The 144,179-nt window shown below is 42.1% G+C and overlaps 1 protein-coding gene across 2 annotated transcripts; it reads right to left on the reverse strand.

Moving 5' to 3' along the window:
- Positions 1-20,962: 20,962 nt before the first annotated feature.
- On the reverse strand, positions 20,963-88,689 carry PPP4R1 (protein phosphatase 4 regulatory subunit 1). Of its 2 annotated transcripts, none has more exons than XM_061168849.1 (20): positions 88,600-88,689; positions 88,457-88,501; positions 69,582-69,666; positions 68,634-68,740; positions 65,344-65,486; positions 64,750-64,896; positions 62,083-62,190; positions 61,889-61,954; positions 60,828-60,986; positions 60,380-60,507; positions 52,917-53,428; positions 41,827-41,981; positions 40,384-40,479; positions 38,365-38,550; positions 36,634-36,795; positions 26,908-27,008; positions 24,046-24,166; positions 23,820-23,954; positions 23,265-23,406; positions 20,963-22,071 (listed from the first exon to the last, which is right to left on the reverse strand). In XM_061168849.1, exons 1-20 carry the CDS (start codon positions 88,604-88,606, stop codon positions 21,908-21,910), a joined length of 2,769 nt encoding a protein of 922 aa, XP_061024832.1. In that variant the 5' UTR covers positions 88,607-88,689; the 3' UTR covers positions 20,963-21,907. The 2 variants fall into 2 exon arrangements, with proteins under 2 accessions (XP_061024832.1, XP_061024831.1); XM_061168848.1 differs by having other exon boundaries at positions 69,582-69,717.
- Between the last annotated feature and the right edge of the window lie 55,490 nt (positions 88,690-144,179).

The following is a 144,179-nucleotide window of genomic DNA, read 5'->3' on the forward strand; positions in this document are numbered from 1 at the left end:
ACACAGATGAACAATACAATAACTGAAATGAAAACTACACTAGAAGGAATCAATAGCAGAATAACTGAGGCAGAAGAATGGATAAGTGACCTGGAAGACAGAATGGTGGAATTCACCACTGTAGAACAGAATAAAGAAAAAAGAATGAAAAGAAATGAAGACAGCCTAAGAGACCTCTGGGACAACATTAAACGCAACAACATTCGCATTATAGGGGTCCCAGAAGGAGAAGAGAGAGAGAAAGGGCCAGAGAAAATATTTGAAGAGATATAGTCGAAAACTTCCCTAACATGGGAAAGGAAATAGCCACCCAAGTCCAAGAAGCGCAGTGAGTCCCATACAGGATAAACCCAAGGAGAAACACGCCGAGACACATAGTAATCAAATTGGCAAACATTAAAGACAAAAATTATTGAAAGCAGCAAGGGAAAAACGACAAATAACATACAAGGGAACTCCCATAAGGTTAACAGCTGATTTCTCAGCAGAAACTTTACAAGCCAGAAGGGAGTGGCATGATATACTTAAAGTGATGAAAGGGAAGAACCTACAACCAAACCAAGATTACTCTACCCAGCAAGGATCTCATTCAGATTCGATGGAGAAATCAAAAGCTTTACATACAAGCAAAAGCTAAGAGAATTCAGCACCACCAAACCAGCTCTACAACAAATGCTAAAGGAACTTCTCTAAGTGGGAAACACAGAGAAGAAAAGGACCTACAAAAACAAACCCAAAACAATTAAGAAAATGGTCACAGGAACATACGCATTGATAATTACCTTAAACGTGAATGGATTAAATGCTCCAACCAAAAGACACAGGCTTGCTGAATGGATACAAACACAAGACCCATATATATGCTGTCTACAAGAAACCCACTTCAGACCTAGGGACACAAACAGACTGAAAGTGAGGGGATGGAAAAGATATTCCAGGCAAATGGAAATCAAAAGAAAGCTGGAGTAGCTATACTCATATCAGATAAAATAGACTTTAAAATAATGTTACAAGAGACAAGGAAGGACACTACATAATGATCAACATATCAATCCAAGAAGAAGATATAACAATTATAAATATATATGCACCCAACATAGGAGCACCTCAATACATAAGGCAACTGCTAACAGCTATAAAAGAGGAAATCGACAGTAACACAATAATAGTGGGGGACTTTAACACCTCACTTACACCAATGGACAGATCATCCAAAATGAAAATAAATACGGAAACAGAAGCTTTAAATGACACAATAGACCAGATAGATTTAATTGATATTTATAGGACATTCCATCCAAAAACAGCAGATTACACTTTCTTCTCAAGTGTGCACGGAACATTCTCCAGGATAGATCACATCTTGGGTCACAAGTCAAGCCTCAGTAAATTTAAGAAAACTGAAATCATATCAAGCATCTTTTCTGACCACAACACTATGAGAATAGAAATGAATTACAGGGAAAAAAACGTAAAAAACACAAACACATGGAGGCTAAACAATATGTTACTAAATAACCAAGAGATCACTGAAGAAATCAAAGAGGAAATCAAAAAATACCTAGAGACAAATGACAATGAAAACATGATGATCCAAAACCTATGGGATGCAGCAAAAGCAGTTCTAAGAGGGAAGTTTATAGCTATACAAGCCTACCTCAAGAAACAAGAAAAATCTCAAATAAACAATCTAACTTTACACCTAAAGCAATTAGAGAAAGAAAGAAAGAAAAAAACCCCGAAGTCAGCAGAGGAAAGAAATCATAAAGATCAGATCAGAAATAAATGAAAAAGAAATGAAGGAAACAACAGCAAAGATCAAAAAAACTAAAAGCTGGTTCTTTGAGAAGATAAACAAAATTGATAAACCATTAGTCAGACTCATCAAGAAAAGCAGGGAGAGGACTCAAATCAATAAAATTACAAATGAAAAAGGAGAAGTTACAACAGACACTGCAGAAATACAAAGCATCCTAAGAGACTACTACAAGCAACTCTATGCCAATAAAATGGACAACCTGGAAGAAATGGACAAATTCTTAGAAAGGTATAAACTTCCAAGACTGAACGAGGAAGAAACAGAAAATATGAACAAACCAATCACAAGTAATGAAATAGAAACTGTGATTAAAAATCTTCCAACAAACAGAAGTCCAGGACCAGACGGCTTCACAGGTGAACTCTCTCAAACATTTAGAGAAGAGCTAACACCCATCCTTCTCAAACTCTTCCAAAAAACTGCAGAGGAAGGAACACTCCCAAACTCATTCTATGAGGCCACCATCACCCTGATACCAAAACCAGACAAAGATACTACAAAAAAAGAAAATTACAGACCAATATCACTGATGAACATAGATGCAAAAATCCTCAACAAAATACTAGCAAACAGAATCCAACAACACATTAAAAGGATCATACACCATGATCAAGTGGGATTTATCCCAGGGATGCAAGGATTCTTCAATATATGCAGATCAGTCAATGTGATACACCATATTAACAAATTGAAGAATAAAAACCATATGATCATCTCAATAGATGCAGAAAAAGCTTTTGACAAAATTCAACACCCATTTATGATAAAAACTCTCCAGAAAGTGGGCATAGAGGGAACATACCTCAACATAATAAAGGCCATATATGACAAACCCACAGCAAACATCATTCTCAATGGTGAAAAAGTGAAAGCATTTCCTCTAAGATCAAGAACGAGACAAGGATGTCCACTCTCACCACCATTATTCAACATAGTTTTGGAAGTCCTAGCCACAGCAATCAGAGAAGAAAAAGAAATAAAAGGAATACAAATTGGAAAAGAAGAAGTAAAGCTGTCACTGTTTGCAGATGACATGATACTATACATAGAAAATCCTAAAAATGCCACCAGAAAACTACTAGAGCTTATCAATGAATTTGGTCAAGTTGCAGGATACAAAATTAATGCACAGAAATCTCTTGCATTCCTATACACTAATGATGAAAAATCTGAAAGAGAAATTATGGAAACACTCCCATTTACCACTGCAACGAAAAGAATAAAATACCTAGGAATAAACCTACCTAGGGAGACAAAAGACCTGTATGCAGAAAACTATAAGACACTGATGAAAGAAATTAAAGATGATACCAACAGATGAAGAGATATAACATGTTCTTGGATTGGAAGAACCAATATTGTGAAAATGACTATACTACCCAAAGCAGTCTACAGATTCAATGCAATCCCTATCAAATTACCAATGGCATTCTTTACAGAACTAGAACAAAAAATCTTAGAATTTGTATGGAGACACAAAAGACCCCATATAGCCAAAGCAGTCTTGAAGGAAAAAAATGGAGCTGGAGGAATCAGACTCCCTGACTTCAGACTATACTACAAAGCTACAGTAATCAAGACAATATGGTACTGGCACAAAAGCAGAAACATAGATTAATGGAACAAGATAGAAAGCCCAGAGATAAACCCACGCACCTATGGTCAACTAATCTATGACAAAGGAGGCAAAGATATACAATGGAGAAAAGACAGTCTCTTCAATAAGTGGTGCTGGGAAAACTGGACAGCTACAGGTAAAAGAATGAAATTAGAACACTCCCTAAAACCATACACAAAAATAAACTCAAAATGGAGTAGAGACCTAAATGTAAGACCGGATACTATAAAACTCCCAGAGGAAAGCATTGGAAGAACACTCTTTGACATAAATCACAGCAAGATCTTTTTTGATCCACCTCCTAGAGTAATAGAAATAAAAACAAAAATAAACAAATGGGACCTAATGAAACTTCAAAGCTTTTGCACAGCAAAGGAAACCATAAACAAGACGAAAAGACAACCCTCAGAATGGGAGAAAATATTTGCAAACGAATCAACGGACAAAGGATTAATCTCCAAAATATATAAACAGCTCATGCAGCTCAATATTAAAGAAACAGACAACCCAATCCAAAAATGGGCAGAAGACCTAAATAGACATTTTTCCAAAGAAGGCATACAGATGGCCAAGAAGCACATGAAAAGCTGCTCCACATCACTAATTATTAGAGAATGCAAATCAAAACTACAATGAGGTATCACCTCACACCAATTAGAATGGGCATCATCAGAAAATCTACAAACAACAAATGCTGGAGAGGCTGTGGAAAAAAGGGAACCCTCTTGCACTGTTGGTGGGAATGTAAATTGATACAGCCACTATGGAGAACAGTATAGAGCTTCCTTAAAAAACTAAAAATAGAATTACCATATGATCCAGCAATCCCACTACTGGGCATATACCCAGAGAAAACCATAATTCAAAAAGACACATGCGACTCCCTCTTGCGAGAGCACTAGAATCACAACTGGCTGCTGGACAATCATCGACAGGAAGACACTGGACTTCACCAAGGAGGATACCCCACGTCCAAGGACAGAGGAGAAGCCACAGTGAGATGGTAGGAGGGGCGCAATCAGAGTAAAATCAAATCCCATAACTGCTGGGTGGGTGACTCACAGACTGGCGAGCACTTATACCACAGAAGTCCACCCACTGGAGTGAAAGTTCTGAGCCCCACGTCAGGCTTCCCAACCTGGGGGTCCGGCAACGGGAGGAGGAATTCATAGAGAATCAGACTTTGAAGCCTAGTGGGAATTGATTGCAGGACTTCGACAGGACTGGGGGAAACAGAGAACCCACTCTTGGAGGGCGTACACAAAATAGTGTGTGCATCGGGACCCAGGGGAAGGAGCAGTGACCCTGGGGGAGACTGAACCAGACATAACTGCTGGTGTTGGGGGGTCTCCTGCAGAGGCGGGGGCTGGCTCTGTTTCACCGTGGGGACAAGGACACTGGCAGCGGAGGTTCTGGGAAGTACTCCTTGGCGTGAGCCCTCCCAGAGTCCGCCATTAGCCCCACCAAAGAGCCCGGGTAGGCTCCAGTGTTGGGTTTCCTCAGGCAAAACAACCAACAGGGAGGGAACCCAGCCCCACCCAGCAACAGTCAAGTGGATTAAAGTTTTACAGAGCTCTGACCGCCACAGCAACAGTCAGCTCTACCCACCTCCAGAGCCTCCCATCAAGCCTCTTAGATAGCCTCAACCACCAGAGGGCAGACAGCAGAAGCAAGAAAAACTACAGTCCTGCAGCCTGTGGAACAGAAACCACATTTACAGAAAGATAGACAAGATGAAAAGGCAGAGGGCTATATACCAGATGAAGGAACAAGAAAAAACCCCAGAAAAACAACTAAATGAAGTGGAGATAGGCAACCTTCCAGAAAAAGAATTCAGAATAATGATAGTGAAGATGATCCAGGACCTTGGAATAAGAATGGAGGCAAAGATTGAGAAGATGCAAGAAATGATTAACAAAGACCTAGAAGAATTAAAGAACAAACAAACAGAGATGACCAATACAATAACTGAAATGAAAACTACACTAGAAGGAATCAATAGTAGAATAACTGAGGCAGAAGAACGGATAAGTGACCTGGAAGACAGAATGGTGGAATTCACTGCTGCGGAACAGACTAAAGAAAAAAGAATGAAAAGAAATGAAGACAGCCTAAGAGACCTCTGGGACAACATTAAACGCAACAACATTCGCATTATAGGGGTCCCAGAAGGAGAAGAGAGAGAGAAAGGGCCAGAGAAAATATTTGAAGAGATTATAGTCGAAAACTTCCCTAACATGGGAAAGGAAATAGCCACCCAAGTCCAGGAAGCGCAGAGAGTCCCATACAGGATAAACCCAAGGAGAAGCACGCCGAGACACATAGTAATCAAAGTGGCAAAAATTAAAGACAAAGAAAAATTATTGAAAGCAGCAAGGGAAAAACGACAAATAACATACAAGGGAACTCCCATAAGGTTAACAGCTGATTTGTCAGCAGAAACTCTACAAGCCAGAAGGGAGTGGCATGATATACTTCAAGTGATGAAAGGGAAGAACCTACAACCAAGATTACTCTACCTGGCAAGGATCTCATTTAGATTTGATGGAGAAATCAAAAGCTTTACAGACAAGCAAAAGCTAAGAGAATTCAGCACCACCAAACCAGCTCTACAACAAATGTTAAAGGAACTTCTCTAAGTGGGAAACACAAGAGAAGAAAAGGACCTACAAAAACAAACCCAAAACAATTAAGAAAATGGTCATAGGAACATACATATCGATAATTACCTTAAACGTGAATGGATTAAATGCTCCAGCCAAAAGACACAGGCTTGCTGAATGGATACAAAAACAAGACCCATATATATGCTGTCTACAAGAGACCCACTTTAGACCTAGGGACACATACAGACTGAAAGTGAGGGGATGGAAAAAGATATTCCATGCAAATGGAAATCAAAAGAAAGCTGGAGTAGCTATACTCATATCAGATAAAATAGACTTTAAAATAAAGAATGTTACAAGAGACAAGGAAGGACACTACATAATGATCAAGGGATCAATCCAAGAAGAAGATATAACAATTATAAATATATATGCACCCAACATAGGAGCACCTCATTACATAAGGCAATTGCTAACAGCTATAAAAGAGGAAATTGATAGTAACACAATAATAGTGGGGGACTTTAACACCTCACTTACACCAATGGACAGATCATCCAAAATGAAAATAAATAAGGAAACAGAAGCTTTAAATGACACAATAGACCAGATAGATTTAATTGATATTTATAGGACATTCCATCCAAAAACAGCAGATTACACGTTCTTCTCAAGTGCGCACGGAACATTCTCCAGGATAGATCACATCTTGGGTCACAAATCAAGCCTCAGTAAATTTAAGAAAATTGAAATCATATCAAGCATCTTTTCTGACCACAACACTATGAGATTAGAAATGAATTACAGGGGAAAAAGCATAAAAAACACAAACACATGGAGGCTAAACAATACGTTACTAAATAACCAAGAGATTACTGAAGAAATCAAAGAGGAAATCAAAAAATACCTAGAGACAAATGACAATGAAAACACGACAACCCAAAACCTATGGGATGCTGCAAAAGCAGTTCTAAGAGGGAAGTTTATAGCTATACAAGCCTACCTAAAGAAACAAGAAAAATCTCAAATAAACAATCTAACCTTACACCTAAAGAAACTAGAGAAAGAAGAACAAACAAAACCCAAAGTTAGCAGAAGGAAAGAAATCATAAAGATCAGAGCAGAAATAAATGAAATAGAAACAAAGAAAACAATAGCAAAGATCAATAAAACTAAAAGCTGGTTCTTTGAGAAGATAAACAAAATTGATAAGCCATTAGCCAGACTCATCAAGAAAAAGAGGGAGAGGACTCAAATCAATAAAATCAGAAATGAAAAAGGAGAAGTTACAACAGACACCGCAGAAATACAAAGCATCCTAAGAGACTACTACAAGCAACTTTATGCCAATAAAATGGACAACCTGGAAGAAATGGACAAATTCTTAGAAAGGTATAACCTTCCAAGACTGAACCAGGAAGAAGCAGAAAATATGAACAGACCAATCACAAGTAATGAAATTGAAACTGTGATTAAAAATCTTCCAACAAACAAAAGTCCAGGACCAGATGGCTTCACAGGTGAATTCTATCAAACATTTAGAGAAGAGCTAACACCTATCCTTCTCAAACTCTTCCAAAAAATTGCAGAGGAAGGAACACTCCCAAACTCATTCTGTGAGGCCACCATCACCCTGATACCAAAACCAGACAAAGACACTACAAAAAAAGAAAATTACAGACCAATATCACTGATGAATATAGATGCAAAAATCCTCAACAAAATACTAGCAAACAGAATCCAACAACACATTAAAAGGATCATACACCATGATCAAGTGGGATTTATCCCAGGGATGCAAGGATTCTTCAATATACGCAAATCAATCAATGTGATACACCATATTAACAAATTGAAGAATAAAAACCATATGATCATCTCAATAGATGCAGAAAAAGCTTTTGACAAAATTCAACACCCATTTATGATAAAAACTCTCCAGAAAGTAGGCATAGAGGGAACCTACCTCAACATAATAAAGGCCATATATGACAAACCCACAGCAAACATCATTCTCAACGGTGAAAAACTGAAAGCATTTCCTCTAAGATCAGGAACGAGACAAGGATGTCCACTCTCACCACTATTATTCAACATAGTTCTGGAAGTCCTAGCCACGGCAATCAGAGAAGAAATAGAAATAAAAGGAATACAAATTGGAAAAGAAGAAGTAAAACTGTCACTGTTTGCAGATGACATGATACTATACATAGAGAATCCTAAAACTGCCACCAGAAAACTGCTAGAGCTAATTAATGAATATGGTAAAGTTGCAGGATACAAAATTAATGCACAGAAATCTCTTGTATTCCTATACACTAATGATGAAAAATCTGAAAGAGAAATTATGGAAACACTCCCATTTACCATTGCAACAAAAAGAATAAAATACCTAGGAATAAACCTACCTAGGGAGACAAAAGACCTGTATGCAGAGAACTATAAGACACTGATGAAAGAAATTAAAGATGATACCAGCAGATGGAGAGATATACCATGTTCTTGGATTGGAAGAATCAACATTGTGAAAATGACTATACTACCCAAAGCAATCTACAGATTCAATGCAATCCCTATCAAATTACCAATGGCATTTTTTACAGAGCTAGAAAAAATCATCTTAAAATTTGTATGGAGACACAAAAGACCCCGAATAGCCAAAGCAGTCTTGAGGGAAAAAAACGGAGCTGGAGGAATCAGACTCCCTGACTTCAGACTATACTACAAAGCTACAGTAATCAAGACAATATGGTACTGGCACAAAAACAGAAACATAGATCAATGAAACAAGATAGAAAGCCCAGAGATAAACCCACGCACCTATGGTCAACTAATCTATGACAAAGGAGGCAAAGATATACGATGGAGAAAAGACAGTCTCTTCAATAAGTGGTGCTGGGAAAACTGGACAGCTACATGTAAAAGAATGAAATTAGAATACTCCCTAACACCATACACAAAAATAAACTCAAAATGGATTACAGACCTAAATGTAAGACTGGATACTATAAAACTCTTAGAGGAAAACATAGGAAGAACACTCTTCGACATAAATCACAGCAAGATCTTTTTTGATCCACCTCCTAGAGTAATGGAAATAAAAACAAAAATAAACAAATGGGACCTAATGAAACTTCAAAGCTTTTGCACAGCAAAGGAAACCATAAACAAGACGAAAAGACAACCCTCAGAATGGGAGAAAATATTTGCAAACGAATCAACGGACAAAGGATTAATCTCCAAAATATATAAACAGCTCATTCAGCTCAATATTAAAGAAACAAACACCCCAATCCAAAAATGGGCAGAAGACCTAAATAGACATTTCTCCAAAGAAGACATACAGACGGCCAAGAAGCACATGAAAAGATGCTCAACATCACTAATTATTAGAGAAATGCAAATCAAAACTACAATGAGGTATCACCTCACACCAATTAGAATGGGCATCATCAGAAAATCTACAAACAACAAATGCTGGAGAGGGTGTGGAGAAAAGGGAACCCTCTTGCACTGTTGGTGGGAATGTAAATTGATACAGCCACTATGGAGAACAATATGGAGGTTCCTTAAAAAACTGAAAATAGAATTACCATATGACCCAGCAATCCCACTACTGGGCATATATCCAGAGAAAACCGTAATTCAAAAAGACACATGCACCCCAATGTTCATTGCAGCACTATTTACAATAGCCAGGTCATGGAAGCAACCTAAATGCCCATCAACAGACGAATGGATAAAGAAGTTGTGGTACATATATACAATGGAATATTACTCAGCCATAAAAAGGAACGAAATTGAGTCATTTGTTGAGACGTGGATGGATCTAGAGACTGTCATACAGAGTGAAGTAAGTCAGAAAGAGAAAAACAAATATTGTATATTAACACATGTATGTGGAACCTAGAAAAATGGTACAGATGAGCCGGTTTGCAGGGCAGAAGTTGAGACACAGATGTAGAGAACAGACATATGGACACCAAGGGGGGAAAACTGCGGTGGGGTGGGGATAGTGGTGTGCTGAATTGGGCGATTGGGATTGACATGTATACACTGATGTGTATAAAATTGATGACTAATAAAAAAAAAAAAAAAAAGACACATGCACCCCAATATTCATTGCAGCACTATTTACAATAGCCAGGTCATGGAAGCAACCTAAATGCCCAGTGACAGACAAATGGATAAAGAAGTTGTGGTACATATATGCAATGGAATATTACTCAGCCACAAAAAAGAATGAAACTGAGTCATTTGTTGAGACGTGGATGGATCCTAAAGACTGTCATACAGAGTGAAGTAAGTCAGAAAGAGAAAAACAAATATCGTATATTAACGCATGTACGTGGAACCTAGAAAAATGGTACAGATGAACCGGTTTGCAGGGCAGAAGTTGAGACACAGATGTAGAGAACAAACATATGGACACCAAGGGGGGAAAACCGCGGTGGGGTGGGGATGGTGGTGTGCTGAATTGGGCGATTGGGATTGACATGTATACACTGATGTGTATAAAATTGATGACTAATAAGAACCTGCAGTATAAAAAAACAAACAAACAACTAATGCTAAACTTTCTTTGGGTTATTTGTATGGAAATATGTTAGCATAAATGTTTCAGACATTACATGAAATTTCTAAAAATCTTATATGTTCTGGTATAATGTTATAAGTCATAATTCTAGTTATTACTTTAAAATGTATATCTCAGAAATAACTAAATTTCCTTGTCAATTGCATTATTATGAACTTTCATCACATCTTTAACCATGGTCATTTTTTAGTCTTTTGTCATTTACAGACAGTTCTGGTTGTACTCTGATGCTTTTGCAAAAATGTTCCTATAAAAGGGTTTCATCTTCAAGGAATTAATGGAAAAGACTCTTGACAAGTACAGGTTTCTGGTAACTGACTATACTGCCGAACTGAATGAATAAGCATTTTCAGAACTCTAATGGAAAACTGATGAATTCATAAAAGTGCTAAAAGATCAAGATGAAAAAAAAATTACATGGGACTGAGTGAACTGATGAGGATGATGATAATTTTTGTGACTTTCTGTTTGAATAAAAAAAAAAAATCCAAAAAAACCCCCCAAAACCAAAAAGAGACATTAAAAAAAAAAACAACACAGCCAGCTTGATGACATCTAAAATTCCTTTCCCAAGACGCCTTTTCCACAAACATTCTACAGCTTTCTGCTCTCCATTCAGGCTTTGTCCTAGGATTTTTTCCTTTCTCATTCTGAAGCAATCATTTTACTTGCCTTACTAATTTTCATACAGTTTCCTTTCACCCATATTATTTCTGAGTAGTTTTAATGACTTACAGTGATTAGAATTCCTAACTCTTAGAATTCTTAATTCCTTTTGAACACTAAGAAGTAAGTAGTTGTGGACTGTTACATTATCATTCTGTTGATTGGCAAGTTTATAAATACATTTTCTAATTTCTAGAAGCACATATTCTCATTAAATTTCCCAACGTGGCACAAAACTTGTTTGCTAATAGACCCAAATATCTTTAGCTCCTCTATAAAAAGGAAGCCAAAAGTAGATCAACATTTGCTCAGTAATTAATGTTTCAGTATTTTATGTTATTTGGAAATGACCTAGATATTCAATGAATATCCATCATTTATACTGAGATAAGTTAACTTTAAGGTTTCAAGTTACAAAGAAGATTTTGGAAACTATTTTTAAGTGGATATACCATAAAGTGTAATTATTATTGAAAAGTTTATAAATTTTTACATTACATCTATTTAATTCACTTGTTCTTAACATTAATGTTTAGTCATGAAAATTTCACGAGATATTAAACAGCTAATCATCTTAAGTTATCTTTCTTGCTGACAAATTCTGTAACAGAGATAACATAAGCTTATTTGATTTTTCATAAACCTAGGTAGAGTAAAAGTATTAATATTATAGTTTATGCCAATACCTCTAAAGACATGCCTGTTTTAATTAAACCAACAAACTTAAACTAGCTTTTATTTACTGAAGATTATCCTAGATCAGGTGAATCTGAAAAACATTTGGGTTAGTTTCCATATTTCTGAGACTATACATGATTTATATAACACTTGTTTGTCTTTAAGCCAATTAAATAGAACTCTTTACAAATTAACTTTGGTAATACCATTTGGAGGTAGAAAAAACTGACACATATACACACAGAAATAAACATAAAGACAGACACAGGCAGATGTAGTGTTTATTTTTAAATTTTAGCCTTGATTAAAGACTTAAACAAAAGACATGACACCATAAAACTCCTGGAAGAGAACATAGGCAAACATTCTCCGAGTTAAATTGTGCCAATGTTTTTTTAGGTCAGTCTCCCAAGGGAATAGAAATAAAAACAAAAATTAACAAATGGGACCTAATCAAACTTACAAGCTTTTGCACAGCAAAGGAAACCATAAACAAAATGAAAAGACAACCTACAGAATGGGAGAAAATATTTGCAAATGATGCGACCAACAAAGGCTTCATTTCCTAAATATACAAACAGCTCATATAATTCTGCAACAACAAAAAACAACCCTATCCAAAAATGGGCAGAAGACCTAAATAGACATTTCTCCAAAGAAATAAAGATGGCCAACAGGCACATGAAAAGATATTCAACTTTGCTAATTATCAGAGAAATGCAAATCAAAACTACAATGAGGTATGCCACCTTACACCAGTAAAATAGCCATCATTAAAAAAAAGTCTACAAATAACAAATGCTGGAGAGGGTGTGGAGAAAAGGGAACCCTCCTACACTGTTGGTGGGAATGTAAATTGATGCAGCCACTATGGAAAACAGTATGCAGGTTCCTCAGAAAACTAAAAATAGAATTGCCATTTGCCATATGATCCAGCAATCCCACTCCTGGCATGTATCTGGACAAAACTATAATTCAGAAAGATACATGCACCCTATGTTCACAGCAGCACTGTTCACAATACCCAAAACATGGACACAACCTAAGTGTCCATTGACAGATGAATGGATAAAGATGTGTTACGTATATGTATATATATATGTGTGTATACACACACACACAAATGGAATATTACTCAGCCATAAAAAAGAATGACACAATGCCATTTGTATCAACATGGATGCAACTAGAGATTATCATACTAAGCGAAGTAAGTCAAAGAGAAAGACAAATATCTCGTGATATCACTTACATGTGGAATCTAAAATATGACACAAATGAACCTATCTATGAAACAGAATCACAGACACCGAGAAAAGACTAGTGGTTGCCAAGGGGGAGGGGGTTGGGAGAGGGATGGATTGGGAGGTAGGATGGATAAACAACCAGGTCCTACTGTACAGCACAGGGAACTATATTCAATATCCTGTGATAAACCATAATGGAAAAGAATATTTAAAAAAAGAATATATATATACGTGTAACTGAATCACTTTGCTGTACAGCAGTATTTAACACAAAATTGTAAATCAACTATACTTCAATTAAATAAACAAATAAAATTTTAGCCACAAGACAGGTATAATAATGCAAAACTCACTAGTTTATAAAAGAAGAGTTGGATCCAAATTGTGTTTCTGGCAGATGGAATAAGTTTACTGGCTCAGATGGCTTCAACTTTTCACTAATATCTGGTGACAGTTTTAAAGATTTTTCATAGCCCCAGTTTTCAATAGCCTCTCCTTTTTCCCTGATGAGAATTGCATAGAGAAGGCCGGGGAGAGTACTTACACCTCAAAAGGCACAGAGGAAGAATGTTCCACCAAGAAGGACTTTTGCTCCCTAAATCCAGATCTTTTATGACACCTACAAGCCTTTTGAGATGAACAGGGGAGGTTTGAGGATTGGTAAAAAGCATAGATGAGCTTTGGATTGTTTCTAGAGCCACATTACTATTCTTGTAAAGACTCGGTTCGTAAGACAAGTACAGTTGTTTTTAATTCTACAAGGAATTGGGTGGGAACCTGAATGGTACCAAGGGGCTGCCCACCTAGCCAACTATATTTGTTCTTCATATCAGGGAGAAGGTCAACTAAGATGGAAATCAAAAGATCCCTATGTTCTAGATTTAGAGCTGTGTGTCTTTGCAGAAGGACTTACTAAAACATTCCAAAAGCTTCAGAATGTTTTTCTTTCCCTCTGGGTATATAGTTTCATTCCAGCTTTGGACAGAAGGCCTAAAAGAGGTTCCTGTCAGGCTCTGAATATCAGCTTCCAATTCGGCCAACTTCTGACCATAGAGCTACTTTTCAAAAAAAAAAAAAAAAATCCTTTCATATATCTTGTCAGGTTTCAGCCAGGACAAACTGTGAATATTATTGGCAGTAGTGAACAACCCCATGAATGCAAGTGGCATCCCCAATGAGGGTGCAAAAGATACCCAAGATGCAGAGCCACCCCTAAAGAAAGCAAGCTTTAGACAATCCCCTGAGAGCTGGCAACAGTCTGTAGGACCCTGACCGCAAATGGGGTGCAGCCCATACTTCTGCCTGGCCATATTTTGGGGGCCTCCAACCTGACGGTAACTAAGCCAAGTTCTCAGGACACAACAAGAAGGCAATAGCTGTCCCTGGGAGAGAAAGGATCAGCAACCACTGGGTACTTGAAAGCACAGTCACGTGTCACCATCAATACTTAATTCTAACAAGTATTTTTTGCCTGCTAGTCTGAATTTGGAAAGTGAGTGACAACATGACATTTTACATTCCTCTCAACCAGGCACAGCAGTGGAGACCTGGCAGAGCTGACTTTGGTAGAATTCTCACCCTTCGCCGGCTTCTCCAGTTTTCCCAGGATCCCGTCTGCAGGCGCTGGGGTGAGCTGGGTGTCCCAGGGGGTGTCTTCCCGGTCACCAGACACTGCAGAGGAGGAGAGAGAAATTTCCCTCACCCTTTACAGTGAGTGCCTAGCTGAGGCCCCTTTTTCTCTAGGACACCTCATAAATGGATAAACTTATCTAGATTAAAAGTTCTCCTCTGTAGCCACTGTAATTCAAGATTATCTTTGGTAAGGTTAACCTGCTTGTTCAGTCTTAAACTTTTATTCACCTGAGGCCTCATGGACCCAGCCCAGCTGAAGTCAGACCCAGTTCAACTGCAGACACAGTCTGGTTTACAAGTCAGATCCAGTTGAACCCAGACCCAGTCCAGTTTCTAAATTCCACCTAGTCTGACTCCAGCCCATTTCCAGACCCAGTCCAGAAAAAGAAATGTTCAAATAAAGTCTGAAAGCTCATGACGCAAAAGCTGTAGAACTAGGATTTGAGAAGGGCCTCATGACCTCCAGAGGCGCCCTGAGAAGGCAGCAAGCCCCAAGAGCCCAGCGGGTGCCTACGCCTGGTTGCTCCTTGCTCCTGGGGCCATCAGGGTTCTCCTTCAGATCCCACTTCTGACACGAGAACTGTTAAAAGATAAACTGAGGCATATTAAAAAATTTAACAGTTTATTTGAGCAAAAATTGAATCAGGCAGCATCCAATCTGGCAGATAAAAGGAGTTCCAAGAAGCTGTACAAAGAAAGGCAAAAGGGAGCAGGAACAAGGAAGTTATCTTAGGCAAAAAAGTGGGTTAGTTATTGCAAAGTTACAGAACTCAGACATTGTGGGTTCGGTTCTAGACCACCGCAATAAAGCAAATATTGCAATAAAACAAGTAACACAAATTTTTTGGTTTCCTAGTGCTTATAAATGTTTCCATTATACTGTAGTCCATTAAGTGTGTGATAGCATTTTGTGTACAACAATATACATACCTTAATTAAAAAATAATTGCTGTTTGGAAAATGGCACCACCGATAGACTTGCTTGACTCAAGGTTGCCACAAACCTTCAATTTGTTTAAAAAAGACAAAAAAAACACAAAAAACAGTCTCTGCAAAAGCACAATAAAATGAGGTGTGCCTCTATTTGCCTTTAGGAGATGTCAGGGGTCTATCAGTCAGATGACCCAACTAGTGCGGAGCAGGCGATTCCCGATTGACTGGTTTAAGATTCCATTTCTGGGAGAGCTGAAACGGTAATTAATTAAGTAGTCTAGGTGTGGTAACGTGGGGCTCCATTTGGGGCCCGAGTCTAGACTGAGGCTTAAAGCCCCTGGGTGTGGCTGCCTGCACCATCACCGCACAGCCCCGAGACTGAGAGGGAATGCAGCGGCACCTGCAGGACACCTGGGCTCAAACTTCCGATGGGGTCAAAACAGATGAATTTGGGGGGCGGGGGGAGAAACAGGCATGATGCTCGTCTGAACCGAGGGTCCCAGGTCCATCAAAAGGCAAGAAGCTGCTGCACATCCCAGTTACAACTGGAGAAAGGAAGAGCTGCTCCTGGGGTTGGGGGGAGGGGTGTCTGTAGCCTTCTGAAGGCGGTCCCACCCCAAATTCTTGCATTTCTCACATGGGGATAAAAAAATATATCATTTACTGCTAATACGGTTGTCTCAATGCCATCTGCTGTTGGCCTTCAAACCGGGCGCAGTATACAGAAGGAATGGTGAGTTCTCTGGATGAAGCGTTAGCTTGGCCGTTAGGTGGGGCTGCCCACGGCACACGCTACCTCAGGGTGACCCTCCTGGGGACAGAGTCTCCTGAGGAGAGGTGTTGCTCCCGGGCTTCAGTCTGTTGACTTAGGTTGGCCTTACTGGGAGGTTGCCATGTAAAACGCAGACGCCCTGTTACAGCTGAATTTCAGATCAACAGTGACTGATATTTGAGTATAAGGTTGTCTAATACTTAATTGGGTGTCCTGTTTTTTTTTTTCCTGAGCCCTTTTGCCTAAAGCAGTGACCTCAATAACATACCCTTTTTCTGGCTTTTCTCTCCTTTTCTGTACGTTTATTTTCAGTCTGGCCACCCTACCTTAGCATCTCAACTAACGACTGGGCTGATGACACCTAGTACAAAAGGTCAAAGTGGCCCCAAGTGCTGTACAGGTCAGAGCTATTGTTCCTTGAGAGAGATGGGAGGGGACCCAATGTAGTAAACGTAGGACAAAGTGCACGACCCACAGACAGTACACGTAGGCGACCTGGGGTGGACCTGGGGGAGGATGGATTAGACCTGACCAGGTTTGGCTCTTGGCCTTGACTGTCAAATCGTGGGGACACTCGCTAAGCAAATGCACACAGGCTGCTGCTGATACCTGTGGGCTGAACTTGGGCACCAAGGGAAGCAGCTCTACGAGATGTTGAACCAAACGGAGCAGGGGGGCCGCCACCTGATCCTGCCACCCTGTGCCTGCCGGGCCTCTCGGCCACGGGGCCCCTGCAGGAGAGCAGCCCTGGGCACCCTGGGCTCTGGGCTCACCCGCCACTCAGCACCGTGCTGCCGGCACAGCTGCTGTGGTCATGATCTCCTGTCCCCGTGTGGGCACGGACTCCGAACGCATCAAAGCACTGACTTGCAACTGAGAAAATAGAGTACAAATACTGAATGCCAGACCACCTTTTTGATTCTGTGCTGTTGGAATTAGTGTATCAAATTTATGGAAGGAGTGTTAATCTGGAAAAGGTAAGATCCCACACCCACAGGGTCTTCCAGGGCCTTGTTATCAACAGTGTACCCCTGCTCCTGTTAGGAGCACAGGCCTCAGGCCCCACCCCGCACCTGCTGGGTCATTACGTGCATTTTAACGGGACCCAGGGTGACCGAACACACAGCAACATTGCAGCGGCCCTGTCCTAAATCACCAGCACTTTACTAGAGATACTTAAAAACCAAAACACACCAAAACCCCAGAAAAATCTCAGAATAGAGGACCATCCAAGACAGGCGCACACAAACACACACACACTCCACTGTTCCTGTCCTTGTTCTGCCTGAGGCCCTGGGAACGTCCTCCGGGCCCGGCCCCGCCCACAGTGAGACCGTCCCAGGGTCCCTGTGAGAGGTCCCCCGCCTCATCCTGCTCTCCCTCCCCTGGGCATCTGCCTGGGGAACGGTCCCTACAACGTCCTTTGCTCCAGCATCTTTGGAAGCGGAGGCCTGCCTGCTCTTGCTGGGACACCTCTCGGGGTCAGCGCGGCGACATCCACAGGGCCACAGGCCACCCAGCTCAGGGGCCTCCAGGAGCTGCTCACAGCTTCCTCATGGAACATCTAACGACACTACCCAGTAGATGTTCGCATCCAATTAATAACCACCATCAGCTCATGAACACTAAACACAGCTGATCAGGGTACTGACTAAAAACTCTGCGTCAAACCTTGCCAAATTTAAATCAGCCAAATGTACCCTCCGTAAGACCTGTCAGACATCAAACTGTAACAGTGCTATAAAACGTCCCAGGGACTAAAATCTGATCACTTGTTAAGCTTCTAGGAAAAGAATTTTTAAGGAAAATAACTTCTGTCAGATGAGACTAAAACTAGTCCATTAGTTCCCTATGAAAATGGTCCAGGAATTAACTTGGGTTAGTGGGGTTCACAGCAGAAAAGGACTTCAATAAAAATGAATCACAGCTGGTATTTTGTGTTTACAAATAGTCAAGATGTTCTCAAGGTCAAACCTCCACCAGGGCAAAACACTTGTATTCAAGGGGTCACAAAACGCCCAGTTTGGGAGTTTCTGGTGAAGGATCTGAGACTCCAGCTCCTGGTGGGGAGGAGACACATGAGCCCAGGGCTGTGCCCCAGGCAGGTCACCCGGGAGCACCCCTCCGCGGGGCCCCGTCGTCCCCCTCCACGCACCCTGCTCTTGATGCGTTTATAAAGGCGAACGCGGGAAACCTCGAGGTCCTGCTTACTCACATCTATTCCCAGGCTCACCTTCTGTAACTGGTTTCAGTCAGAGGATCATCACCTTCCAAGAGGCATGGGCTCGGCTCTGAGCTGCTGGGAGCCTCCACCTTTTCCTCCCTGTCGTTCACTGCTTCGAGCTCCTGGAATCCTGCACAGAAAACGTTACTGCACAAGGAAAGCAGCATGGGTGTCTGGGGCCTGGGGCGCAGCGCCTTTCCTGTCGGGGGTCAATTTAACACCGGCTGCTCCCGCCTCCTGGGAGCATCCCCGACACACCGGGCCCACCCTCTGGGCCCCGGCACCCACTCCCTGGGACCTAGTGCTGCCAGGAGGAGGCCCACCCGGCGCCGGGCAGGGGTGCGAGGGTCCCCCACGGGCTGAGTTGCCAGGCCGGCTCTGTGACGGCTCCGAGGGCCTCAGCCCTTGCCAATTCAGGGTTCTAGAGGGTTCTAGACAAACTGCACGGGTCTGGCGTCAGAAGTATCTCCAGGGCTTAAGGACAAAGCTCACAGGCAAAAAGGTGACCCCCAAGCCACTAAGAGTCAGAGAGGAGGGCTGGTGGCCTCGGGGTGGCAGATTCAGGGAGGGACACTCACATACTCACGAGAGCTCGCGGGAGCTTCCTCCTGGGCAGGGATGCGCGGACCGGGGACCAGGCCCGGCCAGAGGAGGCAGCCGAGAGAGAGGCTGCAGGAGTGGGTGGAAGAGAAACACCGGCCACGGCCAAGGACATCTGCTGAGCAGGAAGCTCCAATTTCAGGGAAAAAAAAAGTTTCCTCTTCACCCTGGTCACTCAAAAGTCCCACATCATCACAGAATTTCTCCTGAGATTAGCTACCCAACATCAATTACCTATGAGGACATATCATTATTCATTTTTCTACTATGAAATTAGAAGATTTGGTTACTAACTGGTTTGCAGGCTGTTTTTGCCTCTGGGGGGATTTGGAAGAACCGTGGAGTTGTCAGTGTCCCGCTGCCTCCAGGGGCCGGTTTCCTTCTGTCCTCTGGGCTCGGCGGCCACGACTCCATCCGCACCTGCGGGAGGACCCGGGGCCACGGCGGGAGGGCCGCACTGTCGCCACTAAAGAACGAGCTGAAATCAGGAGCCGACGGTCCAGCCTCATCTTCTTTGAGCGCCGTCAGTGATGGTTCAAACTGGGGCGGCCTTGGCCATTAAACGATGCTGGTGGCCTTCCCTGTCCGCCGCTGTGGAGGGACCTGGAATCACGGCTCTTTGGGACCTGAGGGTGTGAGGACGCGGCTTGGTGACATGGGCCCGCGCGAGGCTACACAGGAAGAGCTGGCCTAAATTCAAGTTCTTTACCCCAAAATGGACTATTATTATTACCACTGCTTTAAAAGACTGCAGCTATTAGTGTAGAATTCTAATTAATTTACAGAACTGAAGTTTGGGGGAGGGGCAAAGTATATAATAGCAGAGAATGTGCACATCAAAAATTAGGCTAAATGACATCAAAAGAGATCTCACCCTCCTTCAACCTCTGCTCTGAGGCTGATTGACAGACGCCTTCCCCAGCCGCCACCACCTACCACCTTCCACTCCACAGCCCCGCCCTTATTACCTGTGCCCCACCTTACCTGTGTTTACTGATTCATGTGTCTCAGTGGAATCTGGTCACACATTATTCCCAGTGCACAAATATCCAGGTTATAACACAAGAGTAAGAGACCAAAGGCTCATCTGTAATGACATATACAGGAAGCAGCCTGTGCATCCCCAAATCTACCCGCCAAGGTTCAAGGCCCTACTTGGCTTAACTACAAACCTGGGGAGGCCCCACTAGCTGAGGAGACAAAACCAAAATCACAGAAGCACCGTGGCCACTCAGAGGCCAAGGGTCTTCCAACCTGGGCTCAAAAAAGCAACGAGCATCTCTCCACAGCCCTTCATAAAAGCACGTTCACGCAGCATCTCACCTGACGCAGACACGCGTGGGCGGGCAGGCTCCACCACCGCCCCTTGCACAGGTAGACCTGGGCTCGGAGGCCTCTCCTGGGAGTGAAGACCCCAGGGTGAGCCCCAGGCGCATGCTTGCCCTCGGCGGGGGGCTGCCCAGGAGGCCCCGCTGCCGGCCAAGAGCAGAACTGGCCCGGGGGTGTGCACAGATTTCAAAGAAATTACCGTACTAGTTAAAAGACATATTTTAATCTAGTTTTCCCATTTTATACTAAAATCATTAATACAGGTCACAAATTGCATTTGTTCGCAGATATCTAGAAAACAGTCAAAAGTGTATCTATCTCTCTGTATAGATCTTAGTAATAAATTTTATTTGAACAAGAGAACTTGTGCACAAGAGTTGAACAGCATGATTACAGACTGCGGCCCTCCCCAGGGGAGGCACAGGTATGTACAGTATGTGAGACAAAGTTGCACCTCAGAGCTGATCATGATCAAGTCAAAAACACCTGACATACAGTATACGTGCTAATAAATTTCCTTCAGGTCATGACCAGCATGAAAAAAAATCAGGACACAGATACTCAGCAAAGGCTCTGTAAATGTGCACAGCAATATGCTGCATTTAAGAGTTAAAATCAGACTCTACTTAGTGTTAGCATCAAGCCCTTAGGAGAAATCCAAAAAATATCTCCTTTCCCGTTCACACACGTCAAAAACTATTCACACTTGGGGCTGGACTGGGCAGCTGGTCTCAGACCCCACCAGGGCCTTGCCCGTGTGGACACAGCGAGGGTTAATACTGGAGGTCTCTTCCCCATCCCGGCTCACGGCCGCCTTCTGGCTGCACTTCCATCTCTCAGTCATTAAATTAAACCAGCAGAAAGCAACGCAGGCCTCTGGGAGTCCCATCCCTTCCACAAGGAGAATGCTCGGCCAATTCAAGTTTCGTTCAGTCAGGAAGACAGATGGATTTAAGGCTTCGGTGACGATTATAATCCTCTGAGAAATTATTTTCCCTTCAAGTCAAGATAATAGTGTTTACTGTACTTTCTCTTGACTCTGAAAATCCCTGGTATCGGTGTAGGCAACTTGCACCTGCAATCAAATCTGCAAGGGAGGAAGGTCCCCCACAGCTGTCCCAGGCCACATGTGGTCACGAGCCGAACCTCGGCTCCCCGGAAGTGGGGAGACCCCGGTCCACGCCGTCTAGTAGGTGGAGGAGGCCGTGCTCATGGCATCTTCGGAGATCTTGGTGCTGGCCGGGTGGATGCTTGCGAAGTACTTGACGTCACTGTCACGGTCCATCTGAAGAGCCATGATGGTCTGCTCCACAGCCTCCTGGTGACAGCTGGCAGAGGTTAGGAAATACTCTGGAAACGGGAAGAGCAAATCACAAATGAAATTAGCTTTGTTGGATTATAAACAGTAATCCAAATTGATGTGTGTTCTATGAAAAAAATCCCCACATGTAGGAGAATTAGAGGATTTATCTTTTTTTTTTTTGGCTGTGTTGGGTCTCCATTGCTGCGCGCAGGCTTTCTCTAGTTGCGAGTGGGGGCTACTCTTCATTGCGGTGCACGGGCTTCTCACTGCGGTGGCTTCTCTTGTTGCAGAGCACGGGCTCTAGGCGCACGGGCTTCAGTAATTGTGGCACGTGGGCTCAGTAGTTGTGGCTCGCGGGGTCTAGAGCGCAGGCTCAGTAGTTGTGGTGCACGGGCTTAGTTGCTCTGAGGCATGTGGGATCTTCCCGGCCCAGGGCTTGAACCCGTGTCCCCTGCACTGGCTGGCGGATTCTTAACCACTGTGCCACCAGGGAAGCCCCTACCTTGTTTTTATAACAGATTAAATCTCATGATATTTAATGGCAGCAATGTTAGTAAATATGTTAAAACTCGTACTTGTTACAGCTATTAATTAACTCAGTAAAAGGAAAAACATTTCCAAATACAAACCACACACACAAAACCAGAGTCCTCTCTGTCTGTTCAATATGATAAATTGCAAAGAAGAAAAAAGAAGCAACGTTCATTTGCCCATATTCTTTGAAGTCTATTACAAACTTCTGTGCTTTGTTCATGAATTCACGCATTCAAATGATATTTATTAGGCATTTTGGGGGGATTACAATAAGTAAAACAACCTGAATCTTGAGGTGCTCATAATTTGCAGCAAAGCAAACACTAAGGGGCACGTCTTCTGCCTAATGAATGTAACGCAGGAGGAAACTCAAACACGCCTCCCGCCCCGATGGCAGCGACAGACGTTCACGTGGGGCGAACCAAAGGCAGTATTCGTCACATAGTCCTCACTGAATTTCCAACTTTCCAAACTACTAAATTTTAAATTATAAAGAAAAATTCATCTAGGACAGAACAGTGAAAATTCAACATCACTCTCCTCGCCCCTTAATCGTCTTGTGTCCTTTCTCGACAGGAACCACCACTAACAAGTCGCAGCACGTTCTCGGACCAGACCATTCCTACGACCCCAACCCTTCCACTCGGGCGCCCACCTGTCCCGTGTCCCCACCACCTACCCTTCTCCTCGTGGGTCGCCTGCCTACCTTTTTCTAGCAGAGTTTGTCGCAGTGTCTTTGCGAGGAGCACGCGGACATTCGGAACCCTATCGTTTGCCAAGGTGAGCAGATGTGGCATCAGATGCACAGCGAACTGGTCCATGGGCAGGCATTCATCTTCAATGACGGTCTGGGGACAGAAAGACCTGCTTCAATCTGCCGGCTCAGTCGACCAGGCCGTAAGTAATACCAGCTCGCAAAACCTTTTAGAAACAACTCAAGTGCCTCAGATTTCAGTTACAGCTTTTTAAAACAATATTCCAGGCACTCAGGAGCTCAAAACAAAGGGATACAGTTAAGTCCCCGCAGAGACGCACAGCAGTGACCTGCCCCACGGAGGCCTGGCATCACAGTCACTTTCACAGCCGCAGACCCGCAAGCTCCGTGGACCGATGGCCGGGGCAGCGCCGCTTCTGGGAGCTCGGGGGACGGAGCGGGGAAGGATGAGCCAGATGGCGAAGCTCTGCCCTCAAGGATGAGAGCGAGGGTGTGGAGGGGGGCAAGGGGCCCAAGGAAACAGGCAGCCGGTGCGGCCGCACTCACCTGGCAGACAAAGACGAAGGCCTGCCGCCCGGACCACCGGGGACAGCGGCCGAAGCTCTCCACCAGTTCGCGGATGAGGTCCACCCCGAAGGTGGGCGGCGCGGCCCGGTGCAGCTTCCGCACCATCTCGCCGACCTAGGGGGGCACGCACCGGTGAGCCACACCTCTGCCTGGTGTTCTCACCAAATGTGTGCTGGGCTAAGACTGTAAGAACTTGAACACGTACCAACTTGTAGGAAATCCAACGCACAGAAGAAACTTTATCTGCACACAGATTCAGGGCAATGGGGCGTAAATAGTCATAAATGTCTCTGGGGCTGTATAACTCTAGAAGTAAGATCAGCTGTCTACAAAGTGAATTATAAAAATAAAAATACAATTACAATTCAACAATAAACACGACAAATGAAAATAGGTTGCTCGTCTGAAGCATGAATCACCGGGGTCGTGTCTGTGAAAGGAACACATGCAGAGACCAGCGATTGGCCTGGACGCTGTGTGCCTGGATCTGCATGTAAACAACACACACGTTCAGGACACAAACACTGCGGAACTGTATCCACGGCGACGGACACAGAGCAAAGCGCGTCCCGGCTGGCTGCATGGGGACACGGGACACGGTCCCGCGGTGACTGCTGAGGACCTGCTGGGAAACTCCCGTCCACACAACAGCCGTCTACTGAGAAGGTGCCAGCAGCCTCAGGCAGCCTGCCGTGTACCCGTCAGGCTCCAGGCAGCTTCTCAGGGAGGCTCCGGTACCAGGGGTGGGGGACACAGGGAGGCCCCTCTTGCGCCTGCTCCCACCAAGTGGCCGAGAACCGGGGACCAGGGCGTCCCCCAGCAGCCTGAGTGGAGGACGCAGCGACACCCTCCCAGGAGGACCACAGACACGCTGAGACTCCCACCTCCTGGGCTACGTATCTGCGGTGGGTTACGTGTGCCATCGGCAGTAGGTGGACGACACAGACAACCAGCGATGAGCCGCCCCACCCGTGGGCACGTGGATCCCCCGAGAGACGCCCCGCAGACGCCTCTCAAGGAGCAAAAGCCTCCTGCAGCCGGTGGAGGGGCAGCAAAGCCTGTCCACCCCCCCGCCCAGGCAAGGCCAGGCTGCAGCCGGGGACAGGGGACAGGAAAGCCTGTTCCCGGCGTGGGGCCGCAGAGCCTCGGAGCCAAGCGCGAGTCTCGTCCTGCCGGGGAGGGGCGGGAAGCACTGCCCTGACCGAGCACGGGCCCAGGGCAGAGACACGAGCCCCGGGGCGGGTGGGGGTTCTGGGGGGCCCAGCACACAGGCCTCCCCGAGACCGAGGCCGAACCAAGGGGCAGAGGGCCTCCCCTCGCCCAGCACCCGGCGGCCTCCAACACGTGGCAACCGCAGCCCAGGGCTGGGAGGGTGAAGGGGAGCAAGGGAGCACGGGCAGATGAAAGCAGGGAAAGAGGGGCGCGTGAGCGGGGGGTGGGGGGGGAGGAGGGAGAGGAGAGGGGCAGAGGCTTAAAGGGATGCCGAGCCACAGGGGCGGAGGGGCGTGGAGAGCACAGGGGCGGAGAAGTGAAGGGATACAGGGTCGGAGAGGCGAAGGAAAAAAGGGGCGAAGGGACGAAGGGATGCAGGAACGGAAGGAGCGAAGGGATACAGGGGCGGAGGGATACAGGGGCGGAGGCACGGCGGGATACAGGGGCGAAAGGGGCGAAGGGATACAGGGGCGAAAGGGGCGAAGGGATACAGGGGCGGAAGGGGCGAAGGGATGCAGGGGCGAAAGAGGCGAAGGGATGCAGGGGCGAAGGCGCGGAAGGGGCGCAGAGCATGGGAAGAGGAGGCCCCCAGCCGCAGCTCGCACCATCAGCAAAAGGCAACGGCAGCCCACGGCTGGACGAAATGAAGTGCAGAGGGCACAGAAGATCATACGGAGACACCACCACCCAACCCAGCACCTGCTGCCTGGACGGGCTCAGCCGTCCACACCAGCTGCAGAGGAGGCCAGGCAAGACAGAACTCAGGGCAGTTATCCTGTCATGCACCGAAAGAAACTCAGCCCCAAACTACACACCCAGCAAAGATATCTTTTGAAAATGCAGGTAAAGTCCAGAATCCAGAATATTTAATAAAGAACTCTTACAATTCAGCAACCCAATTTAAGACAAACAGCCCGATTAAAAAATATGCAATGGACTTGAATAGACATTTCTCCAGAGAATATATACAAATGGCCAACAGCACATGAAACGGTGCTGAACATCACTAAACATTAAAGAAATGCACACCAAGACCAAAGTGAGATGCTACTTTACACCCACTGTAATACTGGCTACAATTAGAAAGAAAAAAAAAAAAAGGAAAACAGCAAGTGCCAGGGAGGATGTGGGGAAATGGGAACCCTCATCCACTGCTGGTGGGAACGTAAAACGCTGCAGCCATTGTGGACACAGTCATGCAGTTCCTCAACAAGTTAAACAGAATTAGCGGATGACCCAGCAAATCCACCTCAAAAAACTTGTATCAGTACATCAATGTGCACAGCAGCACTACTCACATCAGCCAGAAGGCAGAAACCACCCAGATGAATGGGTTAAAACGTGGTCTGTTCACATCAGAGTATTATTCACTCATCACAAGTAACGAAGTTCTGACACAGCTGCCACATGGATGGACCCCGACAACACTGTGCTGAGTGAGGGAGCCGCGCACAGAGGCCGGGGGTTACGCGGCGCATCTGGAGCAAACGCTCAGAAAAGCAAACACGCATGGAGACAGCGGACTGATGGCTGCGGGGCCGCTGCTTATGGGCGTGCGGTGTCCTTCTGGGAGGACGAAATGTTCTACAACTAGACGGGGGGACACTGCACCAGCAGCAAAGGTGGTTATGTGTATTTTACCACAATTAAAAAAAAGTGAAGGTGACATGGTCTTATAAAAAAAAGCTGAGAAAATTCACTGCCAGCAAGACCTGTGTTACAGGCAGTGTTAAAGGAACAGGATACCACGCAGAAACTTGGACCCACACAAAGTGATGAAGAAATCCAGGAAAGGTAAAGATGAAGCAACACCCCCCCACCCCGAAACACAGTCTGATCAAGTATGAGAACTTACTCAGCCAGTTCAGCTCGAAAGCGCCAATTTCTACTATTGTCTGTCACCAAAAACTCCTGAAGTTGATAAAGATATTCTCTTCTTTTGTCAATATGAAGAAGCTGAAGAAACAAATAAAAATATTCACTAGGACATGGTAGAGACATTATTTCCTTTACCAGACTGCTTAAAAAAAATGACTCTAAATCACATGGTTAGTTCTTCTGAAGGAGAACAGATGTAGTAGGTACATTTGTTTTAAAAAATTGGTATTAAGTCCATTTTCCCTGATAATCCCGTTTATCTTCAAGAGTCATTCTCCCCTTTTGAAATATATGCTTCTTGAGCCAGTGAGTGGCCTCTACTGTCCATTGTCCCCGGGCAAAGCTTTACTAGAACACTCCTGTGACATCCTTGTTGTCACAGACCCTTTGAAGACAGGGATTATGCACTTACTCATAGTGTGAGCCCAGTGGACAGCACTGTGATGGCACACAGTAGGTGCTCAATAAATATTTGAGTGAAAAAAATAGATTTATCCCAATAACCATTCTATAAATATTTAAGAGTAGGTTTATAGTCAACAAGGGGGAAAACCCTAAAAGTTGATAAAAACAGAAGCAAATAAATTAAACTACATCAAACAGATAAGAGTCACACAGAAAAAGTCTAACTTTAAACTCAGTATTCTGACCATATATCTTCATGGAACATGTTCTAATGACAGAAAGTGCTGAAGGAAATCTTGACCATTACTTGGTTGATTTGATGTTGGAGTAGTTCTAAAACGTAGAATTGAGCAAATGACTAAATAATTTAACGTTTTTGAAAACAGAGTTTTTACCACAATAGAAAAGAAAAAAAACGTGAAGAAAGGAGAGGAAATGGTACTGGATTGGAAGTAAATATGCAATATGAACTAAATAATTTTTTAAAACCCCCAAACCAAAAAAATCCCTCCTAGCTCCTGTCCCCTGAAAAAGCCTAGAAGAAAAGACGTCTGGGAGCAATGAGCACATCTAGTGCCTGGATCTTGGCTTCTAAATCCCAACTCTCCACCAGAAAAGACCAGGGCTCCTCGGAGAGATCCTGACTCCCGGCTGGAGAGAAAGGAGAAGGTGGGCCTGAAAGTAAGATGTGCCTGGAAGTGAGGGGGCTGATCAAAAGGACACAGGAGGTGGCTTAAGGGGCTCTTATTCGCCAGATTTGATGGTCAAAACAAACGACAGGAGGAGCTTCAAGACGGTGGAAGAGGAAGATGCGGAGATCACCTTCCTCCCCACAAATACATCAGAAATACATCTACGTGTGAAACAACTCCTACAGAACACCTACTGAATGCTGGCAGAAGACCTCAGACCTCCCAAAAGGCAAGAAACTCCCCACGTACCTGGGTAGGGCAAAAGAAAAAAGAAAAAAACAGAGACAAAAGAATAGGGATGGGACCTGCACCAGTGGGAGGGAGCTGTGAAGGAGGAAAGGTTTCCACACACTAGGAAGCCCCTTCGTGGGCGGAGACTGCAGGGGGCAGAGGGGGGAGCTTCGGAGCCACGGAGGAGAGCGCAGCAAAAGGGGTGCGGAGGGCAAAGCGGAGAGATTCCCGCACAGAGAATCGGTGCCGACCAGCACTCACCAGACCCAGAAGCTTATCTGCTCACCCGCCAGGTTCGGGCTTCGGTCGGATCCCAGGGAGAGAACTGGGGTTGGCTGCGTAAACACAGCCTGAAGGGGGCTAGTGCGCCACGGCTAGCCGGGAGGGAGTCTGGGAGAAAGTCTGGAGCTGCCGAAGAGACAAGAGACTTTTTCTCGCCTCTTTGTTTCCTGGTGCGCGAGGAGAGGGGATTCAGAGCGCCGCTTAAAGGAGCTCCAGAGATGCGTGTGAGCCGTGGCTATCAGCGCAGACCCCCGAGACGGGCATGAGACGCTAAGGCTGCTGCTGCTGCCACCAAGAAGCCTGTGTGCAAGCACTGGTCACTATCCACACCTCCCCTCCCAGGAGCCTGCGCAGCCCGCCCCTGCCAGGGTCCCGTGATCCAGGGACAACTTCCCTGGGAGAACACACGGCGCGCCTAAGGCTGGTGCAACGTCATGCTGGCCTCTGCCGCCGCAGGCTTGCCCCGCATCCGTACCCCTCCCTCCCCCCCACCGCCTGAGTGAGCCAGAGCCGCCGAAGCAGCTGCTCCTTTAACCCCGTCCTGTCTGAGCGAAGAACAGACACCCTCAGGCGACCTACACGCAGAGGCAGATCCAAATCCAAAGCTGAAACCCGGGAGCTGTGCGAACAAAGAAGAGAAAGGGATATTTCTCCCAGCAGCCTCAGGAGCAGCGGGTTAAATCTCCACAATCAACTTGATGTACTCTGCATCTGTGGAATACCTGAATAGACAACGAATCATCCGAAACTGAGGAGGTGGACTTTGGGAGCAACGATATATATATATTTTTCCCTTTTTCTCTTTTTGTGAGTGTGTATGTGTATGCTTCTGTGTGTCATTTTGTCTGTATAGCTTTGCTTTTACCATTTGTCCTAGGGTTCTGTCTGTCCATTTTTTTATTACTTAAAAAAATTTTTTTTCTTATTTTTATTTTTTATTTTAATAACTTTATTTTATTTTATCCTCTTTCTTTCTTTCTATTTTTTCTCCCTTTTATTCTGAGCTGTGTGGAGGACAGGCTCTTGGTGCTCCAGCCAGGCGTCAGGGCTGTGCCTCTGAGGTGGGAGAGCCAAGTTCAGGACACTGGTCCACAAGAGACCTCCCAGCTCCATGTAATATCAAACGGTGAAAATCTCCCAGAGATCTCCATCTCAAAACCAAGACCCAGCTCCACTAAACGACCAGCAAGCCACAGTGCAGGACACCCTATGCCAAACAACTAGCAAGACAGGAACACAACCCCATCCATTAGCACAGAGGCTGCCTAAAATCATAACAAGGCCACAGACACCCCAAAACACACCACCAGACATGGACCTGCCCAGCAGAAAGACAAGATCCAGCCTCATCCACCAGAACACAGGCATTAGTCCCCTCCACCAGGAAGCCTACACAACCCACTGACCCAACCTTAGCCACTGGGGACAGACACCAAAAACAATGGAAACTACGAACCTGCAGCCTGTGAAAAGGAGACCCCAAACAAAGTAAGTTAAGCAAAAGGAGAAGACAGAGAAACACACAGCAGATGAAGGAGCAAGGCAAAAACCCACCAGACCTAACAAATGAAGAGGAAATAGGCAGTCTACCTGAAAAAGAATTCAGAATAATGACAGTAAAGATGATCCAAAATCTTGGAAATAGAATGGAGAAAATACAAGAAACGTTTAACAAGGACCTAGAAAAACTGAAGAGCAAACAAACAGAGATGAACAACACAATAAATAAAATCAAAAATTCTCTAGAAGGGATCAACAGCAGAACAACTGAGGCAGAAGAACAGATAAGTGACCTGGAAGATAAAATAGTGGAAATAACTACTGCAGAGCAGAATAAAGAAAAAAGAATGAAAAGAATTGAGGACAATCTCAGAGACCTCTGGGACAACATTAAACGCACCAACATGCGAATTACAGGGGTCCCAGAAGAAGACAAGAGAAAGAAAGGGACTGAGAAAATATTTTAAGAGATTATAGTTGAAAACTTCCCTAATATGGGAAAGGAAATAGTAGTTAATCAAGTCCAGGAAGCATAGAGAGTCCCATACAGGATAAATCCAAGTAGAAACACGCCAAGACACATATTAATCAAACTATCAAAAATTAAATACAAAGAACAAATATTAAAAGCAGCAAGGGAAAAACAACAAGTAAAACATAAGGGAATCCCCATAAGGTTAACAGCTGATCTTTCAGCAGAAACTCTGCAAGCCAGAAGGGAGTGGCAGGACATATTTCAAGTGATGAAAGAGAAAAACCTACAACCAAGATTACTCTACCCAGCAAGGATCTCATTCAGATTTGACGGAGAAATTAATAGCTTTACAGACAAGCAAAAGCTAAGAGAATTCAGCACCACCAAACCAGCTTTACAACAAATGCTAAAGGAACTTCTCTAGGCAAGAAACACAAGAGAAGGAAAAGACCTACAATAATAAACCCAAAACAATTAAGAAAATGGTGATAGGAACATACATATAGATAACTACCTTAAATGTAAATGGATTAAATGCTCCCACCAAAAGACACAGACTGGCTGAATGGATACAAAAACAAGACCCATATATGTGCTGTCTACAAGAGACCCACTTCAGGCCTAGGGACACATGCAGACTGAAAGTGAGGGGATGGAAAAAGATATTCCATGCAAATGGAAATCAAAAGAAAGCTGGAGTAGCAATTCTCATATCAGGCAAAATAGACTTTAAAACAAAGACTATTACAAGAGACAAAGAAGGACACTACATAATGATAAAGGGATCAATCCAAGAAGAAGATATAACAATTGTAAATATTTATGCACCCAACATAGGAGCACCTCAATACATAAGGCAAATACTAACAGCCATAAAAGGGGAAATTGACAGTAACACAATCATAGTAGGGGACTTTAACACCCCACTTTCACCAATGGACAGATCATCCAAAATGAAAATACATAAGGAAACACAAGCTTTAAATGATACATTAAACAAGATGGACTTAATTGATATTTATAGGACATTCCATCCAAAAACAACAGAATACACATTCTTCTCAAGTGCTCATGGAACAGTCTCCAGGATAGATCATATCTTGGGTCACAAATCAAGCCTTGGTAAATTTAAGAAAATTGAAATCATATCAAATATCTTTTCCGACCACAACGCTATGAGACTAGATATCAATTACAGGAAAAAATCTGTAAGAAATACAAACACATGGAGGCTAAACAACACACTACTTAATAACCAAGAGGTCACTGAAGAAATCAAAGAGGAAATCAAAAAATACCTAGAAACAAATGACAATGAAAACACAACGACCCAAAACCTATGGGATGCAGCAAAAGCAGTTCTAAGAGGGACGTTTATAGCTATACAAGCCTACCTTAAGAAACAAGAAACATCTCAAATAAACAACCTAACCTTACACCTAAAGCAATTAGAGAAAGAAGAACAAAAAAACCCCAAGTTAGCAGAAGGAAAGAAATCATAAAGATGAGATCAGAAATAAATGAAAAAGAAATGAAGGAAACGATAGCAAAGATCAATAAAACTAAAAGCTGGTTCTTTGAGAAGATAAACAAAATTGATAAACCATTAGCCAGACTTACCAAGAAAAAAAGGGAGAAGACTCAAATCAATAGAATTAGAAATGAAAAAGGAGAAGTAACAACTGACACTGCAGAAATACAAAGGATCATGAGAGATTACTACAAGCAACTCTATGCCAATAAAATGGACAACCTGGGAGAAATGGACAAAGTCTTAGAAATGCACAACCTTCCGAGACTGAACCAGGAAGAAATAGAAAATATGAAGAGACGAATCACAAGCACTGAAATTGAAACTGTGATTAAAAATCTTCCAACAAACAAAAGCCCAGGACCAGATGGCTTCACAGGCGAATTCTATCAAACATTTAGAGAAGAGCTAACACCTTTCCTTCTCAAACTCTTCCAAAATATAGCAGAGGGAGGAACACTCCCCAACTCATTCTACGAGGCCTCCATCACCCTGATATCAAAACCAGACAAAGATGTCACAAAGAAAGAAAACTACAGGCCAATATTACTGATGAACATAGATGCAAAAATCCTCAACAAAATACTAGCAAACACAATCCAACAGCACATTAAAAGGATCATACACTATGATCAAGTGGGGTTTATCCCAGGAATGCAAGGATTCTTCAATATACACAAATCAATCAATGTGATACACCATATTAACAAACTGAAGGAGAAAAACCATATGATCATCTCAATAGATGCAGAGAAAGCTTACGACAAAATTCAACACCCATTTATGATAAAAACCCTCCAGAAAGTAGGCACAGAGGGAACTTTCCTCAACATAATAAAGGCCATATATGACAAACCCACAGCCAACATTGTCCTCAATGGTGAAAAACTGAAACCATTTCCACTAAGATCAGGAACAAGACAAGGTTGCCCACTCTCACCACTATCATTCAACATAGTTTTGGAAGTGCTAGCCACAGCAATCAGAGAAGAAATAGAAATAAAAGAAATCCAAATCAGAAAAGAAGAAGTAAAGCTGTCACTGTTTGCAGATGACATGATACTATACATAGAGAATCCTAAAGATGCTACCAGAAAACTACTAGAGCTAATCAATGAATTTGGTAAAGTAGCAGGATACAAAATTAATGCACAGAAATCTCTTGCATTCCTATACACTAATGATGAAAAATCTGAAAGCGAAATTAAGAGAACACTCCCATTTACCATTGCAACCAAGAGAATAAAATATCTAGGAATAAACCTACCTAAGGAGACAAAAGACCTGTATGCAGAAAATTATAAGACACTGATGAAAGAAATTAAAGATGATACAAATAGAGAGATACACCATGTTCTTGGATTGGAAGAATCAACATTGTGAAAATGACTCTACTACCCAAAGCAATGTACAGATTCAATGCAATCCCTATCAAACTACCAATGGCATTTTTCACAGGACTAGAACAAAAAATTTGACAATTTGTACGGAAACACAAAAGACCCCGAATAGCCAAAGCAATCTTGAGAAAGAAAAACGGAGCTGGAGGAATCAGGCTCCCTGACTTCAGACTATATTACAAAGCTACAGTAATCAAGACTGTAGGGTACTGGCACAAAAACAGAAACACAAATCAATGGAACATGATAGAAAGCCCAGAGATAAACCCATGCACATATGGTCACCTTATCTTTGATAAAGGAGGCAAGCATATACAGTGGAGAAAAGACAGCCTCTTCAGTAAGTGCTGCTGGGAAAACTGGACAGCTACATGTAAAAGAATGAAATTAGAACACTCCCTAACACCATACACAAAAATAAACTCAAAATGGATTAAAGACCTAAATGTAAGGCCAGACACCATCAAACTCTTAGAGGAAAACATAGGCAGAACACTCTATGACATAAATCACAGCAAGATTCTTTCTGACCCACCCCCTAGAGAAATGGAAATAAAAACAAAAATAAACAAATGGGACCTAATGAAACTTAAAAGCTTCTGCACAGCAAAGGAAACCATAAACAAGGCGAAAAGACAATCCTCAGAATGGGAGAAAATATTTGCAAATGAAGCAACTGACAAAGGATTAATCTCCAAAACACACAAGCAACTCATGCAGCTCAATATCAAAAAAACAAACAACCCAATCCAAAAATGGGCAGAAGACCTAAAAAGACATTTCTCCAAAGAAGATGTACTGATTGCCAACAAACACATGAAAGAATGCTCAACATCATTAATCATTAGAGAAATGCAAATCAAAACTACAGTGAGGGGCTTCCCTGGTGGCGCAGTGGTTAGGAATCCGCCTGCCAATGCAGGGGACACAGGTTCGTGTCCCGGTCCGGGAAGATCCCACATGCCGCGGAGCGGCTAGGCCCGTGAGTCACAACTACCGAGCCTGCACATCTGGAGCCTGTGCTCCGCAACGGGAGAGGCCGCGACAGTGAGAGGCCCGCGCACCGCGATGAAGAGTGGCCCCTGCTCGCCGCAACTGGAGAAAGCCCTTGCACAGAAACGAAGACCCAACACAGCCAAAAATAAATATAAGTAAATAAATAAATGTATTAAAAAAAAAAAAAAGTACAATGAGATATCATCTCACACTGGTCAGAATGGCCACCATCAAAAAATCTACAAACAATAAATGCTGGAGAGGATGTGGAGAAAAGGGAACCCTCTTGCACTGTTGGTGGGAATGTAAATTGATACAGCCACTATGGAGAACAGTATGGAGGTTCCTTAAAAAACTAAAAATAGAACTACCATATGACCCAGCAATCCCACTACTGGGCATATACCCTGAGAAAACCATAATTCAGAAAGAGTCATGTACCAAAATGTTCACTGCAGCTCTTTTTACAAGAGCCAGGACATGGAAGCAACCTAAGTGTCCATCAACAGATGAATGGATAAAGAAGATGTGGCACATATATACAATGGACTATTACTCAGCCATAAAAAGGAACGAAACTGAGTTATTTGTAGTGAGGTGGATGGACCTAGAGATTGTCATACAGAGTAAGTCAGAAAGAGAAAAACAAATACCGTATGCTAACACATATATATGGAATCTAAAAAAAAAAAAAAAAAAAGATCAGAAGAACCTAGGGGCAAGACGGGAATAAAGATGCAGACTTACTAGAGAATGGACTTGAGGACACAGGGAGGGGGAAGGGTAAGTTGGGACAAAGTGAGACAGTGGCATGGACATACATACACTACCAAATGTAAAATAGATAGCTAGTGGGAAGCAGCCGCATAGCACAGGGAGATCAGCTCGGTGCTTGGTGACCACCTAGAGGGGTGGGATAGGGAGGGTGGGAGGGAGGGAGATGCAAGAGGGAAGAGATATGGGGACATATGTATATGTATAACTGATTCACTTTGTTATAAAGTGGAAACTAACACACCATTGTAAAGCAATTATACTCCAATAAAGATGTTAAAAAACAAACGACAAAAATAGATTACATTACACAGAATAAAAAAGTAATTCTAGAGTCCACACTGATACTAAAAAAAAAACTTCCAAAAAGGCAGAGGAAGAGAAGGGAAAGGTTATCTTTACAGGAGATAGTAACTAGTAAACACAGAAGGAATTACAAAGAACAGAAAATTAGTATTTTACAACTCACACAGTAACAAGTGATTCAGGCAAGAACCGGGTACAGATGCAGAAATGCAGAAGTACTGGGTGAAGGACTCAGGCAAAGAGCTGTTCAGAGTTTGAAAGAATCGCCCACCGAGAAGTCAATAACCTCGATGGAAAAGTGAGCTGACCCACGGCCAAGGGACCGGACTCAGCATCACCAGGGACCCAAGAGCCAACATCGTGTTACCCCTGACGCAACCCATTCAGAAAAACACCCAGGGACCTAGGTAGAGAGGTAATAGTCCTGGCAGACAACACCTGTTTAACCTGAATCTAACTGTGTGACAGCGCTCAATTTCAAATTGGGGGGCATTCTGCAAAACCACTGGCTTGGCCCCTTCAAAAAGGTCCATGACGTTACAGGTGAAAAGTCAGGGAAACTGTCCTAGATTTACGAGGACTAAAGAGACGTGATATTTAAATTCTATGCGCAATTCCCCACTGGATTCTGAGTCGAGGGGACATTATTGGGACAATTAGAGCAATTTCAATTATGATACTTCTGCGCCTCAAACTTTACGACTACAATAGTTCTCCGGGATTAAACAATTTGTAAAGTCAGCGCTGCTCCTGTCAGAGACCAGAGATCCACATCAGAGGGGTGAGGACACACCACAGAAGGCTTAATGTCCATGGAATTTCCTACATGTTAGTTCAGTAATTATGAGAAAAAAGGTACAAATGTTTGTAACCATGATCTAATGTCATTTAAAAATGAAATTTAGTGTGATTTTTAAATTAAACACTGAAGTGACACTAGCAAAACTGATCAGAATGGGACTATTTTTTAACCACATGGTACCACCAAACTCATGGCTACATTTGTTACATAGAACATACAGAAACCTATCTTGATGGCAGCATAAAGTCAAAACTTTAACTCTACAGTAGAATTTTAGTGTGTTTTTATACAAAAGAACTTAAAAATTACCTTCAGAAAATCATGCAAGTGTTTAAGGACACCTATCCTGACTTCATCGAGGTCTTTTAAAAATCCATTAAAAATTGGAACCAGATCTGCAGCTGTCAACTGATCTCCAAGGATGACTGCAAGTTCGTGGATGGAGAAGGCTAAGGTCCTTCGAACTTTCCACTGCAGAAATAAAGACAACTGTGTGAGTAAGCTGATCACAAAGTCTTGGTACTTTAACTTTTGCACAATGCATGAAGGTTAATTTATTATATCTGAATGTTATTAATCTCAAGTTAAATCAGAATAAAATAGTAATAATAGATACCAAGTTTTAAATGCCTACTTTCTATCAAAAACTGGCAGAAAAATGCAAAATCCCTGCACAGTATATACTATCCCCCTTTCACTTAGGAAGGAAAAAAATGCTTGGAGATCACTGGTGGTGAAGCCTGTGTAGCTCTCGGAGCACTGGATGCCCAATTTCCTGGCGTCCCACACGGATCGAAGGCTGGCTGGTGTGCCTCTCCCTGCACTGTGCCCCTCCCGACTCTGCACAGACTACCCTGGATTAAAAACAACCACAAAACTCGTTTTAAAGAACTGGCAATTAAAGAGATACAAGATTGGGAAAATCTCTTGCGGGCAGCCCTGGAAAAGAACACCGGAACAGAAATGCGCTCCATTTACAGGAAACTTTATGTCAAAAACATCTTTTTCTTCATGTGACCTTAATTTAAAAAATTTTACTTTGTTATTTAGTTTAAAACTTTACCTGCTGAGAAGCTGTTTAGAACAAAGGCTTTATCACTGCCCCCAAACACAAGAACCTGTTCTTGAGATAAAATGCTGTACCCACGTTCAATGTATCAAATGGAAGAAGGCAGGATGTTCAGATAAGCCCTGCCCATCCAGAGCCGTCCCCCTCACCAGCAGCCCCGAGAGTCCACAGAATAAAGGTGGAAAGCTGCTCATACAGAGGGTGAAACACTCGCTGGTCATCGGCCATGTGTCCCAGGCCCAGTTCCACCCCTGAGGGCTGAGCAGGGATCAGCTTCCCCAGAGGTCGGAGGAGGGACTTAAACTATGTTCCCAAGGGGATGCTCGACTTCCAAGTTGCCCAGTCAACTGAGACACCGAGGGATAACCATTCACAACTCAGTATAAATTAGTCTCAGCAGATGCCTTCAAATAACTGAGAGAGGAAGGTCGCTGAAGGAAGAGGGACTTGGGTGTATGGAAGCCAGACCCAAGGGCGGGGGGATGAAGTCGGCAAAGCCTGGGAAAACAGACACAAAAAGCCACAAACGACCGGGGGTCAATGTTTCCCATTTCTTGTTTCTCAAATGGGTGGTGGTGGTGAGCACACGTGTGCACAAACAGGCACGCACACACCCATCAACCTTCTCCCACCCACACTGCGCTGCCCGCCGGGCCCAGACCTCGGCAGCGCCAACACAACTGCAGTTCTGCGAAGGTTGAAAAATATCAGGGAGGAAGCATTTATAACACTGTTTCTGGGGTAAAATGAAACCCTATATTCTCAAGAATCAATCTGCATGTAAACTTTAGACAACAGCACCTTTGAGTTAGGAACCTCAGCAGGTCAAACGGGAAGCTAATTCTAGCACTTCAGACAAAAAGGAAGGCAGGCTGCTCAGGTGGAGGGAGGAGCCTGGACCCACGGGGGAGCGCTCTGGTGTCACCGGCAAGCTCTCTGCACGCAAGGGAACGTGGACAGGGCCCCCGCACCTGCATGTCGGAGGCCAGCGTCTCGTAGGTCTCGCGCAGGCAGTGCCAGTTCTGCCGGCCCAGCGTCAGTGCCACGCCCGGCAGGCTGTAGGCACAGTGCTTGGCGATCTCGGTGTCCACTGTCTGCGCCCGGGAGGGGTCGGTCATGGAGAGATACTGATCCAGCAGGGCCTGGGGCACAACGTCCTAACCAAGAGAGAGTGCAGACTTTGTAAATTAGGCACACTTGCACCTCATATAGTAGTGAAAAACCAATCTCCAAGTTTCAGGTTTCCAATAACTGAAAAGAGATAAGAAAACACGCCAAGGGAGATACATGTATAAATGAATAAAAGCAGCTTCAAGGAGGAAAACAACAAACAAGATCTTAAAGCAGAAAACAGCTTAGAGGATGATGAGAGCTGCTTACTAAATTTAAGAGATACATTAAAAATAAGATCAGCACCTTTCAGTGTTGGCAGAGATTACAGAGTCTGGGGTAACCTACTGAATGAGGCTAACCTAGCGGATGAGGCTAAGCAGGCCCTCTTCTGCATTGTCACCAACAAGGATCTTAAAACGACAACAACAACCGCCTTTAGATGGAAATTTAGCAATTATCTATAGAAACTTAAAGTGTACATACCTCTAACCACTTGTATAAATGCGAGGACAAGAAGAACATATCTACGATCTTGCTTATGTACGTGAAATATAGCTTTGGAAGGAGCTACAAAATAAAGGTAAAACTGGCTGCTTTGGGGGAAAAGCAAAGTGGGTGCTGGAGGAGAAAAGCTGAGAAGGAAGCTGAATTCTGAACTTTGTAAACGTATTATCTATTTTTAAAAAATAAATTAAGGGCTTCCCTGGTGGCGCAGTGGTTGAGAATCTGCCTGCCAATGCGGGGGATGCGGGTTCGAGCCCTGGTCTGGGAGGATCCCGCATGCCGCGGAGCGACTGGGCCCGTGAGCCACAACTGCTGAGCCTGCGCGTCTGGAGCCTGTGCTCCGCAACAAGAGAGGCCGTGACAGTGAGAGGCCCGCGCACCGCGATGAAGAGTGGCCCCCCACTTGCCACAGCTAGAGAAAGCCCTCCCACAGAAACGAAGACCCAACACAGCCAAAAATAAATAAATAAATAAATTTTAAAAATAAATAAATAAATAAATAAATAAATAAATAAATAAAAATGGAAATTCATTAAAGGAATGAGACAATCTGTATGTACTGGCTTGAAAAAGCATGTTTTAAAACACTATGAATACCAACTCCATTTTTAAGAAATAGAACAAACAAAAATAAAGGACTCACTCCCTTTGATCTAGGCAATCTACTTATAATAATGCACAGACAGTCCCAGGAGCAAAGCACAGGCATGATCACAATGAACGTGGCTTTACTTGTAATGTCACAGCACACCAACACCTGAACGCCCGTCCCAGCCCTGCTCACGCGGGGCCACGTGGGTGCTGTGCTGGGGGTGGGGGGGCGGGGTGGGGGGAGTCTGTGCTCCTGTGCAAAGAGCTCTAAGACACGACTCTTTAAAAAAGAAAAAAGAAAGGCAGGCATCACCACATTCCAACGACCCCACGTGTAAAGCCTCCGATTCGAGTCACCCTGCCAGCCGACAGCACTTTACAGCGGCTCTGGGCCGTACTTCCACGTTCTCCTCTCTGAAGTCAAGCTCTACTTTACAGTCCTTGGCAACTCAGGCATGAAGACCCAGGCGTGACGGCCTGGCTCTACCTGTCTTTGAAAGACAAAGGTGCACGCCAACGCGCTGGCGCATCCGCCTTGGCGCGCTAAGGAAATACAAGAGGACCCATGGTCGCGGTCACCCTGGAGGGGAAGGGGTCACGGGTGTGAGAAGAGGAAGATTTCTGCTTATATTTTACTCGACTGCTTGAATTTTCTTATCAGAAGTATGATATATTAGCCCTCATTTTCAAAACATTATCAGAAGGGCCAAATTTGGTGAGAAATGGGTTTAAAAGTGGACTTAACAACACCCACACAAAGTAAAGAGCTTTGGGTCACCTACCTGCACTTTAGCTCTCCTTTCTTCATCGGGGCTAAAACCACCACTGGTGCCCGAGTCTGAATCATCATGAATATAGCGAAGGGCGGACTCCATATTCTGTCGGGAGAGAACAGTCACTTAAAGAACTGTCCTGTCTGAGTTCCCTTCATTTAAACTATCTTACTAAGTTACTCACCTTTCAAGGCCACCAAAAGATAAGAATACGTACAAATTCTTCATGCTTTTAAACGTTTATAAACAGACCTAAGACCTCATAAGAATTCCCCTGCCTTAAATCAAACTTTCAGAATAGGTTGCTAAATGTATGAAAACAAATTCCAGAACAAATGTAATTAAAAAGTAAATTTAGAAGTAATTTTGAAAAGGTCCCAATATCTAAAATTAGCTATCAATAAAACAGTATTTAGAGGGTGCTTCAGGCAACTGTTGTATGGTATGTCATACACAGTTTTTCTTCTAGTATTTCTATTCCTGGCTATTTCTAATTTCCCAAATATACTGGGCTGGCCAAAAAGTTCATTCGGGTTTGTCATGCGATGCTACAGGAAAATCCGAACCAACTTTCTGGCTGACCCAATACTTTTTTAACAGCCCCCGCCAACCCCAAAATGAAAACAAAACACCTTCTAAAACTCAGATAAAGTACTGATATCTCCGATGATGCTAAGTGGTCAGGGTTTCATTCTGAAGCCCTGGTTTTACGCAAGATTTCTAAGTATACCAGGTGTCATCTAACAGAAAACAAGCCAGGAATCCACCGGGGCCCTGGGACCCCCGTGCCCCCATGCGTATGAGGCCCCCCTCCCTGAGCTCAGCGTCCAGGCCGCTCTGCCCCGAGACCACCTGCCTCTGGCCACCAGCATGTGTTCCTTCTCCCGCCGACACACACAAGGGATGAGAACTATGGACACCGCGTGGTGCTGGCTTGGTGGGGGGTCGGGGGGTTCGGGGAGGACGGTGCAGGACACAGGCAGGCGGGCTGGTCACAGTACCCACCCGCACACTCCAGGGTCCAGATAATCCCGCAACGCGGCCTCAAGTCCCGATCTTCCGCTCAGAATACTGCGCTGCTCGCTGCAGTGAAATGGTCCCATCAGAAACAAAGCACCCCTCCAAAAAGAAAAGGGAAGAGTTAATTACTCTTGATAAAGGGCTTTGTCTCCAGTAAGATTATTTCACTGCAGTGAGCCACACCCACACTGAAGCTGCGGAGTGGTCATGTAGACAGTCCCGGGGCTGACTATTAACTCCAAGCTCTGGACATGACACTCATGTCACAGAGACAGGATGTGGTGACGATGACTTTTACTTTATGCAGAAGGGAGACGGAGAAAACCAGCGACAGACAGGACATGGTAACTGGGCCGTGACGAGCACCACGGCCGCCCCGCGAACGGCTCCGTGTCCACCCGGCTCACTGTGCACGCCCTGCGGAGCCCTCACCTCGACGGCCTCGCTCGTCAAAGGCCCGGCAGTGCCATGGTCAAGTCTGCAGCCAGGGAGCTCATCCTGCGGGGCCCTCCGGGCGGCCTCGCTGGCCTCGTCGCAGGTGTCCAGGCTGGAGGCGCGCAGGGCGGCGGCCAGCACGTCCACCTGCGCTGTGGGCGGAACAACAGGCCTGTGAGCGCGGGGCCGCGGGTGCCCGGGCTCTCCCTGCGCAGGGTTATGGGATCAATGAGACGCAGTGCTTTTGGGACACTGCCATCGAAAAGCTGGAAAAAACCTCTACTGTGGTCAATCATTAGTTCTCCGAGGGAAAAAGTAGAAAACTAATATGCTTTCATGAGATTAAAAATGTTTACCCACTACTGTACATTATTCTGCGTTAGTATGAAAAGAGAGATGCTATCTAGTCAATTTCAGGGTCAGTGAACTATGTTTCGGGAACGCATGAGCGGGACTGGCGAGGCTTACTTACTAAGCTATCTTAGCAGGAGAGCAGTCACACAGACCCTGCCAACATAAAACAATGGGAATTACAAAGATTTCTGTGGCAGTTACATTTAAACATCTCATATCTCATTCCGGTTTATTTTACTTTTCTCTAATTCTTTTTGAAAGTGAAATTAGTGACTTGTCCCAAACACAGGGATCCCAAACAAGCACTGTCTCGCTTGCAGGAAACCAAAATGACAGATAACCAAGCAGCAGCCCTGAAGTCTGGCAAATGGCATTGTCTACGTTTTGAGTTACATCTTCTTTATAAAAGTCATTCAAAGTGAAGATAAAGCATTCTTCCTTCCCCCCGAAATAAATGAGGAATTTAGCAAAAAGAAATTGTTTAGCATTACTTCAAGTAACAATCCACCTGGATGCTCAAAATATAGGAATTTATAAAGTTTACCTGCAGATTTATTTAGTACAAAGATTAGAAAGTGTGCTCCCACTCTACTTAAAGATTATTAAAAAGCAATCAGTATTTTATTAAGATCACCTATTACTATGCTATAGCATTTATAAAATTCTAGTTAAGTATACAACGTACCCAGCAAGAGAGACACAAGAAACATACAGGATGATGACCTAACTGAATAGATTAAACTGAAGGTGTCTAATCATGAAAAGTTACTCACGGAAAGCATCCTCATTCTTTTGGGAATTTCAGCTGCAATTTGTACTAATCCTTTACTCACTTCAGCTCCCCTTTTAGAATCCTCCAAGTTTCCACAATGAAATCACAACAGAACAAAAGGAGGCCAACGGCCCAGAACATGCTTTCTGCCCCCGCAGATGCAGGCGGGGGGTGTGAGGGTGGGCTCCCTCGTGCATGGCGACCCGTTCCTGGGAAGCCTTTCACGGAACACGTCTCGCACAGGCCACCAGCCCGAGCAAACGACAGCCTACTCCTCGTCTATGTTACTCTCTACCTTTAGGTTTGTACGTTCGCAAAAGTTTCAGTGAGTTACACTGAGGTTACCTCCTTCAAAAGACTGGTACAAAGGTCACGAGGACGACCTCATGCCGACTCACGGGGAGCCCGCGGCCCCGGAGAACCCAGGCTTGCCTGAGACTCAGCGGATGGCTCACCATGGCCAGCGGAAGGAAACTGAAGCACAGGCCTTCGCCACGTCTGCGTTTTCCTCACGATGCGGGCGGAAACCCCAGGATCAGAGCCCACGCGGTCCCTGGTGACTCGCGCTCAGAATCAGGGACAGCCTGGAACCTGGAATTTCCTGCCCCCCCTGAAGTGCTGGTCTGGCTGAGCTCACCCTTTCCATCTCTGACTCTCGCACACCGTCCTGGAGGTTAGTCACAAGTTCCTAACAATTTCTTGCTTACGATCAATGAACAATATGATTTTTCGGACCACAACTGCCCAGTGGACCCAGTTATTCCACTGGCCCTAACGAATCTGGAGAGAGCTCTGCACTTGCTGGCCTGGCCAGCTCCCCTCTGCAGTCTGTGAACTGGCCACGGCCAATCAAACCGGCACCGGTCACTATTCAGCCGTGGCTCAATCCTGAATCAGCCTGGTGATGCCACACGCCAGGAAGTTTGGAAAAGGGGCTCTCTTACACCTTCTTCCCATTTTACTACCTCCCTTTCTGTCCTTCCACATAGGATCTACTTCTGTTCCACAGCTGAGAAAGGGCTTTCTTTTTCTGACAGGAACATCTCATTCTAGTTCCTGGAAACACTTAAGTTTTTTTATTAGAGACCCACAAAGAAAAAAAAAATTAATCTATCAATGCTTCAAAGAAGGTAAGAGTAAACTGGTAAGACTGTGAAGCAAAGGCTGCCTCAGAGGAAAAAGATCCCAACTCTTGCTCTTGTTCCCCATGACATTCCCACCAAACAGCATGGAAAAGAACAAGGGACCCAGTGGCTCGTGAAAGCAGAAACTCGACTCTGAGGGTCCACCTCACCCTGATGTTCCCCCGCCCCCAGTCAAGAGTACACACACGCGACATAACTAGTTGAGTCCTTGGCCAGAACTTAGTTTCCAATTTGGGGTTAATTCTGCCTTTCAAAAAGGTAGACATTCTCTGACAGACTGCCCACACCCGCAGATTAGAAAAGAAAAAGCACCCACAGTTAAGGTACACCCTTTAAAAACCCAAAACACCTTCTAATAGTATGAAAAGTCAGAAATAGTTACTACAATTAACACGGGTTCAATATGCCCTCAGATGCTCAGGAATTCTGCAGCCGAAGCCCTCCCGCCCCCAACCCTGCCCACCGATGTTTTGCTGCAGAACATCTGACACAGGCAGTTTCCCCACTAAGTGTGTCACCCTCTGTGCTCTCTGAGGCTGGGATTTCTGTCTGGTCTGCTGCTGGTATATATTCACTGCCTGGAAGAGTAGCTGGCACATAATAGGTGCTCGATAAGTGATGCTGGATGAATCAGTCAATCAATGAATATGTTAAGAAAGTATCAACATTATGGACAGAAAGAACAACACGACAAATTTAAATTGTAACAGGTGTAAGAGCTGAATTAAAAAGAGAACTGATTAAATCATAATATAGTATTACTACTAAAATCTCAATTGCAGCCTGTAAATTTTAAGTCAAACAGTGTTAGTCACCTTCTGAAACACAAAGTCATATCCTGAAACTCATATGTGTCCATGTAGGGCTTTTAAAAAAGCAAACTATACATATTACTTTTAGCTTATTTGTTAAAAAAAAAAAGAATTTAAAGTAGCTTATTCAATATTTCCATTAATATTTAGTAGGTGTCTATCACGTGTCAGAGAACTGACTAGCAGGTGTGTACAGGGAGAGCTCCCAGAACGGGCCAAAGGCCAGTTAGGAATCTTTTTTCCATAAAGGTAAGGAGCGTACAAAAAACAAAACACGAGAGTTACTGAAGTTTGATCAACTGAATAAAACTTAAGTTCACAAATGATAATAAAATTTATTTCAACAAAAAGCAGAAACCTGTAAAGACAACATTTATCAAGAGCTGACCACCCCAAGATGTGCACATCTGAGGTGCAATTCTGTCTCCATCCTCCTCATCTGGGGTGGAAGGGAGGGGGCAAAGGCAAGATTCTGATGAAGATTCTAATTTGTCAAACAAAACCAAACCTCAGTATTTGCTACGTCACCAGGTTGTCATGAAATGCAGAATTCTGGGCTCAAGGGGGTAAAAATCAAGGGCAGGAGCCACAATTGAGGAACTCGCGAGAGCAGTAAAGCTGTGAGGTTTTCAGGGAAAATAATCCACCGCGAGGGACAGAAAATAGGACATTATACAGAAAACACTCACAAGGAGGAGGAATGAACTACTGGTCCACGAAGAGCGAGGATAAATTGCAGACACAGACTCAGAGGCTCACGGCGCCCGATACTATTCACAGCATTCTGGAAAAGGCGACTGTCTGCCAGTTAAATTAAAATAACTTTCAACCATCAAGGATATGAATTTGCCTTTAATCAAACAAATCATTTAGTTTTTCTCCAAGTATAAAATTACCATAGGAAATCTTTAAAAATCATGATACATTAAAGCCAAATAAAGATAACTGCTAATATCAGCTCCACGGATGAAATTTTCCAAGTTTAAACACAACAAGGTTTTGTGTGTTTTATTTATTTTTTTAAACATCTTTATTGAAGTATAATTGCTTTACAATGGTGTGTTACTTTCTGCTTTATAACAAAGTGAATCAGTTATACATATACATATGTTCCCATATCTCTTCCCTCTTGCATCTCCCTCCCTCCCACCCTCCCTATCCCACCCCTCTAGGTGGTCACAAAGCACCGAGCTGATCTCCCTGTGCTATGCGGCTGCTTCCCACTAGCTAGCTATTTTACATTTGGTAGTGTTTATATGTCCATGACACTCTCTCACCCTGTCACATCTCACCCCTCCCCCTCCCCATATCCTCAAGTCCATTCTCTAGTAGGTCTGTGTCTTTATTCCCGTCTTGCCACTAGGTTCTTCATGACCTTTTTTTTTCCCCTTAGATTCCATACATATGTGTTAGCATACGGTATTTGTTTTTCTCTTTCTGACTTACTTCACTCTGTATGACAGACTCTAACTCCATCCACCTCATTACAAATACCTCCATTTCATTTCTTTTTATGGCTGAGTAATATTCCATTGTATATATGTGCCACATCTTCTTTATCCATTCATCTGTTGATGGACACTTAGGTTGCTTCCATGTCCTGGTTATTGTAAATAGAGCTGCAATGAACATTTTGGTACATGACTCTTTTTGAATTATGGTTTTCTCAGGGTATATGCCCAGTAGTGGGATTGCTGGGTCGTATGGTAGTTCTATTTTTAGTTTTTTAAGGAACCTCCATACTGTTCTCCATAGTGGCTCTATCAATTGACATTCCCACCAACAGTGCAAGAGGGTCCCCTTTTCTCCACACCCTCTCCAGCATTTATTGTTTCTAGATTTTGTGATGATGGCCATTCTGACCGGTGTGAGATACCTCATTGTAGTTTTGATTTGCATTTCTCTAATGATTAATGATGTTGAGCATTCTTTCATGTGTCTGTTGGCAATCTGTATATCTTCTTTGGAGAAATGTCTATTTAGGTCTTCTGCCCATTTTTGGATTGGGTTGTTTGTTTTTTTGTTATTGAGCTGCATGAGCTGCTTGTAAATCTTGGAGATTAATCCTTTGTCAGTTGCTTCATTTGCAAATATTTTCTCCCATTCTGAGGATTGTCTTTTCGCCTTGTTTATGGTTTCCTTTGCTGTGCAAAAGCTTTTAAGTTTCATTAGGTTCCATTTGTTTATTTGTGTTTTTATTTCCATTTCTCTAGGAGCTGGGTCACAAAGGATCTTGCTGTGATTTATGTCATAGAGTGTTCTGCCTATGTTTTCCTCTAAGAGTTTGATAGTGTCTGGCCTTACACTTAGGTCTTTAATCCATTTTGAGTTTATTTTTGTGTATGGTGTTAGGGAGTGTTCTAATTTCATACTTTTACATGTACCTGTCCAATTTTCCCAGCACCACTTATTGAAGAGGCTGTCTTTTCTCCACTGTATATGCTTGCCTCCTTTATCAAAGATAAGGTGACCATATGTGCATGGGTTTATCTCTGGGCTTTCTATCCTGTTCCATTGATTTGTATTTCTGTTTTTGTGCCAGTACCCTACAGTCTTGATTACTGTAGCTTTGTAATATAGTCTGAAGTCAGGGAGCCTGATTCCTCCAGCTCCGTTTTTCTTCCTCAAGACTGCTTTGGCTATTCGGGGTCTTTTGTGTTTCCGTACAAATTGTCAAATTTTTTGTTCTAGTCCTGTGAAAAATGCCATTGGTAGTTTGATAGGGATTGCATTGAATCTGTACATTGCTTTGGGTAGTAGAGTCATTTTCACAATGTTGATTCTTCCAATCCAAGAACATGGTGTATCTCTCTATTTGTATCATCTTTAATTTCTTTCATCAGTGTCTTATAATTTTCTGCATACAGGTCTTTTGTCTCCTTAGGTAGGTTTATTCCTAGATATTTTATTCTCTTGGTTGCAATGGTAAATGGGAGTGTTCTCTTAATTTCGCTTTCAGATTTTTCATCATTAGTGTATAGGAATGCAAGAGATTTCTGTGCATTAATTTTGTATCCTGCTACTTTACCAAATTCATTGATTAGCTCTAGTAGTTTTCTGGTAGCATCTTTAGGATTCTCTATGTATAGTATCATGTCATCTGCAAACAGTGACAGCTTTACTTCTTCTTTTCTGATTTGGATTTCTTTTATTTCTATTTCTTCTCTGATTGCTGTGGCTAGCACTTCCAAAACTATGTTGAATGATAGTGGTGAGAGTGGGCAACCTTGTCTTGTTCCTGATCTTAGTGGAAATGGTTTCAGTTTTTCACCATTGAGGACAATGTTGGCTGTGGGTTTGTCATATATGGCCTTTATTATGTTGAGGAAAGTTCCCTCTGTGCCCACTTTCTGGAGGGTTTTAATCATAAATGGGTGTTGAATTTTGTCGTAAGCTTTCTCTGCATCTATTGAGATGATCATATGGTTTTTCTCCTTCAGTTTGTTAATATGGTGTATCACACTGATTGATTTGTGTATATTGAAGAATCCTTGCATTCCTGGGATAAACCCCACTTGATCATAGTGTATGATCCTTTTAATGTGCTGTTGGATTGTGTTTGCTAGTATTTTGTTGAGGATTTTTGCATCTATGTTCATCAGTAATATTGGCCTGTAGTTTTCTTTCTTTGTGACATCTTTGTCTGGCTTTGGTATCAGGGTGATGATGGCCTCGTAGAATGAGCTGGGGAGTGTTCCTCCCTCTGCTATATTTTGGAAGAGTTTGAGAAGGAAAGGTGTTAGCTCTTCTCTAAATGTTTGATAGAATTCGCCTGTGAAGCCATCTGGTCCTGGGCTTTTGTTTCTTGGAAGATTTTTAATCACAGTTTCAATTTCAGTGCTTGTGATTGGTCTGTTCATATTTTCTATTTCTTCCTGGTTCAGTCTCGGAAGGTTGTGCTTTTCTAAGACTTTGTCCATTTCTTCCAGGTTGTCCATTTTATTGGCATAGAGTTGCTTGTAGTAATCTCTCATGATCCTTTGTATTTCTGCAGTGTCAGTTGTTACTTCTCCTTTTTCATTTCTAATTCTATTGATTTGAGTCTTCTCCCTTTTTTTCTTGATAAGTCTGGCTAATGGTTTATCAATTTTGTTTATCTTCTCAAAGAACCAGCTTTTAGTTTTATTGATCTTTGCTATCGTTTCCTTCATTTCTTTTTCATTTATTTCTGATCTCATCTTTATGATTTCTTTCCTTCTGCTAACTTGGGGTCTTTTTGTTCTTCTTTCTCTAATTGCTTTAGGTGTAAGGTTAAGTTGTTTATTTGAGATGTTTCTTGTTTCTTAAGGTAGGCTTGTATTGCTATAAACTTCCCTCTTAGAACTGTTTTTGCTGCATCCCATAGGTTTTGGGTCGTCATGTTTTCATTGTCATTTGTTTCTAGGTATTTTTTGATTTCCTCTTTGATTTCTTCAGTGACCTCTTGGTTATTAAGTAGTGTGTTGTTTAGCCTCCATGTGTTTGTATTTCTTACAGATTTTTTCCTGTAATTGATATCTAGTCTCATAGCGTTGTGGTCGGAAAAGATATTTGATATGATTTCAATTTTCTTAAATTTACCAAGGCTTGATTTGTGACCCAAGATATGATCTATCCTGGAGACTGTTCCATGAGCACTTGAGAAGATTGTGTATTCTGTTGTTTTTGGATGGAATGTCCTATAAATATCAATTAAGTCCATCTTGTTTAATGTATCATTTAAAGCTTGTGTTTCCTTATGTATTTTCATTTTGCATGATCTGTCCATTGGTGAAAGTGGGGTGTTAAAGTCCCCTACTATGATTGTGTTACTGTCAATTTCCCCTTTTATGGTTGTTAGTATTTGTCTTATGTATTGAGGTGCTCCTATGTTGGGTGCATAAATATTTACAATTGTTATACCTTCCTCTTGGATCGATCCCTTGATCATTATATAGTGTCCTTCTTCGTCTCTTGTAATAGTCTTTATTTTAAAGTCTATTTTGTCTGATATGAGAATTGCTACTCCAGCTTTCTTTTGATTTCCATTTGCATGGAATATCTTTTTCCATCCCCTCACTTTCAGTCTGTATATGTCTCTAGGTCTGAAGTGGGTCTCTTGTAGACAGCATACATATGGGTCTTGTTTTTGTATCCATCCAGCCAGTCTGTGTCTTTGGTGGGAGCATTTAATCCATTTATATTTAAGGTAATTATTATTATTTTTTTTAATTTTATTTATTTATTTATTTGTTTATGGCTGTGTTGGGTCTACGTTTCTCTGCGAGGGCTTTCTCCAGCTGCGGCAAGTGGGGGCCACTCTTCATTGCGGTGCGCGGGCCTCTCTTGTTGCGGAGCACAGGCTTCAGACGCGCAGGCTCAGTAGTTGTGGCTCACGGGCCTAGTTGCTCCGTGGCATGTGGGATCCTCCCAGACCAGGGCCCGAACCCGTGTCCCCTGCATTGGCAGGCAGACTCTCAACCCCTGCGCCACCAGGGAAGCCCTAAGGTAATTATTGATATGTATGTTCCTATTCCCATTTTCTTAAATGTTTTGGGTTTGTTATTGTAGGTGTTTTCCTTCTCTTGTGTTTCTTGCCTAGAGAAGTTCCTTTAGCATTTGTTGTAAAGCTGGTTTGGTGGTGCTGAACTCTCTCAGCTTTTGCTTGTCTGTAAAGGTTTTAATTTCTCCATCAAATCTGAATGAGATCCTTGCTGGGTAGAGTAACCTTGGTTGTAGGTTTTTCTCCTTCATCACTTTAAGTATATCTTGCCACTCCCTTCTGGCTTGCAGAGTTTCTGCTGAAAGATCAGCTGTTAACCTTATGGGGATTCCCTTGTGTGTTATTTGTTGTTTTTCCCTTGCTGCTTTTAATATGTTTTCTTTATATTTAATTTTTGATAGTTTGATTAATATGTGTCTTGGCATGTTTCTCCTTGGATTTATCCTGTATGGGACTCTCTGTGCTTCCAGGACTTGATTAACTATTTCCTTTCCCATATTAGGGAAGTTTTCAACTATAATCTCTTCAAATATTTTCTCAGTCCCTTTCTTTTTCTCTTCTTCTTCTGGGACCCCTATAATTCGAATGTTGGTGCATTTAATGTTGTCCCAGAGGTCTCTTGAGACTGTCCTCAGTTCTTTTCATTCTTTTTTCTTTATTCTGGTCTGCAGTAGTTATTTCCACTATTTTATCTTCCAGGTCACTTATCCGTTCTTCTGCCTCAGTTATTCTGCTATTGATCCCGTCTAGAGTATTTTTAATTGCATTTATTGTGTTTTTCATCGTTGCTTGGTTCCTCTTTAGTTCTTCTACGTCCTTGTTAAATGTTTCTTGCATTTTGTCTATTCTATTTCCAAGATTTTGGATCATCTTTACTATCATTATTCTGAATTCTTTTTCAGGTAGACTGCCTATTTCCTCTTCATTTGTTAGGTCTGGTGTGTTTTGACCCTGCTCCTTCACCTGCTGTGTGTTTTTTTGTCTTCTCGTTTTGCTTATCTTACTGTGTTTGGGGTCTCCTTTTCACAGGCTGCAGGTTCGTAGTTCCCGTTGTTTTTGGTATCTGTCCCCAGTGGCTAAGGTTGGTTCAGTGGGTTGTGTAGGCTTCCTGGTAGGAGGGAATAGTGCCTGTGTTCTGGTGGATGAGGCTGGATCTTGTCTTTCTGGTGGGCACGTCCACGTCTGGTGGTGTGTTTTGGGGTGTCTGTGGCCTTATTATGATTTTAGGCAGCCTCTCTGCTAATGGATGGGGCTGTGTTCCTGTCTTGCTAGTTGTTTGGCATAGGGTGTCCAGCACTGTAGCTTGCTGGTCGTTGAGTGAAGCTGGGTCTTCATGTTGAGATGGAGATCTGTGAGAGATTTTCGCTGTTTGGTATTACGTGGAGCTGGGAGGTCTCTTGTGGACCAGTGTCCTGAAGTTGGCTCTCCCACCTCAGAGGCACAGCCCTGATGCCTGGCTGGAGCACCAAGAGCCTTTCATCCACACGGCTCAGACTGCCATCAAGAAGAATAACCCACGGAAATATCTGCGCAGTGTAGGAGATGAAGAAACTGTGGAGTTTGATGTGGTTGAAGGAGAGAAGGGTGCAGAAGCAGCCAACGTGACTGGCCCGGACGGCGTTCCCGTGGAAGGGAGCCGATATCTTGTGTGTTTTAGAAGGACACTGAAGGTTTTGCTTTGTCTGCTTTAAGAATAGGTATTTTGCTAACATTGAGCAAACTGACAGTTTAGAAATTTTAGCTTCTAGAATGAACAAGGAAAAAAAAAATCCACAAAGTGATAAAGGATCTGAAGACTTGAAGTTTGGGGATTTTTCAAAATTGTTTTTTGTTTTATGGTAACATTTCAGATGTCACTGGTTAGCGTGATCAGTAGCTCTGATGTCGCTGGCATCAGGTTCCTGGCCCCAGACCGTAAACCACCCCCTGGCCCCGGCAGGCAGAGTGGGGTGGCCTGGGACCTAATTCCCACACTCCTATTCCACTGAGTGAGAGCAACTTGTTATTTTTACACACAACAACCTTCAAGGCTGCCGTTCACAATGGCAGAATCTAGGTGACACACGTGTAACCCAATGGAACAAGGTCCAAACTGAGAAACAAAGACACCAGCAGGACCCTCGCAAACGCCCACAGCTCTTAAAACACCACGTTCCATAGGAAGAGACGTATCTTTGTCCACTGCTAACAGACTACAGCCTTTCTGTAAAACACAGCACTGCATCTGCTGTTTATAAAAAGGTTAATGAGATCCAGAGCAGAAGAGTTAAGGCAGGACTCTAGGGTTAAAACTGTAAAAACAGTGAGTGAGTGTGAACAAGTCAGAGAGCGATTTGTGAACCAACACATCTGTACCTGCTACACTGAGGAACACAGTGACGGGCTCAGCTGGAATTTATTTCCTGAAATTCAGACTAATCACATTTATCCAGACAAGAATACATGATGACAATGGTCAAAATAGATTTTTAAAAGGCAATTTTTCTGGGGAAAAAGGTCAGAAAATAACATTTTTTATCAGAATAAAGAACTGACTCCCATACCTTTCACGTCGGGATCGTCAATGTGTGGCTCCAGGTTTTCTATCATCTCTTCCAGTTCCTTTCTGGTGGCCATGGTGATGTTTGCAGAAGCCGGGGTGGTGGCTTCAGGCGTTCCCTCCAGCCCCTCGGGGCCGAGTTTGTTCCCAGAGCCCTGCTCCAGCTCCACATCTAGATCTATTTCGGGAAGAGGAGTCCTCCAGAAGTGGAAGGAGTTGTACAACTCCTGATCTAGGGGAGCTGAGTCCTGCACACTGGAGCCCACCTCCAACCGAGAGGCAGACCTGCAGGTGCCGAGCTTTTTATCATCCTCATTACTAGCTGCCTCCTGATGAGGCTCTGAGGACAAAGGACAAGGTAACGAGCTGTCCCCTGGAGGCTTCCTAGGGCTTTCAGCACCGATGTCCGGGTCCGGCGCACCTTCCAGTTTGACACTGGAATTACTAACAGTGGGGTCTGTAGGAACATCCTCTGGCCTGATCTGTGCATCCTCTGGGACTTCTTCATCTCTGGTCCTTTTATTGTTTTATTTGGGAAAAAGAAAGTGAAAGTATAAAAATAATTACTGGAAAAAAAACAATGAAAGATACTACATAAAGCATTTAGACAAGTACTAAAAATTACAAATTATCCATACAAATTCAGTAGTTTATGTATATTACTGATAATGCTTCTTTTTCCATCAGTTGTTCTGTGCTCAGAGATGTAAACATCTGTTAAGTTTAGATAGTAAAGTATTATGTAATAGTTGGAGGAGATAACATTTAAGAACCCTGGGATTCTATAATACCATGCTAATTTCAATAATAAAAAAACTAAAAAGAAATAGTAGGAAGATAAATTCTCACAATGCATTTTAAGCTAAATACATCATAAAAATTATCTGATTTTTAGGATTATAGTATTGCCACTGTGCTCCAATGACATATGGAAAAGCTGAGAATTAAAACCTCCTTGCTTACACAGAAAAGAAAAAAAAAACCCTCTACACAGCATTAGAAAAGATCCTTATTTACTATCTCGCAAAATATATTAAAGTCCACTTAAGTGTAAATAAAGTTATTTTTATTCCTTCCACACTTTCAGCTCTACTCCCAAAAGTTTTTCCCCTGCAGCCATGACTTAATTGACAGAGAGGTGGTACAAGCCCTGGGGCCACAGCCCACGGGTCACCGCCATCCACCACCTACGCTGAGGCTCTACGGCAAGTTTTAAAGTTCACCCTCAGAGTTTATCTGACTCAATTACCCTTAACAAACGGGTGCTGAGTACCTACTAGGAGCCAGCGAGCGACACTGGTGGTGAGGGTTCCTATGTGAATGAGAGGCAGCTGCTGCTCCTGAGATTAGCATCAGAGGCAAACGCTTCTGGGGGCGGGGGCAGAGGCGCCAGCTGCAACGAAAGGCTTTCCAGGGAATGACAAGAGCCGTGGGTGGAGCAACCAACACGTGCTTACGAGGCTAAGGGAAAACCGCACTCAGACAGCATATGCAAAGGCAGGAGTGACAGGAGAGGTGCCACACCTTCAGAAAACGGGATGAGTTTACGATGGCTCAGAGAGGGAACCGATGGAAAAGTCGGCGGAGCCACCGCACCTCCGGAACGTACCCTAGGGTACAGGAGACAAGGCAGGGGTGAAGAGAGTTACATTTTGAGATGCGTTCTTTCAGAAAGGCCACCCAGAAGCAGGACAGGAGGTGCGCCCGGCGGCAGGGAGTGCAGCAGAGCAGGTGAGGAGAGGCAGGGATGCCCTTCTGAACAGGGTGGCGTGTCGGGGGCTACAGAAGATGGAAACACACTCAAATGACACCAACGCCAACACGACTGCTCACTTCCCACTCGCGGGGCATGAGAAGCAAAGGGAGGAACCTGTGAAGATTTCCAGATTTCTGGCCTGAGTGACTGAACAGGTGCTGGTGGCACCGACTGCAAGTGAAAAACACCAGGGCAGTTTGAGGAGAGGGTTTCAGTCTGGATGGGCTGAGTCGGGATCTACACAGAATTCCAGGTGGTGACGTCACCGGGAAACTGGTCAGAGCCCAGACAGACTGGAGGGCACCTCAGAAGGACTGGCCTGCATATGTGTCATGACATTCGTGCAGAGTGACAAAGAGCACGGCATTCCTCCTGTACAAGAGGATGCTTCAGACGAGCATTCTTCAGGCTCAGAGAAAAAGGTCAGAAGAGATGAAGAACTGAAGACACAGGAGGAGACTGATGGAATCACTGATAAAGCAATGTCTTTCTGAGAAGGAAGACTAGGGGCTCGAGAACACAGGTGGACAGATTAAATAGGTGAAGAGACAGCTCTTTCTAAGAAACATGAAAGGGAAGTGAGGATGGATATGTAGGTAAATTTGTCAGGTGAGGGTGGGGTGCTCCCTTGAAACATGGGCCCTTAAATATACACAGTGAAAGACATTAAACAGGAGGCTCACCCGGCCTGTGCCCTGGAAGGTGACGTTACCACCGACGTGATATCCCAGTTACAGAGCCACCATATGTGCTCTCAGGAGATCACCAACTTCCTTGATCACACTTTATCTCATAGTAATGTTCACACTGTTTTCAGAAACGAATTTTTTTAAAAACACGTGATTATTTAAAAAATATTTTTTTTAGATACAGATAAAAATATTTAATACCTCATCTGAAAACATACCACACAGTGATAGCATTTAAAATTCTGTTGTTTCTCCACCATTCTTATAATCATAAAATACATAACATGCACACATAAACTGCGAGAACTCGAGTCTCACCCAGCACTGGCGCTGTAGATTCCACGTTTACTCCTTATTCATAAAATGAGGGACTGGCCTCGATGTCTGTAGCATCCTTTCCCTCTCCAAAACAGTCCGGAAGCAAGTGCTCTTATGCAAAATAAGTGTCTTTTATATGTGTATGAATTACATGGTATTTTCCAATCATGCCTTTATTAAAGATATTTTTTCTTTTGTTTTAAAAAACGAGTGGGATAATGGGTAAAATTTGAATAAAATCTCTAGATGACAGTATTGTATCTATGTTAATTTCGGTAATTAGAGTGTGGTTACGTGTTAGTATCTGTGTTTTGAGGAGTGAAATATTTAAGAAAGGTAAAAAGAATATCATGTCTAAAACCTACCTCAAAGAATTCAGAAAAAAAAGAATAATAAAGCAAGTATGGTAAAATGTTAACATTTGGAGAATCTGGAAGAAGTGTTTATGGGGTTCTTTGGCTATTTTTACAGTTTTTCTGATATCATGCAAACTGAATTTTTAAAATTATAGTAGGGACTTCCCTGGTGGCACAGTGGTTAAGAATCTGCCTGCCAGTGCAGGCGACACGGGTTCGAGCCCTGGTCCGGGAAGATCCCACATGCCGTGGAGCAACTAAGCCCGTACGCCACAACTACTGAGCCTGCGCTCTCGAGCCCGCGAGCCACAACCACTGAAGCCCGCGCGCCTAGAGCCCGTGCTCCGCATCAAGAGAAGCCACCGCAATGGGAAGCCCGCGCACCGCAACAAAGAGTAGCCCCGGCTCGCCCCAACTAGAGAAAGCCCGCGCGCAGCAACGAAGACCCAACACAGCCATAAATAAATAAATAAATAAATAAATAAATTTTTTAAAATTAAAAAAAATAAAAATTATAGTAACAGGACATTATTTGGTGGTGGTGGGGAGCAAATGGCTGAAACTTAAGACTTCACTTGTTATCTGATGAATTTAAGAAACTTCCACTTAAAATTCACAAAAAGAACCCAACTAAAAGGCCATTTAGTATGGAAAACTATTCCAAGGGCCTGAAGTTCCTGGATCACTATCTCATCTTAGCATTAAAATTAAATTTTAATATTCTCAGCAGGAAAAACAAAGAATCACTGGCCAAGTCATTCTATTTGCCTTATGAAAAATTACTAGTTTGTCCCACCTTCAAATTCCTCGTATGTTTTTAAAGAGACAAAAACATTTTCCCTCATATGAAATTCTGGGAAGTATTAAATTCTGTACGAATAAACCGTCTGCTTCAAAATAAACCGTCAAAAATATAAATTCTCTAAATACGTTTTTTTCCTGGAGCTGGGTAACAGTCAGTGCACAATCAAGCTGCTAAATGCCAGAATTCCGACATTCCTAACGGTCAGTTTGGCAAACGCTATCATACAAGCAAACGCTATTTTGAGGCGAACTGAGGAGACTGAGGGCTCGCATAAGGAGCGGAGTAGCCCAGCTCCTCACAGGTGTAGGGAACAAGTGCAGCAGAGGGTCAGCCAGAAACGCATCTCCAAGAGAACCTACGTCTCCTCGGTGCCTGCGTAAGCTGAGAGTTAGTATCTTCAGAGACCTGGTGACTCAAGACTGTGGCCTAGGAAAGTGCCCTGGGAACATCTGGTCCCAGAACACTGCATCCTGAGATGAGAGCAGACACAGCCTCCATGTGCTGTGACTTCATAATGGAGTCTCAACATCAGTGAAATACTTCCAGATTTGTACCAGTAACAATTTTGCTTACACATAGTTAGCTTTAAGCTAAACTGAGAAAAACTAGCAAAAGCAGTTCAGTTACTTAAGGCTTTTGAGATAAAATCTATTATTTTCTAACAATAACTCATTCGACATTTATCATGTGCCGAGCACGTGCCAGGCCTGGTGAAGGTGTCAGAATACACAAAGATAAAAACCAGGCTGCTACGCGGGGGGACCTGCAGTCCACTGGATGAATGTGTGCAAAATACACGACCAAGAGATACGACTAAAATTAGTGCTCGTGCACCAGTGCTATGAACAGCCAGGATGCAAAAGCTCTGAATTTCCTCCAAGATTCTTGGAGGTAGTCTGTCCAGACATTCTCTCTGTTAAATGAGGTGTAGATGAAACAGGATGGCGTCCCAGACAGAAAGAGGGAGAACCCAAAGAAGGCAGTGTATTCGGAGAGTGGTGTAATAGCTGGTTTAACTAAACAGAAAAGAGGTTGCTCATTTCACATAACTTATAAGTGCAAATCTGAATGCTTAACTCTGCTTCTGGAAGCACAGCTTTTATTAACACCTTCAAAGAAGTATGAACAGCCTGATCCAGGGTGAGTGAGAGATAAACCTGGTATTTTATAAAGTCAGAGGTTTATAATCAATAAATGCTTCAAAGAGTATTAAGTGATATTAAATGTTTCGAGGATCAGATGAAACACTACAAAAGAAATAAACAGTAGCAGAAATATACTGCCAAAAACTTGCTTATTTTGTGAGATATTCGTTTGAGAAATCTGAATTCCAGGAAACTGAGGGGACCTCGAGAACAGGAACCAAGTCCTGTACATCTGTCTACAGTCGCTGGTTCATAGTAGGTGCTCAATTAATTTTTGCATAATCAACCAGTCAACCTTAAATAACAAAACTGGATTTAAGACAGCTCAAAACAAAAGCCAGTGCAGTATTTAAGAGAGGGCAAATCAGCTAATGGCTCTGAGAGTAATAATACCTAGGACTACACAACAGCTTTTACAATATTTAACAGAACTCCTTTCTCAGCCAGCAACTCTCCTCCCTCCCTTACATCATTAACACAATTCAATAAAGCCTAATAATATAGTGAAAATCCAATGCTACAAAGAGTATTGACTTGACACTAAGACAGACCTCATTACAATGGAAGAGGAGTTAAGGTTTGTAGCTAAAAGATAACTAACTGCCTTTAAATAGCTCTTCCAATAATGTCCTATACCGGCAGTTAGCAAAACTACCGGCCATGGTAGCCACACCAACTGTCTCTGTCAATAAAGTTTTACTGGAACACAGCTGAGCCCATGCATCATGGACAGTCTATGGCTGCTCCCACACTGCAGGAGTTCTGACGGAGATCGAATATATTTACTGTGTGGTCTTTTACAGGAAGTTTGCTGACCCCATCCTAATAATTCTCTGTAAATTTAAATTTTCACTTCCTAGACTCTCTCCAGATACAAAAATAAAAGCTATGCAATAGTCTTCATACAATTAGTACCATTAGTGAAAAGGTCGCTGACTTTAAAACTGAAGAGCAGGTAACACCCCTCCCCCCCACCTCCTCACTCTGTCACACTCCCTGCAGCAGCTGTTTTCAAAAGAACTGACAGGGCTTCCCTGGTGGCACAGTGGTTGAGAGTCTGCCTGCCAATGCAGGGGACACGGGTTCGAGCCCTGGTCTGGGAAGATCCCACATGCCGCGGAGCAACTAGGCCCGTGAGCCACAGCTACTGAGCCTGCGCGTCTGGAGCCTGTGCTCCGCAACAAGAGAGGCCGCGATAGTGAGAGGCCCGCGCACCGCGATGAAGAGTGGCCCCCACTTGCCGCAACTAGAGAAAGCCCTCGCACAGAAACGAAGACCCAACACAGCCAAAAATAAATTAAAAAAAAAAAAAAAAGAACTGACAGACTTCCCTTGCTAGGAAGACAGGTTTAAGAATGATTTTTCTTCCTTTACAAAAAACAGTACCTCAGGTTTGTTTGGCTACTCAGCAGGACAGTAGGAGAACGGGCAAAAAGGTAAAACAAGGCAGCAGAGAAGAAAGGAAGAACTGCCAAATCTAAACACCAAGAAAGCAAATATCACAGTATCAAGACCTACAGAAGAAAATGTCCATTAGCATCATGACAAGGGAGGAGAAGGCACTCTGGTAACTCAGGCATTACAGGCAGGGCTGTTACAGAAACAGGCACTAACTGAGCTCAAGTGCACACCTGTCAAAGTCTGTGAGTATTTCCCATGCACTAACTTAGGTCTGAACCATTTTTCCCCTAAGGACATACTAAAATAAATTTTAAAAACTAAAACTCAATTAAAATTTTTTAATGCAAAAAAAATTAAAAATAAAAATCAGAGATGTCCTCTTTAAGCTTTATTTGAAAATCTGGTTGCCTTATTAAATGCTCTTAAAAGTTGATATTCTAGTTAGTAAGTGCACTAATTTGGTGTTAATCATTAAAATACTTTCCCCCTCAATTGAGAGATTACAATCATTATTCTGTAGACAGAAAATCCAAGATCCACAACAAAATTAACTGACTAAAAAGGAAAATAATAGTAAGAAACTGACTATATAGTAACGCATATTCCTAAATTAGGTTTTACTCCTTATAAAACCAAACCCTTTAAATTGTATAACCATTACTTTGTATATTCTAAATGTTAACAGATGGTTTACTAGGTAAATTATTTATTAAATAAACTTATACAAAAATTATTATCAAATCTATCACTACAGCTTTCTATGTGCCTAGCACCAAGCTAACTGTGTTATGTGTACCTTCATCTTCTCATTTAAATATGTAATTAACCAGAGATGTTTAACAAATGTATTTAAAATAAAACTCTATTAAAATATTTACCTATTTTTGTAATCAAGAGAAATAGTAAACTCTCCAAAAAGAACATTATAAAAATAGTGAAAATGAAAAAAATGCTCACAAGCAGTAAAACTGGAAAGCAAAGTTTAAAAAAATCATACCTATTTTTGTCTTCTACTGATGTATCTTCTGAACTTTTGTTTTCTTCTTTAAAATACTGGCCTGAGCTAGATGGATTAGCAAAAGTAGATATGAAAGGTCCCAGAGACTGAAAAGCTGCTTGCCGAACCTAAGAAGAATAAAAGGACAGGAATAAAACATAAATCCTTCTTCAGCTAGGATTTACAGTTCCCCATCAATTATTTTCTCCTTTTTACTTTAAAATTTTTTATCTTGGCTTGAATATTTAAACCATGAGAATGTGAATATGAGACCCTATAAAACATTTGCATGGAACAGAAATTTCATCAAGTTAAAAAAAAAAAAAAAGTTAATATAGTAGTCTATTGTCTACTCCTAAGATAAATTATTTCTTAAATTACGAAATCAAAATCGCGTCTTCTGTAAAACGCATTCTTTTACAAAAATGATAATTAAACAAAACCTTACCCAACGTGAAGGATCACTGATCAAATTAATAAATAGTGCTGATAATTTAGTCCGTCGAATTTCTTGACATGTTGCACAAGAAACCGCCATGAAGCACTCAGCACAGGCCTTGCGGACTCCCCACACGTTATCGGAACAAAGCTGGAAAAACCTGGGCAGCTGTGCGAGGAGGATGGTGTTTTGTCAGGCAGACACACAGCAGGCTTCAGGAGTTACTTTTATCTCATTTTCTGCTTTCACAGCATTTAAAACATTAGATCTTCTTAATGAAATTTAGAAGACCCATTTAATATTAATACTTAGCAGTTTTAAATAAATCACACCCAATTCATTCCACTACTGACTATGGAAAATCAAAAACGCTCCCAACACGTACAGCTTAAATGTTATCCAAGAGCTTGTACTTAAAGTTAATTATTCTGCATAACAGATGGTTTCAGAAACTCTTCAAGTACATTAACTTGTACATTAAGCATTTTTATCCCAGGAACTAGCCATTTAAAAATCACCTGCTGTAAATTTAATTTGTCACTAAAATACTTGAGGGTTGCAATAAAATTAAAGATTCATTTGAATAAATAAGAATTGATTTTATAGAAATGGGAGTTAAAAAGGGATCAATGGTTCTTAACACATCTGCATTTTTAACAAACTGTCCTTAACAAAACACAATTCAAGTGCCCAGATTACAGAAATTTAAACTCTTAAAGTTATATTATCTTTCTGGTTTACATCCATGGAATTGTATTAGGTTGGTCAAAAAGTTCATTCAGGTTTTTCTGTAATAGTACAGAAAACCCGAACGAACTTTTTGGCCAAGCCAATATTAATACACTTTGGGGGTAGGCAACTGTAGGTATTTCAAACTTTACGTGCTACTTTGTCATGCACTGCTTTCTCCTTAGTTGTTTCTTTTTTTTTTTTTTTTGCCGCACTGCTCAGCATGCGGAACTTCCCTGACCAAGGATCAAACCCGCACCCCGGGCAATGGAAGCGTGGAGTCTTAACCACTGGACCACCAGGCGAGTCCAGTCTCCTCAGTTAATTTCTGCAATACTTACCAACATTTCCTCAGTAGCTTGCTGGCCAACTACGCTGCAAATATCTCCAAAATTGGCAGCACAGACCTGACAACAAAAGCATCACTGACATTTCAAAATATTACAGCGTTCTTTAAAAATAATCTTTTAAATTTCACAGATCAATATGGTAACCACTAGAACCATGTATTCTTAAACAACAACAACAAAAATACCTTTCGAACATGAAACATTCTGCAATCACAGCACATCTCACAAAACCTAGGGAGGATAAGACGCTCTGTGATGTCCTTCCCAACCATGGGAGCCATTTTGCACATTATCTAAAATAAATAAGAACAAAACCACACTGAATATATCTTCAAACTAAGACTCTTCCAGTTTGCTAATTTATTAAAAATATATAATTTAAGTAAGTATAAAATGATGACATCATTATACTGCATACATCACAAAAAATTCATCTTATTTATCCAAGTTGAAGACAGAAAAACAGATGTTAACTACTACCATTAAAATCAACCGATAATTATTGAAGGTACAATAAACCCTGAGAAAATCCTAAAAATTGCATTTTTACCTATAGTTTCAATCTTATTAATCATTTTGCCTAATAAATTTAAAATTAAAAAAAAAAAACCTACATTTTCCCGATAAGAGAATAAATGGTGAGTTTTCAGAAGATTATCCACAAGAAGGATCTGGATTTAGTGTATCTGCATTGCTAAGAAAGGACTATACAGAGGCAGTCCTCATCTTGCAAAGTACCGTTTTCTCTGAAACTCACGCATGTGGGGACCACATCCTTACTCTGCAAAGCCTGGGTTCCAAGGGAGACAAGGACACAGATCTGATATGCACATGATTCAGATAACACAGTTTTGGGCAAAGTGAGGATGAACCGTTTGAAAACCAGCCCAATGCATTTAAATATCTGCCCCCACGCAGTTAGAATATAAAGAAATCTGACTGTCGTCATTTATCTATTACATCTACTCCTGGCCCATGCAAATATGACAAGAAGCAAAGGCATCTGGTTGGAAAGAAAACTCTATTCATAAATGCATGACTGTCTACAGACTAAATCCCAAGGAATCTACAAAGAAGCCATTGGAACAAATAAGTGAGTTTAGGAAGTTTGCAGGACATATGACAGAATTAAAAAAACAAATGTACTTCTATAAATTAGCAACGAACAACTGAAAATGTTTAAAAACAGTATCATTCACAACAGTGTTAAAAAACATGAAATCTAACAAAACACACACATGCTCTGTCTACTGAAAACAACCAAACACTAATGAGATGAAGAAAAGACCTACATAAATGGAGATCTGCCCACGCATTGTTAGGCTGGCACCATCCCTATCAGAGCCCTGGCCTCCTCAGAGTGGCAGGTGACACTGACATTCCCCAATCCCCAAAGCAGTGTTGTTTCTTGACTCCAGACTGCTTCTAGGCATCTCCAAGCCCGAGTTAACGATCCAAAGATACACAGTATCACTGATCTAGCATAATTAAATTTCTTAGAATGAATTATTCCCAAAACAGACAACTGGGAAGCGAGGGAATGCCAAACATAGCAAAGTTAACACAAACCAATTGTGAGAGAATCACAGGTTTCACACCAGCGCTGGATACAGCCTTTTATTATAATTATAATGTTTTACTATTCTTAAAACCCGTCAAAAATTATAATAGAGCAAGTTAAACTCTGCTCAATATAAACCAACATTTTTGCCAAAACTGATTTCCTTTTTATTGAGAAGCTTGTGAAATTAAAAAAAAAAAAATCAAGTTTTGGAACTTGACAGAGGTAGTGCTTTATACAACATTATGAATGTACTAAATGCTACTTAATTGTAAACTTTAAAATGGTTAATTTTATATTATGTGAATTTCACTTCAATAAAAATGGTATTACTGAAAAATATCTAAATTTATTAACTGATACCTGAGTATCTAAAAATAAAATAATGGCATTTCCAATGGAAAGGAACTAGAGAGAAAATCTAATTCATCCTACGAATGATCCAGAAGCACTATAAAATTATTTTTAGTGTAATTTTTTTCATATCAACAAAAATGCAATTATATTAGGTTTAAATAGCAAACTCTCACTATCCAAACAGATTTGAATAAATTTTCAGATGGATTTATCACTTTGCTATTTTATTATAAGAATTCTTACTTTCTGAACTGAGGAACCATAGATGTGAATTATAACAGATATTACTATATGTAATTCATACCCTATTTATGATGGCTCTCAAATAATCAAAATATTTGCTAACCATGTCCAAAAAACCAGAGAACTCACTATAATACTTGCCTTTATTATGTGCATAATGACTTAATCTGTGTATTTTTCTAATAATCATAATTTATATCATATATTCCTTCCTGCAAAGACCATACTGTCAAGTACGGTAGCCAAGCAGCATCCCTCTTTTTCCTGCTGTGCCTACACGGTGCCTAGAAAAGTGCTCGACAGCAATTCAAGGAGCTCAAATGTTTCTTCAATCAATACAGGGTTTTTAAAATTCCACTGGTTATTTTTGCCATCTTATTTTTCCATTTTGATAATGAATTTACAGCTAATTTATTATTTTCTTGCTGTGTATCTTGCTTTCTCAGAGCTCAGTGATAGAGCCATCGAATTCCCAAGTGCTTCTGCACAGCATGGGGCCCCCAGAAAAGACACCTTTTCCCTTGGAAGCCTATGTCCCTTTCTAGCCCAGCATTACATTTCAAATGTAATGATCTGTGGGTACTCTGAGACCCAGTATGTGTCAACCCTACAACATGTAACGCAGCGTCATATTTAACAAGCGCCTCCTATCGGTCAAGCCAGTGACTAATTCTTGCTGAGCTCTACGTACAGCCACAGCTTCTGTCTTCACGTCATCATTGCTGTCGGGGGCGGTCAGCTCTACGAGGACAGGGCACACTTTGGTCTCCACATCAAACCGCTCAATTAACTCCTGCTCCAGCAGGGCCAGCAAGGCCGCCTGACTCGTTTTCCTGACCTAGGAAAAAACAGACACGTAAACCAAGTACACACACAGTGTAACAAAACTTAACACTTGAATTTCACAAATCTGAGGACTCCTCACCCAACCAGAAGGGGTTCACAACTGGCAAAACCTTGCCAATAAAAATCTATGGTTATTCTGCAAAGACAGAACTTGGTAGGCTGTGCTGTAACAGATGAAGTGGAACAGAAAAGCCATTCTTGGAAAAGAGGTCTCCAAGCGCCAACCTTTTTGAGGGCCGCCTGGGAGGGCAGCGGGTGAGCAGCAGCCACTAGGCGCTGTCTATTGCTGTGACCTCCCAGACCCTCCACAGCCTCATTTTGAAAAACAAAATAACAAAGTCAAAGAGGAAGGAACATCCCAATGAGACCACCCAGTAGGCCGCTGGAAGTGCCCCAGACTACACCCATTTCTGTAAGAACGTGGGCAGGGCCCTCCTACCTGGTTATTCTGATCTGCGAGATATCTAACCACAATGGGTAGCAAGTACTTGGAAAAAGCGTACGGGATCGCAGGACGGTTTTCTTGACAAAACAAGGCGATGTGAGGCACCTGCTCCATCAGCTCTGCTCTCACAGTTGGTTCTGTGGAAATAACAGAAAGGTGAGCTGAAGCATCCTCCCCAGAACCAGATCCTTGCCGGGCGAGGGAGTCCTCAGGAAAGCTCTGGACTCTTCACCTCGCATCACATCATGAGTGCTTAGAAAATGCTCTGCAGCCTGCGATCCTTTTCACAGTCATGGCGAGGTCGACCCCATCCCAGCTTCTGTCCTCAGAGCCTGCTCGGAGCCTGCAATACTTCCTGTGAGGACCGGATCTGTTCACCTGAATTCACATCGACTATAACACGGCATCATCTTCAAACTCTGCTAGTTCAGAACCTCCAGGACAAGCTGTAAGGACTGGGTCCTAATCTAAATGCAGCCAGCCAGTGGAGGGTTTACAGTTAGACTTAACTAAGATGATAAAGGGTCAGTGAATGCTAAAGGAAACCAACAGATTTAAAAAAACAAAAAAATCTGAAAAGACCCAAGCACATACGGCAAATTTAAATGTGACAGATATGGCATTTCAAAAAGATCAACTGTTCCATAGGTAATGGTAGGAAAGTTAGCAGGTTACATGAGAAAAAAAGATAAGATTCCTATACTGCTCTCTATACATAAATTCTAGGTGAATCAAAGTTCCAAATGTTGTTTCCTTTTTTAAAGATCAAAAGCACTAAAAGACAGGACTTCCCTGGTGGCGCAGTGGTTAAGAATCCGCCTGCCAATGCAGGGGACACGGGTTTGAGCCCTGGTCCGGGAAGATCCCACATGTTGCGGAGCAACTAAGCCCGTGCGCCACAACTACTGAGTCTGCGTGCCACAACTGCTGAAGCCCGCGTGCCTAGAGCCCATGCTCCACAACAAGGGAAGCCACCACAATGAGAAGCCCGAGCACCGCAACGAAGAGTAGCCCCTGCTCGCCGCAACTAGAGAAAGTCCGTGCGCAGCAACGAAGACCTAACTCAGCCAAAAATTAAAAAAAAATTTTTTTTAAATGGTAAAGGATATGAATACGTAGTTCATTTTAAAAAAATGCTCATCTTTAAAAAAAAAAAAGCACTAAAAGACAACATTTAAAAAAAAGTTTAGGGAATTCCCTGACAGTCTAGTGGTTAGGCTCCGTGCGTCCACTGCAAGGGGGCACGGGTTCGATCCCTGGTTGGAGAACTAAGATCCTGCAAGCTGTGGGGTGTGGCCAAAAAAAGAAAAAAGTTGAATCTTGAGGTGGGAAGCCCTTTCAAGGCAAACAAAAATCCCAAAATTAATTAAGACCAGCTAATTTCACTTTATAAAGACTTCATTATAGCCAACAGATGTAGCTAACAGGAGTTCTGTATTTTGAACCATGTAAAAAACATATACTCAAACAAAAGTAAAAAAAATGAAGAAAAAAAGGAGTTTGGAGTGGAGGAGAGGTAATATTAAAAATATTAAAGACTGCAACTTTCCCATATCTGATGGAGAGACAAGAATCCTCAAATTCATGGAAGCTACCATCACAGTGGCTCTGACACCCCTCCGGCCCTTCCATTCCTCCCAAACTACTCCTAACAGTCAGAGGAATCTCCCAACCAGCCTTCCATCACCCATCTTTTCCTCAAGTCAATCCACACTGCTGTGTTTCTGTTCTAAATCACAAACAAAGCAAACTCTCCGGCTTGGCACAGTATAAATCTTTACAATCTGGCCCTCAACCACCGTATTTAAGTCTCATTCTTCTAAACTGTAGGCCCAGTAAACTCACTGTTGGCCAAACGGTCCACTGTCCTGAGCTCCCCAAACCTCTACACCTGTCCTTTCCTCTCCTGAGCCCCCTCCTCCCCTCCCTCCCCATCAAACCCAACTCAAATGCCACCAACTGTCCAAAGCCGGCCCCAACCCTCCCTGGTATAATTTACTGTTAGTATGTCGGTTGCATTCGTTAAACTGTTAATTTGATGACAGGGATTCTTACTCATCTCAGTAAGGCTCCAGCATTTAATCTAGAACCTGGCATAGAGTATGCACTGTTTTCACGTTTACTGAATGAATTCAAAGTGTAAATGTCAAGAGAGATATTTATCAGGAACTCAACAACTTGAGATATATTTTAAAACACATATAGAATATAATATATGTAAAGAACAGCACTGTAGTTGGTAAACAGGTGGAAGAAAATAAACACAAATTTCACCTTAAAGAATATCTACATCTCTACTATGAAAGGAATGAACACAATGGAATGCAATAGTGCCAAAATTTTAAGTTAAATTGTTTATCTCTGCCAAATCTAAAAATAAATTATAAGTAAAAATCATAATTGATGAGACCCTCTTAAAACCATTCTGGAACAAGCATATACACGAGCAATTATGTACACAGAACATCATAATGAGATAGAATATTAGGACGCTTACTAATGTTTTTTTCTATAAGAAAATAAAAAATATTTAAGGCTTACATAAATAGTAAACGTATTCCCATAAAATTAGTTGCTTACCAAAAGATGAGCTCATCTGAAAATTAAAGGATGAGAATTGTTGCCATGCCAAAAGTTTGATAAATTGAAAAATAATACATTTTAATAAAGAGGTCATGGATTTAAGAAAAAAAATTTTATTTGATTTTTGAATCATTTCTAAAATCAAATATAAAAATATGCTCAAAACAATATTAGGTTAAAATGGTAAATTTTATGTATGTTTTACCACCATAAAAAATATTTTTTAAAAACATAATACACCGTATTCTAAGCCTCAAAACAAGTTTACCTCTTTCTTAAGCAGACTCTCCTCCTCTTTTCACTTTAGAGACAAACAGCCTTAGTTTTACAAGGGGTGATAAACATTTTTTATAAGTAAGAATGCATTTTATATTTGCCAAAAAATTTACAGCCCACTCCATCCTTTTAATTTATTCAAAATTATTTTTCAAAAGAATTTATTAATCCTAAAATAGTATTAATGTACATGATGCAAAACAATGTTCTTAGTTTTTTCTTATGAGAAATTTTCAAAGTTAAACTAAATGGGCCTACTATAAAATGTTTGGATCTTAGTAACAGGTTTTTATTTTCTTGTTACTGATGGGTTTGATAATTTACTTAGGAAATATTTCAAAGAAATCTCACATTACACTAAGTTTTTCATTAGTTTTTAGAAACATAATTTAGTAAAAGAAACCTTTCTCTGCATAAATATATACCTGAATCATCAGCTAATCTGCTAATTCTTTCCAAAACAGCAATACAATCTCTCTCATCATCGCAGACTTCCCTCAGTGTATCCAGCAGACTCCGGGCCACCATTTGTCTACACAGAAAAAGAAAATTATATGATGTTCAGTGGCATTAATAGTTAGTATTCAGAACTTTAAAAGGCAGAATCCATATAGTTTAAAAGAAAATTTTTCTTAATACATTTTATAACATATATTAACTCCCTAATTTCCTAAGTGACAAATGCCAGTATGGATTTTATTTTAACAAGATGAGATTGAATATTTACCAAAATATGTTTCACCTTTATCTGATCTGACAAATTTCTAAGGTCACTGAAAATTTGTTTCAAGTAGCTACCTTCAATTATCATAAATATGGGAAAGTACAATCATTCTGCATTATATAAAACGTTATCTTTACATATTTTACTCAATGAGTTTTATACATCTGTACTCAATTTTATTAGCAAAGACTTTGAGATTTCCCCGAGAAGTCTGATACAGGTGGTCTGGGGGCCCTAGGTGGAGAAACAGTGCATCAGGGAGAGTGTGAGCTCTGGTCACTGCCGTGTCCCTCGCCCCTTGGCCGCCAGTCACCTGGCCCACAGCAGGCACACACCACCACCTGCTGGAGGAGGAACCGACGCCTCAGCAGCCACTTTAATGAACGTTGAAATTATGCCTAATAGCAAAAAAGCAGTTTGTTTGTTTGTTTTGTTTTTGCCAAAAAGCCAAGAAGGAGTGAGGCCTGCTCACAGGACGGAGGAGTAAATGACTGTAAAGGCGGCCACAGCCGTGACCAGCAGTGAAGCTGGGTGACTCAGACCACGTGGTAATGACACCTACTTTCAACTGGATACTTCTGTTTACTGAAATTCATGCAATAAAAGCCACACTTGTGCTTGTACCTTAATGGAAAGCGACGCACATTACCTGTTAAATACGTTCTCACTCGCAGCATACTTGTCCAGTCTCCCCAGGGGCGTCAGCATGTCATCTTGTGAGACAAAGTCCAGGGCTGAAGGTACAACAATCACATCAGACTCTGAGCTGCAGTCATCCACACCAACTATCAGAGACATCAGAAATACTCCTTGTAACACTGTCGCACTAAAAGGTACCCCTGCCTCTCTGAAGCAGCACAAGGAAAACTGCCCTGTATTGTTTTTGGAGGGGCACAAAAAAATCACAAGAGAATCTCAGAATCGGTTCAGAAGCCACGAATGACTGACGGATGTTGCTTCTCCTTTTCTACAGATATGTTTTAACTGCCCCTAGAAGCATAGGGGTCAGTAGAAACTCAGTCTGGGGTGATCAAGGAACAGAGTGATCAGAAAAGAGTGATCACACAGACCTGAGAACTTACACGTTCAACAAGAACACTAACAACTTGTAAATAAACGAAGTGTCAAACACCGACAGTTAATTTTGCAAGGCAGTCAGAGAACAACTCACATTATATACAGAACAAAGACAAGAATGACAGCAGCCATCTCATCAGAAAGAATGCCAGATGAGGAGCCAGAGACAGAAGAGCAACATCTTTAAAGGACTGAAAGAAAAAAAAAAAGTCAACCTACACCTCTATACCCAGTAAACAGAAATTGTTCAAATATCTTTGAAATTCATGTCTTTCAAACACAAAGGTGAAATAAAGACTTTTTCTGACATACAAAAGCTGACAAACGTCACCAGCAGCAGACCTACACTACAAGAAATACTAAGAAAATTATACCAGATGGAAATCTGGATCTTCACAAAGGAATGAAGACTAGCAGAAATGGTGAATAGGTGGGCAAACACAAAAGCCTCTTCTTACGTAAAAACATCTCTTTAAAAGATAATTAACTGTTTAAGGCAAAAGTATGTACTGTAAAATAAAGGAAAAATGTACTGTCGGGTTTGTAACATGTGTAGAAGTAAAATATATGATTACAATAGCACAAAGGCAGAATAACAGGGAGGTATATTGTCCTAAAGTTCTTTTATACATATTACGTGAAAGTAGACAGTAATAAGTCAAAGGCGCATACTAATTATACACTCTACAGCAACTATTAAACACCAAAAAAAACCCCACCCAAAACATATAGCTAGTAAGCCAATAAAGGCCATAAAATGGAATCATAAAAAAATACTGAACCCAAAAGAAGGCAGATAAAGAGGATAAAAAGAAAAAGGAAAAGATGGGACAAACAGATGGGAAATAGCAAGATGAGAGAGGAAAACCAAACCATATCAATAATCACATTAAGTGCAAATGCTCTAAGTAGCCCCACTTAAAGGCAGAGATTGTCAAACTGGATTAAAAATAACACCTAACATGAAAATAATTCCTTACATAGTACAGAAAAGTTTTAACAGGTTATTCTGATCTACAATTCATAGCAAAGTACCTTATATATTATGAATCAGAGTCGTAAAAACCACCAGACACTCTCATTTGACCTATTTCCTCCTCTAAGACTGTTGCGCTGGCATGACCTCGAAGGCACCTTTATGCAGGCTCTAGAATTCTGTAACTATGACCAAACTGTTTCATCAGTCGCACGCTTGTTAATCTTGAAGATAAACATTAATAGTACTGATTCAGGTCCATAAAAAGTCAGGGGCTTTTGGGAAGAGTCCTAGAGCAGTGACAGTCTAACATTGCTGTGTTTAAGACAAGCTTGGAGCACTTACCCTAAAATTCAGACCCCAGATCTCATATTCAGATCCTGACTGTGTAGGTCTGGAGTGAGGCCCAGGAGCAATCATTTATAATAAATACCCCCAACTAGCTCAAATGCAGATTGCTGAACAACTGTATTCAAGAAACATATGCTGAGAGGGTAACAAATCATATTTTGCTTCCACTTACGTTACCACTCTACCCATTATGGTTGACAATTATTTCTGTACAAAAGGGAGTGTTCCACTCCAGCAGAGGCACTGGGGACAATGGTGCATTTCTATTTCCCAGAACTGCAGCCTCCTGCCAATAACTGTGGAACCGTTTTGTCCTGAATTATCCTCTCCAAATTCAGGATTTCCTCATCAACTCTTGATTGGACTGGGACTTTCCTGGTGGCGCAGTGGTTAAGAATCCACCAGCCAATGCAGGGGCACAGGTTTGAGCCCTGGTCCGGGAAGATCCCACATGCCGCGGAGCAGCTGCAAGAAGCCACTGCAATGAGCAGCCCTCGCACCGCAACGGAGAGTAGCCCCCGCTCGCCGCAACGAGAGAAAGCCCGCGTGCAGCAGCGAAGACCCAACGCAGCCAAAAATAAATAATTAAAAAAAAAAATTCTTGGGGGCTTCCCTGGTGGCGCAGTGGTTGAGAATCTGCCTGCCAATGCAGAGGACACGGGTTCGAGCCCTGGTCTGGGAAGATCCCACATGCCGCGGAGCAACTAGGCCCGTGAGCCACAACTACTGAGCCTGCGCGTCTGGAGCCTGTGCTCCGCAACAAGAGAGGCTGCGACAGTGAGAGGCCCGTGCACCGCGATGAAGAGTGGCCCCTGCTCACCACAACTAGCGAAAGCCCTCGCACAGAAATGAAGACCCAACACAGCCAAAAATAAATAAATTAATTAATTAATTTAAAAAAAAAATTCTTGATTGGACTAAATGGCTAAGCATTTCATATCTATGGAGGCAGCAAGGATGTGATTACCTGGCTACAGACTGCATACCTAAGTCTTACCCAGCCACCCTACAAATGCCTGCCACAGGTTACAAGGAGAAACACAAAAATAATCCATAAAAACTATCACCACTAAGAAAGAAAAATCCTATAGCATAAATGATGGTACAGTCAATAACAGCCTCAGATAAAAAAGACAAAACAGAGGGAGTAAACACAGCTATACTGCTACAAGAATCATATAGCTTATGCAAATAGTACATTAATTTTAAATAGATTATAGTAAATTAAAGATGCAAATTACAACCCTTAGGAGTACTCTCTAAAACATGCAAGAAAGGATGGCTAGAAAGCCAACCGAGAGTTAAAATGGAATGCTAAAAAATACTGAGTTAACCCCGAAGAAAGTCACAAAAGGAGCAACAGAGAAAAAAAAAGACAAATAGAAATAAGCAACCAGATCAATAATTACATTACTTATAAATGGACTAAACATTTAAGTCAAAAGGTAGAGAATCCCAAACTAATAACAAGGTAACAACTATAGTTGTTACTCAACTATAGTCTGTCTATCAGAAACACATTTTTAAAGTCAAAATTTCAACCCATGGGTTGAAAGAAAAGGATTACAAAAAGGAGAGAGATAAAACATGAAACAGTAAGCATAAGAAAGCCAGAGTGGCTATTTTATTACCAGACAAAATAGACGTAGACAAGGAGCATTACAGAAGATGAAGAGAGACCTTTCATCACCCGACCTGTGCCCCAGTGCCCCTCTTTTCTGGGTCACTAAGTTGATTCTGGATTCTTGGACGTTACAGCAGCAAGAGCCCCTTACAGGGTTCACAGCTTTAAAAATCCAATTTCCTACACTGATGAAGTGAAGAAATCATGTCAGCTTTTAGTGTTATTTGAAATTTCAAAATGACTTAAAAGCAATGAAAACAATGATCACTTGAAATGTTTTTTCAAATTATATCTATGCTCCCCAAATTCCAGTGCTCCCTCTTCCCCTGTAAATTTACTGTCTTGGGTAGCTGAAGGGGGACCAGGATGGAAAGGAAAAAGGAACATGACCTAAAAGGTCAACATGAGACAGAATTCCTACACTTAGGTAGGAGACCCTCACTTTTCAAAACTTAATATTTAGTTATAAAAGCTTCCATGAAGAAGCTAAATGACAAAAGTGTCAATGAAATCTTGTGTTTTTTAGTGAATTCTAACAGAATTCCTAACTGGAATAGAAAGCTGGGATACGAACTGAAGCCTTATACTGAAGGGTTAGCCCATCTTGTCTCAAATCAGACTCAATAGATCCTTCCAGTTCCAAATCAGGACAAGAATCAAATGTGTTACAATGCAAATTAAAGAGAACATCCAGAAAAATAGGACAAGAGAAAGAAATGATAAAACAAGGACATTTATCTTTGTTACTTGTAAAACTGAATCCCCCCCTTCGCATGAAGGTAAGAGACCATGCAGCAGAAGAGAGTGAGTCACCCCTGCATTTCAGGAAGGGAGGGCTCCATCCACTTTCCACGCCCCACACCAGCTCCAGCACCAGCTCCAGCACCAGCACCAGCTCCAGCACCAGCTCCAGCTCCAGCAGAAACCCAGAGCCATAGAAACCAACATCCCATTCCTTTAAATTTAAGGAAAAGTGTCTAAAATGTAAAAATTTAAAAGTTGCACCCATTTGAAATTTTAAAGATGATTAATCACTACGCACTTACAGCGACAGTGATGTGAAAAGGGCAGAGGCTTTTTAAAGTTAAGACAGATCTGGGTCCAAATCTCATGTTCTGCTCCTTGTGAACTATGCATGTGGACTTACGCAAGTAATTAATTAATTTGGCTCCATTTCCTCACATGTAAAATACTTGTTTGTTGTCAAGACTTTAAGACACACGGACAAAGATAACATCTATAACGCACCTAACACGGTGTCAGGCTAGTATGTCCATGTTCCCTCGAACCCGCAATTCATTTGTTTCTGATACAGAGAATCTCATTGTGGTTTCCCTGTGTTTTTAAATGTCTTCATTCATTTCATTCAACAAGTAGGATGGCACATCTACTGTTTACTTTAAGTGCCAGGCACTCAACAGGGAACACAGATATAAAAACTAGACAGAAATTGTATGCATGTATCTATGTACACACCATGTGTATATATGTGTGTGCACAGACACAGACAAAAATATGCTACTAAGAAAGATGCACGGTGTAAGAGTACATACACACAAAGTGTGCTGTCCACTGTTACACTTCTAGGTCTGCCCTGGTGAGCAAGAAAAGGCTTCAAAGCCCAGCCAATTCTGGGAAGATACACTGAGGTCTGCCAAGCAGGACAGAGGGCGGAACAGGGAGTCCTAAGCCAAGAAGCCCAAAGACAGGGAGTCGAGGAAAACCAAGTCATGTCTAGAAAATGAGTAGTTGTTCAGGACACGTGGGGCACAGGGTTCACACAGAAGTGAGGCAGGAGGAGGAGGGGACGGTGACCTACTAAAATCAACTTAGCCTTCTAGTTTTTAACAGAGTAACATTATTACATTTTGCAAACTCCGCCCACCTGTCTGGAGAAATCGCACTGCCGCCCTGTAACTGGGACTGGCGCTTGAGATTTTCTAAGCAACAATGGAGTTAAATTCAACCATTATCTCCTTTGAGTGACAATTCCGGGCAGCGCAGATACTTATTCACCTATGTTATAATAAAATGTGATTTAAATGATCAATTATTAATTAAAACCATCTTTTTTTTTTTAATTAAGAAAGAAGCAAAGATCGTGGTGTCTCTCCCAAGCCGAGCCGCCTGCTGGTCAGCGCATGGTGTTCTGAGAGCACCACCGCCAGCCCCGCCTCGCTCCCCTAACCATCATGGAAGCCCTCGGCCCCGCCAGGAGCACAACTTCTCACCCGAGGGAGGCAATTCTAGCTCTGCCTGCATCAGCACCACGAGCCGCTGTCCTACTCCCCATCAACAAGGCTCAGATATGCTCCACATTCATGCTAATTTCATGCTCACTCAACAAGACTTCTGAGCCTACTCTTCTTAAAGCTTACACTTCTCTCAGACGTCCCAAACCTCTATTCCAAGTCCCCAGAACTACCTTCAAAAAAATCACCTTCCATTCCTATCTTTCTACCATACATGCATCTGATGCCAAGTCAGGAAAACGAACGTGCCAGCAACCATGAGCACAGGAGCACGGGAAGAGCAGCGTGAGGGGTCGCCCGTCCGCACACCTGCGTGAGGGCAGCGGGAGGGGGCGCAGAGGCACTCAGCTGCTCTCACGCGCGCCTCGGAACAGCACCTCACCCCCCTGCCTAAACAGAGATTCTCCCACCACGGCCACAAACACCACCCCCTCACCAAGGACTCAACCACAGATACGACGTTCCCACATGGACGGAAAGGCAAGGCTGGCTGCTGGCCCTGCACACCTGGCCGGGACCACACTTTAGGGGCAACACAAGGTAATTAAGGGCCATTCTGACCACCTGGGCTTTTTCCTGAAACACTGAATCCAGAACTTAAGCCTGCTGGTCTCTAAAATGACTTTTCATCAGACTTCTTAAAGCTGTAGCTCACCTCCTCATCGAGACAAAAGCAATCTGTCCCATTTCTTTCACTCTTGTGACTCTTCTCAAAGATTGGCAATAATCTGCCAAAACTAGGGGCAAGGCTGACTCCCCCATCCCCACACCGTCCTCTTAAATTCTCTTTTCTTGGATTCTCTTGGAATATTTTCTACCTTTCTATTCTTGCTTCTCTCTAACCCTTTTGTGTAGGTAATTTCTTTCCCCCCACTTTGTCCTCCTATACACATTGTACACACACACACACACCCCCCTCCTCCCCTCGATAAGCCACAGCTTCCACTACCATTCACAGTGCAGAGGACCCCAAAGTTCTCCTGCTCTGACCCCCACAGCCAGGTTTGCAGGTACTTCAGAGTCTGTACCTCCATGTCACGTGTGTTCTGAAAACCAAACTGTCCAAACCAACCTTATAAAAAATCAGATCTTCCTCATGACTTTCTGATTACCACCATTTCCCCCAGTAACCTGCAGCTCTCAAACATGAGGCCTTCAGTTACTCTGTAAGGCACTTTTCTTGCCGCCACATCTGATCAGTCGCTAAGAACTAGAAATTCTACTTCTATGAAGTACTCTGTATTCCCACACCTCTCAGTTTCCAATACCCTAATTCAGAGGCTCTGATATCGTCTGCTTAGAGCAAACGGGGGTATTTGAACCCCATAAGGTACATGAAGCTTTCCCGAGGAATAAATCAAGCAGATAACTCCAAGGGCTATACCAGACCCCAACCTCCAGGAGTACTCCATCACAGAAATGTGCCTGGGCTGTGGATCGAAGGCTTTCCCTTCACAACCTCCCACCTCCCGTGACCTCAAGGCTGCAGTGCTGCACTGCCCCCATGCAGAAAAGCCTCCACTGCAAAGCAAAGGGACCCTCTGCAACACTGATGAAGTGTTAAGAGTTCAACTCTCTAAAGGCTGTAATACATACTTTTACAAGACAGGTATTCATTCTTCAACCCTTTGCTTTCAAAAAAATTGAAAGACCGATAGCTCATTAAAAATAATTTCTAAATTTCTGACACATAAGTTGGAAGAAGTTCAAGGAAATTAGTGGCATCGCTAGTAAAACCCTTTCCATCCACTTATCTATGTCAACAAAATTTCTCTGGGCTTATAGCTCTTAAAATAAAAAGTAGAAATTGATGCTAAATATTGTCTTATTCTAGCAATAAATTATATTCACCCATGAATACATGTTACTTTTTAAAAGCTCCATCCATTTTATTAACAGACGCCTATTTAATAAAATTTTGTTTACCAAGTGTTTATCATAATTTGCAATACATTCTGGTTGATCAACTGAATATTAATAAAGAAAACAAAGTTTTCAAGTTTTTTTATGGCCACAGGAAATTAAAAATTTCAATTTCTCCTTATATCTTTGGTGCAAAGAAACGTGATAGGGTGATCAATAAAACTTGCAAGCATAAAAATATATTAAGGTAAAATTTTGTGCAGGAAAAAGATCAAGAAGAAAAAAGAACAATGTAAAATTCCCAATTTAAAGTTTATTCTTGAATTTTTGAAAATGGATGATAGTGTGAAGTGCTACATTTAGATTCCATTTTTAAAAGTGATATGACAGTTTCATTTTGAAAATACCTTTAAACTTGAAAATGTCTGAGAGGAAGTTTCCGAGATTATTTTAGAAGGTATCCAGTCATTAAGTTTGAAGACCACTGCTCTCGACTATCACAACGGTCAATCCACTTACTCCAGTCTCCTCATCCTAACCCGGTCTGCAAATCAGAACCACTTCCACCTTCCGAAAGCCCGTCCTCCCTCCCCTCCCCCACCCGTCTGGATGAAGGTACCGCTCTCCCACGGTAATCCAAGGGCCCCCCTGATCTGCCCCCCAAAACCCCGCACACAGCCTATGCTGGGGGCCGTTTTCTGCAGGTGCCTCACACCTTCCCATCTGCTCCATGTCTGCCCTCTTTACCCTCATCTCAGCTTAAACTCACCCACTTATAAACACCACCCAGGAAGTATTTCCTACTCTTTCTGATGAAGAGCTCTTCCTCCTACGAACTACCCACAGTCTTGGGGGCTTGCGCTTTACTCCACCAGCCATTGCAGTGTTTTATTTTTTCTTCTTTATTTTTCCTTTTGTTCTCCCCCCCAACCCAAACACAGGTAAAGTCCCAGAAGACAAAGCTTGTCTTGCTAATCTTTTTATTACCTAAACAAACAAACAAAACCAAAAAATGGGGTCTAATGTTTCTCCTGAAGAATGCCTATTCATTAATATTTGTTAATGAGAAGGTAGTCCAGAGAGACACCTGCGGAGACAAGGGTCTTTTAATAGCACTTTATCCTCCCCTAAGACACTCACAAGACCATTAGCATATCAGCACCTTTGAGAAGTACTACACCCAAGAGAACTGATTAATTCGTACAACTTAACTTTCACCAAGCTTGATGAAAACATCCTTCTATTCCCCACACAGCCTCTAGGAATATCCACTAAAACAGAAAAAAGCTGATGGTCTGTCCTCCTTCAATCTTTCCCTTGATAATGCTAAGGCCACAATAAACTTGCCGAATTTTTGTTTGTTTGTTTCCCAAGTCCTTTACATCTTAGAAAATGAAAGATAACGAGACACACCATACAGATTTAATCATTTATAAGAGTTACCTTGAACTTTCATCAAATCTTTAACCGTGGTCATTTTTAAGTCTTTTGTCATTTACAGACAGTTCTGGGTGTACTGTGATGCTTCTGCAAATATGTTCCTATAACAGGGTTTCATCTTCAAGGAATTCATGGAAAAGACTCTGACAAGTACAGGTTTCTGGTAACTGACTGTACTGCTGAACTGAATGAATAAGCATTTTCAGAACTCTAATGAAAAACTGATGAACTCACAAAAGTGCTAACAAAAGATCAAGATGAAAAAAATTAATTACATGGGACTGAGTGAACTGATGAGGATGATTATAATTTTTGTGACTTTCTGTTTGAATTAAAAAAAAAAAATCCCACAAGGACTCAGAAGCAAAGAATATACAAATCAATTTTCACTGCAAAGTAAAGGAGCTGTTACAGTGGAGGATTACTGGACTGAATGTCAATATTATGACATAGCATGAGTGTGTTTCATGTTTGGTAATTGCAATCATTGTTGCTTTTGTTGTGGTCATCCATTTACAATGCTTGGTGTCAGTCTATCTCCTGTAAAAATAAAATACAGTGTGTGTGTGCAGAAAAAAAAAAAAATAGCAGTGGTAACTTAAAAAAAAAAAGAGGAGACCCTTAAAAAAAAAAAAAGTTACCTTAACATTTGGGGCTTTAAATATGTCAACAAATAAACAAACCAACAAACAGGAAAGGCAAGCTCTTCTGAAAAGCAGAAAGCCAGCAAGGAAATGTAACTGATTCAGGTAAGAATCATCTACACACACTAATACTAACGGGTAAATGTTTGTCTGGGAATGGGATATCCCCCAGTGTCAAGTCACTTCTCTTACCAACTTTTGATACAGAAAAAAAAAAAAAGAGAATCTTTAAGTGGAGAAATCTGGTAGACATCACACCTTAACCAAGCTGTTAAAATCAAATTACCACCACCAATGATGGAGAACTGACATCAGGTGCCTTGAGATGAAGCACTGAGAAAATCACGGAATTACTTACATAGCATCTGCGCACACACACAAAGAGGGAGGGAGAGAGAAAGGAGCAAAACCTGAATTAAATCACGAGGAAACAGATAAAACCAAGTTGACTCTTCCAAACTACCAACATCATGAAAGATAAAGGCTGAGAAACTGTTCCAAACTAAAGAGACATGACAACTAAATGCAACGCAGGAGCCTGGAATGGCAAGGTAGTTGCTATAAAGGACATTATTGGACAATCGCTGAAATCTGATAATGAACTACATATTACATAACTGATTTGTATCAATGTTACACTTTCTGAATTTGAGTGCTGATTAAGAGAGCCTGGCCTTGCTCTTAGGAGATACAGGCTAATGGTCAGGTCTACAACTTCTTAAAAAGGTGCAACAAAGAAATTAAGATTATGAATAATCTATACATTACACTGTGTGGCTGTAATTATAATTGTATAGAGAAACAAAGAGCAAATTGCCAAAATGTTAACAATGTTGAATGGCGGTGAAGAGTTTGGGGAATTAACTATAACACCTGTGCAACCTTCATGTAAGTCGGAAAGTTCTCAAAATAACAAGTTAATTTGAAAACAAATCATTTCATTATTTTACCACAAGTTACAATACGTTTATGGCCTTATTCAGCTTGGCCAGAAAATCACGATTCATCTCAGCAACTATATACTGAAGGCCTACTGTGTGGTGGGCTCTCTGCTATGGGTAAAGAATAAAAATGTTCCAGATATATATCATCAAGCAACAGGTATGTCAAGTTTCAATGTGTGACAATATGTTTATCAGAAATCCTTTCTTCAAATATAAATATTAAAAGTTTACTAAATTCTTAGATTTTTACTAGTAAATAAGTATAAATTTGTCCTGGAGCATATTTAATTTCACAACTGAATTTAAGCAGGAATAATGTGCTAAAGTTTACTCTATGAGTATTTCAAAAAACATTCCCCTAAAGTATATATGCACATAAAAGAGGCAGGGGCGTGTTTATCTACTTTCAAATTAGGTACCAAGATCACGTTTTCTACACAGCATCTACTGGTCAGAGATGCAGCACATCAGAGCGTTTGCAGGTGTGGACTCCCATACATTATAGATGTGGTGTTTGTTTCTCCAGTGTACAAACATTTTCCTTGCAGTCTTATTAACCCAATTGCTTTGGTTAGTAATCCTTTTTTCTGTACATAATCCAAACATAAAACTTGAGCTAATCCAGGTCCAAATAAGCACCAGTCCCCATAAATGAGGTACTGAATTTATCTGAAGTCTTGAGGTTTCATTTCTACCAAAAACTAACTTGATAGATTTAAATGTGAAAATAATTTCTATCAAATCTGACTTTGAATACAACTTGAAAGCAGTATATAAATTTAAATATAAATTCAGCAATAAGATTTTGGACTGACCACTTCAGTAATTAGGTAGTGCCAGGATCAGACATACCAGATCACGCCGATGTTCTTGCCCACTTTTGCTCCAATGACTGGCTCCCTTATACACGAGTGTTTTAAAACACAAAGAAAAAGGGTATACTGTGCTTCCAACATTCCCATGGCAGGCACTACCCAGACAAAAATGATTTTACCCACCAAATATTTGGAACATGCTATGACCTTCACATCACCCAGAATCTCTAGGAGGTTAGATGACCTAAATAAGGGACAAATTAAGGGAGGTCAAAACTGGAAGACAGGAAGAGTACAGTAATAAAGAGTAATAAAATAAGAAAGACCGTGTCAGCCAGGTCTAGATGTAACCCAACACTTGCAAGGTAGGTGACTGAGCAAATTACTTAACTGTTCAAATAAGCCTCATCAGGTGCCACTTCTGTAAATTTGTGGGGCTACACACCTCACCGGGGAATAGTGTCAGCAAGATTATAGCACAACACCCAACACACAGTATGACACGTGGTAATTTTAAAAATGAACAAAATCCAGAAATTTCTCCCACTTCCCTTCTGCAGCAAGTTAAAGAACTATGTGAGAGGATATCTGGGGAAAAAACTCTAAAACCTACAAGGTCTGAATTGTATTCTACCCTCTGCCACCAAGCCGTCGGTGTGTGCAAGACCTTGGGCCCAAACTTTTTCATGCTTAAAATGAGAAGGATGAATATATAATCTGTCCTCTAGGTCTTGATTTCTGTAATTCTGGAATCACTGGCTCACGAGAGGCATAGCACGATTCAAATTTTTAAGTTTATATGATTCTCTGGATGATACAGCAAACCAATTTAAAATATAAAATTCAACTTTTATTTACCAATACTCTTTTGTTACCATTAAGGCTGACCCGAAATGGTGAAACGTGCTTATTAGCATGATAAAAAACAAGCAAGATCTTGCTTCTTTTAATCTGGTGATCAATATTAAGATGAAAGTGAATTTAGTGATTATACAGGTGGGATTTATTACAGTAGAACCAGCAAGGAAAATGTCTCAAGAATTTAATCATGTAAACTTTCATAAACTACCATACCTCACCATAATCTCAGATGTTCTTCTGTTCGCGGATTACAATATCACACTGCAGGTATATGCCTTGTGAGATATTTAGAGTTAAAATAAATGACACTGGGATGTCTTTAAAGTACTCTAGCTGCCTCCTCCCAACCCCCACTCACAAAAGTTCAGATGTTAGAGGGAGAATAAGTAAAAGGTGGGTATATGATGGCTCATTTGCTTTTGTGTATTTCCGAAATTTCCCATTTAAAAAGTGAACAGTATTTACCTTAAAAAATCAATGTTGGGGCTTCCCTGTTGGTGCAGTGGTTGAGAGTCTGCCTGCCAATGCAGGGGACACAGGTTCGAGCCCTGGTCTGGGAAGATCCCACATGCCGCAGAGCGACTAGGCCCATGAGCCACAACTACTGAGCCTGCGCGTCTGGAGCTTGTGCTCCACAACAAGAGAGGCTGTGATAGTGAGAGGCCCGCGCACCGCAATGAAGAGTGGCCCCCGCTTGCCGCAACTAGAGAAAGCCCTCGCACAGAAACGAAGACCCAACACAGCCAAAAATAAATTAAATAAATTAATTAATTAATAATTAAAAAAATCAATGTAATGCATAATATTAAAAGACTAAAAAAGAAAAAAATCATGAATGCAGAAAAAGCATTTGACAAAATCCAACATTCATTCCTAATTTCAAAAAAGGTCTCAGGAGACTCAGGGGACGTTTCTCAACCTGATAAAGGGCATCTGTGAAAAAATAATAAATTGAACAGCAAAATTCAAACTTCCACGCTTCAAAATACACTGTTACGACAATGAAAAGAAAGTCAAGGAATGGAAAATAATATTTGCAAATCCCATATCTGAGAAAGGACCTGAATCCGAAATATGCAAAGAACTCTCAAAACATAGTAAGAAAACAAATAACCCAATAAAAAAAGATTTGGACACTTCACCAAAGAAGATATACAGATGCTAAATGAGCACATAAAAGGATGAGCATTAGGCTTCCCTGGTGGCGCAGTGGTTGAGAATCCGCCTGCCAATGCAGGGGACACGGGTTTGAGCCCTGGTCCAGGAAGATCCCACATGCCACAGAGCAACTAAGCCCGTGCGCCACAACTACTGAGCCTGTGTGCCGCAACTACTGAAGCCTGCGTGCCTAGAGCCCATGCTCCGCAACAGGAGAAGCCACTGCAATGAGAAGCCTGCGCACTGCAACGAGGAGTAGCCCCCGCTCGCTGCAACTAGAGAAAGCCCACATGCAGCAACGAAGACCCAACGCAGCCAAAAATAAATAAATAAAAGAAAATAAATAAATTTATAAAAAAAGATGAGCATTATCAGACTTTAAGGAAATGCAAATTCAAACTGCAAAGAAAAACACACTTAAGAGATTAAAGTGCCCAGCAAGGGACTGGACTCTCACACACGCTGGTCAGGGCGGGAAGCCGTACAGCCACTTTGGAAAACAGGCTGGCAGGTTATCTACCCGAGAGAAGGGAGCATTACCTCCACACAGAGACTTGCACCTGAGACAGCTGTAACAGCCAAGAACTGAAAGCAGTCCAAAAGCCCAGCAACATCTTAAAGACAGAACACCTGAGAGAAGTGAAGTAAACTTGCTCAAGATGATACAGTGAATAAATGGCCAGAGCCTGAACCCGGCTCTAAGTTTATGAAGACTTAGCGTTCTTCCCCCTTCACTAAACTATACCAGGACATATTCCAGAAGCGCAGCGTGATCAATGCTCAAATACTAACCAAACTGGTACCAATTAGGCCAGAAAAGGAGTCTGCTCCTAGGTCTGGGGAGAAAGGGAGCTAAGAAGACTGACTTGTAAGGAGAGAGTTGGGGAAGGGCGTGGGGAGGTGGCCCTCGGGGGACCTGCAAGCTGGGAGACTGTGCAAAAGTCCCCTCCTACAAGTTCTAGGGAGCACTGGCCTCTCCACCACCTTCACCAAAGTTGCAGAGGTGTGTCACCCGCTCTTCTTCCCAAAACATTAAATCAGGTTTATTTTCAGATCCAAGTTAAAAGCAAAACAACACCCCAATTCAAGTGCAGAAACTGCCCACCCTCTCATGTAGCTGATGGCAAAAATTCTTTGTCATCAAGACAGAAAAATGCAAAATTCCAAAACATAAGGCAAACACAGGGGTGAAGTAACAGTAGTTTAATAAACAAATATAAAATCTCTGTTTTGATGAGAGGAAGAAATGAGGCCAAAGGACCAGAAATAATAAACCAGTGATAACACGTGGCAGACTAAGAACTTCACCCGGCAAGAGCTTGTTCTCTCTCACAGGTAGAAGAACAAATAAAAACCTATGCATTTAGGTGTCTGGGTCCCCCACGCCCCGGTCCTGCAGCTACAAGCCCAAGCGGCTGACACACACGGTTACAGAGAACAAAGAGTACTCTCCCTTTTTCTTTCTTTTTTTTAGAAATTCTGTATGGGGAATTATGACCCAAGCCATCATCAACTGATTCTATATGCATGTGGGTACCACTAAAACCATGTTTAAGCACCTTTTCTAAGACACCAACCATATTATCTCTAAACAAAGACTTCTCCTGTCCAGTCTTGCTGGTAGCAATCAAAACATGCTACAAGTCTCATGACTTACTCTCCCAAATCCCTATTTAACAACACTTCTAAATATTATGATTTTCAAGGGCACCTTCCTCAGGTTTTCGACCGACTCCCTGGCCACCACAGGACACAGCCCCAACTTTTCACTCCCCGCTTCCCCAGGTGGCGAGACTATAAGAAGCTTATCAAACCTAGTTTTCAGAAACAGTCGAGGGCCCAGAGGCTCTGGACGGAGTTTAGTCTAGGTAGTCACACCCAATTAGTTCTGGATCCATCGTTAATTCACTGTTTCAAACCTGAAAAACAGTATCATGTAAAAGGATTCCAAAACTTTAACGGGAAAAATTCTGTGCTGTCATATTCCAGAACACAGCTCCAAAAGCCCTTCCACAGCATGCTAGTCACAGCTGAGAGAGAAGTTAACATAAAGACTTACACCTGAGCCTCATTTGAATCCCCTCCCTCTAGATTAAATTAAACCTTAGGCAGCATGCTAGATTCATCTTCAAGGGTATTTATTCTAAGCACAGGTTCAAACAAATCGCCTACGCAAGCTGGGGCTGCTCGATGGTGTAAACTGGGCAGTCTAAGAAAAAAGTGTTTAAAATACAATATTTAGAATCAGGAGGCCTGGCTTAAAATTCTGGTTGGTACTTAGGAGTTTTGTCCCCTGAGAGAATGATTTAGCCCCTCTGCATATCAGTTGACTTATTTATTAGTATCGGCACACCAGAGCCTACACGTCCCACGGCTACTGGGAAGAACCACCTGCATACAAAAGCTACTGCAAACCACTAAGCGTTATGTCATCTTTCTTTTAAAATAATCTTCTTCAACATATTACTCTGACAGAAATTTAAATTTTAATCAAACTCCTTCTGTGAAATTATTTTTACAAACGTTAACTCACCAAATCCTACTGTATCTTAAGTCCCATCTCACCTATCCTAGAAATCCAGCAACTTCAGTGTACATCAAAATTGCATCTGTGAAGAACTGACAGTAGAAATTTAAAACTCTTTCTCTGAAAGTCTATCCATAATTCTGCACTGACTCCCATCATTCCAGGCACAGGAAGGGTTCACCCAACTCGGAAGTTGCTCTGCTTTCACTCTGAAATTCAAAGTGTGTTTCATCGGACAGTATTGGAAGTATCACTTTTAACCAAAAACAAACTTAGTTTTTCAATGCATTATTCTCCTAAACTTAATTTTAGTAGTACCTTACAATGATGATATTTACCTACCTTTATGACCTTTTGAGATGTACATACAAGGCACCATTTTTCACATATTAGGATTTTGTTTCTTTTTCTCCAAGTGTTATCAGTCAAGTCCATCTCTGACCAACCCTTTTCCAGTTCTACCCACTTTTCTACTGATTCTACACAGAGACTTGGGGGCTTAAAACGAAACAAATCAAATGAACGACCTGAGAGCCTCATCTCAGGGTCTGGCAGTGCCCTCCCTTTCAAGATCTGGACCCCACCCAGGGCCTCCCCCCGGCACCCCAGCTTCTCATTACTGGTACAATAGTATTTACTCTCTCTTCCGTCTTAGTCTAGGTTCTGCATTTAGGAAAGGCAACCAAGAATGTAGAGCTGGAGCAAAGAACAATGTCTTCCCCTCTCAAGGGCTGACTCAGCCCTGGCCTGGCTGAAGGGGCAGGTCTGGAGGCGGCCTCCACCAGCGCTGCCTGAGACAGAAGACCGGGCTCGGGAGACACAGCCCAGTTGTGCGGGCAGCCCAAGCCCCTCTCTAACGTCTCTGGTCCTCTCCCTTCTCCAGGATGTGCCAAGCCTCTCCGTTCCCTGCCCGTCCATCTAGCCCTGGAATAAGGTCCCACCGCCAGGTTCCCCTCTCACCCTTCCTCCCTTCAAAACAGATGCCAAGTGGTCCTTCAGCTGGTCACATGTTCCAAGATCCCTTGTTCCCGAATATTCTGGGTAAAGGTTATCACCTGTAGAAACTATAGCAACTAAGAAAAATAAGCAATTATTCTAACAATGACTTCAACCAAATTATAAATATGCAAATAAACTATCTGTGCCTTCAAAGGTCAAACATTTTATCCTAAATTAAAACACATTGGACAATACTGTAAATCAACTATACTTCAATTTAAAAAAAACCCACACTGGGAATGAACTGGACTTTAAAAAAAGTTAATCGCAAGCATTAGCAGCAACTGTAAATATGTAAATTCTGTGGTGTAATGGTCGACATCAGTATTCCCTTCCCTGCACTTTCCTTCCAGCTTCCCTCACTCTTTACTCATAATAACAACACATAATAGTCACTATTTTCCAGCTACTATTCTAAGTGCTTTACATGCCTTAATTCATGTACGGCTCTAAACAACTCTATAAGGCAGCTAATATTAATTACGCCTGTTTACAAATGACAACACTTAGACACAGAGAAGTTCAATTGAGCGGCAGGAGTCCATCCAAAGTGACAACGCCAAGAACGGAACAAAGCAGTCCAGCTCCTGAGTCTTGTCTATTAACAACTGTGCTAGGATGCTTCTGACACCTTCATTGTCACACTTACATTAAAACTGCTTGTAAACCACTAGAGGGCACGGATTGTGACCATCCTTCACACTGCTCTATCCTCAGTACCAAGCAGAAGTCTGGAGGGTCCTGAGAAATCACTGCTGAGTTCTGCACAGGCAGGCTGCCCCTTCTAGACTGTGCCCCTTAAGGGTGAAGGGCAAAAGTACAGCTCATCCTTTAAGCTTTAAGTGTGCATGGCACCTAAGTGACAATAAATGAATGATGGTCCCCGGACACCTGCTGAAAGAAAGCGTCTTCTATCTGCAAAGCCTTGAACCTAAATACAAGCCTGAGAAGCCCCCGTCTGGAGACAAATCAGTCACCTCTCCAAACCTTTCCCATCCTAACTTTGCAGAAAATCAAGCGCTGCCTTAACTAACATTTCAAACTTACTCGTAGGCAGCCCAGAGTCCTACGGTACAACGTTAAGGAAATGTAAATGCTGTCCTTCACTACATGAGCACTGCTGCCTTAAGAGAGAGTTTTACTGAAAAAACATAAACCCAGACTTCGCAAAAGGTTAAGTTTACATATGGTTAATTCACTTTCGAAATACTTCTTTAGAGACTCCTAAAGAGTAAATTCCCCTCACTTCACTCAAAACACCCAGTAATTTAAAAATTAAGCTTAATGTGGGCACGAGAAACCACATTAGACATGCTAAGGACGAACTCCACGGCATTTACAAGAGCAATTTCAAAGCGCAGCCACCTCGGAATTCCCGACTTGGATGATTTAGGGTCAGTGAGTCTCAGCACCGGGCGGGCTCTCCCCTAAGCCCCCCACACGTCCCGCCCGGGTCACCACTTCAACTCGAGGGCAATTTCCAAATTATCTTCCGACCTCGGAAGGGCACATACGAGAGGGACACTTCCTTTCTGACACTCCTCCGGGAACAATGTCAAACTTTCTGCTTTTCTTGAAGCAAAAGACCAAGCCCTGAAAACTTCACTGTCCCCGGGAAAGCCGAGATGTGAAGATGCAGGAAGGCCCGGCTGAGTCGCCAACATTTGCGCCGAAGAAAGGCGGCCGGTGAAGCCGGCCCATCCCGCCCAGGCCGCCCCTTCCGCCTCCGCGGCCACGGACCCCGGACCCCGGATCCCGGACCCCGGGACGGCGCGTCGCTGGGGCGGCCTCGGGCAGGCTCCGTGCGGCGGGCGGCGCCCCGACCCGCCCGCGGCCCCCGTCCCCGCCGAGGCGCCGGGAACCAACGGCCGCGCTCCCGCTTCCGCCGCCGGGGCTCCGCCCGAACGGCCGCCGGCCGCCCCCGAGCCCGCGCCGAGGCCTGGGCGCCCGCCGCCCTTCCTCCCGCCCGGCCCGGGCCCGGCCGCTCACTCACATCCGTCCGCGTCCTCCGGCAGGTCCTCCTGCAGCAGCGACAGGTCTGCGCCGAGGGAGACAAGAAAGGCCGTGAGCCCGCCGCCCGCCTCCCGCCGCCCCGCGCCCCCGCCTGCCGCCCGCCGCCCACCGCGGGGCCCGTACCCGCCATCTTGCGGCGCCCCCTCCTCCGCCGTCGCCCGGGGACCCGGGGCTCCAGGGGCGTTGCGCGCGGCGGCCGGTGGACGCGCGCGGGGGGCGGTGCCGCGGGGACGCGCAGGGCGGGCCGAGGGCGGCGGGCCGGGGGTGGCTCCGGACGCCGGGCGGACCCGGCCCGCCCCGCCCGCCTGCGCGCCGCTCCGCCTCCCGCCTCGCTCGCTCCGCCCGCCGGCGCGCTCTCCGTTCAGCCCGGCCCGGCGGTGCGCGGAGTGTGGTGGCGCGGCTGCTGCCGTCGCCGGAGCCCCGCGCCGTGTGCTGGGTGGGGCGGGCGGGGCCTCCCGCGCGCTTTGTTGGGTCACCGGCGCCGCCCGCCGGGCCGCGCGCACCGGGGGCCGCGGGGCCACCTCCGGGCGGGAAGCACCGCCTCCGCGCCGGCCGCCGGGTGCCGCGAACAAAGCCGCGGGTTCGGCCGGGCTCCCCCGCTGGTCCCCCGCGTCCCGGCCCCGGGCTTAGGTCAGCTCCGCCGCCCGCGCGGTGGGCGTGCGGCCCGGTTTTGGAGGGCGGGCGACCCCCGCCCCCGGGATTGTCGGGATTAATGAAGAACGGCGGGAACCGAGCACCGTGTACTGGGCATCCCGCAGGTGCTGGGGGAACGGGGCCTAGCATTAGCTTTTTGTCTTTAAATAATTTTGGTAGCCCTTGAGGTGCTCAGCTGAAATGTGTAGCACAGACTTTATTATTCCACACGTGTTAAGTGGTGAACGCAAGCTCCCAGTGCAGAGTGGGGACCCAACCCAGGATTTCTGACCCACTTCCCACTGTCCTGTGTCCAGGAGTGCAGCCTACTTCCCCGTCTCCCCAGAGCCTCCAAGATGGTGATGCCCTCAAGGGAGACAACACAGGGACTTGTGTAAGTGATGCCACGTTGGGCTCTGGGGGAGGAGATGAAATTCTGAATAGTCTGCACGGTGGTCTTAATCAAGGACACTATATTACATCAGAGCCTCTGAAATTCATAATTCTGGGTAATAAAATGGGTCCCACATAGCTATTCCAAAAACTTCCCTCTCAGATGTTACAGGATGGAACGCATATTGCATAGTATGTATTAGGTTTCTGAGAGTAATAAAAACTGGAATAGCATCTCTAACTCTAGGTGTGTGTCTAATTTTCTCAAACATAGATTAATTAAAACTAAAAGCCAAACGGGCACAATCTAGTTTCACACCCTTATGTGAATTCAGCTGATACTAACTCTCAAAATGACAAGGAGTTATAAATTCACAAACTATCAATTGACTCAATCCGTGAGAATTTTGCCTTGCTGACACCTACCACTTTAGCAATTCTGGGTAGGAGGAGGAGGACAGAGAATTTGGCTCTTTACACTAACTGGTGATCTCCCTGCAGCAACACAAAATCGACAGAGTGCCAACTAGGCTTCGGCCCCTGGACACACAAAGGTGAAGAGAATGATCTGGACCATCTACCCAGTAAAGTCAGACTTAACAATTCTCAGTGATGGTGATAAAACAGAGGTTATGCACCAAGTGCTAGCCTGGGATACAGATCAACTAACTCTGCCTTGGGTAGCGAGGCTGCACAGTGAGTTTTATCTCACTTTCTCTGGGAAGGCAGCCAAGGAGGAGGGGCTGGGTAGTTTTGTCCATATTGTTCAGGAGCTGTGCATTTGGTTATCGTCTTACCTGCATCCCATGTTACAGCAGGTCCCTTGAGGCAGCTCGGTTTTTAGACACTTCAGTGAGGATGTTCTTATTCACGGTTTGGCACAACCATGTTTTTTACATTTGATGTTTTCTCCCACTCTCTAGTCCTTTCTCAAACATACAATAAAATTTTTTCACACCAGTATTCACTCTATAAAAGGCACTGTTTCCTCCTCATAGAAAATGGTATTTAAAGAACAGCCATTATTATTCTATGCCCTTACCCCAACTGTACTTACAGTGTCACGCCTGTGAATGCTGGAAGCTGTGTGTCTAGTGGTCAGAGCACAACCCAGAGTCTGCTCTGCCCCTGAAATCTGCAAAATAGAGGGAATGTCACAAGTCACTGTTTTAGAAAGTATTATCCAACTATGGCTATTAAGGCCTGGATTTTTCAGAATAAGTCCTCTTCCAAATGATAGTGAAAACTTTTATGAGTAGCCAAGGAACCTTGGAAATTGATAAATTTGACTCTTGAAACACAAACAAACATGGTAAGTATCATGGGGAAAAATTGCTAATAAACAAAAAACCCACCTGACATTGCTTGCTGCTGTGTCATTTATTAATTTTTGTATTGGTAATTGAACTGTTTACTTTTGCTTCAGGATGATCCTAAAGCTGAAAGTATATAAAAGGCAGATCTTTTAGTTATTGTTTTGAATAATAAAAAATGAATCAATCTGAAAATGGAGACATACAATAAAAATGTTTTTTAAAGAAATTTTTAACCTTTATTTTCCTTCATCTCTGGGGTTTTATTTTTAGCCAGGTTGATGTCCCTCACAAACTGCCACTCCCCAGTAAAAAGAACAAATAGTTTCCTTTTTTTTTTTTTTAATTAATTGCCAATCTCTTACCCAAAGCCTCCTATACATGTTTTGGTAAATTGTAAGAAGGTAAATGTTTGAAATTTTTATCTTTCCTTTCTATGCTTCTTTTAAAGCCCTCTTTAAAGCTCCATGTCAAGATGACATTCCAAATTGTGAAATCTTAACTTTTCCTAGCACTTTCATAGTTTGGCTTTGTTTTTCAAAGACATTGGATCTCTTTTTATTCACATTGGCTAAAGATACATTTTCTCACACCACCTTAGGAAAAGAATAAAGACTAGAGGGAGAAAATAGCTACAGAACTGAACCCTGTCCAGAGTTCTCTCTACTCAGGCTCTCCTTTCCCCATTTACAGGAGTTGAAGGCTGCCCATAGATGCAACAGAACTTCAACTCTGTCCATGGTCAGCCAGACCGCAAGTTTCTTAGCATAGGCTTGTTCTGAGCAGAACAGTGCAACCTAGAACCACCATTGTAAACACGGTATAAAGGAAAGCAAACCCTGTTTCTTATCCACCATGTTAAGGACTCCAGTGCTTTTCACAGCGCTCCAGATTAGTAGAACCAAAAGGATTCTGCATTGAGGAATCTTGCGGTTATTCCAGCTGAGGTACAGCACCCATCCAATTTGTTCCACGCATTTTAATTTTATTAGGAAAACTAAGATGTGAAAATAGTGAGCATTACTGAATTAAAATAGCAGTGTTGGTTTCCTTTATGCCTTTCTCTCCAAATGCACAAAGCGTCAGTGGCAATCATGTTCAAAGTAAGGTGGAAGAGCCTGCCCCGATGTCTGGCAGAGTACGTGCTTGAGGAAACATTTATTATTCTGAATCTGAATGGATGAGTCAAGTTGAACCCGGAAAAAACCGTAAGCAAACCACATAGTCAAACCCAGATAAGCTCAGTAATTAAACTAACTATGCCTTGATTCTAAAGTCTTTTCATACTACCTCTGCCCTCTGGTTCTATGATTCAGAACAAAAGTTTCCACTCCAATTTCACTTCTGTGTAACTAACTCCTTGTAACAAAATTCCTTCTGTTCCTGGTCCTTGATTCCTTCATTTGGTTTAAAATATATATATATATATATATATTATTTATTTATTTACAAAATATACACATATACAGGCACCGTGACACAACACAATTCATACAAAAGATTACTCCATTTTTTAACTTTTTATTTTGAAATAATTACAGATTCACAGGAAATTGCAAAAATGTACTGGGAGGTCCTGTGTACCCCTCAGCCGGCTTCCCCCAATGGTAATATGGTACGTTTTGCAATATTTTTGAGATGTATGTACCAGGCATTATGTTAGGTGCTTTCGTGTACTTTCAGATTTAACGCAAACAGCTCTGTGAAGTAGGTATTGATATTTACGTTTTTCAAATAAAGGAAACCAAAGCTCAAAGAGGTTAAAATTTTGACAAAAGTCAGATGGCAAATAGGGGAGTTGGAATTCAAACGCTGGAATCCTTATTCTAAATGATGCTAATAGGATTTGTATATCATTATGTTCATGACTTTTCCATCAAAATTGTCTCTCAGCCAATTTCTCTGGCATCAGGAAAGCCTCTGTCCTCTCACATGTACGGTCTGGGTATCATCTTTTTTTTTGTTTACTTCCATTAACACATCAGGCCCTTCTTTCTTTTATTATTTAATTTTTATTTTCTTTATTTTTTTTGGCTGCATCGGGTCTTAGCTGCAGCACGCGGGGTCTTAGTTACGGCATGCGGGATCTTTCTTTGCAGTGTGGGCTCTTCGTTGTGCGCAGGCTACTCTCTAGTTGCGGCGTGCGGGTTTTCTCTTTAGTTGTGGCACGCGGGCTCCAGGGCGTGTGGGCTCTGCAGTTTGCGGCACGCGGGCTCTCTCATTGAGCCCATTAGCAGTCACCCACCACTACCACCCCCATACACCACTAGCCCCTGGCAACCACTAATCTGTTTCCTGTCTGTACCAATTTGCCTGCTCTGGACCTTCTATATAAACAGATTGATACAGCATGTGGACTGGCTTCTTTCACTTAGCATCATGGTTTCAAATTTCACCTATATTGTAGCATGGATCAGTATGTCATTCCTTTTTATTGATGAATAATACTTCATTGTATAGATATACACCATTTTATTTATCCACTCATCAGTTGATGGATATTTGGGTTGTTTCCACTTTTTAGTTATTATGAATAATGCAACTATAAACATTCACATGCAAGTTTTTATGTAAATGTATGCTCTCAGTTCTCTTGGGTATATACCTAGAGTGGAATTGCTGGATCATATGGTAACTTTAATATTTTGAGGAATTGCCAACTATTGTCCAAAGCAGCCACACCATTTCATATTCCCATCAGGAATGCATGAGAGACCCAGTTTTTCCATATCCCCTACATCAAATGTGGCTCTTCCAAAGTAAAGCTGTCTTTATTCACAAATGATGTGATTGTATATGTTGAAAATACAAGAATCTGCAAATAAACTTAAAATTAAGAAGTACATTTAGCAAAGTCACTGCACACAAGGTCAATTCTATAATCATAAGTCAGCACCCAATAGTTATACACAAAAATTTAAAATTTGATGCCGTTTGCAATAGCATTTAAAAAAGTCAAATCCTAAATGGGGGGAGGGATAAAATTAGGAGTTTGGGATTAACACAGACACACTATTATAAATAAAATAGATAATCAACAAGGACCTACTGTGTAGCACAGGGAACTATAGTCAAAATCTTATAATAATCTAAAATGGAAAAGAATCTGAAAAAGAATATATGTATAACTGAATCACTTTTCTGTACACCTGAAACTAATACAACATTGTAAATCAACTATCCTTCAATTTAAAAAAAGTCAAATTCTACAAACAAATCTAGTGAAAGATATGCAGGACCATTATATAGAAAACTAGAGAAATTATTGAGATAAATTAATCTAGAAAATTCTTAAAAATATATATATAAGGCTACAGCAAGGCCACAGATTAGAAAATTCAATTTTGTAAAGATGTCAGTTGTCTTCCAAATTGGTTCATAGATTCAATTCATTCCCAATCAAAATCTGAGCAATTTTTTGTTGTGTGTGGATAGTGACAATCTGATTCTAAATGTCTGTGTGGAAATGCAAAGGGCCAAGGCAAAAATGCAAAGGGCCAAGGCAAAAAAAAAATACAAAGGGCCATTCCAAAAAAAAAAAATTAGAAATGCTATTACTAATTTTGAAGAACAACAATATGGGAAGAACTTCCTCTATTGGATATCCAGACTTACATCAAAACTACAGTACTTAAGAGAGTGTGGTATTGGAGTGAACATAAACAAACAGACTGATAAAACAAAATGAAGAGTCCAGAAACAGACCCACACACATGTGGATGCCTGATTTATGATAACAGTGGCAACATAGAGTAGCAAGAGACAGACAAAAGCAGTGCAGCAGAGCTGGGAGCTGAGTCAACTGGGGTGTCAGATGAGGAAAAAAAATGAAACTCGATCCCTACCTCACTCCATATACAAAAATCAATTCCAGAGGAGCTGAGACACAAATATGAAATGTAAAGCAATAAAGCTTCAAAAGAGAGGAAAGGTGGGGGGGGAGGGATAAATTAGGAGGTTGGGTTAACATATACACACTATTATATATAAAAAAGATAATTAACAAGGACATACTATATAGCACAGGGAACTCTACTCAATATTCTGTAATAACCTAAATGGGAAAAGAATCTGAAAAAGAATAGATACGTGTATATGTATAACTGAATCACTTTGCTGTACACCTGAAACTAACACAATATTGTAAATCAACTATACTTCAATTAAAAAAAAAAGCTTCAAAAGATAACACAGGAGAACATCTTCCTGGCCTTGGGATAGGGAATGATTTCAAACACAGTAACACTGACCACGCAGGAAAAAGATAAATTGGACCATATTAGAAGTTCTGTTACCCAAAGACACTATTAAGAGAGCACAAGCTATCAAGTGGCAGATCACTGAAACACACATAACTGAAAAGAGTGTATCTTCAGAATAGTCAAAAAACTACAGATCATTAAGAAAAGGACAGACAATCCAATAGGAACCCAGGCAATATATGCAAACAGGCAGCTCATAAAAGAGTATATCCACATGGCAAGTAAACACATGAAAAGGTGCTCAATCTCACTTCTCATCAGGGAAATGTAAGTTAAAACAATGATGAGATACCATAAAACACCCATCAGAATAAAACATAACTTAAAAGGTAATATCAAGTACTGCTGAGGATGTGGAGTTTTATTTTCCTATTGATGCTGTAACAAATTACTAAAAATTTAGTGGCTTAAGGCAACTCAAATTTATTATCTCAGAGTTCAGTGGGTCAGAAGCCTGACACAGTTTCACTGGGCTTATCGAGGTGTCCGAACTGCACTCCTTTCTGGAGGGTCCGGAGGAGAATCCATTTCTTTGCCTTTTTTGCTTCTAGAGACCCTCATGGTGCTGTACTCTTGGCCTCCTTTCATTTTCAAGGCCGGCAAAATTGCATCACTGTGTCCACCCTTCCACGGTCACATTTGCCTCTGACTCACTTCCTTTCTGTTCCACATTTAAGAACCTGTGATGACACGGGCCCACCTGTGTCATCCAGCATAATCTCTCTCCATCAAGATCCGTAACTTAATCACAGCTGCAAAGTCCTTTTGCCACATAAGGTAACATATTCACAGGTTCCAGGAATAAGGATATGGACATCATTTTGGGCAGGGAGAGGGGTGTGGGCATTATTCTTCCTTCCACATACAGCAACACGACTTTTATACAATGCTCTTGGGAATGGAAACTGGTACAACCACTTTAGAAAATATTTGGCAATATTTACTAAAGTCAAACACACGCAGAACCTATGATCCAGCAATTCCATTCCAAGGGACATGTACGTACCACCGCTATTTGTAACAAGCCCACAAACTAGAAAAAATCCAAGTGCCCATCAACATTAGAATGGGTAAATAAAACTGTGCTATATTCGTGTTATGGAATGCCATATAGCAACGGAGATGAATGAACCACGGCCACACGCTATAAAATGAATGCCTCTCACAGACGTACTGCTAATTGAAAGAAGCCAGATGCTGCAGAACACATTCTGTGCAATCCCACCTATTCAAAATTTTTAAATGGTCAAAACTAACCTTTGGTGTTAGAAGTCAGTTTAGAGTCTGCCTTTGGGGGCACGGATAATGATTGGAAGAGGACCTGAGCAGCACTTGAGAGGGTATTGGTAATATTCCATTTCTTAGCCTGAGTGGAGGCTGCCTATGAGTGAACCCTCTGTGATTATTTTTCATGCTATGTCTTATGATTCGGGCCATTTTCTTCTGTATGCATGTTTTACTTTGACTTTTAAAAGTTTACTAAGCACGCAAATAATGTGAATGCACTGAACACTACAGAACTGTATACTTTAAAATGGTTAAGATGGTAAATTTAATATTGTATGTCTTCCCCATACACACAATTTTTAAAAATGTATTTAAAAAAAAGAATTTGCCTCTTCCTGAAAAATGTGGGTGACAAAATCTAACCCAGCACCAGCACCTAAGAACTTTAAACTCTCTGAATTTTTCTCCATATCATCTTTAGGGAGAAATAAATGAAGAGGAGTAGGAGGAGAAGGAGCGGGAGGGACAGGAAGGGAGGAAGAGGGGGAGGAGTGGGGAGGAGATGGGGGAGGGGTGGGGAGGCGATGGGGGAGGGACGGGGAGGAGGAGGAAAAGCAGAAGAAGAAAAAGGCGGAGGACGAGGAAGAGGGGGAGGGGCGAGGGACGGGAAACCAGAAGAGGAAAAGGAAGTGTTTACCTGACTTAATTTGATTATTTAGTACTACTTTTGTTTTTGAAGCAGGGTTCCCCAGGCAGGTTAGAGGCACCGCGCGCACCCTTGGTTTCTTCCCTCCCCTCCGGGTCCTCAGCCGCCCGCTTAGGATGCTCAGGCCCTCCCTGCCCCCCAAGCCCCTCGGGTGAGAGTCCCCGAGCCTGAAACTGGAGAGAGAAGGAAGTGCTCCCGCCTCCATCCAAAGGCAGGGGCTTCGCGTCCTGGGTCCGTGGATGGGAAGCGGTCGCCTCACCCCCTTCCGATGGGGTTTCCAGGTCTGCGAAGTGAAAACTGTAAAATACAAGTGCCTTTCCCGCGGTCTGTTGTGAGGGTCGAAGGAGTGAATACCTGTAAAGCGTCTTCACTTTACAGTGCAGACCGCGGCTGCACGTGTTGAGATGCACAGAGAACCCTCAGGTCACCGTCCGCGCCGCGCACCTGCGCATCCACGTCGCCGCTGTACGGGGCAGCGTGGGTACCTCCAGGTGAGCTCTGATGGCTCCCTCTCTTTAGCTGTCACTGCGCCTCAACAAAGGGCAAGGACGCCCACCCCCAACTTAACGCTTCTCCGGATGGACTGGGCGCCCCGTGCTCACGCAGCTTTCACGTCCATCCTTCTGCCGGTTTAGAAATAAATAACGCGTATTTTAGGGAGGTGATGGCATGTGACTCCAGCCTTCGTGCTTTTAACTTCAACGGGATTTCAGCCAGGCGGTGGGGGTGCGGGAGCCCCCGCCGCTCCTACGTCATTTCCGGCATCCCCGAGACTGCGCAGCTCAGTGACCACGTGTGCGCCCAGGGGCCCAGCACATCCGATCAGTGTGACCATGTCAATAATAGGAATAACCGTGATATGGATTTGTTATTATCTGAAGATGCCCTTTCAAATATAATTAAGCAATCTAAATATAACTTGGAGGAAAATCTCCTTATGTGCTTCCTGGTTTGAAATTCTGTCAAAGAGCTACATAAATTTATAGCTGCCAGAGTGAATGCTGCAATATTAATGAATACTGTGAAAGCTATTATTTTATAAAGAGTGTTTTAGATAGTTAATTTGAGAAAGAATATTATGTACTTTTGGAGCCAATAAATTTATATAAAAATTTAATTACTAACATAAGGTAATAGTGATTATATCATGATTCCTAGCTTTTCAGAGTTTTGTTGTACTCATGATCCTACCATTAAACAAAATAATCTGTAAGAACTGCTTTTGATTTTTAAGTTTTTAAAAAAACCCCTTTAAGCCAAGAATCTTTCCCCCCAAAATCCTATTTGAAAGCTCTGCACATCTCATGAGAGTGACATTAAAATCATAATGTTAACTCTGCCATCTCAATTTTACAAGGAGAAAAAAGTCCAAAACAACATACAATAAACCCATAAGGAACTATCTTTAATCCAAATAGATACACTAAAGTGTATAAACAGTAGGGAAAAAATATTAGAGAAGAACTAGGTATCCCAAATCCATTTTTTCCTTCTAATAAACTTAAAAATAGATGCCAAAAGAATACTTCCAAGAAAACAATTCCTTATAGATTTGAGGCCACAGAAACTACAAATTAAAATAAAAAGCTTATCAAATTTTTTGTTATGGTCTACCAGCTATTTTTTGGTAGTTGAAGATAAGGTATTTTTGAGATTTTCCTGGGTAGTCAGTTCCTTCAAGCAAATAAGTTACTGAAAACCATTTTCCCAAATTACATTCTGTTATGCACAAAGATTAGTGCTGTCATTCAATGTGCTGGTGACAACTGAGTCTCATAAATGTGCAGTAGAGTGACTACAAAAGTAGTATCATAGATGACAACATTGACAAATTTTATTTCTATAATACAATGTCAAACTTTAAAATATTGGTTACTAAAATATTTAAGGGTAAAATTATCCTCATTAAATTTTTTATAACATGCCATTTATTTTTGTACTTCAGAAGCTTAATCTGTGATGGTGATATTGAGCTTCTGCCTCAGCTTTGAGTGAAGTCAGAGTTCTCCCAGATTTGGTTGAGTGTTGTTTTTAAGATTTGGTCATTTGGCATTTGGTCATGATATGTATTCGGGGCACTGTTCAAATGTATATAATGAATAAACATGGTGTGTATATGCATACTGACATGCATGTCACATGATTATCTATAGTTTCTATTTTTCAAACACCTCCCAAATCAATGTGGGTTGATAAGAGACATTAGCCTGTGATTATAAGATGAAAATATTTGGTATATATATTAAAAAGCTACAAGTGAGTTTTCTTGAATGACAGTAAAACTTATTTTATATATTTAGTGGGCAACAGACTTCAATAGACATAGAAGACATACGCACATGAAAAGATGTTTAATATCACTAATTATTAGGGGAATGCAAATCAAAACCACAATGAGATACCACTTCTCACTCATTAGGATGACTATTATTAGAAAGGAAGGAAGGAAGGAAGTAGCAAGCATTGGCAAGGATATGGAGAAACTGGGACACTCACACATTGCTGGTGAGAATGTATGATGGTGCAGCTGCTATGGAAAACAACATGGCAGTTTCTCAAAAAAATTGAGCACAGAATCACCATATAATCCAGCAATTCCACTTCTGAGTATATACCCAAAAGAATTGAAAGCACGTACTCAAACAGATATTTGCGCACCCATATTCATAGTGGCACTATTCACAAGAGCCAAAAGATAGAAGCAACCCAGGTGTCCAGTGATGGAGGAGTAGGTAAACAAAGTGTGGTCTGTATGTACAATGGACTATTATTCAGCCTTCAAAAGGAAGGAAATTATGACACATGCCACAACATGGGTAGACCCTGAAGACATTCTGCTAAGTGAAATAAGCCAGTCACAAAAAGGAAATACTGTATGATTCCACCTATATGAGGTGCCTAGAACAGTCAAATTCATAGATAGGGTTTCAGTCTGGGGAAGATGAAAAAGTTCTGGAGATGGATGGTGCTGGTGGTTGCCCAACAATATGAATGTACTTAATGCCACTGAACTGTATATTTAAAAATGATAAATCTTATGCATATTTTATCAATAAAAAAATTTATGTATTAAAAATGTATATGCAGTATATACATTTATTTGACTACCCTGGGCAGGGTGAGAACCAGGGGATCCTGAAGAGGTAAGGGGGAAAGAATACAGATGGAGGAGCTCTGGCTTTGAGATAAAGCATTTTCCTAGCACACCGGAAGGATGCAGTGGAAAGAGATGTTTCTCTGAAAGATCTCAATGCCCCTGCTGGCCCAGCACCAGCCAGTGGACCAGGGCCCAGGGCTGGCATCCAAGCTGAGACAGATACACTACTTTAGGTGATCATAGACCGGGAGGACTTGGGGCGGGGGTGCACACCGGGGTCTTCAAGGGGGTCCCAAGGTTAAAAACTGGGCCACATGCAAATACCAAGGCCAAATGGGCCTTGACTGGATCAAGGGGAGAGGGAACTGGATGGGAAATGGTAGATGAAGTGGTGAGAAGCCCGACCACCTCTGCTTAGTGGCAGACAGAGCCGCTGCGAGTGGATCCACCTGGGAGAGCACGTAGGCCCCTAACTGAGGTTAGCGGGTTAGCGAGCGACGATGCCTTTAGGGTGCGGTGCTGGGCGGGAGGTTTTATGGACCCCAGCACAGGAAGCAGAGCCTGGGAAGGGCCCAGCCTCCCACACTCTGCTCGAGGCTTCTCTGCCTCCTGGCCTCCCTGCCTCCATCTGCTCAGCTTGAACTTGGAGTTTTCCTCCCTGAATTACCTCTAGACGGAGGACCCTTTGGTTGGTGTCCACAGCTTTCAAGTCACCTCTCAAGGATATTGTATCTCGGGTCTGTGCAGGCCTCTGGACTCAGGCCCTGAAACCCCACAAACCAATCCAGACCAGCCCGCCCAGGACCCCACGCCTCCTTCGAGGGCAGGGTTTAGCATCATTCTTTTTTGTCAAATAGCATCAATGCTCACTGGAGATGTGGAAGGATAAATAAATCTTTACCTTTATCTCAACTTATTCTGAGAAGTCCTGGCTGGGCAAAAAAAAATACCTGGTCAGAGGTCCTAGGCGAAGCGTGCTCCCCAGGCAGCCCCGGCGGCAGCGCTGCGGGGATTCCTCCTCTGTGGATGCAGTTACCTAGTAGCGGGTATGTCATCCTCCAATGTGAGAGGTATGGGGGTAGGGGAGACGGTGGAGGCGGGAGGGGGGCTCGGCGGTCACCTCCACTCTCTGCAGGTGGCAGGTTTATTAGCAAAATGCATCAAAGATGCAGTGACTTAAACAACTACGGCCCATTGGTTGCACCCAGGATCTTGCCTCTAGCTCCCCACCCCCTGTGACCAAGCCCCAGGTCAGCTCACCACGGCCTCTGGAGACCAGCAACCTGCCAATCCGGTCACCTCGGCCTGCAGCTTCCTCCTGAGATTCTGCTGAAACTCAACACAGCTGTACATCAAAGAGCAGCGAGGCAAGGCCTGTGGTTGCTCCCACTTTATCGACAAGGAGACTGAAGCTGAGGGACCACATGTACCTAGTCTTGGAGGCCGGAATTGGCGACACCTCAGGAGAGCACTGCCTGGCTGCGTAGGGGGACCGTGGCATCTTCCTACCTCTCCCAACAAACAAGATCCTGAAAATACCAACCTTCCAGGTTCCCCCAGATTGCAAGCTCAGATGTCCACTGAGAGATGTAACTGTGTCAGAAAAGTTCTGCAGGGACTTCCCTGATGGTGCAGTGGTTAAGAATCCGCCTGCCAATGCAGGGGACACGGGTTTGAGCCCTGGTCCAGGAAGATCCCACATGCCATGGAGCAACTAAGCCTGTGCGCCACAACTACTGAGCCTGTGCTCTAGAGCCCGTGAGCCACAACTACTGAGGCCACACGCCACACCTACTGAAGCCTGTGCACCTAGAGCCTGTGCTCCGCGACAAGAGAAGCCACCGCAATGAGAAGCCAGCGCACTGCAACGAAGAGTAGCCTCCACTCACCACAGCTAGAGAAAGCCCGTGCGCAGCAATGAAGAACCAATACAGCCAAAAATAAATAAATAAATAATAAATAAATAAATTTATTTAAAAAAAAAAAATCCACCTGCCATTGCAAGGGAAATGGGTTCGATCCCTGGTCCAGGGAGATCCCACATGCCGTGGAGCAACTGAACCCGTGGGCCACAACTACTGAGCCTGCGAGTCACAACTACTGAGCCCACGCACCACAACTACTGAAGCCCACATGCCTAGAGCCCATGCTCCACAACAAGAGAAGCTACCGCAATGAGAAGCCTGCGCACCGCAACGAAGAGTAGCCCCCGCTCGCCACAACTAGGGGAAGCCTGCATGCAGCAACAAAGACCCAATGCAGCCAAAAATAAATAAATAAAATAAATTTTAAAAAAACGTTCTGCAGTTTTTTGGGGTCACGGTCACCTGACATTTCTGTCAGGGGAGGGGGTGGGGCTGAGGACTCCAGGCCAGACTCAGATGAGCAACCAGGACAAGAAAATAAGGCCCTCAAGGCCACTGTGAAAGACACTGAGCACCACGTGTCAATTTTATCAGATGTCCAGTGTGGTGAGAGGACACCAGAAACGACATGGACCCGGTGTCCAATCATACCTCCCCACTCACTCTGTCACCCGTGAGCTTCACTTAGCTCAGCTGTAAAATGGGAACAGGACTGTCACTAGGGTGGCTGGGACGATCAGATGACCTGATTTAGGGAAAGAGTTACCTGCACCTGACACACAGTAAGTGTGTAATAAATGTTAGTTTCCATATTCGTTTGCTTCTGTTCTCACCGCCTGCCTGGTAATGGTGTCACAGTGCTGCCCGGGACACGGAGTTGCAGCCTGGTCAGTAAGAGAGCTGTTGGTCGCTATTTCACTTCCTCATTAGCTATTACAGGTCACTACCTACAAAGGACATTTAATTAATAGGATTGCCCGGGACTTCCCTGGAGGTCCAATGGTTAACACTTCGCCTTCCAATGCAGGGGGTGCGGGTTTGATCCCTGGTCGGGGAGCTAAGATCCTACATGCCTCGTGCCAAAAAACCAAAACATAAAACAGGAGCAATATTGTAACAAATTCAATAAAGACTTTAAAAATGGCCCACATCAAAAAAAAAATCTTAAAAAAAAAAAATAGGATTGCCAGAGTCCAGAACTGCCTGCCGAGTGCCTGATAAAATCATCCTTTCTTTTTTCATTTTACAGTCTATGAAGCCCCTGTGTAAGTTATTACAGCCCCTCTGCTGTTAATTGAAACAGCCTTGTGAGATCCAAGGGCAGGTGTTAGCTCCCATTCACCAATGAAGATGGGCCTGACGCTTTGACCCCGTAGAGACTTCGCTTAGGAGGTGTGGGTGTCAGAGGCAGAGTCAGGGCTGAAACCTGGTCCTTCTGGGTTTCAGAAACTCAACCCTTCTGTCTCAGTCAGAAGTTAAAGTAGGTGCAAACATTTGAAAGTAGGTCTGTAGGCAACATGGAAGAAAAAAGGAACCTCAATTTTGAATTTTTAATAACTGTCATTATTTCTAACTTACTTTCAATCTTTGCTTAATGTACATGGACCCATTTTTTATTGTGATTTTTTTTCACTTTATTTTACATAAACGTTTCCACATGAGCTGATTTAAAGACTTAGTGGAATTCGCTGAGGGCCTAGTTCTTTGTCTGTTTATAGGTTCACCTCTAGGGAATCCCAGTTTAGCAGGACGAACAGATTCCTTATAAACATATTTTGGTTAATCCATGACCACTGACCCCTGGTCACAGTCTATCGTGAAAAGTCTATTGAAACCGCACAACTGGAGTTTGTCTGCAGGTCTGGCCACACAGTGAAAGAGCTCCTGGGCTGTGTTTCCATGTCCGGCCCTATGTCTGCTGGCCATACTGCCACGTCTGTCTCAGACCTGAGGACCAGCACAAGGATGTGTGAGCGATTTCTGTAGCGTATTTATTTAAATTGTTTTGTTGACTAAAGATGATTATTTAGGGACATAAGGTATTTCAACAAGTATCATATTGAGTAGATTATGTAATTGACATGCTTGAGTTTACCAGGAATTCGCTCTCAGGTTAGGGAGCCTAGCTGCCTGCCGAGTACCTTGCATGGTTCTTACATCAGTGGTCCTCACGTTGTAGCTTCTAAGAATCCCCTGGAGGGCTTTTCAAAGCAGACTGCTGGGCACCACCCCAGAGTCTCTGATTCAGTGGGTCTGGGGTGGGGCCCAAGAATGTGCATTTCTGACATCTGCCGATGCTGCTGGCCACACTTTGAGGACCAATGACACACAGAAAGCTTGTGATGAAAGCATGGACTCATCTCACAAACCTGCATTGAAAGCAATTGCTTCTTTGCAAATTTGCAGACTTCCTCTTCTGAACACATACTACTTTGCAATGAAAAAGTTTAAAAAATAGAAGGGGTGGCAACTTGAGATTTTCAAAAGTTCATGTCATAAGAATGTATGATTGTTTCCATACAAGATTCCTCTGCATTGAAAGAAAAGGGGGCAAGAAACCAAGAGACCCGTGTCCTAAATCCCTTCAGACCCAGCTCAGCAGCCCCTGGATGAGAAAAGCCTGCGAGAGCCTGCAGGATTGGATTAGGGCCAAGCAACCAAGCTCTTCATCCCTAACTAGCAGCACCGTTTACAGCTTTACATTAAGAATGCAAAGTATAAACAACAAGGACCTACTGTATAGCACAGGGAACTATATTCAATATCCTATGATGAACCATAATGGAAAAGAATATGAAAAAGAATATATATGTGTATAACTGAATCACTTTGCTGTACAGTAGAAACTAACACAACATTGTAAATCAACCACACTTCAATAAACTAAATATTAAAAAAAGAATGCAAAGTAGATGAAAAAGACAACAATTGAAAGACACTGAATTACACTTCTAAAAAGCATCTGTACCTTTGGGAATGCTGAAGTGACATCTAGGATACGGCCTCTCTGATCTTCTTCCTTGTGGGGGAGAAATCTCTGTTTTCACAAAATTAAAGAACAACGATATTGCTCTTTTTGGTAAGGTTCACCTGCGAGACACACAGTATCTGAACCGAATCCATCAGTCATGGGGCATGTTCTCAAGTCAAGGGAGGAGAAAATTCCCTGGAAGGTCCCCAAGGTTGCTGGTCTTGCCTTGGATTAAAGCCTTTCCTTGGAGTCCTACAAATCAAGGAATGGGGCTGAGCTATTTGCTGTTTAAATACCACAAGCAACCTACTCTGGCCACATATAATCAACTCAGAACACACAAAATGTGGGGTTGAAGGAACAGCGGGGGCCCTAACCCTCTCTGCCACCTGTCAGCTGTATGACTTTAATTCACTTATTTGTTAATTGAGAAAACATGTAATTATTAAGGGCTCATCTGCCAGGCACATAGTTTACAAAAGAGACTTAAATTTTTTCTTTTGTAAAATAAGGATCACTCTCACCCGCCTCCCCGCTGTCGGGGACCACATACTGGGAACCTCCAGGGTCTCTGGACCCAAGGGTCTTCTTCTCTCTCTCTGTCCCCTGATGACGAGCCACCCCACAACTGTGACCTCCCTCAGTGTGACGCTCTGAACTTTAGGTGTTTGGGGAGCCCGATGATACAATGTAGTCAAAGTGCCTGGGAACTGCTTCCTCGGGTACCAGACACCAAACTCACGAAGCTACTTTAAAGAACTTCCTGCGTGAAACACGCCCCGGCAGCGCGCTACGCAGAGTATCCTGTCACCTGCGGTGGATGGCGTGCATGATTACAAATAAAGCCCTCCCTGCAGTCCCCACAAAGCCCCTAACAAACTACCTCACACTTAGTGGGAACTCAACTGTTTATTGACTGAAACCCAGCACCTTCAGATCTAATGCTTTTAAGCAGTTGCTGTCCAAAGGAATTTGCAACTGTTTTTAAGAAGGTACTTATTAATTTTCTCTCCCGGGGCCTATCCTCCCCAATATTTGAAACAAACAAAATGTCTCTTGAATTAAGCATGGAATGAACATTTTCCATCTCATGCTGACTCCATCTTTAGAAGTGAAATTACAATTTATTTCCACAGAAAAGAAAATATTGGTGGAGGTACAATTAAGGAGAAAGATGTGAAAGGCGAAGTCCTTAAATTCCAGACATCATATCTTTTTAGTAAATTCTTTTGTAAATAGCGGTCAACTCAGCTAATTGGAGAACAGTTATCATAAAGCCAGACCACAGGTGTAATCCCTACCTGGGGTTCCAGTACACGGATCTGCAGCCACAGACCCTCCTGTGCCCCGGGCAGCTGTCGGTCACTAAAGAGCCTGCAGCTGTGCAGACCTCTGTGAATGTCTGGAAAAAATCTGTCTTTGGCTGGCAGACTAATAGCACTTACTTTGTATTCTCATAAGTGGAGCCTCGTTCCTTTATTGTAATATAAAGAGATTAGGACACCAGTGGTCTTCAGTCAGTAGGTGACCCAGCAAGAGGCCGCGAGCCCTTCTGACGTGAATCTGCGTAAGCACCAGACCTGCCCCAGTCACCCAGCGTCTTCCTTAACGTATTTCCTCGTTTCTCAACTTCCCCAACAAAAAAGTCACTGACAGAGCTAAATGGATAATTAGTGTGGGTAAAATTTTTCTGCCGAGAAATCAGGGTGATAGTAGAATGAGAAGATGTTTAATCTGAATATAATCACATTTTAACATCTAACTTCCAGATGATCGAAATACAGGGGATAGAGGAGCAAGTTACACAGCCTCTGGAGAGAACAGAATTCTAGAAAGTGGGAGATTAAATGGGTCAGCAATTCACATCAACGAGTGAATGTCAAGATTAAAAGCAGAGAGTGCTGTTCTAGATTAAAGGAAAAAAATTTTTTAAACAACCAAATGTAAGCATAACCTCAATTGGAGTTTGGTTTGAATAAACCAGCTGTCAAAGACAATTTGATGCAATTGTGAAAATCTGAGCATAGGCTGAGTATTAGTTGGTCAGAGGGGAATTACTGCTAATTAGGTTTCGTGTGATACTGCTGCTACAGTTAAGTAAGAAAAACTCTTTATTTTTTAAGAAGTACATTCTAGGTATTTGAAGATGAAATAACATGTCTATAAAAAAACTTTCCAGCAAACAAAAAGAAAAAGATGAAGCAAACGTATTGAATGTTAATTGTTAAATCTAGGTAATGGGTAGATAACACTATATTCTTCTCTGTACTTTTCTGATGTTTAAAATTTTTTCAAAATAAAAGGTTAAAAATATACTAGATTTCATATTATGTTTAGTTTCCTGGCTTTCTCATGTGTTAGCTGTATGAGCCTGCACAAGTTATTTAAATTCTCTGAGCCTCTGATTCCTCATTTGTAAATTGGTGATAATGAGAAATTCAAAGTTGCATGAAGGTTTAATCATATGTATGTGAACATGCTTCATAAATGGGCAAAGCTCACAAGTTTTGCTCCTTCTTTTTGTACACTTGGCTTTTTAAAGTCTTGAAATAAACTCTGGATTGCAAAGGGGTTCAGCAGCTCTCAAAGTGATGCAGGTGTTTGTATTAATTAGGGTTCTCCAGAGAGAGAGAACTAGTAGGATGTAGCTATATATCTATCATCCATCAATCAATCCATCTATCTGTCTATCCATCCATCTATCTATCTGTCTGTCTTACATCTATCCATCCATCTATTTATCTAGCTAGTTAGCTATCATCTATCTATCTATCTATCTACCTATCTATCTATCTATCTATACCAAGAGAGAAACAGAGAGAGACAGAGAAAGAGAGATATATTTTACGGAACTGGCCGCTATGGAGGCCAGCAGGTCCAGATCTGCTGAGCTGGCAGGCTGGAGGCCCAGGGAGCAGATGGTGCTGCAGTTGGAAGGTAGGCACTGGCAGAATCTCCTCCTCTCCATAGGACCTCAGTCTTTGTTCTGAAAAGGTCTTCAACTGATTGGATGAGACCCAACCACATTTTGGAGGGTCATCTACCCAACTCCATCTATTGATTTAAATGTTAATCTCATCTAAAAAATACCTTCACAGCAACAGCTACGATAATGTTTGACCAAATATCTGGGTACCGTGGCCTAAACAGGCTGACACATAAAATTAACCATTACCGTGTTTAATAAATAATTGATTAATGAGATAGCTAGTATTTTGCTCTGTACAATTCTGTGCAGTTGCCCCAAATTGGTCTGCTGTTGGTGCCATTCTGAGTCATTCGATGTCATAGCTTTCCGACTGGCAAGAAATATTTAGGGGTTAAAAAAATACACCTAAATTTAATTGGCGCCTTTCCTATAACTTCTTATCCAAAATTTACCCTCAAACAGAATATAGTAAATTCCTTGTTTTCCATGATGAGAATGACCTATGAGAACAAGGGTCCTTCTGTCCCTGCACTGTTGTAACCGTGGTAACTGTAGCCTTGGTAACAAGGGTGGCAGAGGAAGGGCTCGCAGCAGATAGTAATGAACGAATCCATGATGAGGGGACGGAGCAGATATCAAAAGTGCAGTTAGTAAAGCGTGATCAGGATATCACATGGATATATTCTATGATAAAATGTGGCTGCAGTCCACATGCATTAAACTGAAATGGAATTTCAGTTTAATCTGAAACATTTTACTTCTTGCCCAGACATTTGGAGACCAGGATTATTGAAGTAGCGATTGTTAAGTAAAATATGAAGATCATGTCCAAATATGTTCTGCATGGAATGTTTCATATGGATGGAATGACATACCAAACATTGACATAATTTGTCTCTAGTGAGACTTCTCAGGGGAGCCAGCCCCAGGGCTTTCTAGTGGGCAACTGTACAGGGTGCGGGACTGCCTTTCCCAAAATATCTACCCTGTCATCTCAGGGCATAAAATTCCTGAAGGGCCACAATTTGAGGTATATTCCTTAAATCTTGAGAGGATTTTAAATCTCTAGCATTCTCAATCCAAACGCAAATACTTCACAATGATAATATGTGAAACCTGTCGTTTTAGTACTTCAGTGGAGATCAACTCAATCTATCAATTGACTCACCAGTTAGTAGATGTCTCACATTTTTTTTTCTTAATGAAGACTTTTCCCAGTTTTGACAATTCAGAAATATCCATAATCAATTCTGCCCTTGTAACTGTAGAGGAATCCAATTCCGTGAAAGCCATAGAGTTTGTGTTTCGTGTTTCTCTCTTTTTCCCCCTTATACGTTCAGTTAGATGTACATTAGAAATTGTCTAATTGTTTCCACAGAGGGGTAGGGCAGTGTCCAGGGCTCCCGCTCAGGGAGGGGTCAGGGCTGTGGAATGCCGTTGGATGACTTTCCGCTGACGTGTCCTTGGTGGTTGCTAGGTTATCGCCCATATGTTTATACATTTATATAAAAATGACCTAAGGGATGAAGAATCAGCACCAGCACTTCAGGGATTTGGAATCATTTTCAGAAACCTATTAGATTTCTCTTTCTTCAGTCCTTCCAAAGTCAAAAACCATACATTGTACAGAAAATAGGACCAAGAAACGTATATATAAATTCACAGTTGTACTGTTGGATTCTCATAGAATGTTATCATATGAGCAGATATTACACTGGGAAATGTAATTTTAAAAATAAATAAGCCCCAAACCTGTAGGAATAGTTTAATGTTTCCCAATTGTATGTTAAGGTCTATTATGAATATATCCACCTCATAATACCCATCATTTAAGTTATAATCTCAAGCTGATACACAACAACTTGCATTTTGACTAGAAAAACTCCTGTTTGGTTCCCTTTCTTGAACAAAATTTTACCATATTATACTAGTTGTAAAATCACTCAAGATACAAATGGTTTAACAGTGATAAAGTCATATTCTCTGAGAAAAGAGTTTTCATGCCCTAATTCTATTTTTTTGGTAACAGAGACATTGGGAATTGATAGAAAGAGTGCCTTATCTTTGCTACAACCAGAAGCAGTACAATATCACATTCTCTGGGGCAGCTCCTGAGCGCACAGCTCCTAGAATTATGATGAAAATCAAATGGAACAATGTATTCAAGTTCTCAGCCAAATGCCTGGCATATTTCACTCTCCAAGTCTTAGTTTCTCTTGCTTATCCTAAGGGATTTGAAATTTGTATATAGAATATTTGAAAACTAAAATGATTATAGAGATGGGAATTTTTATGAATCAGGCAAAATTCTGCTATTACAGGTCAAGGTGTTTCCTGTGTTTGTATTTTACATTAAATCAAGTCTATTAAAATGTTTTTAATGAAGGGACTGAAATCCTTTCCCTTCTTCTAAGAAGGCCAACCTCTTCTAAGAAAGTACAACCTTGTCCTGTTAAGATCACGTACATATTGCTGCCCTTTTGTCAAGATAAAGGACACATTGTATGCTACAAGTTCAAAGGTGCATCTATAAAGCAAATGTGCCTATAATTAGTATGACAAACATTATTTGCTAGGCAGAAATACAACCATTTTGTCCTCTAAGCTGATACTCAGTTGTTTTGGGAAATGATGCATTTTAGATGTTTAATAAATCATTCACAGAATTAGGTATCCATTGTAATTCAACAAGTCAACAGGCTTTTCTTTAAAAATTTAAAACAATTTTAAAGTAGAACAGACTTCCCTATTATATACTGATACTTACACAAAGCCACAGGTATTGGAGGAAATCTCTTGCCCTTTGCAGTTTTCTTCTCACACGTCCTTTTATACTAAATGTTTGGTGTGGCTCCTGTTCTGATGGATGTATAATCTCTTAAAAACCTATTCTGTGTTTCCTAACAATTCATTTCACGAAATATTGGCCGACATGGTGTTGCCTCCTGTTATAAAGACACCGAGCTATCAGCTCCCTGCCTTCACAAACGACCGTTGTTCCCCACTGACCAGCCCCCAATCCCTGCTTCCAGAATTCAGGCCCAACAATGTCAGAACTGTACTTGCTAGTAGTCATCCAGGTAATTTCAAGATGCCCATCTTTTAGAATGTGCAAAAAATGGAAGGTCTCAATATAAGATTCTCTCAAATAACAGATAAAAAAGTTAGGCAAGATATCACCGTCTCAATTTCTGTAAAATAAAACCCAGGCACTATCACAGATGATAGACTGGCACCAACACCAAGCCATTCATATCAAACAGAGAGAATATTGACTCTAATCCCTTTAGAATGGGTGCTACTATTCAGAGTTCACAGTTGTCTTTCCTGATTTGTCCTCTATTAGATTTTTCCTTTGACCTTATGAATCTTCGTCTCGTTTAAAGCCTGCTTGTTAATGGTTCTCTGCACAATTGTATCCGTTTTTTTGCTGAAGGCTGCAAAAGTCCACTGGGCTTGGGCACCAAGGACAAGTGAGTTGCTGGATATCTCTTGTGCCTTGTTTACTCCTTCCGGCCAGGAGAACATAAATGCTTGGCACCACGTGTGCTCGGGGGAAGTCCAGGCAGTACCGAAGGCCATGGGGCTGCCATGTGTTGCTGTCCTGTGAAATGTCAAAGTGTAGGGCAAATAATAGGAATGAGCAACATGGTTGCCCCCCCATCTCTTATCAGAAAGTCAAATGTAAGTTGACTCAGCATCGGCAGTGAGCAGAAAGTGGGCTGCAGAAGCTGAGGGGGCTGCTGGAAATGAGAGGGACGTCACTGCAGCCGTTCCGTTCCCTCTTGGCTCCTACAAATGGTGACTTGCATGAATGCAAAGGAGGAAGTGAAGCTGGGGCTGTCCACCACTTCTTGATACCCTGGAACCAAAGATCCTTCCAGGCTAGACTCAATAAAGAAACACACAAGGCTGAATGTCGTAGGATGCACAATTCCATTTTGGACTATGGACACGGAGGGGCAGGAATATCATTTACTGAGTGTCTGCTGTAACTCAGACCCAGTGCCCATGTGGTGCTCATAATAATACTGTGAGGAAGTAGCACCTCCAAGGACAGAAAATTGATGAGAAAGTTGAACCTCAGAGAGATTAAGTAGCTTGCCAAATTTTGCAGAGTTAACAAGAGTCAGAAATGAGTCTCACCCAAATCTGATTATGAAGCTTTCAGCAGCTTTAATCACTAGGAGCATGACTGGAGTAATGGCAAAGGCATAGACTTCAAACACACAGAGTTTAGGTGGAGCTCCAATTCCCTTACCCATCACCTCTCCTGCATCCCCATCTCCTTTTTCCCTCTCTAGCATTTACAGTGCTGAAACATGATCTTGAGCTGCCCGCTTACTTCGTCTGGACCCGACTTTCCTTGTCTATAAACAGGTGACAAGACGGCAGCACTGACCCAAGTGTAGGCCTGTCGGGACGGGGCCCACACACAGCCGTGCTTCGCTATGGACGAGCTGTGTGCTTTCGCTTTCTCTGTGCACTGACTCAGTGTTTGCTGTTCTGATTTGACTTTACATAGACCCTCACGTGGGTCACACTAATTGTTGTTCCCACAATACTGCTTAATACAGTGTGAACTGGGTAGCTGTGTATCTAGCTCTTATCTTGTTCTTAACAATGTATGGAATATCTCTCTTCTTCAACAAGTGCCATTTTGTTTCAGACCACTTTAAAGCAAGAGAATGTTCTGGCAATGGCTTATAGACAAAGTGAGTTAGCCCTGTGGTCGTGAGCCCTGTGGTGCCTTATCTTGGCTTTATAACTATCCCTGAACACACCTGTCCTTGTTCAAACTGTAGTAGGAGGGGCCTCAGGCCAGAACTCCCTGTGTTGTCTGTTTGTTAACAAGGCATGGAAAGGAGATTAATTCCGCCAACCAGTCCTGTACAGATAAAAACTCAGGGGACCTACTCCCTACAAGAAGTACAAATGGTACAAAAGTACCAATTCCCTATAAGAAAAGTTTCCGATCTAAGGTAAGGACGTTGACCAACATAAGTGCTGTTTTGTTTTTAAATTTTTTTGTTATTGGATTTTATTTAATTTTTTCACTTTTGATTTTGTTTTGAAAGTTAAAGAAGTTACTCTTTTAATACTACTCAGCCATAACAAAGAACAAAATAACATCATTTGTAGCAACATGGATGCAACTAGGGGTTATCATACTAAATGAAGTTAGTTAGAAACAGAAAGACAAATATCATATGATATCACTTATATGTGGAATCTAAAATATGATACAAATGAATTTATCTATGAAACAGAAACAGACTCACAAACATAGAGAACAGACTTGTGGTTGCCGGGGGTGGGGTGGTGGAGGGATGGATTGGGAGTTTGGGATTAGCAGACACAAACTATTATATATACAATGGATAAACAACAAGGTCCTACTGTATAGCACAGAGAACTATATTCAACATCCTATGATAAACCATAATGGAAAAGAATATAAAAAAAAGAATGTGTATATATGTATAACTGAATCACTTTGCTGTACAGCAGAAATCAACACATTGTAAATCAACTATACTTCAATTAAAAAAATTCACTAGAACCACTCACAGAAAAAAAGAAAAAAATAAATAAAAGAAGTTACTCTTTTATTCTCAGTAGTTCAAGGGGTCCCAGGGCAACCTTGCTCCTGATAGTGAGGATGTTTAATAGAATGGGGACTGTTGGTTATGCCAGTCAGTCTTAAACCTCTGGCAGCTCATTTTTTCCTGACAGCGATGGGATGACCACTGCATTAAGACCTATTATTTTTAATAGTCGTGTGATCTCACACGCTCTAGGTACCTCTGCCTGAAGCATAATCATTCAGCCAAACAATACTCACTAAACCCTTACTCTGCACAAGCCCCAGTGTTTATCACCATGGAGGATGCAAGAAACAGGGTCACGATTCCTTCTTAATGACACTTAACTTCTTTTGGGGGGAGGGATTGAACAAAACAGGAGGTGTCATAGGGCATATGTCATATAATTAACTCCTAGGGGAAAAAATGTAAACTTGTGATTTAGAAGTTCAGAAGAGAGATGGACCCATGACAAATTTCATTCACTGGATCACAAATTCATTCAGTCACTCAACCAGTGAGGATTTATGGACTCGTGCCTAGGTGCTGAGGGAATTTCAAGACGAATAAGAAAAGGTCCTTCCCACTGGACTTGCAGTAAAGTAGACAAGCTAAGTCATGTACACAAGTAACTATAATTCAAACAAGGAGGTAATAAGTGCCGCAAGAGACATAGAGATAAATGTGCTGGAATTTCTGATCACAAAGGGACAACAGCTTGGAGCCAATCCAAGAAGGCTCATAAAGCAGATATTCAGATGGAGCCCTGCAGCAGGGGCAGGGCCTGCACATGTGGAGATGGTTAAAATCACTCCCGCCAATGGCACCCGGACAATGTCTTCTTAAGTTGGACATTGGCATTTGGAACATAGTTTGCATGGAAACAATACTCTTATCTGGTCTTTGGTCTCCCCGGTCTGTCCACAAAAGCTCATTTAACCCACAATGTATGTGAGGAATATAAATATATTCTTTCAACTACACATAGATATTACATCAGGGTTCCTGTGGGAAAATTCCAGCTGTGCAAATATTTGAAGCCAGGCACACATTTCCTGCTCTCCCACTGTGGGATCAGGCCCCCCCCCCAGCATCCCCCCCAAGACCCCTCAGGCCTCCAGCCAACACATGAGAACAGTGAAGGCTTCTGTGATGGGGGAGTTTTGCAAGGGAGGCTCCAGGTTGTGGGGTCTGGCCCCCTCTTCTGTGGGGAAGGAAGGTGGGCGTGGGGTCGATCAGAGCACAAGTGTAGGAGCCGGACAGACTGGGGCTGGTATTCCAGAGGGTTCCAGAGTTGATTCTTGAACACTTTTTGATCCTGAGGTTGCTCATTTGTAAAAAGGGGGAAATTGTCATTGTCATGTGTAATAGTGCCAACTTCGGAGTAAGGTTTCAATGAAACGTCTAAAATACCTACCCTGGGGACTTCCCGGGCGGTCCAGTGGTTAGGACTCGGCACTTCCACTGCCGTGGCCCCGGGTTCAATCCCTGGTCGGGGAACTAAGATCTCTCAAGCCACGTGGCACAGCCAAAAAAAAGGGGGGTGGATTTTAATTAATAAATAAATAAATAAATAAATAAATAAATAAATAAATAAATAAATAAATAAAATGCCCAGCCCTAGCTCACCACAAGTGTTTAGCAATGTGGAGGGATGAGTCATCTGGAAATCGTGATGCTGCCTATTTCAAATAGCTTTGCAAAAACCCACCTTCCTGCCTGTACCTCGAGTTCACTTGTCTCTATGCCAGGAATGAAGAAGGAACTGCAAGAGACGCTCCCAGTGTTGGCCAGAATCTAGAACATTCTGGAGATGATGGCCACACATATGCATGAGTCCTTTGTAAATGGTAAGATCCAGGGCACATGGGAATCGGTGTTGATACGAGTCTGGTTGTCAGAGATGGTTCAAGATTTCCCAGCCGCCGGCCAATTGTAGTGCTTCCAAAGGGAAGGGAAATCAGACAGCCGGGAGGGACCAGAGAAGCAGGTTGGGTAAGGGAGCTGAAACAGGGGCGCATGGGTATTTTTATTTAAAACTGGTCAGGTAGAGTCCTCACCTTTTACAGACAAATACTGAAACATTTAGAGATGAAGTGATAGGATGTCTGGGACTTGCTTCCCCGGGGGCCAAATAGTTGAGGGTGCAGATTAAAATTGGCCATCTCTCTTCTTTGGTATAGGCCTGAAATGTTTCATAGTAAAAAGATTAAAGATGACCAGATAAATAAAATCACTTATTCTATAATGGGGCAAATGTTCACATGTGTCCTGCGCTGTGCCCCCCACACCCTGCCAGCAAGGCTGACCTAACTAGCAGCCCCTGATGCGTCTCCCCTGGTCCTGCCTCTGTGCCCTGGGACCGGCTCCTCCCCGCCGGGGAGTGTGTAAGGGGCACTGTGGAGGAGGTTGGCGGTCCCTGTTGGGTGCCCCGGCCCTGCTGTCTTTATCTTCCTCCTCGTTTTGGCCCTGCCTTGAGCTCAGGACTCCTGTGTGCTCTGCTTCCTGGTCCCCGACACCGGTTTGGCCAGCTGCCTCGCTGATGCCTCCAGCACCCAGATGTTTCCCCCCTTCTGCCTTCTCTTTTGAATCTGGAACCTGGTGCTTGAGCTCAACCCAGTCTCATTCCTGGTGCTTCTTTCCCCCCTTTTCTCTCAGTTTGGGCACCTCACCCTGTCTCTGTGATCGACTGGTGCTCACAGCTCAGAGTGACAACAAAAGGTGGAACGATTACATTTTTTCAACCCCAAAAAATAATGTGCATCCCATTTCCCAGTAGTTTTATTATGGAATTTTTAATTTACTATTTCTTTTGCTTTAAATTGATCAATTTCAGCCATCTTAATGAAATTATTCTAGTAAACCTCTGAAGCATTAGAATACATACCATCTACTCATTTCCTATTGCTGCTCGAACAAATTGCCACAAAATGAGTGGCTTAAAAAACATACATTTAATGGAGCTGGAGGAATCAGACTCCTTGACTTCAGACTATATTACAAAGCTAGAGTAATCAAGACAATATGTTACTGGCACCAAAACAGAAATATAGATCAATGAAACAGGATAGAAAGCCTAGAGATCAACCCACACACCTATGGTCAACTAATCTGTGACAAAGGAGGCAAGGATGCACAATGGAGAAAAGACAGCCTCTTCAATAAGTGGTGCTGGGAAAACTGGACAGCTACATGTAAAAGAACGAAATTTGAACACTCCCTAACACCATACACAAAAATAAACTCAAAATGGATTAAAGACCTAATTGTAAGACTGGACACCATAAAACTCTTAGAGGAAAACATAGGAAGAACACTCTATGACGTAAATCACAGCAAGATCTTTTTTGACCCACCTTCTAGAGTAATGGAAATAAAAACAAAAATAAACAAATGGGACCTAATGAAACTTCAAAGCTTTTGCACAGCAAAGGAAGCTATAAACACGATGAAAAGACAACACTCAGAATGGGGGAAAATATTTGCAAACGAATCAACGGACAAAGGATTAATCTCCAAAATATATAAACAGCTCATGCAGCTCAATATTAAAAAAAAAAACAACCCAATCGAAAAATGGGCAGAAGACCTAAATAGACATCTCTCCAAAGAAGACATACAGATGGCCAAGAAGCACATGAAAAGCTGCTCCACATCACTAATTATTAGAGAAATGCAAATCAAAACTACAATGAGGTATCACCTCACACAAGTTAGAATGGGCATCATCAGAAAATCTACAAACAACAAATGCTGGAGAGGATGTGGAGAAAAGGGAACCCTCTTGCACTGTTGGTGGGAATGTAAATTGATACAGCCACTATGGAGAACAGTATGGAGGTTCCTTAAAAAACTAAAAGTAGAATTACCATATGACCCAGCATTCCCACTACTGGGCATATACCCAGAGAAAACCATAATTCAAAAAGACACATGCACCCCAAAGTTCCTTGTAGCACTATTTACAATAGCCAGGTCATGGAAGTAACCTAAATGCCCATTGACAGATGGATGGATAAAGAAGTTGTGGTACATCTATACAATGGAGTATTACTCAGCCATAAAAAGGAACAAAACTGGGTCATTTTTAGAGATGTGGATGGACCTAGAGACTGTCATACAGAGTGAAGTAAGTCAGAAAGAGAAAAACAAATATCGTATATTAACGCATATATGTGGAATCTAGAAATACAGTACAGATGAACCAGTCAGTTTGCAAGGCAGAAATAGTGACACAGATGTAGAGAACAAGCGTATGGACACCAAGGGTGGGGAAGTGTGGGGGGGTGGTGGTGGTGATGGGATGAACTGGGAGATTGGAATTGACATGTATACACTAATATGTATAAAATAGATAACTAATAAGATCCTGCTCTATAAAAAATAAATAAATAAAATTAAATTTAAAAACAACAACAACATACATTTAATCTCTTACAGTTCTGGAGGTCAGAAGCCTGAAGTGGGTCTTACTGAGTTAGAATCGAGGTGTCGGCGGGGCCGTGTTAGTCTGGTGGCTCTGGGGGGATTGGTTTTCTTACCTTTCCCAGCTTTTAGGGCCTCCTGCATCCCTTGGCTCATGGCCCCTTCCCCCAAGCTCAAAGCCAACAGTGTAGAACCTTCAAGGATCTCTCTGACTCTGACCCTTTCTGCCTTCCTCTTCCACTCCAAATGACTCTTGGGATTACATTGGGCCCACCTGCAAAATCCAGAATAAACTCTTTAAGGCCAGCTGATTAGCCATCTTACTTCCATCTGTAACCTTCATCCTCCCCTTGCCTTGTAACCCGACATAGACACAGGTTCCAGGGATTAGGATGTGGATATTTTTGGGGGGGCATTATTCTGCCCACCACAGACCATATTAGAGATTGAATGTTACTTTAAGGAGATTCAGGACAAAAGTTATCCCAAGAGCGAAGTGGTTGGTTTAATAAAACCGTAGAGATGACCAAGATACTGTTCAGTTAAATTTGTCTAAACAAACCGGTGATTGAACCTCTCGCATCCCGCACTATCGGTCCCCACCTTGGCCTTTCTGGGTTTCCAGGAAGGGCACTTGGTGATTTCAAGTGAACTCCTCATCTTTATGATGCTGCCTCTTGGGTAACAGTAAAAGACCCACACTCATCATTTATCGCTGTTGGCCCAGCACCACCCTGGACTTGCTCTCCGCACAGCCCCAGGGCCCCAGCTGAGCTACATGAGGACCGGCGCTGTGCTGGGTGCAGGAGACCCTCAGGCAGAGAAGAGAATCCTGAAGCTGGAGGGGAACTAGCTTCTATTTTTCCAGGTTATGTTATAGATGAAGAAAATGAGGCCTCAGGACGCTAGGTGACTTTACAAAGACATACAGGAAGTGGTGTCAGGGATCAGAACAAGAAGCAGATCTTTGAGGGGCTAAACAGAACCAACCTCGTTTTCTTCCCAAATCACCGCTGGTAACATCTATAATTCTTTTAGAGGAATACTTGTTTTAGACTCATAGACACAGAGAACAGACTTGTGGTGGCCAAGGAGGAGGGGGCTGGAGGAGGGATGGATCGTGAGTTTGGGATTAGCACATGCAAACTATTATATAGAGAATGGATAACAACAAGGTCCTACTGTATAGCACAGGAGACTGTACTCAACATCCTCTGATAAAACATAATGGAAAAGAATATGAAAAAGAATGTATGTATATGTATACGTATAAATGAATCACTGCTGTACAGCAGAAATTAACACAACATTGTAAATCAACTATACTTCAGTTAAAAAAAAAGAATATTTGTTTTTAACAAGAAGGTCAATGTCACTTACGTGTTAGGAGACTAGAGCCCCGTGATAGTAGAAGAATGAAAGTCCTTTGTTCCAAAAGTATAAGCGAGATAAGGTGTGGGAAAACAGCGAAGAAATGTAGCGCAGTGAAGATAATGGTTAAGCCCCAATTCAGAACAAGCTCCTTTCATATGCTCAGGCCAAGCCTAGGGAGGTGGTACCTCCTCCCACGAGTTGTCCCAGATGTGGGAGTGGGGGCAAAAGGGGTTCAGCACTCCCCCTAGATCCTGGTCCAAGGTAGGGGACTCATGATACCAACTGTGCCCCAGCTCTGGTGGTCCCAGCCCGCCGGCCCAAGGAAGCAGTGACACGCAGACTGTCCAAGTCCTGCCCACGCCCTTGCTCACGCTGTCAATACTCATTCATTCATTCATTCCTTCTCAGTAGCGAGTACCTGCTCTGAGAGCCAGTGCAGCAGGTACTGGAGAGAATGAAAAAGTGAAGAACTCTCCGGAGCCTGCCGTCCAGGCGAGTTGTTCACAGAATTAAACTTTCATACCACTGAGCTCTGTCATACAAGCCACAGAGGTAAACACAGCCTCAGAAAACACAGCCATTGGAAGCGTTTGAGTGCCCAGAAGGTCCTCCCGGGGGCAAGCCCAGAAAGAGGGCAGCACTCGGCCAGGAGCCCGAGAGAGGCCAGGCGTACAGCCCTGGTCAGAGGCAGGAACCTGGGTCAGGTTTTCAGAGCAAAGCGAGCGTCCGTTATGCTGTTCAGGGCCAGCTCCTCATCCTTTGGAAACGACTGTCATCACTCAATGGACCACTTACAGTCTGTTCAAGTCTGTCTTTCTAGTGAGAGATTCTATTCATTCTCAGGCGAGCAATCAATAAATATATGTTGATTGCTGTATCGGGCCCTGGGTGGAATGTGCTGGGTGCTTCCTTATTTAACAATTTCATTTGTAAATTAACCCAGATCTTAACAAAAGGGGGGGAAAAAAAAAGATACACTTCCTTTGTGACTTTTTGAAGGGGCAATTGATATTACAACTCTTCTCTTTAAATCATGTATTTAATTGTGAGGCATTCTCCCCATCAGGTGCTCCCAGTTTGATTCAACAGTCTTTTGTCAGTTGGTTCCCCACGATCAGACATCTGAGTACCTAAAGAGAAAGGTTTCCTGCATAAAGGCTATGGAGATGATTTCTATGTTTTAAGTGTGTAAAGGTGATGTCCAGTTGAACAGTGAATCATTTTATGTGTTAAATAATGCAAAATGAAATCTGACAAATGGTGTCAGATTAAAAAAGATATAGGCTATTTAATTCAGTTTTACATCATTTAACTTTGATGTTCTAATTCATTGCCATATAAAATGAGCTTTCCTGAGAGGGGCTGATTTATTACCATTACTTTTCTTCCTATTTCCTTTTCTGCTTTCCTTTTTAATAGTACACCTGAAATAGGGCTACAGAGTTATTTTTAAAAACAGCTCTTGATGCGTGTCAGATCAACAGCAAAATCATTTAGAATTTAAAGTACATTTGAGGGTCCTTATAAACCTCACCATGGAGACCAGAGAGTGAACAGTTACCATGGAGATGTGTGTGAGTCCACTGTGCCCAGAGTTATGATCACACAAAGTCAGATATTAGCATGAATTGGAAATCGTATGTAAAGCATTTTCAGTTCCTCACTGAAAGCCTGGTGACAAATGAAATTAATATGAAACAGACTTCAATGCTCTAGAAGTGTCCTCATCCCTTGCACAGGAAGAAAAAAATCTATGGCTCCCGGACTTCACCCAAATTCCTGATTCAGTTTGGAGAGGCTGCTGAGCAGTCACTCATATTTTAAACAAGCTTCTCAGGAGACTTTGAGAACGAGCCCAGCGGGAGACTCTCACAAGCTGGAGTTTCTGGGCAGTTAGTCATCAGGAACGGTTTGGTCTTGGTTAAATAAAAGTTTTTGCTGATCTTTCAGGGGTTTACTTTGATGTTAAAAATTAATTGCAGCTAATTAAAATTCATAAAAACCTAGTTCTTTCTTAAGTATTGACATTCAATTCACATACCTTGCTCTATTTGCTAATTTGACACATCTTAGCCATCATTTTTAGAGGAGCTTTTACCATTTAAATTCCCTTTGTGTAATTGTAATATACTTGATTTTTTAAAAGATACCTAAAACTTTAATGCAACAAAACTGTCCCAAGTTCTTAAATAGCTAATTAAAATTAAAAAATTAAACTTATAATCTTTTCAGTATTCTAATACTGTAAAAGCACAGTGAGATTTCGGCTAAATAGTCACAAATCAAAGAGTTAGGTATTTCAAATTTGAATCACTATGCTAACTTCTCTGCCTCTCATAACCCAGTTATTAAAAACTTTGCAAGTATATAAAATGCAAATCCTCAAACTCCATAACACAAAAATACATTTATTAAACTCTTCGGGTTTGATCTTAAACATTTCTAGACTTAATTCTAAATCTTCTCAGGGAGAAAATTTCCTCCTTGCTTATCCACGAGAGGTTTTGGAAGGGTCGTTGATGGATGGGCTGTGCTGAGCACATGCTTTCATCACTTCGTACGTGCTGGGATTTAGGGTTTTCACCTGGAGCTCGTAGACGGCAGTCGTGACAATCACCATTGCTGCAGATGGTGATGTGGTCTGGGTCCACCACCTACCAGCAGGGCTGTATGTCTCAGCTGCCTGACCTAGGCATCAGAGGGTAGTATGGGGGGTTGTAACATGGTCTGTAACATGTTCTTCCATCTGAATCCATGCCTGGGGACTCAGGTAGGAGGAAGCATGAAAACAGGAGGAAGGGGACTGGACACTAGGGGTCTCACCTGGTCAACGGATCTTCTAGGAGAAGATGATCATAAAGGATTTCCCTATAGGGAGAATAGGCAGCTGATTTCCAAACAACCGGGGTCGGAGAAGTAGGTCCCCACTTGGACTTGGTGAAAGAGGGTCATAGTCTATGTGTCTACCTGGTAGTGATCTGCACTAGTTAGTACAAAGACTAAACTGCTGTAACAAAGAGCCCCCAGTAGGCTGGCTCATCAAAAACAGAGGTTTATTTCACTCTACTTAACAGCCCTGTGGAAAATGGGCCAGACCCATGAGGAGGCTGTGCGCCTCATGATCATTCTGTGACCCAGGTACCTACACACTGTTGCTTCATTGTCCCCCAGAGCTTCTTAATCTGGGGTTCTCGGACCACCAAAGAGTCCATGGATAGAGTTCAGAGGCTCCATAAATTTGGATGGGAAAAAAAATCACATCTCTATTTTATATTTAGCATTTCCTTCAATTATGATTGTAGGCAACAAACCTTGGTACTATTAGCAGTACTTATGAATTTATCACCAATATGAATAATAGATATTTTATATCAATTTCAATTGTCTTAAAATATCATTTATATTCATCATTACCATGAAGTTAAGGTAATTATTAAAACTGCTGCTACTTATCATTAGATACTTCACTAAAGAAGCATATATATTACTATATCACAGATTAGTTTTTAAAACACTGATAACATTTTATGCATATTTCAATATAATTTCTTTATAACTTTAAGAATTTTATTTTCTATTTACTTGTGTATTCTACTTTTTCACTGAGTTACAACATATACACAGTAAGTGCCTAAAATACTCAAAAGTGTTAAATTATACATTTTAATGGTATCAAAATATAGAACTTCATCACCCTAGAACGTTTCCCTGTGATTTTTCCCTGTTCTTTCGTGGTGCTGCTCTTGGGAAAGTAACCATTATTCAGACTACTGTTACCATTAATTGGTATTAAATGTTCTTGGAATTTAAATGAAATCATATAGTGTGTGCACGTCTTTTTAAAAGATAATTTTTTAAGAGCGGTTTTAAGTTTACAACAAAATTGAGAGAGAGGTACAGAGATTTCCATAGACCCCCTATTCCCACATGCAAAGCCTTCCCCATTATCAACATCACTCTCCAGAATGGTACCTTTTTTTTTTTTACTAAGGATGAACCTACAAGGACACATCACAATCACCCGAGGTCCATAGTTTGCCTTAGTGTTCACTCTTGGTGTTGTACATTCTATGAATTTGGACAAATATATAAGGATGTATGTCTACCATTATAATATCATTCACTGCCCTAAAAATCCTTTCTGCTCTGCCGATTCATTCCCCGCTCCCCCCAGCCCCTTGTATATTTTTTTTTATTGAGATATAACTGACACATTATATTAGCTTCAGGTGTAAAACATAATGATTTGATATTTGTGTATATTGTGAAATGATCACCACAATAAGTATAATTAACGTGTACACACCTTTGTGTTGGCTTCTTTCACTCAACATAATGTCTATGAGGTTCATCCACACTTTTGTGTGTTTCGGCAGTCCATTCCCTATACTGCTGAATAGTAATTCATTTTATGAATAGAAACAATTGATTTGTCTATTCTCCTGTTGGTGGACATATGAGTTCTTTCCTATTTTTGACTATTATACATAAAGCTACGATGAACATTCTTATGCATACCTTTGCAAACACATGCACTCATTTCTCTTGGGTATAAACCTACGGGTGGGATTTCTGGGTCAGAGGGTAATCATATGTGTAGATGTAGATTCTGCCAAACTATTTTTCAAACTGGTTGAATGAGATTACTCTACGTAGGAAGCAGTGTATAAGCATTCCAGTCGCTCCACATTCTCACAAATATTAGGGATTATCAGTCTTCTAAACTTCAGCCACTCTAGGGGGTGTGGTGTATTTTATTTCATGCACTTAAAATATATTTTTCTGAGAAGGAATCCATAGACTCTCAGAGAGGTTCATGGCACAAAAGATTTCAAGTGCCTGGTGAAACCTGGATGCTCTGGTTTTCTAACTCCAGGGGAGGACAAGAGGCAGAAGTGCAGGACCAGCAACTTGCTTTCGACAATGAGGAGGAAGTTGCTCGTCGCTTGTCACTTAGTCACTTGGCCATGCCCAACCTCACGGGTATCTGGGAAATGTAGTCTCTGGCGGGGCAGCCACGTGCTGGGTCTAAACTCTACTAATATGGGAGAAGCGATGATTAATTACTGGCAGTCTCCTCCAGGATGCTGTGGACAGTCCTGGTGGTTTTTTGGTGGGGTGGACTTCCACAGCTGCTAAATGGACCTCCCCGCGGGGCAGGGAACTGATGAATCACCTAGCTGCCCTGTTTGGCCTTTCTGGGATGTATTGGGGTTTGGGGCACTGGTTTCAGGCCCTCATGCTGAGCCTGCCCCTCAGGCAAACAGGTAGGGCGATGAGGTCCATGAGGTCCTCCAACAATGGATGTATAAGACATGCTATTTTAGATGTGTCAGTGAGTAACTGCATGACCCAAGGGTGAGTAGGGCAGCTTTCTCTGGAGAGAACGCTGGAGGTATTGGTGTGAGGGTGGCCTGAGTCATGCCTTCATCAAGTACCTGCAAAACATGTTGAAACTTTTCCAGGAAGTTGTCATAGCATCTCAACCAAGGTCTCTTGGGTCATCCCTGAGTGTGGCTTTTACCCACTTCTCAGACCGGGTACAGTGGCCAGGCAAAGACAGCTGTGGGCCTGGGGGTCAGCTGTCCCATGTCTTCACCCCACACAGACCAGCAGCTACAGAAAACAAAGGTGGGAGCAAGTGTGAACATGTCCATCAGTGGAAATGCACAGGTGGCACCAAATTAGGTGGTTGGCTTACTCCTACCAAGGCCAAAGTGATGGGAGAGGCTTTGCCACATAATTCGAGGTCAGAGTGGAACCAATAGTCTTTCTTCACAGTGAACTCACACATGCCATCATGGGTTGGGATGGAGATTTGAGTCCATATGAAAACCAAAGAGGGCACTGAGAAAGAGATTAAATCCTGCAGTGTAAGCTATGTGTAATTAAAAAATATATATATATATATACACATATACATATACACTTGGAAACAACCAAAGAAAAGCAAAAAGTCAAACTCCATCTGGGAAGTGGAGAATCACCCCAAATCCCTTCCTTCCCACCCCATCTAATCTCGGGCTCCTGTGTTTATCTCCCCCAACTCGGCAGCAGATACAGGCAGAGATAAGAATAGCTTTGATTTCCAACTCAAGGAGGGGCTGGGAAAATTTCTAAGCTGCCAGAAGAGGTTTGGGATCTGCTCACATCTGGTGTGGGGTGTATGGTGCCACCAGGAAATGGAGGAGGTGGGAACTTTGGGAGAAGGAAAGGAATTACAAAGATGAATAGCACTGAGGGAGGAAAACGTGGTGCTGAGGGGAAGAAAGTGTGTTTACCTGATGAACTTCTATTAGGGGAACTTCGGGCGGTGAGGCTGGGCTTTCCAGCAGGACACAGAGGGATGCATTAATGAGAAGAGAAAGCCTGAGGGGCGGCTTTATCACCGTCTCCCCAGCGCTTGCAAACTCTGCACCGCAGGGTCTGAACGCGGCGACCCTGAGTTGCTGGAGTCGTGTGTGATGTGTATGAATGCCCTGGACCTCCACTCTCCTGGTGCCTCCAGCCTGGGACCGCTAGCGACACGGCCGGTGGGTGACTCAGGTGTGCGCGGTTCATCAAGGGGGCTTTGTGGAAAGCCACGCTCTCTGAATGTTATGGCTCCTCACTGGGTTACAGGGGGTGTTTAGATGGCACGTCAGCTTTGAGGCTGTGAATTCCATTCAGATCTGTCCAGAAATTCTAGTTTGGGAAAAGTTATAAATAGTGTTCTCATGAACACTTAGGAGGAAAAAACACACAAGTGGAAACACCCATGGGTGAAGGCTCTGCAGACAGATCTGAATAAAAACTTCTTGGTTGGCACACAACACACTGGAATCTTTTGAACAAAGCCTCAGGCCTGCCTGGCAGAACGTGAATGCCGACTGGGTATTGAACAGTATTATCCTTACTTGGCAACACACACACAAAGTGTGCTCCCTGGACAATACAATTCTGACCTTAATACTCTTTTTTCTTTTCTCATTTCCAATATCTGGCTTAATGAAGAAGCGTAATGGTGAATGTTTCCTTGGCAATTTGGCAATAAACATGGACATCTGTATCGACTATAAAGTCCCATTTGGTGTTTGGGGGCAGAATGACCAGTTCATTAACGCGTGGGTAAAGTTTCTTGGAAAGCGAAGGAGGCTGTGTTGAGATCCAGTCTTTTTCTTAAACATGGTTACGTACTGGGCTGTGCTGAAGCGGGGCAGAGGGGGAGGTTGGCCAAAACTCTTCATGGACTAGGATTGAACCCTTGAAAAGCCCAGGCACAGGGAGGAAATTGTTGATAGCATCGGAATCCTTCCCAAGGGGTGTTTCATCAGCAGGCTCCTTACAGCTGCAGAATACAGCCTCCATTTAAAATATAACGGAGGGGAGTTTGGGGTTTTTTGATCATGAGCCACCTGTTCTGCTTGCTCAGCCCTGCAATAAACCTTTCTCTCCTCTCTCTCTCTCTCTCTCTCTCTCTGTCTCTGTCTCTCTTTCCCTCTCTCTCCATCTCTCTCTCTCCCTCCCTCTCTCTCTCTCTCTCTCTCTCTATATATATGTAAAACAGAGGTTTTGCAAGTGAAAGGAGGAAGGGAAGCTTAGTCAACAAATGGCATCGACTCATTTGCTTCAAATCCTTCACTAAAAGTAATTCATTAAAATTAGAAGTTAAGAATAAAACAACAGCCATAGGGAGACTGGAAGAAAATATAAATGAATGTTAATCAACCTCTGGTGTGTGTATGTGAGGGTTCTTTTAAGTTTGGAAGAAATCACAGAGAAAAATGATAAATGTGAATGTATGACATCTTGAAATTTAGTATCTGCAAATAACAAAAAAAGGCAAAAAAGAGAAGAAAAAGACTGGGAAATAATATCACAGGTCAATGAGAAACAAGTGATTAATCGTTGCCTTAGATCAGGTCCCCTGGCAACAGACCCAGATGAAGCATTGTTATTCAAGATGTTTATTGGCTCTAAGCATTTACTGAGGGATGAATGGATCAAGAAAATATGACATTTATCATTTGTGACAACATGGGGGGACTCTGAGGGCACTGTGTGAGGTGGAATAAGCCAGACAGAGAAAGACAGATACTGCATGACCTCACTTATATGTGGAATCTAAAGAAAGAATAAGTCAAACTTATACAGAGGAGAAGTGGTTGCCAGGGGCTGGGGAGTGGGGGGAATAGGGAGGGGTGGGTAAAAGTACCAACTTTCAGCTCTAAGGTGCTAAGGTCTGAGGATCCAATGTATGATTGGGGACTATAGTGGACAACACTATATTGTAAATACGTGAGGTGATGGGTGTGCTAATTGATTGGATGTGGAATCCTTCACAACGTATGTGTATATCACATCATCACATTGTACACTTTAGATATCTCACAATTTCATCTGTCAATTATACCTGAATAAAGCTGAAAATAAAAAAGGAGTTTATTGGGGAGGGTTCTAGAAAGATCACCCGTCAGGGAGTGAAGCCCCATGTTTGGACTCTCCTGGACTCTGCCCCAAATATCTCTGCCTTTCATCTGTTCATTTTCTCTGTAATAAACCAGAACCATCAGTATTACAAAAACTGAGGGGGGTTTGGGGAACCCACAAACTTGCTGTTGGCGTCAGGAGGAAAGGCAGTCTCCTGTGGGAACGGTTCTAACTGGACAGGGGGCTGACCTCCTGCACTCAGGCTCGGGGAGTCCATGTCCCTGTGCCTCTAAGGAGGAAGATCTGCAGAGGTGCTCGGAGCTGGCTTGACTCTCCTCTTTCTGGGTTAGTTCTCCCTTTGATTCTGCGATAACTAGTATCTTTCCAATAAATTATCTGCTTTTTCTTAAGCTTTCCCAAATTGGGTTCTGTTATTTGTAACCAAATTTGTAACAGCTATAGAAGAAGTAGTAAGTGCTATGAAAGCATAAGGTGGGGGACAGACTCCCACAGGAATTTGTCTAAAAGATAAATAAAAGTCGACTTCATGAGGAGGGGACAGGAAAGAGAGAACAGGGAGTGAGATGGCCCCAAGTTTGTTATGACACTGGTTTGTTATTTCTAAAGTTGGGACATCAAGGGAAAGGCTCAAGCATTTTTCCTGCCTCCCTGACTCAGAGTAAACAACAATTGATGGGAGAAGTTCTTCACAGAAGGATCAGAGTTAATGATTGCGGGGGAAAAACAGAATTAGAAAATCATCACACTTCTCCTCTAATGAAGCAACAGATGAAGGCACAGAAGAATGGCCTCTAAAGCCGGTAGGTGCACAGTTGATGGGGAACATTCTGCTGGACAGTCAGGCTGGCCACACCTGAACCATTGATCAATCTCAATCTAGATGTGACTAAAAGCAAGACAACCAGAACTGAAGGCTCTTCTTCATGAGATGCAGTAGGAAATGGGCAGCCCCACCTTTGATGTATTTTTGCTCCCAACCAAATTGAACCTGAATATCAACAAACTTCTGGATCTAAGTGCCAGTTTACAGGAAATATGGGGCATATTAAATGACCAATGAGGATTCAATCAACCAAAATCAGATAGTGAGAAATTCTATAAGAAAATTGTCCCAACGTCTTCAACAAATAAATGGCATGAGTAAAAAGGAGAAGAAAGGTAAATCGTTAAAAACTAAAGAGCCTTGAGACTCATGAATCAAATGCACCGTCTGGACCTAGTTTGAATCCTGATTTGAACAAACTGATTGTAAAAAGACATTTGTACGACAGTTGGGGAAATTTAAATACTGACTCTGTATTTGATAATATTAAAGCATCTTTTTTTTTTTAAAAGAGAACATAATATATTGTGGTTATGTTAGAGAAGAAGAAGAAGAAGAGGAAGGGGAAGGGGAAGGAGAAGGAGAAGAAGAATAATTCTCATCTCTTAAGAGTACATCTAAGGTATTTCTGGTGAAATGTTATGTTTTCCGGAGTGACTATAAAATAGTTGAGTTGGGGGAGATGGATGGGAGGGGTATAGATACAACAAGATTGTTCAGGGACTTCTCTGTGGTCCAGTAGTTAAGACTCCACGCTTCCACTGCAGGGGGCATGGGTTCGATCCCTGGTTGGGGAACTAAGATCCTGAAAGCTGCACAGTGCGGCCAAAAGAAAAAAAACAGTTCAAATATTTATAATTGCTAAAGCTGATGACAGGAAGTCATTTTATTCTGGATGTAAAATCAACTTTTGTGGATGTTTGAATATTTTCACGATAAAAATGACATTGGGAAAACTGGGTAACATCCCTCACATCCTACACTCGGATAAATAAGCCTCAATTATGAAAACCAAAACAAAAACCACTGAAAGAAATCACGGAAGAATTGTTTTCATGATCTCAAAATCTGGGAGGGTTTCTAAGAATGATTGCCTTTCTATCAGTGTTCTCCTGTGACTGTGTTCCTTTTGTCCATATTTTATTTTATTTTATTTTTTTAAACATCTTTATTGAAGTATAATTGCTTTACAATGGTGTGTTAGCTTCTGCTTTATAACAAAGTGAATCAGTTATACATATACATATGTTCCCATATCTCTTCCCTCTTGCATCTCCCTCCCTCCCACCCTCCCTATCCCACCCCTCTAGGTGGTCACAAAGCACCGAGCTGATCTCCCTGTGCTATGCGGCTGCTTCCCACTAGCTATCTATTTTACATTTGGTAGTGTATATATGTCCATGACACTCTCTCACCCTGTCACATCTCACCCCTCCCCCTCCCCATATCCTCAAGTCCATTCTCTAGTAGGTCTGTGTCTTTATTCCCGTCTTGCCACTAGGTTCTTCATGACCCTTTTTTTTTTTTTCCTTAGATTCCATATATATGTGTTAGCATACTGTATTTGTTTTTCTCTTTCTGACTTACTTCACTCTGTATGACAGACTCTAACTCCATCCACCTCATTACAAATACCTCCATTTCATTTCTTTTTATGGCTGAGTAATATTCCATTGTATATATGTGCCACATCTTCTTTATCCATTCATCCCATGATGGACACCTAGGTTGCTTCCATGTCCTGGCTATTGTAAACAGAGCTGAAATGAATATTTTGGTACATGACTCTTTCTGAATTATGGTTTTCTCAGGGTATATGCCCAGTAGTGGGATTGCTGGGTTGTATGGTAGTTCTATTTTTAGTTTTTTAAGGAACCTCCATACTGTTCTCCATAGTGGCTGTATCAATTTACATTCCCACCAACAGTGCAAGAGTGTTCCCTTTTCTCCACACCCTCTCCAGCATTTATTGTTTCTAGATTTTTTGATGATGGCCATTCTGACCGGTATGAGATGATACCTCACTGTAGTTTTGATTTGCATTTCTCTAATGATTAATGATGTTGAGCATTCTTTCATGTGTCTGTTGGCAATCTGTATATCTTCTTTGGAGAAATGTCTATTTAGGTCTTCTGCCCATTTTTGGATTGGGTTGTTTGTTTTTTTGTTATTGAGCTGCATGAGCTGCTTGTAAATCTTGGAGATTAATCCTTTGTCAGTTGCTTCATTTGCAAATATTTTCTCCCATTCTGAGGGTTGTCTTTTGGTCTTGTTTATGGTTTCCTTTGCTGTGCAAAAGCTTTTAAGTTTCATTAGGTCCCATTTGTTTATTTGTGTTTTTATTTCCATTTCTCTAGGAGCTGGGTCAAAAAGGATCTTGCTGTGATTTATGTCATAGAGTGTTCTGCCTATGTTTTCCTCTAAGAGTTTGATAGTGTCTGGCCTTACACTTAGGTCTTTAATCCATTTTGAGTTTATTTTTGTGTATGGTGTCAGGGAGTGTTCTAATTTCATACTTTTACATGTACCTGTCCAATTTTCCCAGCACCACTTATTGAAGAGGCTGTCTTTTCTCCACTGTATATGCTTGCCTCCTTTATCAAAGATAAGGTGACCATATGTGCGTGGGCTTATCTCTGGGCTTTCTATCCTGTTCCATTGATCTATATTTCTGTTTTTGTGCCAGTACCAAACTGTCTTGATTACTGTAGCTTTGTAATATAGTCTGAAGTCAGGGAGCCTGATTCCTCCAGCTGCATTTTTCATTCTCAAGATTGCTTTGGCTATTCGGGGTCTTTTGTGTTTCCATACAAATTGTGAAATTTTTTGTTCTAGTTCTGTGAAAAATGCCAGTGGTAGTTAGATAGGGATTGCATTGAATCTGTAGATTGCTTTGGGTAGCAGAGTCATTTTCACAATGTTGATTCTTCCAATCCAAGAACATGGTATATCTCTCCATCTATTTGTATCATTTTTAATTTCTTTCATCAGTGTCCTATAATTTTCTGCATACAGGTCTTTTGTCTCCTTAGGTAGGTTTATTCCTAGATATTTTATTCTTTTTGTTGCAATGGTAAACGGGAGTGTTTTCTTAATTTCACTTTCAGATTTTTCATCATTAGTATATAGGAATGCAAGAGATTTCTGTGCATTAATTTTGTATCTTGCTACTTTACCAAATTCATTGATTAGCTCTAGTAGTTTTCTGGTAGCATCTTTAGGATTCTCTATGTATAGTATCATGTCATCTGCAAACAGTGACAGTTTTACTTCTTCTTTTCCGATTTGGATTCCTTTTATTTCTTTTTCTTCTCTGATTGCTGTGGCTAACAGTTCCAAAACTATGTTGAATAATAGTGGTGAGAGTGGGCAACCTTGTCTTGTTCCTGATCTTAGTGGAAATGGTTTCAGTTTTTCACCATTGAGGACAATGTTGGCTGTGGGTTTGTCATATATGGCCTTTATTATGTTGAGGAAAGTTCCCTCTGTGCCTACTTTCTGCAGGGCTTTTATCATAAATGGGTGTTGAATTTTGTCGAAAGCTTTCTCTGCATCTATTGAGATGATCATATGGTTTTTCTCCTTCAATTTGTTAATATGATGTATCACGTTGATTGATTTGCGTATAGAAGAATCCTTGCATTCCTGGAATAAACCCCACTTGATCATGGTGTATAATCCTTTTAATGTGCTGTTGGATTCTGTTTGCTAGTATTTTGTTGAGGATTTTTGCATCTATGTTCATCAGTGATATTGGCCTGTAGTTTTCTTTCTTTGTGACATCTTTGTCTGGTTTTGGTATCAGGGTGATGGTGGCCTCGTAGAATGAGTTTGGGAGTGTTCCTCCCTCTGCAATATTTTGGAAGAGTTTGAGAAGGATAGGTGTTAGCTCTTCTCTAAATGTTTGATAGAATTCGCCTGTGAAGCCATCTGGTCCTGGGCTTTTGTTTCTTGGAAGATTTTTAATCACAGTTTCAATTTCAGTGCTTGTGATTGGTCTGTTCATATTTTCTATTTCTTCCTGGTTCAGTCTCGGCAGGTTGTGCTTTTCTAAGAATCTGTCCATTTCTTCCAGGTTGTCCATTTTATTGGCATAGAGTTGCTTGTAGTAATCTCTCATGATCGTTTGTATTTCTGCAGTGTCAGTGGTTACTTCTCCTTTTTCATTTCTAATTCTACTGATTTGAGTCTTCTCCCTTTTTCTCTTGATGAGTCTGGCTAATGGTTTATCAATTTTGTTTATCTTCTCAAAGAACCAGCTTTTAGTTTCATTGATTTTTGCTATTGTTTCCTTCATTTCTTTTTCATTTATTTCTGATCTAATCTTTATGATTTCTTTCCTTCTGCTAGCTTTGGGGTTTTTTTGTTCTTCTTTCTCTAATTGCTTCAGGTGCAAGGTTAGGTTGTTTATTCGAGATGTTTCCTGTTTCTTGATGTAGGCTTGTATTGCTATAAACTTCCCTCTTAGAACTGCTTTTGCTGCATCCCATAGGTTTTGGATCATCGTGTTTTCATTGTCATTTGTCTCTAGGTATTTTTTGATTTCCCCTTTGATTTCTTCAGTGATAACTTCGTTATTAAGTAGTGTATTGTGTAGCCTCCATGTGTTTGTATTTTTTACAGATCTTTTCCTGTAATTGATATCTAGTCTCATAGCATTGTGATCGGAAAAGATACTTGATACGATTTCAATTTTTTTAAATTTACCAAGGCTTGATTTGTGTCCCAAGATATGATCTATCCTGGAGAATGTTCCATGAGCACTTGAGAAAAATGTGTATTCTGTTGTTTTTGGGTGGAATGTCCTATAAATATCAATTAAGTCCATCTTGTTTAATGTATCATTTAAAGCTTGTGTTTCCTTATTTATTTTCATTTTGGATGATCTGTCCATTGGTGAAAGTGGGGTGTTAAAGTCCCCTACTATGATTGTGTTACTGTCGATTTCCCCTTTTATGGCTGTTAGTATTTGCCTTATGTATTGAGGTGCTCCTATGTTGGGTGCATAAATATTTACAATTGTTATACCTTCCTCTTGGATCGATCCCTTCATCATTATATAGTGTCCGTCTTTGTCTCTTGTAATTGTCTTTATTTTAAAGTCTATTTTGTCTGATATGAGAATTGCTACTCCAGCTTTCTTTTGATTTCCATTTGCATGGAATATCTTTTTCCATCCCCTCACTTTCAGTCTGTATGTGTCTCTAGGTCTGAAGTGGGTCTCTTGTAGACAGCATATATATGGGTCTTGTTTTTGTATCCATTCAGCCAGTCTGTGTCTTTTGGTGGGAGCATTTAATCCATTTACATTTAAGGTAATTATCGATATGTATGTTCCTATTCCCATTTTCTTAAATGTTTTGGGTTTGTTATTGTAGGTGTTTTCCTTCTCTTGTGTTTCTTGACTAGAGAAGTTCCTTTAGCATTTGTTGTAAAGCTGGTTTGGTGGTGCTGAACTCTCTCAGCTTTTGCTTGTCTGTAAAGGTTTTAATTTCTCCATCAAATCTGAATGAGATCCTTGCTGGGTAGAGTAACCTTGGTTGTAGGTTTTTCTCCTTCATCACTTTAAGTATATCCTGCCACTCCCTTCTGGCTTGCAGAGTTTCTGCTGAAAGATCAGCTGTTAACCTTATGGGGATGCCCTTGTGTGTTATTTGTTGTTTTTCCCTTGCTGCTTTTAATATGTTTTCTTTATATTTAATTTTTGATAGTTTGATTAATATGTGTCTTGGTGTGTTTCTCCTTGGATTTATCCTGTATGGGACTCTCTGTGCTTCCAGGACTTGATTAACTATTTCCTTTCCCATATTAGGGAAGTTTTCAACTATAATCTCTTCAAATATTTTCTCAGTCCCTTTCTTTTTCTCTTCTTCTTCTGGGACCCCTATAATTCGAATGTTGGTGCGTTTAATGTTGTCCCAGAGGTCTCTGAGACTGTCCTCAGTTCTTTTCATTCTTTTTTCTTTATTCTGGTCTGCAGTAGTTATTTCCACTATTTTATCTTCCAGGTCACTTATCCGTTCTTCTGCCTCAGTTATTCTGCTATTGATCCCGTCTAGAGTATTTTTAATTTCATTTATTGTGTTTTTCATCATTGCTTTGTTCCTCTTTAGTTCTTCTACGTCCTTGTTAAATGTTTCTTGCATTTTGTCTATTCTATTTCCAAGATTTTGGATCATCTTTACTATCATTATTCTGAATTCTTTTTCAGGTAGACTGCCTATTTCCTCTTCATTTGTTAGGTCTGGTGTGTTTTGACCCTGCTCCTTCACCTGCTGTGTGTTTTTTTGTCTTCTCATTTTGCTTATCTTACTGTGTTTGGGGTCTCCTTTTCACAGGCTGCAGGTTCGTAGTTCCCGTTGTTTTTGGTATCTGTCCCCAGTGGCTAAGGTTGGTTCAGTGGGTTGTGTAGGCTTCCTGGTGGAGGGGACTAGTGCCTGTGTTCTGGTGGATGAGGTTGGATCTTGTCTTTCTGGTGGGCACGTCCACGTCTGGTGGTGTGTTTTGGGGTGTCTGTGGCCTTATTATGATTTTAGGCAGCCTCTCTGTTAATGGATGGGGCTGTGTTCCTGTCTTGCTAGTTGTTTGGCATAGGGTGTCCAGCACTGTAGCTTGCTGGTCGTTGAGTGAAGCTGGGTCTTGATGTTGAGATGAAGATCTCTGAGAGATTTTCGCTGTTTGGTATTACGTGGAGCTGGGAGGTCTCTTGTGGACCAGTGTCCTGAAGTTGGCTCTCCCACCTCAGAGGCACAGCCCTGATGCCTGGCTGGAGCACCAAGAGCCTTTCATCCACTGTAGGCAACTTTAATGGACGTTTCTCTGCGCCCCGGAATTTTCAAAGGCTGTCCTAGCCCGAGCTGCAGCATGCCGCAACCGAGCCCGGCCCGGCCCATGGCTACCCTCCCGGGTGTCCATATTTTATTAATGCTTTGTTTCTATCACAAATGACATTTGATGGTAGTTTACTTTTCTGGGCTGTTTTGTCAGGTTTTCAAATTAGTGTCAGGATACCTTCATAAAACAAATTGTGACATTTTCCATCTTTTCCAAAACTCGGATTAACATAATTTTTTTGGAGATAGTTCTCCAAAAACTTGTTCATTTTTTCCCTAGAGGTATCCAATGAGCTGTTGAGTGTTTTCCCCCTCTTTAGTATCAGGATGAACTAATGAGTTTTTATATATTCAGTGTTTCAATCTTCCCTTCCAGTTGCTTCTTGTGTCCTGAGACATTAACCTCGAAGTCTCTGATGGCTTCCTTGCTTCTGAAATAAGATATTTGAGGCTCATCTTGTACTTTTCCTGCCCTGGACCTCTAAACAGCCATTTCTCCAAGAAACCCTGGTTCCTTTTAGTGGGAAATGGTCTTTAGAGACCACACAGTGGATGCCAGGTGTACTCATGCTACTGTTGTCATTGTTTCCGGCTTTTCAGTTTGGAGCTAGGAAAAGCATATTAATTTTTTTTCGAAAAAGAAAAGTACATCATGAGTTCATACTTTAAAAAAATGTATATATATTTATTTATTTGGCTGTGCCGGGTCTTAGTTGGGGCATGCGGGATCTAGTTCACTTACCAGGGATTGAACACGGGCCCCCCCTGCGTTGGGAGTGCGAAGTCTTAACCACTGGACCACCAGGGAAGTCCCCAGTTCATACTTATTTTTCCATTTAAATTAAATATCTCATGGACTTAACTTCTTGATTTTATATTTGTATCTTCTTCCTCTTACGCTGAATAGCTTGGATCCTAATAAAATTAACATGATTACTTCATATAGATATATACATTTATAGTGTGTGTGTGTGTGTGTGTGTGTTTGTGTGTGGGGTATGAGTATAGTGGCTGCTTAATAATATGTCAGCCTGGCTAAGCAGAACTACATTCTTCAGAATTCCCTTCCCAGTAGATCTCTGCTTGGTGTTGGCAGAAGAGAAATTTGTGAGAGATTCTGAAGTAGCCGTGCTTCCTCTGAAAGCCAGTGTGGGCTGTGCCCTGCTGGAGCTCAAGCACATTTTGTGGGTCTGCTGCTCACCTGTTGGTGTGGGTAGCATCTGGGTGCAGAGTCCTCCGATACTGTGGGATCTTGTCCTTCAGCTTCTCCAAAATCTGGGCCGGGTGTGAGAAGAGAGTGGGGAGAAGTCCCTGCTGCCGCCCATTTCACATGCGCCTTTCCTTCCCGGCCACGGTGCTGTGACTTCAGGCTAATGAAGGTGCAGAATATAGAGCAGATGAGACTGATTAGCCAGCTCCACAGCTGTGCAAGGTCAAAGCTTTGTATATGAGTCCTTTATTCTGTGGCATTTCTAGGGGTTTGGCTTCTTCTATTGGTTCCTGACTGGTACACATGTATAAACACATCATACATATGTATGGATACATGACTATATGCATATCTATGCATACATGCATATGTGTATTTATGCATATATGCATGTATGTATATATGTCCTACTATCTATATGAACTAATTTCAAGACAACAATACTAACATTATTGCTATCAATATCAATATAATTTAAGATTTCTATGTGGTTGTTATTATACCCAATATTATGTATTGGATAAAACATCTCTCTTCCATGATTTGAAATACCACTTGTTTCTTACACTAAATTTTCATGTTTCTTTGAGTCTAGTCTGGACTTCGCGATATATTCTAGCCCATTGAGGTCGCTATTCAAGTGTCAGTTCTACACAATTTTAATCACTGTAGCTTTCTAATATTTTTTAATATCTGACAAGTCCCCCTCCTCTTATATGATTTTTTTTTATATTTCAGACTTTTCCTGGCAATTTGTTTATCTTTCCTACAAAATTTAGAATCAACTACTTAACTTTTAAATAATCCTGTTAATATTTTTATTGGTTACATCTGTTTTGATCATTTATGTTTTCTTAGGAAATTATTCCACACACATTAACATTTTTTTCACACAAATCTTACATGTTAACTGTGGTTATTCTCCCTCATTCTTTCCAAATGAAATGGTGTTGAATCACCTTTTCTTTTTTTTGTTTGCATCTGTCCACAAATTGTCTGTTTCTTTCAAAGCTTTGGATTTGTCTATCAAGTGTATTATTTTATGTTTTAATTTATTCATTTTTGCTTTTGACTTTATGATTTTTTTCCTTTGCACTCCTTAGAGAAAAAGAAATTAGAAGAAAAAGTGATTGTGTATGAGAAATATCTGTTTCAATGTAAAGGAAAAGTATTTCTTTCATTCCTTCACTGAATAATTTTTAATGCCTGCTATGTTCTGAGTTAGATACTACACAAGAGGAAAATAAAAATATCCTTTTTGTAGGGAAATAGAAATCACTCCAGCATATAAATACTATCAGATTCACAGGAATGCTTTTCTGGAAATTCTAACCCTGAACTGGCAGACCCTGCCTTTTCTCTGGCTCCGTTTATAGTCACCTGGATGGCTTCCCCAGCTACGGCCTCTCTATCTTTAATGGAATAACAGAGTTCTTAGAATTGCAGTTAATAATATACATGTGTTGGCCTGAGAAGCCTGGGTCATCACTTTCTCACTGGCGTCTTCAGACCGGCACCGCCTCTGAAACCATGCCCTTGTGCGTTAAGAGGCCTTAGGGTCAACAGGTCATTGGTTTTCTAGCCATCAAGAAAAGATAAGTGGATACTAACAATAGGAACGTGGCATCCAAATGGCACTCTCTTGCTTCTATGTAACTACTTTTTTTTAGCGTATACTTCCTCAATTTAACCATCTCTCTTATGTGTAGTAAATGGATGTCAACCAGAAATGAAATTCCCTACTCGAGAAGTTCAGAAGGCAGTAAAAGATGTTCCTTTCATCTCTGAGTTTCTATAACACAGGAGGTTCCTTTTCACTGCTCCACACAAGCATAGTGGACCTACAAGGGCCTGTTCGTTTAGAGTCACTGCCGTCTAGTGTTAGAGGTTAGAAACCACCCAGAGGCTGGTCCAAGCCCTTTGCAAACACAGAGCCAGTGGGCCGTCCAAGGACATGGGGAGCTCGGGGAAGAAGGGGTTCCAGTCCCAGATCTCCCGGCCTTTGTTCTTCCTGTAATAGCTCATTTTCTCATCTGAAAAACCAGGACAATCATAGCACCGGTAGATACTATTATGTGAGTATTAAGGATGATAACATATATAAAGTGCTTAATGCAGTAACTGGTGTATCACAGTAAGTGTAGGCTTAGATTTTTAAAACTTTTAACAGATACCTGCACACCCTGAATCTTCCACACTTAAATGGTCATGGTGTCCCTGGGTTCCTAGAATTAGATGGTAAAGAAAATAGAGCAGTCTTGGATTACAGAATTTTAGGTAATTTTAACTTGTCTCATGAAATGGATGGGCGGCTACAGCATTTCTACCTAAGCAATTTCTACAGGTAGCAGACCGGCTGAAGCAGAGCAGTATCTCGCAGTTAACCCACAGTTTTTACTTAGATATCATATCTACTGGCACATCATGAAAATGGCATAGGTTTAATTCAATTTCTATAATATTTCATAATAATTATAATTCAATATAATATTGAGAAAAAGGTCAATTTTCCATGCCAAAAACCCCATGTTGTGGGTTAACCGCTGGGGAGATGCTGTGAAGATGACAGAGCACTGGGAGCCCTCCCTGGGCTACTTTCTGTTTCCTCCACTCAACACCATCTCCGTGACTTCTCTTAAAACAACTCAAAGCAGCAAACTTATTTTAAACCAAAGCGTTAAGTAAATTACTTCCTGGTCCATTATATTTACTTCTCACAACATCAGGTCAGCGAGAGAATTTCAATATCAAGGTGATGGGGTTTTTACCTTGGGGACCTACTGGTGACCTTTCAATATACATCTGGCAGAGAGCACCTGAAAGCCACCGACTGGACCAAAGATCAGCCGAATTTTCTTCTTCAAAGATCATAGATAAGGCCCAGGTCTATTGAAAATATGTGGGGAAATGGATTCCAGCTGAAAAAGGGAATGTTGGATGCTAGAAAAGGATACAGGTCCTATCCTGACATGATGAGAAGTGAAGATTGGCTTGGGGGACTTGAAGTAGGTTTTGACTCCCAACTTCTGCCCTTCAAACTGGTCACCCAGCGTGGCTCAGCCTGACGCTGTTTGAATATCCTCTTTTTCCACAAAAATGAAGCTCCAAAAGAGTTTGCAATGGGTTTATAGCATGAGTGGACAGGGTCTGTGCCTTCGTGTTTACATCGGATGAATAACCAATCTTGGTAGCTTGTATTTGGGGCGGGAGGGAGGGGGAAGGGGCAGATGTGCCACGGAATAGGAAAACCTCTCCTGTGTCTCTCAGCAATTCTACGCCCAGAATACTTCTGTCCTCTCCGTGCTGCTTCACTTCTGACACTCTGGTCACCAAACGTGTGGGGTGTTCTCACGCCAAGTGCTTCCCTGACACCAGCTGGTGTCCTGCAATTTACCCAATTCTGACGCTTATCTACCTGGAGAGACATTTGGATCCCGGAGGCCAAGGGCTCAGTCTCACAAGACTGCCTCCACGTCAGTACACCTGTGCTTCTGACCAACTGGCTGCATATCAGAGGTTCCCACGTCCCCCTCCTCGGGTTTGATCATTGGCTAGAATGGCTCACAAAACTCAGGGAAATACTTTACTTCCTATTGCCAATGTATCACAAAGTATGTCTCAAAGGATGCAAATGAACGTCCAGATGGAAGAGCTGCACAGGGCGATCTCCGGAAGGGCAAAGAGCCTCCATGCCCTCTGCAGGCTCACCACCGTCAAGCTCCGCCATGTGTTCACCAGCCCAGAGCTCTGAGGAACCCCGTCCTTTGGGGGTTTTATGAAGATTTCATTACATAGGCCTGCTTGATTAATTCATTGGCCTTTGGTGATTAAATCAACCTCAGCCCCTCTCAGCTCCCCAGACGTGGAGGGTGGGGTATGGATAAAAGTTTCAACCCTCTAATCACAGGGTTGGTTCCCCAGGGAACAAGCCCCATTCTGGGGTTGGTTATCTAGAAGCTTTCCAAAAATCATCTCACTAATAAACTCAAATGTGGTTGAAAGGGGCTTGTGATGAATAATGAAAGACACCTTTACGGCTCTTATCACTTACGAAATTCAAGGGTTTTAGGAGCTCTGTACCAGGAACAGGGATGAAGACCAAGTATATATTTCTTATTATAAATCAGAATACCACAACCATAATTTTTTTACCCAGTCACCCGCTGATGAACTTCGGGTTGTTTCCAGTTTGGGGCAACGCTATGAATATACGTTTTCATTCCTCTCAGTTAACACCTGAGTGGAATATTTGTATCATATGATAGGTGAATGTTTAAGTTTTTAAGAGACTGCAAAACTCTTTTCCAAAGGAGTTGTACCGTTTTACATTCCCACCATCAGGATATGAGAGTTCCTGTTGCTCCACATCTTAATCTTAGTCATTTGAATAGGTAGGTAGTGGTATCTTATTGGGGTTTTAATTTGCATTTTCCTAATGTGTAATGATGTTGAATATCTTTTCTTGTGCTTATTTGCTATTCATATCTTCTTTGATGAATGTTTATTCCGATCTTTTGCCCATGCTAAAATTGTTTGTTTTATTATTGTTTTAAAAGTTCTTTATAGGAGCTATATATAAGTCATTTATCAGATTCATGATTGCAAATATTCTCTCCCAGTCTGTGGCTTGTCTTTTCATTTGCTTAACATTGTCTTTTGAAGAGTGGAAGTTTTTACTTTTGCAAAAATCTAATTTATCAATTTTTTCTTTAGTAGGTCATGACTTAGATGTTGTATTAAAAAAACCCTTTAGCTCAAGGTCACAAAAGTTTTCTTCCATTTGTTCCTAGAAGTTTAATAATTTTAGGTTTTACATTTAGGTCTATGACCCATTTTGAGTAAATTTTTGTATGGGGTATGAAGTATGAAACAAAGTTCTTTTTTAAAAAATGTGGATATCCAATTGTTTCAGTACCATTGGCTGAAAAGATTATTTTCTTCTCTGAATTGCCTTTGTATCTTTGTCAAAAATCAGTTGTGCTTATACATGTGTGGGTCTATTTCTGGACACTATTTAGTTCTACTGAACTGTCTATTTTTATGCCAATACTTTGCTGTTTTGGTTGCTGCAGCTATAAAAGAAGTCTTCAAATCAAGTAACATTAGGCCTCCAACTTTCTTTTTCTTTTTCAAAGTTGTTTTGGCTACATACATTCTTTGTATTTCCATGTGAATTTTAGAATCAGCTTGTCAATTTCTACCACAAAATGTGCTGGGATTTTGACTGGGATTATGTTGAATCTACAAATCAATTTGGGGAGGATTGGCATCTTAACAATATTGACTCTTCCAGCAAATGAACAAAATATCTCTCTCCATTTATTCTGGTCTTATTTAATTTCTCTCAGCAACGTTTTGTAGTTTACAGATCTTGCACATCTTTTGTCAGATTTATACTTAAGAATTTCATAATTTTTGATGTTATTGTAAATGGTATTTTAAATTTTCAATTTCTGATTGTTGCTAGTACATAGAAATACAACTGTTGTTTTTTTTAAAATAATTTTATTTATTTATTTATTTAATTTTTGGCTGCGTTGGGTCTTTGTTGCTGCACACAGGCTTTCTCTAGTTGCGGCGAGAGGGGGCTACTCTGTTGCGGTGCGCAGGCTTCTCATTGCGGTGGCTTCTCTTGTTGCAGAGCACGGGCTCTAGGCGCGTGGGCTTCAGTAGTTGTGGCTCGCGGGCTCTAGAGTGCAGGTTCAGTAGTTGTGGCGCACGGGCTTAGTTGCTCTGCGGCATGTGGGGTCTTCCTGGCCCAGGGCTCAAACCCGTGTCCCCTGCAGTGGCAGGCAGATTCTTAACCACTTTGCCACCAGGGAAGTCCCTACAACTGGTTTTTAAGTATTGATCTTGTATCTTGCAACCTTGCTAAACTTATTAGTTCTAGCAGATTCCTTCTAATTTCCTACATAGATGATCAAGTTATCTGTAAAGAAAGAGTTTTACTTGTTCCCTTCCAATCTACCTATGTTTATTTTTATATTTTCCCTTTATCACACTGGCTTGAGTCTCAATATACTTATTGACCAGAAGTTGTAAAAGCATAAATCCTTGTTTTGTTCCTAATCTTAGGAGGAAAGACTTCAGTTTTTCACCATTAAGCATGATGTTAGCTGTAGGTTTTTATAGACGACCTTTATTAGGCTGAGGACATTTCCTTATATTCTTAGTTAACCAAGAGTTTTGATCAGGAATGGGTGTGATGTATTACTTCCTGAAAGTGGACTGTGAGGAGTTAAGCAGGTCAGGTTGGTTGATTGTGTTTTTCAAGTTTTCTATATCCTTACTGATGTTCTGTTTACTTGTTCTACCAATTATTGAGAGAAGGTTGTTGGACTCTCTGACTATAACTGTGGACTTGTCTATTTCTCCTTGTAATTCTATCAGTTTTTATTTTATCTATCTTTCAACTCTGTTATTATGTGCCTCAACATTTAATATTACTCTGTCCTCTTTGTGAATTGATCCCTTTATCATTATAAAATAAACTTTTTCTCTGGTAATATTCTTTGCTCTGAAATCTACTTTGTCTGATATTAATATAGACGCTCCATATTTCTTTTGATTAGTGTAGCATAACTTTTTCCATTATTTTACTTTTATTTATTATTTTTAAAAAATTTATTTATTTATGTATTTGTTTGTTTGTTTGTTTGTTTGCTTGTTTTTGGCTGTGTTGGGTCTTCGTTGCTGCATGCGGGCTTTCTCCAGTTGCGGCGAGTGGGAGCCACTCTTCATTGTGGTGCGTGGGCCTCTCATTGTGGTCGCTTCTCTTGTTGTGGAGCACAGGCCCTAGGCGTGCGGGCTTCAGTAGTTGTGACTTGCGGGCTCAGTAGTTGTGGCTTGCAGGCTCTAGAGTGCAGGCTCAGCAGCTGTGGCACACAGGCTTAGTTGCTCTGTGGCGTGTGGGATCCTCCCGGACCAGGGATTGAACCTGCGTCCCCTGCATTGGCAGGTGGATTCTTAACCACTATGCCACCAGGGAAGTCCCCATTATTTTACTTTTAACTCTTTGTGTTTTTATATTTAAAGTGTGTTTGTTACAGCCTGCATGTAGTTGAATCTTGTTTTTTTTTTTTAATCTAATCTGAAATCTGATTTTGAATTAGGGTGTTTAGACCATTTTTATTTAATGTGAGTACTGAAAGGATTTGGTTAAATTTATCATCTTACTATCTGACTATCTTACTATTCGACTCATGTTTTCTTTGTTCCTTTTTCTGTCTCTTCTGCCTTCTTTTGGATTAACTGAGTATTTCTGATGATTCCATTTTATCTCCTTTGTTGGGTTATTACCTATAATTCTTGTTGTATTTTTTAAGTAATTGTTTAGGGTTTGTAGTATTCATCTTTAACTTATCACAATATACCTTCAAGTGATACTATACCACTGCATATATAGTATTATAATAGTATACTTCTATTTCTCCCCTCTGAATCCTTGTGCCACTGCTGTCATACATTTTGCTTTTATCTATGTTATGATTCCTGCACTACATTGTTCTTATTTTTGTTTAAATAGCCAATTATCTTTAAAATATATTTAAATAAAAAATACATATTTACTCATGTAATAAACCATATCCGGTGCACTCTATTCCTTTGTGTAGATCCAAATTTCTAT

The sequence above is a fragment of the Eubalaena glacialis genome, chromosome 15 (assembly GCF_028564815.1).
Source record: "Eubalaena glacialis isolate mEubGla1 chromosome 15, mEubGla1.1.hap2.+ XY, whole genome shotgun sequence".
Taxonomy (NCBI): Eukaryota; Metazoa; Chordata; class Mammalia; order Artiodactyla; family Balaenidae; genus Eubalaena; species Eubalaena glacialis.

What these genes read in the sequence shown, in the direction of transcription:
- PPP4R1 (XM_061168848.1), bottom strand. An exon ending in CGCTGGCCTCCGACATGCAG is followed by an intron (nt 36,796 to 38,364) that starts GTGCGGGGGCCC and finishes TTATTTCTGCAG; the next exon opens with TGGAAAGTTCGAAGGACCTT. An exon ending in TTTCGAGCTGAACTGGCTGA is followed by an intron (nt 24,167 to 26,907) that starts GTAAGTTCTCAT and finishes TTCACTTTGTAG; the next exon opens with ACAGCTGATCTTACTTCTAG.